At 37.4% G+C, this 113,740-nt stretch overlaps 2 protein-coding genes across 3 annotated transcripts; both read left to right on the forward strand.

The window, feature by feature from the left end:
* The first annotated feature begins 749 nt into the window (after positions 1-749).
* NFU1 (NFU1 iron-sulfur cluster scaffold) lies at positions 750-28,748 on the forward strand. 2 transcript variants are annotated; one of them, XM_079720513.1, is made up of 8 exons: positions 750-814; positions 3,010-3,110; positions 6,766-6,901; positions 12,896-12,962; positions 16,367-16,493; positions 20,712-20,772; positions 26,008-26,182; positions 28,587-28,748. In XM_079720513.1, exons 1-8 carry the CDS (start codon positions 753-755, stop codon positions 28,629-28,631), a joined length of 774 nt encoding a protein of 257 aa, XP_079576639.1. In that variant the 5' UTR covers positions 750-752; the 3' UTR covers positions 28,632-28,748. The 2 variants fall into 2 exon arrangements, with proteins under 2 accessions (XP_079576639.1, XP_079576638.1); XM_079720512.1 differs by having other exon boundaries at positions 16,367-16,481.
* Positions 28,749-33,383: 4,635 nt separating this feature from the next.
* Positions 33,384-99,642, forward strand: GFPT1 (glutamine--fructose-6-phosphate transaminase 1; the record flags this gene model as incomplete). The annotated part of the gene is made up of 23 exons (XM_079720681.1): positions 33,384-33,469; positions 37,805-38,103; positions 38,147-38,283; positions 40,159-40,231; positions 50,055-50,162; positions 52,607-52,714; positions 59,377-59,502; positions 64,999-65,057; positions 66,398-66,532; positions 67,940-68,001; positions 70,552-70,631; positions 70,831-70,884; positions 73,828-73,933; positions 75,699-75,862; positions 76,783-76,878; positions 81,399-81,496; positions 83,308-83,428; positions 84,071-84,228; positions 96,486-96,600; positions 96,857-96,984; positions 97,958-98,125; positions 98,797-98,958; positions 99,598-99,642. 23 exons carry the CDS (start codon positions 33,384-33,386, stop codon positions 99,640-99,642), a joined length of 2,688 nt encoding a protein of 895 aa, XP_079576807.1.
* Positions 99,643-113,740: the final 14,098 nt, after the last annotated feature.

The following is a 113,740-nucleotide window of genomic DNA, read 5'->3' on the forward strand; positions in this document are numbered from 1 at the left end:
TCAGTCAATACTCACGCTTATACTGCAAAAGGCAGCTCCACACGAGGTGAGTTCTCTGTGCGTGTTGGTCCAACATGACCGAGTCCACAAACCCAGCCTAACCCAGGTCCACACGGGCCCCATGGGAGAAGAGCAGGCAGCTCGCTGGAGAAAGGCGAGAACCTTCCCAGGGGATGCTTCAGGGCGTCTTTTGAGACAGTCACTGAACTGGGCCTGAATGGCAAGCAGGTTCCCACCAGAGGCAATGGGCGGGTCTACAATGTTCCGCAGGGTCAGGCTGTGCAAACGCAGCACCTATTAAGTGGGAAAAGCAATGTACGGTTCCGCGCATGCGTGCGGAGTCCCTCGTGCTTGCTTGAGGACACCTGCGCAAGCGTCGCAAGGATTTCTTTTCTTTTTTTTTTTTTACAACTTTATTGGAGTATAATTGCTTCACAATGGTGTGTTCGTTTCTGCTTTATAACAAAGTGAATCAGTTATACATATACATCTGTTCCCATATCCCTTCCCTCTTGCAAGGATTTCTTTTTTCCCGTTGCCCAGCCTCATGAAGTAGGTAGGTAATGATTTCAAACAGCCTACGCAAGCCCGCCCCGCTCATCCGCAGCAGAGCCCCGCGCGGCCGGTAGGGTGCGCTATCCACGGTGCCTTTCCAGATCCCGGCCGGCCTGCGCCTGCGCGGGGCTTGAGCACAGCTGCGAAGGCTGTGCGGGCTGGAGCTGCCTATCCCACACCTGCGCACTCGGAGCAAGATGGCGGGGGCGGCTCTCCTGGGCTTGGGAGCTGCGGCGGCTGCCGCGGGGCTGCGGAGGCGGTAGGTGGTGAGCCCGGGGCTGCGTAAAGCGGTGCCGCTGGGCTTAGCCAGCAGAGCGGTCGCCTCCCCGCCCGCCCTCTCTTACACCGGGTGGGGAGAAGTGCCCCTGACCTTGCCTTTGGGTCCACCCCCATCGCCGAAGTTGGGGGTTTAAACCCTGAGGTGGGCAGCTCTCGGTGAGGCAGCTCTGCGACCCGGTTCTGGCGGGCCCTGCCGGCCTTGTCCCAGGCTCCGAGACCCGGTGCCTGAGTCCCTGTGGTGGGGAGACTCTCAGAGACCGGCGGTAGGGACCTCACCGAGGAGCTGTTTTTAAATCGGGGCCCCTCCAGCCCTTCCACCCCGTGCATTCGCTCTGCCTTTTAAACACAAAATCAGAACGTCAAAATGTCACTCATTTTCTTAGTGAGGCCTACCTAGAAGGGGAACGTGACCTATCTGAAGTCACACAGCATCTAAGTGCTGGAACTCTAGATTTCCGCGCCCCACCCACCAAACCACCTCAGTTCCCTTGTCTTTCGTCTTTCCATTTGTCCTGTCTTTGCGTTTGGCTTCCCAGGGACATCTGTCAACACTGGTTAGGTGAAAGGCACTGAGAACGTTAAATAGATTGTTGTACCGTGTTTTCTCTTTTGGAACAAAAGGAGAAGAGGGCCTAACAAGGGTTGACCCCCTGAGTGTTAGGGGTTTTAGTGCTAATGATGCTGTTTAAGTTGAAATGCATTTCCTAAAACAATTAGGTTTGCAGAAGGATTTTTTGTTAGTCACCTCCTGCCTCCCTCTCTTATTTTTGAGTAGATGTCTTCCTGGAATAATTTAACTCACCTTTACTATTTTATTACTCTAAACCCATCTCCGTCAGAATATATATCCATTCTGCCTTTTCCCTGGGCTGAAAGGAAATTTCCGTATTCCAGGTGTAGTTCCGTCCTTGGTGTACTTCCATATTGCAAGGTAACCAAGATTTAGGCAGTGTGCTATAGATAAAAATGCTTTCACCCCAAACCTGAATTCCATTTAATGAATCATTGTTGGGCACCTATCGCATACTAATAATAGTGGTAGCTAACATTTATTGAACACATTGAACACATGCACTGTTGTAAGCACTTTACATGGATTACCTGGATCCATGTTTGCCCCAGTCTTTATGAGTTAGCGGTGAATATTAACTTCATTTTGGAAATGAGGAACTGAGGTAGGTCATCATGCTAGTGGCTAGAGACAGCAATGAAGACAGTCCCTCCTCTTTATGAGTTTGCAGGTTGAGAATAATCAGAGAAATGTAAAAAACAAAAAGTGATCATAAATATGCTTAAAATTCCTCAGTGACTCCTGTGAAATGAAAATTGGAATGGATGGTAATAGTATTTTAAAGTAAACTGCATTTTCATGTAACTTGCATCAGATTTCTAAAATTTTTCACTAGTAACATCTTTTGTTTACTTTTCTAGTAGTATTTGATTTTCCCTTCTCCCTTTGTTTTTAATTGGTCAAATCCATGAAAAAAAAATAGCCAGTCAACACTTTGGAAGTTTTGTAACTTTGGTTATTTCATTATGATTATATTCAGAGTAAAATAACCAAAGTTACAAAGCAGCATCAATATGTTTCCAGTCAGAAAGCACGTATAGACTGTTGACTTCTTTAGCAGTTTGGTGGAGAATAGTATATTTTCTATTAGACTTTTGGAGGTACTGAAATGCCTTTCAAAACAAGTAGCATAGGTTGTCTCTTTCCAGGGAAACATGGTGGTAGAGACAGAAAAGGAGGGAGACTTTTCACTCTATTTACTTTTATTCCCTTTGAATTTTGAACCATGTGACTCTATCACCTAGTTGTTTTTAAATCTAAAATGGGAAGAACAGTTTGTAGCTCTTTGCCTCCTTCATGCATACCTAAGAGTCTGGAACTCCAGGCTATAAATCACTGATGTAGATGCATTTCTGTTTCTTTCCACCAGATATTGTATATTCTATATACACTCAGTTATAAAGGCTATAAATCTCCCCTTGAGCTCTTGTTTTTAAGTTGTTTGTAGATATTGCTTGTCTAAGGGAGTGGAAATAATGTTGTGGATGGAAAATGAAAATTCATCTTTGTTATTTTCATTATGGTTGTTTTATATATGAGAAGTAGAAACTTGAGTTTAAGAGATTATCTCTTAAAATGTCATTTTTATTTGTTTTTAAATGTAGATTCTGTCATATGATGAATCCATATACCATTAAGAAACAGCCTCTGCATCAGTTTGTCCAGAGACCACTTTTCCCACTCCCTGCAACCTTATGTAACACAGGTAAAATTTCATCTCTTTTAGAGCAAACTGCCTGAATGAAATTTTGTGGGTCATAAGCAATGAGAATTTGTAAAATTTTCTATTCAGATGCCTATAAAAAGAATATAACATTTTTTTCTGCCATAAACTACACTTTACTGTAATTACTTGTTTACACATATCATTTGGCCTTAAATTTCAAGAATCCTGAACACAGTGTCCAGTACTTCTATGAAATCTCAGTTTCTTGTGTAACACATCTTCTAGAACGTAAGAGTTGCACAATAAATGATTTCTCAATCAAAAATATAGAAAAGTTACAAATGGGTTTGTGTTTCAAAGAATCATATGTATTTTAAGCTATTGCCTTCCTTATTTTCATAAGAATACCTCTAAAATCAGTAAGTTTCTAGCTTTCACCCAGGCCTTAGGACATAGTACTTTGAATGTAGTTTTTCTTTTTTTGTCAACATTAATCACTATGGTTTTGTTGACAGTCTTGTTGATGTTACATGCTTTTATTTTCTTTAATATTGGAAATAAGTATAAATATAGGATTTGAAAATTTTTGCAATATGACCACTGTCATGTGGTTAGGGAACCTTGTCGGGGAGGGTGTGTGTGTGTGTGTGTGTGTGTGTCTGTCTGTGAATGCCTACCTATATGTGCTTATGGAGCTGTAAGAATTGGGATTCAGCTCTTGGCCCATCTCCATTTCCATCACTACCTTTAACTCCTCCTTGTGGCCATGCTACTCTGGAAGGTGGCTAACTCTGGCTAATGCCATGAGTTGGATCAGGGTAGAGACCTTACCTCCCCTGTATCCTGGGGCAAGAACAGGAGTGCCGTTCCTACCTCCTTGAGTCACAGAACAATTTAGGCATAAATATTGAGTAACTCAGCATCTTAAGCTACTTTAATTAGACTTTTAAATTTTGTAGAACTGAATTATGTGGTCATCTAGACTTTTCAGATTGGAAACCTACTGATTTTAGTCTTTGATATTGACTTCAAGCACCATTAATTTATATTTGAGGGGGAACTTATGCCTACCTTTTTATCTGTTACCTATTATACCAAGCATAATAGGAAAGATTATTTTACAAGAGTCTTTCTCTCCTGTTGTAACTGTTATGACACTTTCAGAGGATCTTTATGGATGATGGATCTGAGAGTCATTTTTGAAATACCTAATTTAACCCAGTTTAGGCTATAACTGGAATGATTTTGTTAATACCTAGTCAAATTACTTTTTTTGAAATACCTTTGTTCATTGTTGAAATTTATGTAGTGGGCTTCCCTGGTGGCTCAGTGGTTGAGAGTCCGCCTGCCGATGCAGGGGACACGGGTTCGTGCCCCGGTCCAGGAAGATCCCACATGCTGCGGAGTGGCTGGGCCTGTGAGCCATGGCCGCTGAGCCTACGCGTCCGGAGCGTGTGCTCCGCAACGGGAGAGACCACAACAGTGAGAGGCCCGCGTACCGCAAAAAAAAACAAAAAAATTATGTAGTGATATCATATATTATCATATTTTCTATTTCAGACATATGTAGATTATACTCTCTTAAATTATTTTTTACATTTATAGTTCTTCAAGTATTTCTAAAAATTTTTCTTTCTGCATGTATAGTTTTACACAAATGGACTGAGTAGAATAAAGCCAGGTTTAATTCTTCAAATATTGGTGGAGTGCCTAATATGTGCAGAGATTTTGGTTACCAATAAATTATTAAGAAAGGCCACAGAGATGATTGGTCAGAGCCAGGGTTAAAAGAACCTTGTTTTCTGTATATTTACAGAAAATGGCGGCAGCACTTTATATAATGTTCCATCTGAACATTGTAGTGCAGATTGTCAGAGGAATTTATTGGTTGGAAGTAGAAGTATTTTAAATCAAGTACTTCAACACTGAGGTTATCATTTTTCATTTTTTTCTTTTTTAGGATTTGCCTGGTCACCAAGTCACCAACTAATACCTTTACAGGACAGTGACTTAAGCAAAATATATGGGAGTTTAGTTTCAATTTCTACTTTACCAAGGAAATGACTCAATATCAGTTAGCTGGAACTGCATGGCGAGGTGCAAAAACAATCTCAGCTGTCAAATTAGAATCTTCTCTTTTAACAGTTAAGAAAAGCATTTTTATACCAACCATACGTTTTACCAAATTTAATCTCTTTCTAATTTAAAATAAAACTTGTTTTTTGATACTTTACTCTTTCTTAAGATATGTGATATGAGGATTATGATAGGATAGAAAGACTGATCTTAAGTATATTTTCCTTTTATGCTTGGCACTAATACTTATGGAGTGGTAGTACGCCCAATGGTTAAACAAGTCAGTGCTGGAAAATTGGCCAGGCTTGAATCCTGGCTTTGTCACTTAACTAGCCGAGTGACTTTGAGCTTTAGTTTCCTCATTTATAAATTAGGATAAAAACAGTGCCTCCTTGGCAGGATGTAAGGATTAAATGATATAATTCACATAAAGTGCTTAGCACCATGCCCAGCACATGATAATTACTCAATAAATTAGCTTATTTCCATATACTGCTCTAAGAAGAGAATTGGGTGGTGGTGTTTGGTTTTTTTTTTTTTAAGTCAGAAGGTTTATTTTCATAATAAGTAACCAGAGCCTGTTTAATAGTTTTAAACTGTTAAAACCTCAGTACTATCTTTTTGTCCTACGAGCTGTTATCATAATAGCAAGGTAGGAAATTAAAGATTAAAGATTCTTTTATTCTCAATCTGATCATGGCCCTAGAAGGAACAGAGAAGAAAAGAATCTCTAAAGATAATTTTTTTTTTTCCGGTACGCGGGCCTCTCATTGTTGTGGCCTCTCCCGTTGTAGAGCACAGGCTCCAGATGCGCGGGCTCAGCAGCCATAGCTCACGGGCCTAGCCGCTCCGCGGCATGTGGGATCTTCCCGGACCGCGGCACGAACCCGTGTCCCCTGCATCGGCAGGTGGACTCTCAACCACTGAGCCACCAGGGACGCCCTCTAAAGATAATTTTAAAATATTCTAGAAAGTAATTCACATAGATTCCCACCTACATGATAATTTATAATGTCACTAACTCTATACCTTTGGACAAGTTACTTAACTCTTAGTGACTTAACAGGTTACTTATCTCTAAGCCTCAGTTTCTTCATTTGTAAAATGGGAACAATAATACATTCTTCATAGGATTGTTAAAGGCTTAAATATATATAAAGCACTCAACCCTGTCTCTGATATGTAATAAGTAAGCATAAAATAAATATCATTTGTTATTATAAATTTATTTATCTTTAAAAAATGTTAGCACTTTGGAAAGTGATATGATTTATTATTATAGCTAATTTGGTATTGAGTTACCATATAGAATCCATCTAAGACTCCTCAATTATGATATGCCTTCCTACTTACGTGTAGGATATTGCTAGAATCTGTTGAGTAACAAAACTATCTAAATAATTAGTATTAATATAAAATTCAGTGAAGTTATCCTAAATATTTTGATAAATTTGTTGCTTAACAATTCTTATTCTGTAAGCTTGGGCAATAAAGCTTTATATTCTTTTTTTCTAATTTTCCGTATTTCTTTTGGTTCTCTGAAAATGAGCACTTCATAGTCCATAAACTTGTTAACATTTTTTTTCTAGAATAACATTCTTTCTTTTTTCTCTTTTAGTGAGATACATGTTTATTCAAACACAAGATACCCCAAATCCCAACAGTTTAAAGTTTATACCAGGAAAACCAGTTCTTGAGACAAGGACCATGGATTTTCCCACACCAGCTACAGCATTTCGCTCCCCTCTGGCTAGGTATAGTACTATTTTTAATTTGCTTTTACCAAGAAACATAAATAATTGACTTCGGGGGTTAAGGTAGCCTTATTTAGCTATTTTACTTTTATGTGCATTGCATCTTTTCAGTATAGGGATTATTTTCTTTTCAGGTGAGAGATAAAGAAAAATAAGAGTTGATATTAGGAAACCCTTCTCCTGAAAAGGGATGTACTTAAGAGATCTGCAGCATGACTAAATAAGAATTTATATTTTTCCTTTTAAAAAATCTATCAAAATGATAATATGGCAGGACTTACCTAGTGGTCCAGTGGTTAAAACACCACGCTTCCAACGCAGGAGGTGTGGGTTCGATCCCTGGTTGGGGAACTAAGATCCCACGTGCCACGTGGCAAAAAAAAAAAAATGAGGCCGATATCCATTCTAAATCTTTAAAACCCTGTTTTTAGAAAACAAAGAAAACATGATCATTTTATTCTCAAGGGTAGCTGGATTTCTAGATGTTTCAAAATGGAATAGTTTCTAAAATATTCCTTTCAGAACTATAAATGATAATAGTTATCAGATGTGGCATGATTTTTTAATAAACTAGTGAGTGGTGACAGTTTTTATTTTTATTTATTTTTTATTGAAGTATAGTTGATTTACAGTATTGTGTTAGCTTGAGGTGGATAGCAAAGTGATTCAGTTATTTTTCTTTCCAGATTAGATTCTATTATAGTTATTAAAAGATACAGAATATAATTCCCTGTGCTATGTAGTAGATCCTTGTTGCTTATCTATTTTAGGTAGTCCTTATCTGTTAATCCCATACTACTAATTTGTCCCTCCCTCTCTTTCCCCTTTGGTAACCGTAAGTTTGTTTTCTGTGTCTTTGAGTCTGCTTCTGTTTTGTATATAGATTGATTTGCATTATTTTTTAGTTTCCACATATAAGTGATATCATACAGTATTTGTCTTTCTCTGTCTGACTTACTTCATTAAGTATAATATTCTCTGGGTCCATCCGTGGTGCTGTAAATGGCATCATTTCATTCTTTTTAATGACTGAGTAATATTCCATTGTACATGTGTACCACATCTTCTTCAGTCAGTTGTCTGTTGATGGGCACTTGGGTTGTTTCCACGTCTTGACTATTGTAAGTAGTGCTGCTGTGAATACTGTGGTGTGTGTATCTTTTGGAATTAGAGTTTTCATTTTTTCTGGATATATACCCAGGAGTGGGATTGTTGGATCATATGATAGCTCTATTTTTAGTTTTTTAAGGAACCTCCATACTGTTTTCCATAGTGGCTGCACCAATTTACATTCAGTGGTGAGAGTTTTTAAATTCACTAAAGACATGTTAAATGTATGTCTAATGATAAAGCACAAACAATAAAATTATAAACCCCCTTTTTAACTGATAGCTAGAGAAGTTATTTATAATAAGAAATGTTAGGTCAATCACATCAACTGAAATTTTTGGTAACTTAAGACTGATACTGATTGCCAAGGATATTGGGAAAATAAAACTTAGATAACTATTTCTGTATACATACAGCCATTTAATGTGTCTCATTTAGGGGAGCCAGGAATATGCTTATCTCAGGAATCATTTTTAAAGTTTCTGATTAATAAATATGCACGTTTCCTTCGACCTAAATATACCACTTCTTGGAATATATCTTAGAGCATTTGTTTTTTATACTTTTTAATACAAGCCACAGTAATAAACTTTTTTTTTAACATCTCTATTGGAGTATAATTGCTTTACAGTGGTGTGTTAGTTTCTGCTTTATAACAAAATGAATCAGCTATTAAACATCTTATGACTCGCTATATACATACACACATATACATACGCAAATATACATAAATATGTACATATATGTATGTATATATAGGTATGAAACAAGTGTTTGATGGGGCAATTTTCACCTTTATAAGGTCTAAAACATTCTTTTTTTTTTAATAAACTTATTTATTTATTTATTTTCTTTGCGGTACGCGGGCCTCTCACTGTTGTGGCCTCTCCCGTTGCGGAGCACAGGCTCTGGACGCGCAGGCTCAGCGGCCGTGGCTCACGGGCCCAGCCGCTCCGCGGCATGTGGGATCTTCCCGGTCTGGGGCACGAACCCGTGTCCCCTTCATCGGCAGGCAGACTCTCAACCACTGCGCCACCAGGGAAGCCCTATAAATTTATTTTTTATTTATTTGTTTTTGTCTGCATTGGGTCTTTGTTGCTGCACGTGGGCTTTCTTTAGTTGTGGCGAGTGGGGCTACTCTTTGTTGTGGTGCGCAGGCTTCTTATTGTGGTGGCTTCTCTTGTTGCAGAGCACGGGCTCTAGGCACGCAGGCTTCAGTAGTTGTGGCACGCAGGCTCAGTAGTTGTGGCTTGCGGGCTCTAGAACGCAGGCTCAGTAGTTGTAGCACACTGGCTTAGTTGCTCCGCAGCATGTAGGATCTTCCCGGACCAGGGATCAAACCCGTGTCCCCTGCATTGGCAGGCGGATTCTTAACCACTGCGCCACCAGGGAAGTCCCTAAAGCATTCTTATATTTCCTTTCTTGTGCTTTTTATATTATTCTGTTCTGTTCTGTTTTATTTTATTAGATAAAATCCTGGTCACTATATAATTGATTTTACGACTCACTGGTGGTTTTGCAAAACACTACCTTAGAGAACAGCCACATATATACGTAAGGAGTGTGCAAGTATGTTCACTGTAGCCTTGTTGCTAATGGTAATAAGTTAGAAACAACCTAAATATTCATCGGTAGGAAGAGTTAGATAAACTTTGTTCGTCCGTAGTCTGCATGGACCAACAATAAAACAGTACAAAGGATGAGGCGGACTCATATTTACTGAATGACCTCTAAGACATACTGTTATTGAAGAAAGCAAGTTGCAGAACAATGAATACATTATGATTATTATGTGTATGAAAACAAAAAACACAAAACAACAAAAATTCACTGATAAAGAGGTCTGGAAGAATGTACACGAAACCGGTAACAGTGGATTTGGGAGGGGTGGTCAAGAGGCGTTCACTCTCTATGTATAGCTTGAAATGTTTACATCAAGTACAAGCTCACATATTTTGTATTCTAAAAAATGTAAAAATAAAAAAGCCCAAGATGATTCAGTTACAGATTAGTTGGAGATTATTTCTGTCAGATGTTCAGTTGGTAAAAATCCCCATTTCTCCGTTTTACAGAATTTATTATCTTCAGTCAGCCTTGTTTTTGTTGTTTAGCAGAGAATGTTTTTACTGTAAGGTAGAACGTAAGCTTCATGAGGATGGAAACCAGTCTGTTCTGCTTGTTGTTGTATCCCTAGTGCTTAGTACAGTGTCTGCTACTCAGCAAGTATTCAAATACTAGTTGACTGAATGAATAAAGAGTAATGTGTCTTACTTCAGGGAGGCATTTGACATGTTTCTTCCTGTCCTTGTAGACAAGACAAAGAAATGTAAGCAGAGGGTAAACCTGTCTCCAGGGACATGTAAAAGGGCTCTGAATCTCTGTAGTTGGCATGTTTATTCAGGACTTTTTAAAAATCAGCAACATTAATAAAGATATAACTATCAGTTTTTCAGATGAGAGGATTTGCTTATCTGTTGGATGGCAAAATTCAGAGACATTTTTGAAAGTTTTATTAGGCTTAAAGCAAATAAGATAAAAGTCTAACAGAAATAAATGTTAAGCCGTGTGTTTAAATTTTTTAAATGAATAGCACAGTTATGGGATAGAAGAACCTGACCTTCCAGTTAGTCATGTTGGATATGATGCAGTGCTCAAAAAAGTCAGTCAAACTTTAACAGAGTCCTAGTGTCCAGCCTAAGAGAGGTAATAGTCTTTGTACTCTGAACAAGTTAGACTACATTTGGGATAGTGTTTTCAGTTCTGGGTATCATATTTTATTTTGGACATTGACAAGTTGAAATTGTCCCAAGGAAAGTAACCTAAATAACAAAGCATGTATAATAATGTTTGAAACTCCTGTTTCCCCTTTTTCTTTCTTTTAGGGACAGAACCTGTGAACTCTTTCCTAAAGCAGTCTCCATGATACGGACCATAGATCAGGTGTATTCCTTTGCACAGTCCTTTCATTTGGAAAAAAAAAAAGCTTTGCTGATAGTGCTAATCAAGGGTCCTACTTAAAGGTCTGTGCTTTGGTTTATGGATCATAAGCTGCAGCCAAAAATCTTGTGACCACTTGCAACTTTAACATGAAGTGGTTGTGTAAAGGACTTAGATGACATAGTTTCAGACAAATTCCTAAATAATTTCAAAGCAGTAATTTTGATAGCATTCTTGCAATGAGAGACAGAGAAAAGGAAACTGTAACCTTCTTTGGAGTATGTCAGCTTTTGTTCCTAAGGTTGGGAAAAAAGAAACTGCCTTAGAGAGTCTGCTAGGTGTGGTACATATGTCAGTGATTGGGGAAGGAAGCTGTAATTCAAAATTCCTTGAAGGGCTTTTTCAATTTATAATCTGCCCTTCCTCCTCTCACAGGATTCTAAAAAATTAGCTTTACTGAAGTATAATTTACGTGCAATAAAATTCACCAGTTTTAAGTGAGTTTTGATAAGTATATACAATTGTGTAACCACCAAGAAAATAAAAATATAAAACATTTTTATCACTGTAAAAGATCCCTCATTTCCCTTTGCTTTCAGTTTCCTCTTGCTTCACCTCCACACCCTGCTAACTTTTTTTTTATGGCAATGACTTTTAATTTTTAAATTTTTATTAAAAATGTTTTTTCCAGCTTCTGTGAGATATAATTGACATAAAGCATTGTTTAAGTTTAAGGTATACAACATGATGATTTGATATACATATACATTGTGAAATGATTACCGTAGAAAGGTTAGTTAACACATCTGTCACCCTGGCAGCTATTGATATTCTTTACGCCACTACAGTTTTGCCTTTTCTAGAGTTTCATATAAATGGAACCAGATAGTCTTTTGTGTTTGGCTTCTTTCATTTAGTATAATGATTTTGAGAGTCATCCTTGTCCTTGTGTGGATCTATAGTTCATTTCTCTTTATTGCGAAGTAATACTACATTGTATGGGGATTCCCAGTTTGTTTAGTCATTCCTCAGTAGATGGACATTTCCAGATTTTTTTGTTTTTGGTATTGTAAATAAAGCTGCTATAAAGATTCATGTGCAGGGCTTCCCTGGTGGTGCAATGGTTAGGAATCCGCCTGCCAGTGCAGGGGACATGGGTTCGGGCCCTGGTCTGGGAAGATCCCACATGCTGCGGAGCAACTAAGCTGTGTGCCACAACTACTGAGCCTGCGCTCTAGCGCTTGCGAGCCACAACTACTGAGCCCGCATGCCACAAGTGCTGAAGCCCGCGTGCCTAGAGCCGGTGCTCCACGGCAGGAGAGGCCACTGGAGTGAGAAACCCGAGCGCCGCGGTGAAGAGTGGCCCCCGCTTACTGCAACTCTAGAGGACCTGCGTGCAGCAACGAAGACCAGAAGCAGCAAAAATAAATAAATTAATTTAAAAAAAGAGATTCACGTGCAAGTCTTTTTGGAGCATACGTTTTCATTTCTCTTGGGTAAATAACTAGGAGTGGGATTGCTGGATCGTAGGGTAAGAGGATGAAACAAGATTGGCCATGATTTGCTAATTGTTGAAACTAGTGATGACTGTGTGGAGGTTCTTTTATATTTCTCTCTACTTTTATATATATTGTAGACCAGGGGTTCCCAACCCCCGGTCCGCAGCCTGTTAGGAACCGGGCCGCACAGCAGGAGGTGAGCTGTGGGCAACCGAGGGAAGCTTCATCTGCCGTTCCTCATCACTCCCCATCACTCACATTACCACCTGAACCTTCCCCACCATCGCTCGCATTACTGCTGGAACCATCTCCTACCCCCATCCCCCTGTCCGTGGAAAAATTGACTTCCACGAAACTGGTCCCTGGTGCCAAAAAGGTTGGGGACTTCTGTTGTAGACTTTTCCATAATAAAACATTTTATTATCTCTTTTTTAAAATTTTTTCACAGGCAGTTATTTAGGATTGAAGGAGTAAAAAGTGTCTTCTTTGGACCAGATTTCATCACTGTCACAAAGGTAAGCATAGGATTATGTAAAATAAGATGCGACATACTTTTAGTTTTTTCTGAGTCCAGTGCCCCTCTCCAGAATATCCATTCTTGATGTGTTCTACACATACTGTTATTAAAAATCTCAAATTAATTTTACTTCTCACATTTCTCAAGTTAATTAGTTAACAGAATTTTCAAGTTGAAATTAACTATAGTCCAGATCCCTCATTTTTCAAAAGAGAAAAACTTGTGCTTCAGAGAGTTAAATGCAGTGTCCAAGACTGTATAGGTAGCCTCCAGCAGGACCAAGACTCAACCTTGGCAGGACTAAAATTTAGGCTTCCAAGTATAATTTTTACTAATTGTTAATTTACATTGATAGAGTAAAAAGAGAAGCAAATAAATGATCAAATATATATATATTTGGCCTACAGAATGATTATCTGTCTCCTTTCAAAATGAGCATTTATAAAATGGCATCTGGCACATTCTGCCAGCCTACCATCCTGCAATAACACTTCAGAGCTTCACAGACAAGAGCAGCGGATTGTGTACTTCTGCAACACTTGGATAACCTCTTAATGTCAAAAAATCAAGCTAAATATGCTACCCATCCAACATCTAAGGTCATATTTGCTAGAAAAGACTGTTTCATTTTTAAGTCTACTAGATTAATGAGAAATGAACCATATAAATTTGAACTATACTTATTCTTTTAAATCTGTAATTGATATGTATGCACTGAACTTAATCACTTGCCCAATTTTGCATCAAAATCCAAAGTATTCAATTAGCTCCTCTTAAGCAGTTTGAAAGGATTACTCTTGAGTTCTTGCTGCACCGTGAAAGGTGACATACTGAGTTATCAACATGTTACATCTAGTCTAGTATTCTCTTGCAGCTGTTTATATGAGGAGGAGAATGAGGATTTTCTTCCATGCTGGCGATCCCAGTGGCTATGGTTGTTCACACAAATATCTGGATTATAAAATGTTCTTCCCGGTTGTTTAAAGTGTTATTTGTTCTAAATTCTCAGAAAGTCCTTTCTTGACCATATTACTGAAAGTGGTAACTCCCCCTAGGCGCTTATTACCTTATTTTCTTCATTACACTTATCTCTTAATGATATTGTTTATTTTTATTACCTTTCTTTCCTGCACTAGACTGTAAACTCCATGAAGATAAAGATAGTCCATCTTGTTAAGCTCACCTACAACAATGCTTAGCACATAGTATGCATTCAAAGAAATTTTTGTAGAAGGAAACAATTATGTAAAATTTCCTAAATTGAATTTTCAGGCTTCAAGTGGTTTCCCCCAAATGTAGGATTGTGGTGAGCAAATGCGTGCTCACCAATCTCTGGTCTTTACTTGTTTATAGACATTTGACCTATCTTTGTTATTCTTCAGTTTTCTTTTTTTATTTTATTTTATTTTATTTTTGTTTTTGGCTGTGTTGGGTCTTCGTTTCTGTGCGAGGGCTTTCTCTAGTTGCAGCGAGCGGGGGCCACTCTTCATCGCGGTGTGCGGGCCTCTCACTGTCGCGGCCTCTCTTGTTGCGGAGCACAGGCTCCAGACACGCAGGCTCAGTAGTTGTGTCTCACGGGCCTAGTTGCTCTGCGGCATGTGGGACCTTCCCAGGCCAGGGCTCGAACCCGTGTCCCCTGCATTGGCAGGCAGATTTTCAACCATTGCGCCACCAGGGAAGCCCCCCCCATTTTCTTTCTTTGATATTTTTTGAAGGAGAAAAAAGGACCAGCATTGCCAGCATGTTTGATGTGGCACTAGTGCTTTACATACATTATCTAATTTAATTCTTTTTAAACCATTTCTAAATTGAAATATAGTTAATTTACAGTGGGTTTTTTTTTTTTTACTTTTTAAAAATTTAATTCTTACAACTAGTTTTTCTTGTCTTCATTTTACAAATAGGATATTATGTATTTTAAGAAGTTTTTATTTCTTTTACGTTCAGCCTATGCTATATAAATTTTTTTGGGGGGATGAAAATGTAATTATAGCTTACAAAGGTGTTTTTTTTTTTCTTGATTTGATTTTGGAAAGTCATCTATTATTTCCCTTTCCCTTTGTAATTTAGTTACACTTTTTGAAATTTCTCCAGCTCCATTATTTTTTCTTAATGAAATGATATAACCAATAAATAATATTCCAAGTTAGGGTACACATTGATATTTAATAGATAGACTAGTAGATTGATGTGCTTTCTTCCAATTACCTTCCTCATCATGGACTATCCCATTTACCTGATATCTTCAGTGATTGCCTGTTTCCCTTTCTAACTTGTAATTGATAATTCACAGGCTTCTTTATGCATCTTTTTCCTAAATGTATATTTGCAGCTTATATGCTGCCTTTTTCTCATTCAGATAACTTCATAATATTTTTTCTCTTTTAATACCAATATTTCCCTATTCAGTAGAGCCCACTACTTACTGAAGCTCTAAGGTAGCCCTCTGATCCATCTTGCAAATAATTTATTAAAATGTTACCTAGAAGTAGTACTCATTACCAATCACTAAGGCATCTCACTAATTTTGTTTTTGTATTCGTAGTAGTGCCTGTTTTACCTTCTGTGTACTGTCTCTAAATTGGTTCTTAATCCATGACAAAAATAGACCCGTTTGTATATGAAGACTCAGTTTTTAATAGTATTTAAGCATAGACCCTAGCTAACAGCTTCCTGAGAATCTAAATAGACTGCCTCTAATAGTTTTTCTCCTAAAGATCTCTCCTTTAAAAAATTAAAACAAAACATGCTGCCTTTCTCATTTTAGATGTTAGTACTATTTGGGTACTATCTCTTTTTTTTTTTTTTATGGAATCAATTAGTTGGCCAGATATAGAAGTGAAATAGTTATGGATTCTTTCTTACAGATACCAGTCTAGTTGACGGTCCACAAGTCCTCTAGTACAGTAGCCATAGATAAGACACGTTATACTTATGGTTCAACAGCTATGTCATTGGGTTTCTTCAATACTATTAAGTAATATATGTAAGTTGAATTTTTTTGAATAGTCGTGGGATATCCTGTATAGTTCATCAAGCAGTTATATCCTATTTTATTAAAAGAATGGGAAGTCTCTTTATTACCCTCTTTAAACACAGAATCCATTCAGTATTTTAACTCTCTTCACCTCATGAAAAAATATCTTTTAATCATTTTGGTATCCCCTCTACAGGGCATGTGCATACAGCACACTTATTTGATGAATGAATGAATTGGGGGATGTTCTAAGATTGTATCTTCTAAAAGTCATTATAAGCCAGCTCCTTTAGGAACAGTAACTGACATATTTTCCAGAAATGAGTGCTATAGAATATATATAGGGAAAGATTCTTAAAGGTATTGTTTTGTATTTGTCTTTGACCTTGGTTGAAAATGTAACATTTTCCTTCAAATATTTACAGGAAAATGAAGAGTTAGACTGGAATTTACTGAAACCAGATATCTATGCTACAATTATGGATTTCTTTGCGTCTGGCTTACCTTTAGTTACTGAGGAAACACCTTCAGGAGAAGCAGGTAATGTGTTGGGTAATAATATTTATCTTTTTTTTTAAAACTGTTCTATTTTCTTCACATTTGTCTTGATTTCAGAAGTCATGGGACTACAGATTTTTATCATTATACTATATTTAGCTCTGGAACCAATTCCAGAGGGGACAAAATTTCATGTGTAGTAGTTTCATCCATCATTTTATAAAACTTGTGTATAAATTGAATATATTATACAAAACTAAAATTTTAAATTACAAAAATTTTCAAGCATATAGAAAATAATATTTTAATGCTCACCAATTTGCCCTCTTCTCAGATTTAACAAAGGTTAACTCTCTGCCTTAATTGCTTTCGACTCATTTCTAAATAAAATATTAAAGACATAGCCAAAGACCCAGAACTCCCATCCCTTTTCCCTTTCTAGTTCCAGAAATGTATGTAAATTTAGTTTGTTTTTAAAATTTTACTACACATGTAAGTCTCTGCAGGGAATTTATAATATTGGTTTTTGTTCTTAAACTTTAAATAACTTGTGTTATATGCAACTTTCCTTTTTTCACATATTTTGAAATACATCCATTTATTTGTTTTAAGTGCTAGATAGTATTCCATTATATGAATAAGTTACAGTTAATTAATTTTTTCCTTTACTTATATTCAGGTGAATTGTTTTTGCTAATTTCTGTTACAAACATTGCTGCATTGGGTGTTCTTGTACAAGTCTCTTTGTGCATTTGTGGAAACCTGCTTTAGAGTACTTTTAGAATATATTCCTAACAGCAGAATTGCTGTATCGTAAATTGTTCTAATTTACATGCAAATTAGCAGTGTATAAGAATTTTAACTTTCTTATATCTTCATCATCACTTTGTGTTTACTTTTTTTTTTTTAACCAATATGTTAGGGGTAAAATGGTGTCTTGTTTTAATTGCATTTCCTTGATTAATATTGAGCCTGAAGGTTTTCATATAAACATATGGCCAGTATTCATATGACTGGCCAATATTTTCCTTTTCAGTAAATTTCCTGTTCATAATCTTTGCTGATTTTTTAAAAAATTGAATTATGTGTCTTTTTTGTATTGGCTTTAGCAAGTTTTTAAAAAATATTCTGAAGATAAATCCTGAATATACTATATATAAATTAAGCATGTTCATAGCAAATAACTTCTCCCTAACCATGCCTTATATTTTCACTATATTTAGGTTGTCTTTTGTCATTCAGAAATTTTTTCTTGGGCTTCCCTGGTGGCACAGTGGTTAAGAATCCGCCTGCCAATGCAGGGGACACGGGTTTGATCCACGGCCTGGGAAGATCCCACATGCCATGGAGCAACTAAGCCTGTGTGCCACAAGTACTGAACCTCCACTCTAGAGCCCGCATGCAACAACTACTGAAGTTCATGTGCCTAGAGCCTGTGCTCTGCAGCAAGAGAAGCCACCACAATGAGAAGCCCGTGCACTGCAACGAAGAGTAGCCCCCACTCGCCGCAACTAGAGAAAACCCGTGCACAGCAACGAGGACCCAACACAGCCAAAAATAAAAACAAACAAACAAAAGTCCCATGTAAGAAAAAAAGAAAGAAATTTTTTCTTACTTTAAAATATGGAACGTTTCACAAATTTGTGTATCATCTTTGCAAAGGGACCATGCTAATCTTCTCTGTATCATTTCAGTTTTAGTATTTGTGCTGCTGAAGCAAGCACAGAAGTTTTTCTTTTTAATGGAGTCGCATATTTTCATCTTATCCTTTGTGGTTTCTGTTTTGTGTACATTGTTTTAGTAAGCTATTTTATGTAAAGCACTTGGAGGAGTAACTTCACATGGATCTCAAATACTAGCTGTGATTATTATATTTGTTGTTGATGAAATTTTTCCTTTCTCCAGTATTGTACAGGTACTGTTTTTTTTTTGTGTGTGTGTGTGTATGTATATGTATACGTATATCTACACACACACAAACATTTGTATAATCACCTTTAAATGAATCAATTTCACTTCTAGATAATATATATTCTAAATGAGTCTGATAAATGTACACAAGACAACATGTGGAAGCATGTTCATTGAAATTTTTTTTTTTTTTTTTTTTTTTTGCGGTACACGGGCCTCTCACTGTTGTGGCCTCTCCCGTTGCGGAGCACAGGCTCCGGACGCGCAGGCTCAGCGGCCATGGCTCACGGGCCCAGCCGCTCCGCGGCACATGGGATCTTCCCGGACCGGGGCACGAACCCGTGTCCCCTACATCGGCAGGCGGACTCCCAACCACAGCGCCACCAGGGAAGCCCCTCACTGAAATATTTTAAAAATATGTTAGCAGTTAAGGGCTTCCCTGGTGGCGCAGTGGTTGAGAGTCCGCCTGCCGATGCAGGGGACACGGGTTCGTGCCCCGGTCCGGGAGGATCCCACGTGCCGCGGAGCGGCTTGGCCCGTGAGCCATGGCCGCTGAGCCTGCGCGTCCGGAGCCTGTGCTCCGCAACGGGAGAGGCCACAACAGTGAGAGGCCCGTGTACCGCAAAAAAAAAAAAAAAAAAAAAAAAAATGTTAGCAGTTAAAAGGAGTGAACTTGATTAGGAGATATCAATGTGGAAAGATACAAAAAATATTAAGTGATAAAGGAAAACTGAAGAGTTTATTTACATATTCTTACATATATACCATATATGCAAATTATAAATAATAATACAAATTTTAAATTATATGTGTTCTTGATGGACATGTATGTAAAATTGATATAACGTTTTGAGAGCCATTTAACATCTACCAAAACTTAATACACAAGCCTATTGACCCAGCACTAGGAATTTTTTTTTTAAAGAATTCTTCTTTTTTTTAAATAAATCTATTTATTTATTTACATTTTATTTTTGGCTGCGTTGGGTCTTTGTTGCGGTGAGCGGGGGCTACTCTTTGTTGTGGTGTGTGGGCTTCTCACTGTGGTGGCTTCTCGTTGCGGAGCATGGGCTCTAGGTGTGCGGGCTTCAGTAGTTGTAGCACGCAGGCTTAGTAGTTCTGGCTTGCAGGCTGTAGAGCACAGGCTCAGTAGTTGTGACCCACGGGCTTAGTTGCTCCATGGCATGTGGGATCTTACCAGACCAGGGCTCGAACCCATGTTCCCTGCATTGGCAGGCAGGTTCTTTGCACCACCAAGGAAGTCCAGCAGAACTAGGAATTTATCTCATAGATATATATGCAAAAATACACCGATATATACTTTACGTAAGCATGTATACTGCAGGATTGTTAGAAATAGCAAACTAGAAACAACTGAAATAATATAAAAACTAGCCAAATGAAGACAAAGCCATACAAAAATTACTATGCACCTATTTTTTAAATTGAGGCATATCTTTATATGCTGATACGGAAAAACCTTTTAGGTATATTAAATAGAAAAAAGCAAGGTATAGAACAGTGTGTATAGTGTGTATAAATATAGACTTGTAAATGTAAACATGTACTAGAAAGATATACACTAAAGTCATGATAGTGGTTGCCTGTGGAAGTGATGGTGTGGAATGGAACTTAGATTTGCCGATGTAAGAGAATTTTAACTTTATTTTATTTTATTTCTTTTATTAAAAAATTCAAAGTTGATATAATTTAATATTAATATATTGATACTTATATTGTTGCCAGAACTCTAGTGTTTGTCACAGTGTAATTTGAATTAGCTGCATTTTAATTTTCCCAATGGTAAAGAAATTTTTCAAAACAATGTAAAACCCATAAAAATAGGCATATGTGAAGATCGGTATATGACCTTACAAAGTAAAAGAAAAACAAAAATGAAACAAAATGAAAAAACCAAGTTTTTGCTCAGATTTGTAAAACATTTTAGAATTTCTGTAAGGCTTACGTCTGTATTTAGTATGATTGTCATTTTGAAAAACACTAAATTGAGAAATTGAAAATATAACTTAACTTACAAAGCAGGTGTGCTGTTTTGTCTCAAAGTTTTCATCAAAATTCAGACAGTATCTTTTCTCTGCTACTTTTCAATTCTTGAGAAGGATTAAAGTTTACAAATATATTGGCCAAAAAATTCAAACCCTAACATAATTAGTAGATCAAATTATTTCAGTATTCACATTTATCACCAAATGTTGATCAGTGCTCCTTAATTTTTCTTCAGATAATCAAATGAATGACCTTTACATTTCCCCTAAGTTAAAATCACTCTGTTTTAATGTTTGTACTTGCGTGGATATAAAATTTCTACTGTTGATATGTTTTATTCGTAATTGTTTCTAGGATCTGAAGATGATGATGAAGTTGTGGCAATGATTAAGGAATTGTTAGATACTAGAATACGGTATGTGCTCATCTTTCTACCTGAGATCACATATATCAATACTACAGAGCCAGTTTTCATTGTAGCAGTATACTTTTGGTTTGTCTCTGAGGTAGTAGAGTTAACAAAATAAGTATAAGTTAATGTAAACCAAAATAGGTAACCATGACAATTGAATTTAAAGCCTGTACATTCTCCATATTCACTCACAATTTATAACACTCTGTCTAAACATAATAATTTATCTTTCATGATCACCATTTGGGTTTGATACTGTTATAATACCAAATTTCTTAGAAAGAAAAAAATGGCTTAACGGTGTTTGGGAGAATTGTGAGGAGAGGAGCACCTCTTTTCAGGCTGCTGCCCCAAAAGAATAAATTTAAATGAGTAGAGAACCATAGGGTTCCACTTTTGCTCGTAGCAGACCAGTGGTCCTGCTGACAATTCCCAAAAAAGCTAGATAAAATACAAAAAAAAATTTTTTTTTTTTTTTGTTGGACAGTATTAGATAGCTGCCAAAGCAAATAAGGTCCTGTAGAGGGGGGAAGCACATTGAAACTTCCCTTGGGGCATTTGCTGATTCTTGATGTGAGGTTAGAATATGAGAAGCTGGGCAAAGGGCAGTCGCTAAGAATCAGAGAAACTATGTTGCTTTCAGCAAATTTGTAGAGATGGGAAGACAAAAATTAAAATTCTGGGTTACCAATGAAACTTTGACTTTAAAGGGCAAGATCCCAGAGAAAAGAAAAAAATAAGCCTTAATACTCGGAAGTTCTCTCCACATGGCACTTAACTTGTTCTTAGCTATGGAGGGGAAGAGACTAAGAAGTCAAACAAAAAGCAGTTGAAAAGCTGAGCAGAGTTTTGGCAGTTTTATGGTGCTGGGGGTGGTGACAAAAATTGGTGTTTAGGATCTGTCAAGGAGTGTGGGGCCTCAAGGAACACCCAGGCTCTCAGTTGGGCTCTCTAGAGGACTATATCCTTGAAAGTGGACAAACCAGAGGTAGACCAAGCCTTACAAAACTGTAGTCCAGTATTGAGTGAACTTAATTCCACAATGGGTTGAGCTACTGCCAAAAGATAGGGTGAATCCTTTCTGATGTAATATAATCCTGAGTCACTTCAGTTTTTCATATACACTGTTCATCATTCATTGTCCAAAAATTACTAGGCATGGAATTTGGAAACTGGACCAGGAGAAAATAAAACAAATCCATAGATAGATAACCTAGATGTGAGAGTTATCAGACATGATCTTTAAAATAACTGTGAATAAAATGTTTGACAAAATAGAAAGTGAGATGAAGAATTTCATCAGAAAACTGGAATCTATAAACAAAGAAAAAGTAATTCTGGAACTAAAATATATAATAGCTAAACTTAAGAACTCATTAGGTTAGTTGAACATCACTTTGGATACTGTTGGAGAGAAGATTAGTGTACTGGAATATAAGTCAATAGAAAATATCCAGCTGAAGCACAGAAAAGAGAATGGAAAATACAGCAAAAAAGTATGAGAGACGTAGAATATATGGCAAAAAAGGTCTCACAATGTCCTGTAGGGTTTTTAATATATCTAAAATTAAAATGCATGACAAATGGGACTTCCCTGGTAGTCCAGTGGGTAGGACTCCAAGGTCCCAATGCAGGGGGCCTGAGGTTCGATCTCTGGTCAGGGAACTAGATCCCACAGGCATGCCGCAACTAAGGAGTCCACATGCCACAACAAAGATCCTGCGTGCCGCAACTAAGACCTGGTGCAGCCGAAATAAATTTTTTAAAAGAAGGGTTAACCTACTAAAAAAAAAATGCATGACAAAGATATAAAAGGTGGTGATAAGTATAAGAGTAAGTGTTCTTTGGGACTTCTCTGGTGGTCCAGTGGTTAAGACTTCGCCTTCCAATGCAGGGGGTGTGGGTTCGATCCCTGGTCAGTAAGCTAAGATCCCACGTGCCTCGGGGCCAAAAAACCAAAACATAAAACAGAAGCAATAATGTAACAAATTCAATAAAGACTTTAAAAATGGTCCACATCAAAAAATCTTTTAAAAAAATAATTTTAAAAAAAGAGTAAGTATTCTTTATTCTTGGCATTATCTGGGAATTGATAAAAATACTTATTTATATTACAGTCTAAGAAATCAAATAGGCATCTTGTGTAATAAACACTAAATCAACAGTAAAAGACTGTGTATAACCAAGCCAATAGAGGGGGAAAATGGAATAATAAAAAACAATACAGGGACTTCCCTGGTGGCACAGTGGTTAAGACTCCACACTTCCAAAGCAGGAGGCCTGGGTTTGATCCCTAGTCAGGGAACTAGATCCCACATGCGTGCCACAACTAAGAGTTCTCATGCTGCAACTAAAAGTTCACATGCCACAACTAAGGAGCCAGCAAGCTGCAAATAAGGAGCTGGTGAGCCACATCTAAGGAGCCCGCCTGCCACAACTAAGGAGCCAGCAAGCCACAACTAAGGAGCTCATGAGCTGCAACTAAGGAGCCTGCCTGCCACAACTAAGACTGAGTGCAACCAAATAAATAAATAAATAAATATAAAAAAACAATACTTGTTTAATCCAAAGTAATGCAAATTGATAAATAATAAGATGGTACTATAAACCCAAACATATTAGTAGTTATATTTTAATGTATGTAGGTTGATTAACAAAATAAGATTGTCAGATTGGCTATTAAAAAAACCCTATATGCTGCTTGTAAGAGGTATACACCTTAAATATAAGGACACAGAAAGGTTGAAAGTTAAAAAATGGAGAAATATACAGCATGCAAAAAATGAATAAGAGAAAGCTGATGTAGTTATACAGATATCAGACAAAATATACTTTATAGCTAAAGACATTACTAGCAATAAAGAGAAATCTTTCATAATAATAAAAGGGTAATTTCTATGAGGAATATATACCAATTTTAAACTCATATGCATCTAATAACAGCTTCAAAATAAATGCAGACTATTTGAGAGAACTAAAAAGAGAATTAGATAATCCACAATTATAATGGGAGACCAACACATCTCTCTCAATAACAAATAGAGCAAACATATAAAATCACTCTCATAAGATATGAGAGTTATACACATGATTAACAAAGTTGACTAAATTGACACACATAGGACATTGCACCCAACAAGAACAAAACACTTATTTTCTTCAAGTGTACATGGAAGATTTACTAAAATAGGCTGTATTCTGAATCTTAACGCTGAACAAATTTTAAGGATTGAAATCATTGAGAATATTGTTTTCTACAGTGAGATTAAGCTAGATGTCAATTTCCAAAAAGGTATCTACAGAATCTCTATGTATTTGAAAACTAAACAGTGGTCTTCAAAAAGACCCATGGTCGGGCTTCCCTGGTGGCGCAGTGGTTGAGAGTCCGCCTGCCGATGCAGGGGACACGGGTTCGTACCCCGGTCGGGGAAGATCCCACATGCCGCGGAGCAGCTGGCCCGTGAGCCATGGCCGCTGAGCCTGCACGTCCGGAGCCTGTGCTCCGCAAGGGAGAGGCCACAACAGTGAGAGGCCCGCGTACCGCAAAAAAAAAAAAAAAAAAAAAAAAAAGACCCATGGTCAACAAAGAAATCACAAAGGAAATTCAAAATAGAATATCTGCATGACCTTTGGGTAGGCAGATTTTTTTTTGACAAGACAAACTAAGGGAAAGACATATAAATTGGACTATAATAAAATTGTGACTTCTTCATCAAAAGGCATCATTTACATTTAAGGAGAGGGCATCATCATTTACAAACCACAGATTAGAAGATATTTATATATATGGCAGGGCCTCCCTGGTGGCGCAGTGGTTGAGAGTCCGCCTGCCGATGCAGGGGACACGGGTTTGTGCCCCCGTCCGGGAAGATCCCACATGCCACAGAGCGGCTGGGCCCGTGAGCCATGGCTGCTGAGCCTGCGCGTCCGGAGCCTGTGCTCCGCAACGGGAGAGGCCACAACAGTGAGAGGCCCGCGTACCGCAAAAAAAAAAAAAAAAAAAATCTCTTACAAGTTGTTAAGAAAAAGACAAATAGAGACTGGAGCAGTCTCTTCACAAAAACACTGGAGTAGTAATTCACAAAAGACAATAACCAAATGACCACTAAACGTGAAAAAGTGCTCATCCTCATTAGTCATTATGAATATTCAAAACTACACTGAAATATCACTGCAGATCCACTGGAATGGTTAAAAGTATTAAGATTGACAGCACCAATTGGTGGTAAGGATGTGTGGAGCAACAGGAATTCTTACGTACTGCTGGTGGGAATATAAGTTTATATAACTTTGGGAAACTATTTGCCAGTATCTACTAAATCTGAACATATGCATATTCTTGATGAGCAGTTCTACTCTCAGGTACATTCCCAGCTGTAATATATATGTATACCAAAGGACATTTGCAAGAATCTCCACAGCTGCACTGTTTGTAAAAGCAAAAAACTGCTGTTAACCCAAGTGTCCATCAACAGTAGAATGGATAAATTCTGGCATATTCACTTAATGGAATACTGTTCAGCAGTGAGATTGAATGAACTATTACTATATGCCACAATGTAGATGAATCTCACAAAGAGCAAAAGAAGCCAGATTAAGAAAGAGTTAATACTTTGTGTTTTCTAAATGGAATTTATATTTATAAATTATAAGTTAAAAAATAGGCAGAATTAATCAGTGGTGATAGCAGAGAGGATAATGGTTACCATTGGTTGGGAGGAGTGATTAGAAGGAAGAACAGGGGGACTTCTGGGGTTGTAGTGTTCTGTTTCTTGGTCTAGAAGAAATGTATGTTCACTTTGTGAAAATTCACTGAACTGATCATACATGATTTATGCATTTTTCTGTATTTATATTTCAATGAAAAGTTTAACTAGAAAAAAAAAGCCAGCACATGTCAGTCTCACTCTGTTCACTTAAAAGAAGTGAATGAGTATATCTTAGGTAATCAGTATAATTTTTAGGAAATTTGAAATCCTAAATGCTTAAGACTGATTATTAATAAGCAAGATTAAAATGTAATAAGCAGATAAAGTATTTGTATGAATGAATTTTGGCATTTTATCTGAAAGTTAAAAAAAATTACACGAGACTAGCTACAGTCACTGTTCTTGATTATAAAAGTAGCTCTAACTTTGTGCATTTATTAATATAAAATCTAAGCTCTGAGTTTTATTAAATTTTTTTGACAAAAACTTATGTTATTTTAAATATATCACAAATATTCTATGGCTGCAGGCCAACTGTGCAGGAAGATGGAGGAGATGTCATCTATAAAGGCTTTGAAGATGGCATTGTACAGCTGAAACTCCAAGGTTCTTGTACCAGCTGCCCCAGTTCAATCATTACTCTGAAAAATGGAATTCAGAACATGCTGCAGTTTTATATTCCAGAAGTAGAAGGTGTAGAACAGGTATGCCAATATTGTATGACAGTTTAGATTTAATATTAAAATGAATTTTTTGGAAAGAAAAGAAATTCATGACCTGACATTTTCTTCCAGGGCTATATCGTTGTGTTACCATTGTTATCAGACTTGCAGGCTCCTTATTCAAGAATTAACTTTAGTATTATGAATTACGTACTATGTGCCCAGCGTTTTTACAAGTATTACCTCATTTATCTTCTAACAACACAGTGTATTAATATTAAGTAAGTCATTTCCATTTTGTACATGGGAAACTGAGACTCAGAGGGCATACTGCTGCTCTAGAAAAGGTATGAAAAGGGGATTCAAAACATGATGAAATTTTATAGATGAGGTTTAGAAGTCTTTAGTGGAAGAGCTCCACTACTTCGTATTTAAACACTTCTTGTTCTTAAATGTGCAGGCAGGAAGCTCATCAAGAAATCATACTTTGTTGTACAGTAAAACAGACTACTGAGTAGATAATAGAGCTTTATCTATAGCCTGATGTCAACATTTTTTCTGCCCCAAGATATCTAAGGAGTATAGTACAGTACTTTCTCAGCCGTGATAGTGACGTTCACTGCAGTAATTCTCAAACAAGAGGCATGGCCTTATGGAGAGAGATTATCAAGTAAGGAAAGAGCGTATGGAAATTAGAAATTTGAAAAAACTCTTCAGGTAATTCTGTGCCTTTAAGGAGAGGGCATCATCTCCTCTCAGCTCCTGTGAGACTCACTCATATTTAAACCTGTCCTTTTGGTACAATACGTGCCGTCTCCTCTCTGAAGTTCTTATCAGTCCTTCACTTGGAATTAAGCTGTACTTCTGTGCAAAGCTTCTGTGTTTGTTTTAGTTTTCTGTTCAGAGGTAATTTCCTTGAGAGGTTTGTAATCGTATCTAGGTCTTTGTGTTCTTCAACACTTAGCCTTGTGTGTTGTAAATGTTGTTTACATCGTTTGTATTAAATATTTAGGAACATTCCAAATTTAGGAATATTTTTGCCTAAAATAGAAGTTGATTGACAAAATTTTTTGGATTGGGTGCTGCTGAGATTGGATATAAAAATATAAATTCCTTGGAAGTAAATATCCATTTTTTACTCAGCCCAGAAGAAACTATGAGGGAATTGTTTTTCCATTGATTGTTTCAGACCAGAGCCAGATTCATCTGGACTTTTTAAAAATTAATTTTTGTTCCATTATCCTCTATATGCCACTTTTTAAAATAAATTTATTTATTTTACTTACTTATTTTTGGCTGCGTTGGGTCTTTGTTGCTGCGCACAGGCTTTCTCTAGTTGCGGTGAGCGGGGCTACTCTTTGTTGTGGTGCGTGGGCTTTTCATTGCGGTGGCTTCTCTTGTTGCAGAGTATGGGCTCTGGAGCGCAGGCTCAGTAGTTGTGGCGCGTGGGCTTAGTTGCTTCATGGCATGTGGGATCTTCCCGGACCAGGGCTCGAACCCATGTCCCCTGCATTGGCAGGTGGATTTTTAACCACTGCACCACCAGGGAAGCCCCTCTACATGCCTTTTAAAAAAAATTACAGTAGTTAACACTTTGGTTGATTGACAAAGGAAGGTTTTTATTCACTTGTCCAGGGTGGGGTGATGAATTGGCAGTTGGATTATAAACCTGAATTGGCATATAATTATAGTAGATATGGTGAAGAGAAAAAATAGTCTTACGTTTGTATAACTCTTTTCCTTTCCAAAGGAGTTGGTTTTTAGTATCTGAGTAATATATTAACTCATGAAAAGATACTAATCTGTTCTTTTTTTTTCTTCAAGTATTCATTAGTATCTTTCTTAACTTACTTGAAATGAAAATCTTCACATTCTTCTAAGGTTTAAAATGAACTTTTAACTAATAAAAAAATAAAAAAATAAAATAAAATAAAATAAAATGAACTTTTATGTCAGTAAGACCAAAATAATTAGTTGCTAGTATGATATTTTGTTTCTTTACCTTATTTAGTGATTCATTTTTCTAATATATATTTTTACAGTAACAATTTGGTATAGCTCCCTAGAATATATTTAAGGAAATAAGATGCTTTTGGAAAAAAAAGCAAAAACGTCAGTTATATATATTAGTCATACAGCTAGGCAATACCAGTTATCATTATAGTCTTCTCTGTCCAGCTGAGACTCTGCTATTGGAAGCCTCCTTTGGGACAAGGAAAAGATGTTTTAATTAATTTGCTAATATTCAGTTTGCTTTTATGTTGTTAGAATATCAGGTTATGTTGCAAACCTTGTGCTTTGGGGGCTGTTGGTAGATTTATTCTTATTGGATTGATACGCATTGTTATAGATTAGAGTATTTCAGGTAAGCAAGTAATATTAAAATCAGGAAAATAGCAATTTCTAATCCTTAATTCTTAAATTCTCTTTGTTTTTTTTGTTTTAGGTTATGGATGATGAATCAGATGAAAAAGAAGCAAACTCACCTTAAATTAATTTGAGTTTTCTTTGGGCCCAGCAGTTGGACTTGTTGATATATATACTAAGCTTTTATTATTACTCTGCTAAGGAACTTGAGGATTAATAAAATATACCATTTCTTCAGAGAATGATATATAAATATTGCATGTTTGCTTTACCTCATATGAGTTATTTATAACATCCTGGATCATCTTCTGTACACGTGGATTTTATCCAGGGATATTTTTATTTTTGTTCTTCATTTCTCATGGTTCCTTCTCTGCATAATGTGTGAAGCAGTTTAAAATACATCCCCCCCAATCTAATTTATTTACTTTTTAAATACAGAAGAAAATAGGGAGAATCTTTTTAAGATATTCTAAAATGGCTTAGCTTTTTATGAGATGTTTGAAACTATGTTTACTGAATTTTTACCTTGTTAAAAAAAAACACTAAACAATTTTTAGTTTTAAAATGGTATCTGTCTAGTAGCCCCCAATGTAGTATCACATAACTTCCCACTGAAAGACCAAAAAAAGAAAAATCATAATGCTGAAAACTGATGAAGAACCAAGTTCTAGAATGTAGACAAAATTTCCATTGATTACAAGACAGAGCAGGCTGAATTGAGAAAAACTGCCTTAGTATGCTCAGGCTTTACCTTATGATACAAAATCTGTCTGAAAAAAAAGATGTGAAACTGCTTGGTCCTTCTACTGGCTTCTCCTGACTCAGAGATCTATAATCTGTACCATGCCAAAAATTTGGACAGTTATCTTTCTACCATATGTGTACTGCTTTTTCAGGTAGCCCAAGTAGCAAATTATCCTTCTCTCTTGTTTTTCTATAGGAATTCAGAGTCAACAGTTCACAGACAATATCAGGAAAGGAAAGATAGGTACATTGCATCTTTGGAATTCTGTTCCCCAAAAATACTGAGATTAAAATAGGGATGGAAACAGAAAGAACTCCGGCAGTTGTGAATGCTGGGAAGAGAAGTTTTAATTTTTCTTCTTTTGGTTCACAGAACCAGGCATTGCGGTTGGAGAATTTGTTTCCTGAGCCATTATAGATGAATTCAGGTTAGACTATGGGAATTACTGTGTAAGGTAGGCACATTAACTTGCTGAAGCTACAGGAAATTGAGATTGTGGAGGAGATGCAGTTAATGACAAGTCTTGGGTCTGGCCACGAAATAAGTGGCTGAGGTGAGTGGGGGATTTAGTTACTGGAAGAGGAAATCACGGAACAGAGAGGCCAAGTTATTGGAAAGATTTTCTACAAAAGGGAGCAACCATGAAGAACAAGGAGGAAAGGTGGAGAAGAACATTCTAGGCATACAGAACGGTGTAATCAGAATCTGGAAGCTGTGGAATGTATTTGGGAACTGCAAGAAGCTGAGTAGGACTTGAGTGTAAGGTGGAAGGGCTTAGCTGGAACTGGTGTAGTGGTAGGCATTGGGTAGTGAGGAGAATGCTGCAGAAACTCTTGGTTGCCTACTCAACTTACACCCCTGCTTCTTACTGAGAGAGGCCCTCTCAATTATCATTTGCTTGCAGTGTGCCCACGGAAGGTAGGTCTCACTCAGTCCCAGGGGATAAATTATAACTAGTTTAACTCAGACATTTTAAATCCTTTTTTCTTTTCCAGTCATTAGTCTAGGTATGGACATATGACCCAACTCTGCCTGTGAGCTGTAAGAGAAAGTCTGTTGGTGAGCTCTGGAAAGGTTTTCTTCCTTGATTGAGAGAGAAGAAAGTTTATGTAAAGAAGGCTCTTTTCCTATCCATTCCTTTCCTTCCTGCTTGGTATACTGTAATATGAAGACTTGATGTCCAAGGTTCTGACAGTCAGCTTGTGATCATGAAAACCAGTTCACTAAGAATGGTAAAGAGGAAAGAAAACAAAAAAGGGGGCCTGGATTTTTGAGGACACTAGTAACCTTTGAGCCAGCCTGGGAACCACCAGTGTTCAGAGTATCATGTGAGATAAAAGTTTTTCTTGTTACATCAGGTATTCTGTCATTTGAAGCTGATTGCTTTCTAACAAAGAGCCTGGTAAATCATGGAGAACTTGGTAAATAATTTTACTGCTTTTTTATTTGTGGCAGACGGTGCCAAATGTCAATCTTAAAATGATAACAAATTCACATTTTTAAATTAATTGAGCCACTTTTTCAATCAAAGATTAATTTAGGTGTAGTTTAATCATGTAATAGTTTTACATTTTGAACGTTTAAGTTATATTTAATTTCCTCCCACATAGCCCCAAAGAAAGTAATCATTCACTGTTAGTTGTGTTTCACTAAAGCAAAAATAAAAATTAACCCCCAAAATGTGCAAAATGTTTTTACATGAAATATTCTTGAAAACACTTGTTGGAACTTCCCTGGTGGGCCAGTAGTTAAGACTCCACGCTCCCAATGCAGGGGGCCCGGGTTCGACCCCTGGTCAGCGAAATAAGATTCCACATAACACAACTAAGCCTGCGTGCCACAACTAGGGAAGCCCATGCGCTGCAACAAAGACCCAGCGCAGGCAAAATAAATAAACTAAAAAAACCCCCCCAAAACTGGTTGTCTTAACAGAAATTAAAAAAACAAAACAAACAAGAAAACACTATGGGACATTTCAATATGTATTTGAAACTGAGATTATTGGCCAAAGCATCTGGAGGGTTTTTTACTAAACAAAATGAGGGTGAAGCCTGTCAAGGAGTGGGTAGTTTCCCCCTCTACCCCTTTTGAGTTCTTGTGACTGGATTAACAATAAAATTGACACAAGATAATACAGGAGAAAAACACATTTTAATTCTTGCACACACAGGTCTCATAGTAATGGTACCTAAGAAGTGGCCAAAGCAGTTAGCTTTTATATTTTTAGACAAAATTAATTTGAGAGGAATTGACAGAACAAAGAAATTTAGGTTTGGGTGCTAATTAGTAAGGAATTTAAACAGTTTGGACTTGGGTAGTGAGTTAGGAAGGAAATAACAAGGTTTGTCTAGGTAGTCTTTTGGCCTGAATTCCCTATCTCTGGTGATAAGGATGTCTTCCTACTTCCCAGTACAGGGAGGGCACCTGTCACATGGAATATTTATTTCCTGCTTTCAGGGAGACAGGAGGGTCAGAGTCCCTCTTGTATTAGCCATTTCTTAAGTAACTTTAATTAAAAATAATATGACATTGAGGCATATTTTGGGGTGCCTTCCGTGAGCCCCACCAAGCCCTATACAGAATGATAAGGAGCAAAATATATAAAAATAGACTTTCATTGAGCATTCACTATGTGACACTGTTCTCAGCACCTTATATTTATGAAGTCATTTAATCCTATGAGATGGGTAACTATATGTTACCCATTGTCCCATGGGGACAATATGTCCCCATGAGGCACGGAGAGAAGTACATATTCCATTGCCATAGAAATTAAGTGGAAAAGCCAGGAACGTGGACCCTGACATTCTGGATGCAGAGCCTATGCACATTGCCATTAGGGAATTGAACCCTCGTACCTTTCCTGAGTATTCCTACCTCAGGGAAGGGAAAAGCATTCCTTGTCTTCATAGGTGCTGCTTCCTAGTGGACCATCTTTTACTTGCTCCAGACCATCATGGGCCAAATGTGTACATTTGTACACATTTGTGTGCATATGTGTACATTTTTTTTCATGCAGGAATATGAAGCTGGCTGCTCTCCAGTCCAGTGGGAATTTACATCATCCCTTTGGGAAACCCCAGCCTTATACTCTGCTTCTCCACATTAGAGTTATCAATAATAATTCCACAGGGTGCTTGCAGTCTGCAGAATCGACTTTTGAAAGAAACTCTAGAAAACAGTATTCTTCTGTCTCCTTACATTTGGAGTCATCTTTCAGCTCTAGGCAGCTCCCTGAATGGTCCACCTCTATTTTGGCTCTGATCACATCCTACAGTATAGAAATAGTAGATAGGACCAGTTAATCTCATGGTTTCCAATTTGTTGACAATTTCTTGGCAGTAGAATGAGTTTCTTTCTAGCAGAAGTAGAAAACTCTGCCCCAGGTTCTGCCTACTGGGGAAGTTTGGAGCCACCCTGGAGGCAAGAGTATTGGGGAATGTATTAATTCTAGTTGGAGTCAGCACCCTTTGTTTTCAAGCCTGAGGAGTGAACATCTTTTGTTAGTGTTATCTTGGTGTCCCTTCATTCTTTTAGCCCCTTCCTTTGAAGAACTTCTACCTATTCCTGACTCTATGTGGCTCTGGTGGAACTGTCCAATCACCGTGTCCTACCTTCTTTGCCACCAGAGTGGGACGTATGACTCACTAGACCCATCAGAATCCTTGCCTAGAATATAAAAAGTGAGGATGGAGGAATAGCCTCTATCCCCTTGGACTGCAAGCTGTAAAGATGTGATTCCAGAGCTGTTTTAGGGTCTTTTCCCTGTCCATGAGATCAGAGAGAGAATCAAAGAGAGTTCTGACATTTTTTGTGTGCCTGGATATAGATGTATCTGAAGCTGTTTGTATCTCCGTCCTTTCCAATTACATTAGCCAATAAATCCCCCTCTACAGCTAGTTTGAGTACCTTTCTATTATTTGTCATTGAAAGCTCTATCCTCTAGAAATTTAAAATAAATACATATATTCACGTTGAGGAAGTCAATAAGATCACCCTTCGATGGATGTACGAGTCAGGCTTTCTAGAGAAACAGAACTAGTAGGGGGGAGAGAGAGGGAGAGAGAAATTCATTTTAAGGAATTGGCTCATGCAATCACGGAAGCTACCAAGTCCAAAATCCGCAGGATGGGCTGTCAGGGTGGAGACAGGGAAGAGCTGACGTTGCAGTCCAAGTGCAGTTCGGCTGGGGAATTCCTTCTAGCTCTGGGGAGGTCAGTCTTTTGTTCTATGCAGACTTTTAGTTGACTAGATGAGGCCCATCCACCTAATGGAGCTCATTGTGCTTTACTCAGAGTCCACTGATTTAAATGTTAACCTCATCCGAAAGCATCCTCACAGAAACATCCAGAATATAATATTTGACCAAATATCTGGGCACTCTAGTGCAACCAAATTGACACATAAAATCAACCATCACAGTGGGTAAAGTTTGCCTTCATCACCAACTTATTTCTGATTCCTGCTTCCATAATTTGGCCTCCTTTCTCTGGCATTACCATACTTAGTTCCACATGCCCTTATATTGTCCCTTTCTTGCCCAGTGTCAGCAACCAAGGTAATCTGTCCAGGTCTGCCTTCCTTCTAATTCCAGAATTATCTTTATTTTATCCCCATCAAGGCTTGCATTTCCTCAGTGACTTTTTCACACCTGGTATCCAAATGAAAATAATCTCATAGTTACACTCTAAAGTGTAATAGATGATAATGACTTAATGTAGATCTCCTTGGGGAGGGAGAGGTGTTCTGCCTTAAATATATATGTACAGGTGGAGTTTAGGCAATGTGATAGGGAAGGAATGGAGGTAATTTTGCACAAGGGAACTTTCTGGTTCCCTTATAATCCTATTTTGTGAGTGACTATCTCGTCCTCTATAGTGGAGCCCTAACTATTTAACATTTGATTCCCTTCTTAATGCTTCCTTTTAAAAAGGGCAAATACACAGATGCAAAGTTTAAGATAGGATTCTTCTTTAGGGAACTGCCAATAGGTTAAAGTATAGCTAGACCGTTAAATGCTTGAATACAGTGGTGGGAGACGATGGTGATAAAACCGACAGGAGTGAGATCTGAATTACCAAGGGTGTGTGCATAGGAGTCTGGACTTAATCCTGCAGGTGAAGGATACCCACTGAACTGGAAGCAGGGAGAAACAGGATCTGATCTGTGTTTTTGAAAGATCACTCCGGTGTGAAAGTGTCTAGGCTGAACTGGGGTAGTGGTGGAATCAAAGGGGTTTACTTAAGGGGCCTTTCTGAGGCCCTGACTGGTGCCTTCTCTTCTGTTCATTGCTTCCTTCTCAAAGGCCTTCGTGGCTCAACCTACTTCTTTTTCCTTTGACACTTGCTACCATCTTCTCTGTCCACTGAAGTACACTTCTCCATATAACTCCATAAGAAGTGGGATATATATGCCCCTGCTTCCCATATTCTTGTAATGCACAGGACTTTTAAAATGTTGAGGTATAATTGACATATAACATTATATTAGTTTCAGGTGTACAACATGATTGATCTATATATTGCAAAATGATCACCACAATAAGTCTAGTTAACATCCATCACCACACATAGTTAAAAATTTTTTCCCTTGTGAGGAGAGCTTTTAAGATCTACTCTCTTAGCAACTTTCATATATGCAATACAGTATCATTAATTATAGTCATCATCCTGTACATTACTCCCCAGGACTTACTTATTTTATAACTGGAAGTTTGTACCGAGGCCTTTTTAATTCTTATAATTTTATTGCTATCAATACTTATTATTGTAATCCAGATAAGGGATAACAAAAATCACAAATATGGGGGCATTTAAAAATCTTATAAAGCTATTTCAATTATGGTTCTTCGTTTCTTTAGCAATGGCAATGAAATCCCTGATGGCCTTCAGGCTGCATGGCAAAGAGAAGGCTGAGAACCATCATATTCAACAGGACTAATCCCATGAACAGGGAGATGGACTTCCATAAAAAGACAATGAATTACACCCCGTTACCATCATTATTATTATTATTATTTTTAGTTCAGAACTTTTGTTCAGGAGAGAAAATCTTTTCCATTTCCTTGGATGTTTGAATTAGACCCAGATGTCTCCTTTCCTTCATAGGACATTTATTTTCTTCTCCTCCAGCCCTTATCCCCAAAGGTCCAGCTAAAGCAAAGCTATGTATAGATGGGGGTCAGACAAAGTTCTTCCGTATCAGTGTCTTGATTGGCACATGTTTACAAAGGCTCTTTGTTGCAGTGGGTTGGTGAGGTTGTTCAAGGTTGGGCTGGGAAAATATTGACCTTCAGAGTTTCTTCCTTGAAACTGGTGCATAAGCACCTTCTGAAATAGCTGTAGAATGGAGGTGGACAAGACAAATTGATAGTCATGATGGAGTAGAAAGCAGAAGAGGAAAGTAAGGGTTCATAGATTATTATAGTTTGAGCATGAGCACTTTGGTGATACCACTAACATTTTCTTTGTTCCATCAACAAGTTTGCTGGTGATGCACAAAGGTATTGTTCAAACTTTGGAATCATACCTTCACTCCTTGGCAATATCACTAAGGTTCTACCAGAACCTCTTAGATGAGGGTTCTGAGGCTAATACATACACACACACTTTTTTTTGCCTCTTGAATTAAAAAATGTGTTGTGTAGGAACAAACAGTTCACTGTTTTTTAACTTTGCTCTGGGTAATTTAGGAACCTGTTTAAGGGCCTGAAATATTAAAGGGTTTTCAGGTGAGTACTTTCATTGGTTAAATGTGAGATTTTCCTTTCTTTCAGGACACTTATAAAAGGGCATCTTTTTCTTTCTCTTTTTTTTTGGAAAACAAACAACTTTTTATTGACGTATAGGTGATTTACAATGTTGTGTTAGTTTCAGGTGTACAGCAAAGTGATTCGGTTTTATATGTATATTCAGTTTTATATGTATATTCTTTTTCAGATTCTTTTCTATTATAGGTCATTACAAGTTATTGAATATAGTCCCCTGTGCCGTACAGTAGGTCCTTGTTGGTTATCTATTTTATACATAGTCGTGTGTACATGTTAATCCCTCAATCCTAATTTATCCCTCCCCCATTTCCCCTTTGGTAACCCTAGGCTGTTTTCTGTCTGTGAGTCTATTTCTGTGTTGTAAATAAGGTCATTTATATCATTTTTTTAGATTCCACATATAAGTGATATCACGTGATATTTGTCTTTGTCTGACTTCACTTAGTTTGATAATCTGTAGGACCATCCATGTTGCTGCAAATGGCCTTATTTCATTCTTGTTTATGGCTGAGTAGTACTCCATTGTATATGTATATACCACATCTTTATCCATGCATCTGTCGACGGACATTTAGGTTGCTTCCATGCTTTGGCTATTGTAAATAGTGCTGCTTTGAACATTGGGGTGTGTATATCTTTTTGAATTAGCGTTTTCATCTCTTCCAAACACATGCTAAAATGGCATCTTTTTCCCTCTAAGAAAAGCTGAAAAGTCCTTTGCTCATTTGATCAGATAACCAGCCATAGAAAGTCAATTCTGCTAAGAACATATGACTTTTTTCACTCCTTCAAAAACATTTTTGATCCCTTACTTTGTGCTAGGGTTTATACCAGGTGTTGGGTATGCAAAGACTTGTTCTACTCTCAAGGAACTTAGCTTTGTAGGGAAACATATTAAAAAATCATAAAATATTGAAGCATATTGCTTTAAAGGAGGCAGCTCAAAGAATGAGAGGTTAATGGCTGTCCTCCAGCCTCTCGGGGGGAAGACAAAAGGGGTTTCCCCCAAGAAGTAGCATTTAAGCAGAGATGGGGTGGGGATTCCCCAAAGAGTAACCAATATGTGCAAAAGATTTGAGAACGTTGGACCCGTTGGGAAACTACCTGTTCAGGGTTGTTAGAGTGTAAACGGCTGAAAGGTGGAGTAGGAAGAGAGCAGTAGTGTGAGGTAAGACCAGACATCTGGGATCAGAAGACCATGCAATGTTCTGTACGTCAGGCAAGTTTTATTTGATTCTAGTCTTGGGCCATTAATAGCGTTATAATAACCATCTACATTTGACTAAAAATAGCATTTAAATCTTCTTAAAGCAAATGCTCAGGTAATACATTTTCAGAAACATCATCTCTCTCTGATTAAGTCTCTCTTGGCAGGACTTGTGCATTAATTCATAGGATTAATAGTTCATGAGTCCAATGTAAGGCTGTCAAATCCAGGCAATTTTTACTGTCTGAGACGTGGGCCATCAGAAGTATGGGCCAGCAGAGTTTCTTAAGCCCAAGCGCCTAGTGTTGGATAGTTGAGCCTTACATTCGACCCCCTCCCCCTCTGCAAAAAACGGGGGGTTATGGAGGCGATGGATGGGGGTGGGAATGGGGAGCAGAGAGCTTTCGAGGCCAAGAATCTGACTTAGAGCTAAAGTCGGGAACTGAATCGCTGTCACCAGAAAGACTGGCCAGACCTGATTGGTACCTCTCTTCCCTCACCTCACTCAATTCTTTCCAGTTTTTCTACAACCTATGTCCTCTTTCCACCCTGACTTGTTTGTTTGTCCCCTAGGATCAGGTATCCTTCCTTCTTCCTCCTCTCTCCCCGCTTGGTGGGGCGTCGGAGCTTGGGGCCTTGGACTGCATTAGGCGCGTGCCCCAACGCTATTTGCTTTGGTAACAATTCCATCCTCTTTGCTAATCTCTCCATCGTTCCCTGCCAGCCGTCGAGTTCGTTCCCTCCCGTAGAGCAGTGCCTCCCGGTGCGCGCCCGTGGGTCGGGCCGCTCCAGGAACCTCAAGCGGATGCGGCCGCGAGCCGGTGCCACGTCTCAGCCGCCAGCAGGCCAGCGCCTGCGTGGACTCGGGGGCGGTGCGGGGCGGGGCGGTGCGGGGAGGCGGGACCTGCGCTTGAGCGGCGCGGACGCGGCCCAATGGGACCTGCGGGCGGTGGCGGCGGCGGCGCGGTGCGCGCCGGGGGGCGGGGCCCAGCGGCAGTTGCTGGCAAGCCCGGGAGGACGGGACGGCTTTCGTTGCCTCGGCCGTTGCATCCGTGAGGGAGTAGTGTCGGCGCCCCACTGGCCCCCAAGCCCGCTGACCGCCCAAAAGGCTCGTGTGCTCTCCCGAACTCGCCAGCCGCTCGCCGCTTGCCCTGCAGGCCGTGCCTCCTGCATCATGTGCGGTAAGGGGGCCGCGGGCGGGGGGCGTGTTGCGGGCGGTGCTGGGGTGCGGTGCGGGCGTCGCTGGGGCAGGTGGAGCCGGCGGGAGTGGGAGTGTGGAGGGTGCGAAGTCTGGGTGTTGGGCGGGGGGTGTCCCGCGGTGCCTGCGGCTGCTGGGGGCGGGGGCCGGCCTCTGGGAGCTGGAGCGGGGACCTAGGAGGGCACCTGAGAGGAGGGCGGGCCCTAGAAGGGATCTGGGGGGGCCGAAGGAGGCTTTGAGCCAAGAAGGGAACCAGGAGCGAAGAGCACTGAGTTGGAAAAGGAGCGAGGGCTGAGGGAACTGAGGGGTGGAGGGGAGTGACTTCAAAAGAGTCCAGCAGGTGAGGGAGGCAACCTGTGGAACATCAGGTGAGGTCTCTTGAATTTATCTCGCATTCTTCCAGGATTTACATTTTAAAAAACATTTAATTTTAGTTGCTTTCTTTCGGACACGCCCAGCAGAAAATAGAACTATAGCTAGAGCTACGACAATGACATTTCATATGTTGTTATTTCCTCCCCCCATCTCAACAGAAGCCATTGCTAATCAATGCCTTGGTGAATGGGCCTGGAAGTGACCGTGGAGAGAGATCGTACATCATTTATTATTTGCATGTGCACCCATTTGAAACACTTACTTATGAGAAATATTGGTCTACATTTAATGAATGTTTTACCTAGAACAGTTAAAACATAAAGTTAGGCCCTTTTAGTCCATGTTTTGAGACTTAGTCGTTTTAATAATTAGATAAAAGTGTGAGTTAAAGTTATAATTGTCAGAATTATATCTGAAATGACTGATATGCTCTAAAATTCGTATTAACTTGGCTATTGTCAGTAAAAAGAATTGAATTCTTACCTTCCTTATTGAAATTTACAACTGACCTTACCCCTGGAAGAAAGAACACTTAAAAAAAATTTATTTATTTATTTATTTATTTATTTATTTTTGGCTGTGGTGGGTCTTTGTTGCTGAGCGCGGGCTTTCTCTAGTTGCGGAGATCGGGGGCTACTCTTTGTTGTAATGCGCAGGCTTCTCATTGCGGTGGCTTCTCTTGTTGACGAGCACAGGCTCTAGGCGCGCGAGCTTCAGTAATTGCAGCACGCGGGCTTCAGTAGTTGCAGCACGCGGGCTCAGTAGCTGTGGCTCCCGGGCTCTAGAGCGCAGGCTTAGTAGTTGTGGCGGACAGGCTTAGTTGCTCCGCGGCATGTGGGATCTTCCCGGACCAGGGCTTGAACCCGTGTCCCCTGCATTGGCAGGTGGATTCTTAATCACTGCGCCACCAGGGAAGTATGATTGTAATAGAATTGAAGCTACCTGGGAAACATTCTTTGTAGCCTTTTGCAAGAGGAACTGAGCAGGAGTAGCTTGTACTCATTAGTGTCTATTTTTCTTGTATTTAACTTTATATTAATTTCAGCTTCTGAAATGATGAGCAAGTTTAAATTTAGAGTAGATTTTTAAAAAAGCGTACAAAAACAGAAACCATTATAAACAGCTTGCTGAAATTATTAGTGGTAGAGCTGACTTTAGAATCAGTTACACTTTTGCAGTGCCTAGGTAGTAGAGTGGTTTTGCAAAAGACATAATTTAGTTTGGAGCTGTGAGGTAATGAATTTGCAGTCCCCAGTATGCTTGTTTGGTAATTAACTGTTACTGAGTGATGAGGTGTGCACCTAGTCAAGTACCTGGCTTTCCGGTTGCAGATCATTTCTTTATCTTGTTCCAGGAAAAACAGAAGTCAAAGTACAGTACTATAAAAGAAAAAAATCAGATCTGGTTTAGAAAAGGTTCAGATAAGGGTGAGGCTTTTAGGGTGGAGATTAGTTGTTAGGCGTTTTCACAGAGTCATCAGCCCCATTCCACCATGTTATGCTGCTGAGGAAACAGACAGGTGATAAATAAGAAATAAAGAACTAGTTATGGGAACATATGTATATGTATAACTGATTCACGTTGTTATAAAGCAGAAACTAACACACCATTGTAAAGCAATTATACGCCAATAAAGACGTTAAAAAAAAAAAAAAAGAACTAGTATTTGAGGCATTTCTAAGGTCCTGCGTTTAACCTGGACCAGTTTTACATGATTCCAGGAATAGGGTCCAGAATTTCTCTCCTCTTTAATGTAAATTCTGAAAGTTAACTGTTAAGAAGACAAAGGTTTGTCCTTATTTTCCTCCCACATCTTAATTATTGACATAAAATTTCTAGGCAGAGAAATTGAATGGGAATGAGATTAGATGGGAGAATTTAGAGATTTACTTTCTGATTACCTGCTGCTGGTTCAAGTTTTTCTAAAAGATTGCAACATTGCAGAATGTTGAAGCAGAAGAATGAGGGCTAACAATTCTTTTTGATAGCTTTTTCCAATCAGAAATACTGATAAAACTGTTACTATAGATATCAGGTTGTATCGGGATGTTAATATCTTACTGAGGGGGGAAAAAAGATTTTATGGTCAAATAAATTTGAGAAGCCACAGACTGAACAGTGTTGAGCTGGCTTTTTTTTTTTTTTAATTGCAGGAGTTTTTGGAACTTTTAATGTGCTAGTAAGCATTATGAATATTCCAGAGAAAAATAGTGTATCTATTTTTTAAATTTATTTTGTCTTCCTCTTATTCTTGGTTCTTTGGAATACTTTGTCCTTTTTAATCTGTTTTACCTTTGGCTTCAGTGAGAGAGTGTCAATTCACTTAAGTTACACACAGCTCTTAACAGATTTTGCTGTTTTTTATAAATGTGGGATTATACCCCTCTGGTCCAATGGTGTATATAAATGATATTTTTGTAAATGAGATAATATTTAAAAACAGTAAGAGAGCTGCAATTAAAAAATATCCTGAAATGAATCCTTAAAATTTTTTTTGTAATTATACTGTGTAATAGCTTTGGGGCTAGTTGAGGCATGCTAAGACTGGTTTCTAGGATAAATCATAAAACTATTAGTGTTAACATATTCTTAGAAATCATACTGGGTATAAAGTAGTTGTGAAAGAAAAGAATTATTGCTTAATGAGCATTTCCTCAGTTGTGTTCCCTGGAAAGGGGAAAGTTAATAGGTCCTGGTAATGAGCAGTAGAAGGTGGGAAAGAGTTTTGTTTTTTCTTTTTTTCAATCTTTATTGGAGTATAATTGCTTCACAATACTGTGTTAGTTTCTGTTGTACACCACAGTGAATCAGCCATATGCATACACATGTCCTCATATCCACTTCCTCTTGAGCCTCCCTCCCATCCTCCCTACCCCACCCCTCTAGGTCATCGTAAAGCACCGAGCTGATCTCCCTCTGCTATGCTGCTGCTTCCCACTAGCTAATTATTTTACATTTGGTAGTGTATATATGTCGATGCTACTCTCACTTCGCCCCAGCTTCCCCCTCCCACCCCGTGTCCTCAAGTCCATTCTCTATGTCTACATCTTTGTTCCTGCCCTGCAACTAGGTTCATCAGTACCATTTTTTTGTTTTTTTTAGATTCCATATATATCCGTTAGCATACGGTATTTGTTTTTCTCTTTCTGACTTCACTCTGTATGACAGACTCTAGGTCCATCCACTTCACTACAAATAACTCAATTTCATTTCTTCTTATGGCTGAGTAATATTTCATTGTATATATGTGCCACATCTTCTTTATCTATTCATCTGTTGATGGACACTTAGGTTGCTTCCATGTCCTGGCTATTGTAAATAGAGCTGCAGTGAACATTTCGGTACATGACTCTTTTTGAATTATGGTTTTCTCAGGGTATATGCCCAGTAGTGGGATTGCTGGGTCGTATGGTAGTTCTATTTTTAGGGTTTTTTTTTTTTTTTTTTTTTTTTTTTTTTTTTTTTTGCGGTATGCTGGCCTCTCACTGTTGTGGCCTCTCCTGTTGCGGAGCACAGGCTCCGAACCCGCAGGCTCAGCGGCCATGGCTCACTGGCCCAGCCGCTCCGCTGCATGTGGGATCTTCCTGGACCGGGGCACGAACCCGTGTCCCCTGCGTCGGCGGGCGGACTCCCAACCACTGCGCCACCAGGGAGGCCCGGTTTGGGAATTTTTGACTGTACATTTTAGGTACCTAGAAAGTGTTAGAAGATATTATATCTATAATATATAGATATTATATCTCTAATATATACATATTATAGATATATACATACATGAAACAGAATCACTTTGTGTACAACAGAAATTAACACAACATTGTAAGTCAACTATACTTCAATAAAAAAATATTGATAAAAGAAAAAATAACGAAGATAATTTGAAATGATCACTTTGTACTTGGCACTCTGCCTTTTGGAGAGATGACTAAAACAAAGGAATTGCCTTCAGGGAATTGCTGTCTGATTGGAGGAAACAGTGACTACACATATAACAGGTGTGGGCAATAATACACAGTCCTTGTTCATTGCCATGTTCTAGACTACAAGTGGAATGAATAGACATTCTGAGACTGGTTAGGCCAAGAATGTTCCGGATGATAGGATAGGACTCTTAGCTGAGGAATGCTGCCAGCTGGTAGAGAACTAGTGCAATGTGAGAGATACCACTGATGGCACATTCTACCCAACAGTGAATGGAGTCAGAAATAAATTGAGAACTACTGCTAGTGGGTTTGAAAGAAGAAATAAAAGTGCCAGGAAAAGAGGCCAAAGAATAGTGGTTAGAGGCAGAAGAGTTCCAAAGTGGTATATTGCGTTGGACAGTCTGCAAGAGTAGAAAAAGGTCATTCATGTTGAATATTGCAGAGACAAGTTAATTGCATTTAGCTGTAAAGAAATCGTTAGAGAAGTTGCATATATGAAGGCAGAAGGATTTGAGTTTGTGGTGAGGAGACCATGTATACCAACAAAAGAGAGAGTATTGTGAAACTGAGGTCCCTGGTAGAGTTGAAAAGTTGAGTTCCTGATGTGTAAGCTGTGAAATTAATACCAGGTGTTCATTGATTGATTCATACTCTGAGCATTGTCTCTAAATTGACTAAAAGATGATCTAGATCATTGGATAATAAAAATTCAACCCTCTATTGTGTAGGATCCTCAAAATATTTTGATGTTAACAAAAAGTTCTATATTTACAAAATTGGAATCTCTTACCAAGAGTTACAAGCAGGAGAGGCTGGTTCAGGGAATATGTGAGGAATATGTTTCTCTATTTTCAGTCTATAAGGAAGGATAGGCTTATAGGGTATTATACTGTTAAGATGAAGAAGAAGGCTTCAATTCTATAAAGGAAGAATCTACCGAAAATGAGAAAGAGGCAGGGAAGAGAGAAATGGGGGTTTGAGAGTAGTCTAGATTCTAGACTTTAGAATAATATCTGGGGGAAGTGTAAAATTTAGACAAGCAGTGAATTAGCAGGATTGGTCAGCAGTTGGGAGGGTCCCCATGAAAGTGGACCTGAGATAAATGGATGACCTGAAATGGATGGACTTCACTATAGGGGTGCTCAGGGCCACAGGGGTGAGAGTATAATGGGCCCAGAGGGGCTGGCTTGGCAGCATGAAGAAAAATTGTGGTCTGATGTGATTGATCAGAGAGAAGTGGGAGAGATGGAATGTTTAAAGGTGTGTGAGCAGAAAGTGCATGCTTTTTCTTGGGAAAGATGATGATATAGGTAGACTGTGAGGGAGTGTATAATTAGAAATGTCAGTGTTTAAACAGTGCTTTGAGTTCCAGGATGTTAAATATGCAAGAGAGAAGTGTTACAGAGCTCCTTCCAGTGGCCCCATGTCTTTACAACAAAGTAGGAGACACTTGAACCAGCATTTTGTAAATAGGAAAAAGATTTTGAACAATTAAAAAAAACACACAAATAATTGAAATTTCTCATGTGTCACTCCATATAACTTTTTCTTTGTGTTTTTAGGGTTGTAGGAAATGTTATCTCAAATATTTCTTCTTTTAAAGGAATCTTACCTGTAGGATGTGCCTCTATAATGATAGTATTGACTATGTTTTATGGCAAGTGTATAGTTGGTGTGTATAACCTTAATTGCAGAATTGTTTATAATTACAAAGAGTTAGAAAAACCTCAGTAAATAGGTAAATGGCTAGGTAAAATATGAGAAATCTATTATGGACTATTTTTATTATGCAACATTCCGTAGACTGGGGAAGATGGGTTGTACTGACATAGAAAGACTTCCAACATCTTAAGAGAGAAAACTACAGAACAATATATATATTATCCTATTTATGTGTTAAAAAAAATAAAACCTCTAAAACCATGTACGTCTGAGTTCATATATGTAGAAAAATTCATAGCCGAAGGATTGGGACAGTGTGTGTGGGATTCATGGTGGTTATCTCCTGTGTGGAGGTAGAAAAAGGAGATTTTTCACAGTTCATTCTGTAGGATTTGTGTAATTTGAGTCTTTAACGATGATAATTTGTAACTTGGGTTATAAGAAAAAATTTTTAAATGAAACTTAAGTAGCGTTGTAGATGGATTCTGTTTCAGAAGGTATAAAATTTAAAGAAGGAATTTGAACACTTAATATTGATAAATTCCAGTGTCTAGGGTTTCATCAGAATAGTGAAGTTGTCAAGTGAAAAAATATGTAAAAGCAAAATTTCTTCTTGAAACTAATATAATATTGCAAGTCAACTATACCTCAAAAAAAGTAAAATTTTTTATTCGTAAGAACATAAATTCAACCAGACATAGGAACTTTAATAATAATAATTTAATAATAATAATAACTTTAATAATTTAATAATTAATAATTTGATTGGTCAGTTAAATTGCATTCAGTTTTCATTTCAGTAAGGTTTAATAGTCTTTGCCTACAGCTAGATTGCTTTTAACCAGGCGTGTCAAGTCTGTGATCTAGGTCATGTCTGAATATCTTGTTAAGCAAGGTGTTCATAAGTGCTTTTATGTCATTGAATTTAAGTTGCCGTTTTCTGAGAGTGATGCCTGTAGGTGCAAGTCCTTGCTTCAGTAGGGAGATATTTATTCCAAGTGTATTACATTAATAAGAAAATTTGTACTTTGGAAGCACAAGCTGATTTGGGAGTAGAAAGTCTCCTGTGCTCCATACAACTATTGTTTGTGTTATTGGAGCAATTACTGAAGAGTGGTGGAGAGTTGATTTTTAGTCTTTTGTAGTTACCTTAAACAGAACTATTTATTGCGAGGTTTGATAAGACAAATCAAAGACCTGAAATAGGGATTGCTACTCTAATAAGCACCATTTTGAGTTATGAATACCTGCCTTGTAAACATGCCCTGCATGCCTGATTGGCAAATTATTTGCTGTTATATTTTCCCAACTACCCCAAGATTACAGATAACCCACTAATCTGTACAAGTGGGCCAGCTGTGCTCTCAAGGTGCTGGTCTGTAAAACTGACAGATTCAACCTCTTTATCTTTCATTTTCCTAACCAGGGATAACTTTCTTCTCCCAGCTCTGTTACTTTGATCTTAGAAAATTTCTCTACATGTGTCATCCTTTTATTCCTTTTAGTTCCTGCCTAGTTATGCAAGGAGAAATATTGCTTCTACTTCTTCTTCCTCAATTCCTCCCCTTCCGCTTTTCTGTGTTCCAACAGTGAACCAAAATAAATGACAGTAATGATTATTGGTAACAGTAGTGCTTCGTCTGTCAAGGAAAAGGCAGGTTTTGAATTGGAATTGATATATGGTATTTCATCGAATCTAAGATGCCGCTTATTGGGAGATGTACCATTTATATATGGACCACAAAGAAAGAAAATATGACTGTCTTAAAATCAATGCTGTCAATATCTGAAGTCCTAGAAAGTATTGTGAGGATGCTTTCAGAGTATCACAGGCTAAGTGATCTGTTTGTCTTTACCTTAAAGCAGTGATGAATCTTAGCATCACTAATAGAGAGTCACCAGACAATATAAAAAACATACATACTTGTGACTAATTCTTCTCCCTCAGTTTTAACGTAAATCAGTCAAGCCTTTAGATTTCTCTTCCAGTTTGCGGGAAATACAAGGAATAGAGGAACTGGTTAGACCACACAATGTGGAATCAATTAGGCATAGCCAGAGGTGAGAAATTCAACAAGAAAATTTCTCCTGGCTTATCAGTAAGTCAGTGTCTTGGAGGAAAACAGGGCATTAGGGGAGACCATTCTGGATTCAAAGAGACTTAGGAGACATAACAATCAAATGTGAGCTGTGATCCTTTATTATATTCTAGAATAAACAAATCAGCTGTAAAAGACATTTATTTTTGTTAATAGGGAAAATGTGAATATATGAACATTGTATTAGATGAAATAGAGCATTATCTTGGGTGTGATAAGAAAATGTAGAAAAATGTTTTGTAGAAAAATGTTTTGTAGAAAAATGTCCTCATATTTTATATGTTACTTTGCTTTTATTAATTCTGAATGATATACTCTGAAAATACTAAGGCCCTCCACCAGGTTTCTAGCTTTAATTTGTTAATACAATGTACACAGAACAAATCATGTAACTGCCAGAACAAAGAATTGAGGCCCAGAGGAGTACAGTCTGTAGAGGTATTAAAAAGTACCAAATGCATAGCATATAGCAATCTCTGTAGCAATCAAAGAAGAATCCTCAAAAACCATAGAACATCAAGCTGGAGGGGACTGCAGGTGTCCTCAGATGTCAGAGGGAGGAAATATTTGACCCTTGTGCTGTGACTCCCCGTGTAATAGAAGTTGCTAATCAGTCATGGCTTTCCTTCCTGTATGAGAGACAGGGTCACTGAATCCTTTTCAGAGGTGCTCTCTAGAGCCAATACCAATTAAAAACCTGTTGGCACTTATTGTGAAACTTATTTTACCATCTCTCAGTCAAGCCCATTCATTTCGCAGAAGGGGAAGCTGAGGCCGGGTGGTATAGTGGAAAGCTTCGCGGACACGAGTTAAAGAATTTGCAGGATTTCTTCAGCACAAGAAACTTTTATGAGCTAACAGATGTTTAGTGTGAATTTTATTAGTTTATCAAATAGTTAAAATTTAAGTTTGTTTGGAGAGGGATACTGGTTTAGAGAATACCTCTTTCCCTATAAAATTGTACTCAGGATCTCAAGATTCACACAATAAGCTAATGTAAACCAGGGAGATTGAAGTTAGAAATAATATCGAAGTTGAAGGCTGTTGTTGAATTACATGTATTGAAGATAGTGAATTTAATATTGCATCACTCTGAATTTTCTTGTAAAAATGTGTTGAGTGTATAACTTGTCTTAAAAACAGTTGTTTTTTGTCATTAGCATTTAAATTGCTTTTAAAAATTGGTATTTGATTATTATATTTAATCTTTAATTCTCTGAATGTATTACTTTTTACCATCAGAATTACTTTTTCTTTTTTTTATTTGGCTGCGACGCGAGGCTTGTGGGATCTTAGTTCCTCAACCAGGGATTGAACCTGCGCCCTTGGCGGTGAAAGCACAGAGTCCTAACCACTGGATCACCAGGGAATTCCAGAATTACATTTCTTTAAATGAACAAACCAAACCAAAAAAAAAACAAGAATGTAGAAACAGAGAACAGAGTATGTGGGGTATATAGAAATATAATGTTATATACATGAAACATAATGTTCAAGCCAGTATTACTTCAATTAAAAAAAATCTCAAAAAGAATTACATTTCTTAAAAAAAAAGGGACAAATGATTTAGTAGTGAATTTTTCTGGATGTGCTGCATTATTGGGATTTGGACTTCGTCTTCAAGGCTTTCCAGAGCCCTCAGCCTGCAAAGAATTTTTGACAATGTAATATGTTGTAGTAGTTAATGATTTTCAGATGAATTAGATTGTATCCTCCTTTAGCAGATTATTTAGCTGATGCTAATCACAGTGATGGAGAGTAGACTAGTTGAGAATCAGTGTTCTTTTAGCACATTGTTTTTTCCTTTTTTCTTTTTGGCCACGTCGCGTGGCATACGGGATCTTAGTTCCCTGACCAGGGATTGAACCCATGCCCCCTGCAGTGGAAGCGCAGAGTCTTAACCACTGGACCGCCAGGGAAGTTCCTCTTTTAGTGCATTTAAAGTTTTATTTTGGGAAAATATTTATATTCTGTGTATTGTCCATTAATGAGCTAATAGAATACTTATTTGGGGCTGACAGTTTTCTGTGTGCATTTAATCTTTATCAAAGGTCAGCGACCCATGAGGGGAAAAGGGTAGAACACATAAAAGTTTGATTTACAATTGGGTTATTGGTTTAGTTTTTTCATATTACAGATACTTTATTAAGGACCAACAATAACAACAAAACCCCCAGACCTCATGCAGTGTTGTGGTGCAGTGAAAGTGAGATGCTTGTACAGTGCATGATAACTTAATAGATCTTTACAATTATAATTTTTAAAAATATGAATGAATATAGGATTTCTGTAAGTCTGGCCTTGTACTACCTTTTTCGGGAAAGTTCAAACTGTTGTTTCAGGTTGTTTTGGATTTTAGTTTTAAAATGTGATTTCCTTTTTGTTTGAAAGGCATGACTGAGAAAATTGCTCTGTACTCATCATGGTGATCAGCATACACGTTATGGTGGCCTTTTTGTCAAATATTAGCTATGTGATATTTTTGTATGCTGAAATGCTTTGATAAGACCAAACTCTTTATAGAGATAAAGATACCTTTTCAAATGAAATGCAAACTGGTCATTGCAGAGTTCTGCCCCACAGAATTAATCCCCTGAAGAATCAGTGGCATTATAGTGTAAGATAGTTAAGAAAAAAGAAAGTTCTTTCATAAATAAGCAACTTGAGTTTATATTTCTTTATATTTTGATTTTCAGTTTTTATACATTTTAGCTATATCCACCCTGGCCAAAGCACAATCATGGAAGACCTCAGACAATGTCCTTGCTGCTATTCCTGAAATGTGGATTTCCTTTACCTGGGTTCTACTGCCTCTTTGCTCTTCTGGATCAGTTCTTGTTGTGCAAGTCCCTTTATTTATAGTTTTGCTTTTCCAAATGATTGCTCCTTTTCTATGAATTCTCAAGAGTTCTTAACATGTATCATGGTTATTTTGTCCCTTACTAATCTGGTGAACAAGTGAGAAACCATTTGTCCTACGATGATTATATATATATTTTAGCCTGTTTTTCTCTATGATTAAATTATTTAGATTGTGAGTATTCTTCACATCATTGCTATTTATAAGTTATTTATTCCTAATATATATTGATATCATGGTCGTTGAAAGTAAGAAAAATTATTTCATCTGTATAGTTTTGGAGGGTCCATATATTGCTTAAAATACTTAGTTCAGAAAATGTTTTCCTTAAAAAATAATGCTCAGTATATAGGCCATAAACCCCAAATTTGTTGGTTAGTTTTGAAGCATTAAATTTTAGTTGTTAAAATGTCAGTGATGGAAGGTAAGTGAACAGTCTTATAAACGGCTTTGAAAAAACTAAACATTTATTTTGACTTATTTGCTTCAGTCTTTTATACTTACAAGAAATTCCGCTTTGAAGAAGTTTCACTGCCTTTGAATAATTTGAAGTGAAGATTCTTTCTTTTTTAAAGATGGACCGTAGCTTCACATTTTTGCACACCTTAGACATTATTATGAAAATTAAGATTTTTGTCATAGTTATGCCATAGTTATAGTTGATTCTCTAGTTAGAATTTTCTATTAAATATTTGTTTATTTGCAGGTATATTTGCTTACTTAAACTACCATGTTCCTCGCACGAGACGAGAAATTTTGGAGACCCTAATCAAAGGCCTTCAGAGACTGGAGTACAGAGGATATGATTCTGCTGGTATTTCCTTTAAAAAAATATTATGGGTGTTGCATGATTCTTGAATAAATAGAAAGGGTTTTTTGTTTGTTTTAGGTTACTGATTCTTTATAATGTTCATTTTGTTGTTTCTGGTAAATCTAAAATCTGAAGAATTTTTGGTTTTTATCATGTTTAAAGGGTTTGTTCATGCAATTTCAGCAGCATTAGCATTTATGTAGAATATTGCTTCTTACTGGTATCTTCTTTTGCTAAGAATGTTACTATAAAAACAAATCACATGGGGCATTTTCATTATAAAACAGAGTTCTTAAGGCCTTACTCTGTACATTTTTTTTTCTTTCCTGTAACTTTTAATTTCTTTTTCTCCGTGGATTCCATGCTTTTGGCATGTGAACTTGCCCAAGATTCTTCTATCTTAGATAAACAACAAAGCAGATAAAAATAACTTTTTGTCAACTTTATGTTCTACTCCAGCTTCTTCCCTTAACTGTATCAGGGGTCCCCAAGACCATCCCCAGTTTCAGTGATTCCCTAGGAGGACTCAGCATATAGTTGTACTCATGGCTCTGATTTATTACAACAAAAGAATACAAAGCAAAATCAGCAAAAGGAAAAGGTGCATGGGGTGAAGTCTGGAGGAGAGCAGACATAAGCTTCAGGATTCTCTCCCTGTGGAGTCATGCAGGATATGCTTAATTCCCCCAGTGAGTTGGACAAAATGTGTGAAATGTTGTATACCAGGGAAGCTCATTAGTAACTCAATGCCTAAGACTGTCACTGGGGGCTGGTCATGTAGATACCCTCTGCCTAACATGTGCCAAAATTCCAGGCTCCTAGAGGGAAGCAGACATTCAGCATAAGCCACATTGTTTGCACCAACAGTGTAGATGCAGTAAGCCATACTTAATCAGTTACTGTGGTGGGAACCCTCCTGAAATCCGAGTTCACAGATGCCAGCCAATGGCCAACTTTACCAAGCAGGCCTTTCTAAGACAGCAGTCTTGGGCCTGCCATATTAACTCTTTTCTGTACACTCAACATTCCTGGTTGTAATGGGCATTTATCTTCCATGACTCTTCCTCAGTTAATGGAAAGTCAATTCCTCAACTCCTTTGTTCTTAAAATTCTCTTTCCTCAGCTTCTTTGACAGCGCATCTTCTCATTCTCCTCCTAACACGCTGATTATTTTCTGTCTGCTTTGGGGGCTTCTTTTCTTCCACCTATAACTTATATTAATGTTCTTCAAGATACTTTCATAGGCCCACTTTTCTTATTTTGTATTTTCGTGGGTGAGCTCTGACTTCATCAACCTCCTGAATGTTTTTTTTTTGTTTTTTTTTTTTAATTTTTATGTTGGCCGCGTTGGGTCTTCGTTGAGGAGTATGGGCTCTTTGTTGCGGGCTTCTCTCTAGTTGCGGTGGGTGGGTTTATTTGCCCCGTGGCTGTGGGATCTTAGTTGCCCGACCGGGGGTTGGAGCCACGTCCCCTGCATTGGAAGGCGGATTCTTAACCACTGGACCACCAGGGAAGTCCCAACCTCCTGTATGGTTGTGACTTACAGTCCAGATGTATTTCCCGTGCTGCACACCTGTATTTCCAGCTGCCTCCTAGAAATGTCTCCCTGGATAAACCACAATATTATAGACTTCGCATGTGCAGAATTGAACTGAATTTGCTCCATTTCTCACTCCACTCTGCACTCTGTTCTTTCTGTGTTCTTTTATCAACAGTCAGTCATTCAGCAAGTCCTTTGAGCCTGGGAGGTGTCCCAGACGTCTCCTGCTTTCTCACGTTACCTGCAGTCAGTTCTGCTTCTCAGTATCACCCATCTCTTCATGACCATTGTGTAGCTCAGGCTTTCCTCATTTTTTGCTTTGCTGTAGGTGTAACTTCTGACAGCAGGTTTCTTCTTCCTGTTTCTCTCCTCCAATCTTTACACTCTTTCCAAAGGGAGTTTTCTGAACTTTTTCGCCATGTAATTTCTCTGCTTGAAACTACTCAGTGCTTTTCCAGTACCTTCAGAGTAATTTTTTCAAATTACGTAGGGACTTCAGTAGAATCTTGAGAGATGTGTTCCCTGACATTCCCTCCTTACCCTGCTTCTGCAGTGAGCGCCCGTCTTCTTCGTTTCTGCATTGTACTTCAGTTGCAACCTGTAGTACTTTTATTATAACCACATAACTTTTATTATATTAAAACCACACTGTATTGTAATTATTTTTTTCCTTGTCTGTCTTCCCAATAGACTATTGAGAAATTTAAGAGCAGGAACTGAGTTTTCTTCATTTTTATCTCTAGCAGCTACCATGGTTGTTGACATATAATAGGTTTACAGTAAATTTTGAATTGATAAGTAAGTGAACTAATTAGATGAAAAAAAATTTTTTTTCCTTAGAAGTTTTGCCTTACAGTGATTACTAGTCAGTTTCTAAATCTTGCTTTTCTACCTTTCGGTGATTTAGGTGTGGGGATTGATGGAGGCAATGACAAAGACTGGGAAGCCAATGCCTGCAAAATCCAGCTCATTAAGAAGAAAGGAAAAGTTAAGGCGCTGGATGAAGAAGTTCACAGTAATGTACTTAGTTTGGTTTTTGAACCCCCTCCTCTTTTCTTCCTTCTCCCTTCCCTACCAAATTACTTTTCCTCACATATTTTTGGGCCCATTTTGAGAATAGTGATTCTTAAAGTTGAAGGGAGGGAAGAAAAGTAGTTTTTTTTTTTTTTTTTTGTGGTACGTGGGCCTCTCACTTTTGTGGCCTCTCCCGTTGCGGAGCACAGGCTCCGGATGCACAGGCCTAGCGGCCATGATTCACGGGCCTATCCACTCCACGGCATGTGGGATCTTCCTGGACCGGGGCACGAACCCATGTCCCCTGCATCGGCAGGCGGACTCTCAACCACTGCGCCACCAGGGAAGCCCAGAAAAGTAGTGTTTTTGTTTTTTTTTTTTTTTTTTTTTTTTTGCGGTATGCGGGCCTCTCACTGTTGCGGCCTCTCCCATTGCGGAGCACAGGCTCCGGACGCGCAGGCTCAGCGGCCATGGCTCACGGGCCCAGCCGCTCCGCGGCATGTGGGATCTTCCCAGACCGGGGCACGAACCCGCATCCCCTGCATCGGCAGGTGGACTCTCAACCACTGCGCCACCAGGGAAGCCCCAGAAAAGTAGTTTTGATACTATCTGTACTGGTTTTAATATCCCTCAGTTTCAAAAAATGATATTAACTAGGGAAGGAACTTAATTATGTACATTGTGTTCAGAGCAAGCTTAATATCCTAAGATGAAGTAGCCATCATTCCTGAGGAAGGGCCTTTCATAAGACAAAAGGTATTTTCAGTGGTGCCCTTATTGATGTGTCTTCACTTGGTGGTTGTCTTCACTTTGGACTAAACGCTGAGTTTGGATGTGTAATCAGTCTGGATGTTGCACCTTTTAGTAGGTCTGATACAATCAGGTATCATATTTTTCCCTCATGATTTTCTTACTTCCCTGGCATAAAGTAGTTGCCAGAGATACATGTTCCATTAAAGAGGGTATACTTTACGGTATTTAGTTCATTACATTATGTTTATACGTTTTATTTTTTCACAGGAAACTTGAAAACAAAACAAAACTTTGAAGTAGATTGATTGAAAAAACATTTTAAAAAAACCTCTAAAAAACCAGGAAACAGTAGGTTTTTTGTATACCTGTTCAAATGGATGCCTTCATTATCATTGTAAAGAAGTGCAGGTGGAAGAGGAGAACAATGGATTTAGTCATTTTTAATTTTCACATAAGCCAGACATTTAGCTTTGTGGTACAATTGATGCTTGAACAACACGTGTTTGAACTGCTCAGGTCCACTTATATGCGAATTTTTTTTTTAATAGTAAATACTACATTATTACACCATCCACAGTCGGTTAAATCCATGGAGGTGGAACCTTGGACACAGAGGGCTGACTATAAGTTATACTCTGATTTTCGACTGCTTGGTGGGTCAGCACCCCTAACCCCCCGTGTTGTTCAAGGGTCAACTGTACTTGCTTAACAAATTAAATCAGTACTTATTTTTTATGTATTGTGGGTAAGATTAGCTTGGGGTAAAGCAGACACCCCAAAAACTACACTTCAAAAACTGTGGTTGTAAATATTTGGTCTAATGTGTGTACTGCATCCTGTTTACCAGGCTGATTATGGTAGGTTCTACAGGAGAGAACAAACAGATTGGTTTAAGATTCAGGGGAGAGCTAGTTCCCACAAGTTAGGAATTGGGATACGTAAGGAGTGGCTGCTGATTATATTTGGGCAGTGAAGGTGAGAAGGGAGGACCTTCTGAGTAGATTAGCTTGGAAAAAGATAAGAATAGGGAAGGCAAGTTTGATGGAACGTAGGTGGTCCTTTTAATCTACTTTGTTGGTAGATGAGTGGGAGGCTAGAAAGGCAGACTGTGACCAGAATCACCATCTTTGAATGTCAACATATTGAAACGTGCCTCCACCTGCAGGAAAGTGACCCCTTTCCTGGAATGGGTCACCTGCAGACAGTGCTGGTGAGTTTGTAACTGATGAATCACTTGGAAGAGCAATCTGGCAATGTCTAAATGGGAGACGCCTATACCTTGTGGCCAAGCACTTCCACTCTTGGGCAGGTACTTGAAAGAAACACTATGACAGGGAGACGTGACAATAAGATGCACTGCAGCAAAGTTTAGAAGCAACCTGGAATAAGTTGTATGTGATAGTGAATGACCATGTGTAGCTTTTGAAAGATGTGTACTGGATCTGGTTCTGCATGTGGGGACATGCATAATTTCTGAGAACTTAATGTTGAGTGAAAAAAGCAACCTAGAGAAGGATATGCAAAGTATTGTACCATTTAAAAAAAAAGAACACTATAATTTATGGATATAGTAGCATGATGGAAATTTGAAGGCATAGGTGGGAAAGCTCTTGTGAATCCTCTGGGGAGGAAAAGGATGGAGCAGGGTATAAAGAAGGCACCAACTGCATTTTTTTACATTTTAGGGTTTATTTATTTATTATTTATTTTTGGCTGCGTTGGGTCTTTGTTGCTGCACGCAGGCTTTCTCTAGTTGCGAGGAGTGGGGGCTACTCTTCACTGTGGTGCGCGGGCCTCCCACTGTGGCAGCTTCTCCTGTTGTGGAGCTCGGGCTCTAGGCACGTGGGCTTCAGTAGTTGCAGCACGCGGGCTTCAGCAGTTGTGGCTCGTGGGCTCTAGAGCGCAGGCTCAGTATTTGTGGCACACAGGCTCAATTGCTCCACGGCATGTGGGATCTTCCCGGACCAGGGCTCGAACCTGTGTCCCCTGCATTGGCAGGTGGATTCCCAACCACTGTGCCACCAGGGAAGCCCACATTTCAGGGTTTAAAAAAGATTTAAAGCATAAATGGTTAGACATTAGCATTTGTTAAGTCGGAGTGTGGTTATTTCGATGTTTGTGATGTTTATTTTATTATTCCCAGCAAGTTTTAGTGTTTAACCTCTTAAGACAAAAGGGAAGGAAGACATCTCAGGGAAGACCGTTAGGTTGCTTTTTGGTAGCTCCTGACTTTGATAATACTTGCTAACATTTATTGATTGCTTTCTGTGTCCCAGGCACTCTACTAGGCGCCTTCTATACAGTCCTCGTCATAACCCATGAAGTAGGTGAAATTATCAACCTCATTTTGCAGATGAGAAAATTGAAGCTCAGAGGAGCAGGTACTGACATTAGGTGGCGTCAGCAGTAAAAGCAGTGAAGTTTGGGGGCAGAGGAAAGGCAGAAGAGGACTGCTGTTCTAGGGCATGACAACAAGTAAAGATTTTTTAAAATAATTTATGTCTTAAAGATGTAAAGCACAAATGGTTATATGTTAACATTTGTTGTCTGGGTGTAGGTATTTGAGTGTTTCATTATTACCAGCAAATTAAATATGTTTGAACTATTAAAAAGAAAGATGACATCTGAGAATAGGTACACAGAGGGCAAGGAACCTTGGGAGTAATAAGGGTGGGGGGAAGACAGAAGATGCAAGAAAGGAAATTATTGAGGCGTTACAGCTCAGGTCAAGGCACAGGTGGGGAGTTAACCTTTATAGGAGTTAAAGGGAAAAGAAAAGCTAACTAAAACGGAGTTATGAGGTGAAGGGGAAACCTGAGTAAGGTAGATTGAGGGACTATATAGGTAGGATTGAGGCTTAAAAAGAGTATAAAAAATGTCATGAGCTGTTGGGGAATTGAATGAGTTCTCAGTTTAGTGAATAGGGAACATGGATACATGTTCATTAAATGGCAACAGTTAAGTAGATTTGATAATTACCCATGAACTTGAAATGGACTCAACTTACAGAATTTTGTGACTTTCTTCAGTGTTGCTTGGCAGCTTGCGGCGGGCGGGGGAGAGAAAACTGAGTGTAGCATTGTCTAGACTTAAGGTTCAACAAGGGGCTTTAGAATGGAGTAACAGTGGATAGGAAGAGTCAGGATTGGAGCCCTGATTAATTTATAAAACATGCAATATTTCTTGCGGGGAATATGCGTATTGTCATAGCAATGATCTTTTTCTTATTAGTCATTAGATAATGTTCCTTTGGCAACAGTGAAATAGGTATGGTAATTACCATGAATTTGAAATGAGTTCATTTTATAGACTCTTGTTGCTTTCTCCAATGTACTTTCTCTTGCCAGCAAGTGGGGGCACATACTGCTTTTAATTATAGTTAACCCAAAAAACTAGTCAAATGTTTTCACTGCTTGCATTGCCTGTTAAGTCATAATAAATTGAAATCCTTACTTTTCTGCAGGTCATTTATCAGGTCGCCTTAATTTTTCAGGACACAGTTAAGCCAGAAAAGAATACATTGATGATTTTATCCATTGATTGAACTACCCAACAAAAGTTTGAGTATCTGTCCTATATAGCTTAGTGCTTACGATTCAAATAAGACAAGCTGCTACCTTTGTAGATCTTAAATTCTGGCAGAAGCCAGGTAGACAACATGTCATAAATGTTATAATAGTATGGCAGAGTATACGTTGTGGTTTTAGTCTTAGGTTCTGGAGTCAAGCACTCTTGGGTTCAAATCCTTTCTCTGTTTCCTATTAGTTGTGACCTAGGGCAGGTTCTGTGACCTCGTGAAGCCTCAGTTTCTTTATCTATAAAATGGGGACAGTTGTACCTAACAGTACCTAATTGTATTGTGAGGATTCAATAACAAAATGAATATTTATTGAGTACCTATTATATACCACCCATTGTTCTAAGCCCTTAGGGCAAAGAAAAGATAAGCAAACTCCCTGCCCAGATGGAGCTTACTGTCTAGTGAGAGGGCCAGATGACAAACAATAAATAACGTTAGGTAGTGGGAAGCAGCCGCATAGCACAGGGAGATCAGCTCGGTGCTTTGTGACTGCCAGGAGGGTGGGATAGGGAGGGTGGGAGGGAGGGAGACGCAAGAGGGAAGGGATATGGGAACAGATGTATATGTATAACTGATTCACTTTGTTATAAAGCAGAAACTAAAAAAAAATAATAATAATAACGTTAGGTAGTGATTAGTGCCATGAAGAAAAAGTATGGTAGAGATGACATTTGAGCAGAGATCACGTGATTGTCTGAAGAAGGGAATTCTAGGCAGAGAGAACACCAAGTGCATGGATTCATTGTGGGTTTGGCCTGCTTATAGCTGGAAGTCAGTGGGGCTAGAGCTCAGTAAGTGAGGGAGAGAGTGGCAGGAGATGAGGCTAGAGAGGAGGCTGACGGCTAGGTCATGGAGGGTCTTCAGAATGATGGATTTTACTTTGTGTGTCGTGGGAAGCCACTGGAACATTTTGCGTAGGGGACTGACGTGATCTAACTTCCGTTTTGAAAGGATCACTTTGGTTAGATTGTACAGAGGAAGACTGGACACAGGGCGACCAGTTAGGATTCTGTTTAGTAGTCCATGTAGAGATGATGGCGGCTTAGGCCACAGTGATAGGGATAGAGTGGGGAGATGTCTGTAGTACCTTGCACAGAGTAAGTTCTCCATAAATGTTAGCTGCTGTTATTTGTAAAAGGTGCATTGAAAGCTTCGAGGAGTGATTGGAGAGGGTTGGGAGAGAAGGATGGAAAGGTAGGTGGGGGCCAGATGGTGAAGGGCCTTTGTATACCATGAAAAGGTGTTGGGGCTTTATCTTGTGAGAAAATGGTTCTCTGGTTGTATGTTAGAATTTGAGAATCTTTTTTTAAATCCATGTGACCAGGTTTAGGATGATTCATATGGGTAACTAGGGATGCAAACCACATTTTAAGCAACTGGGAGTCTATTTAAGGATTTTAAGCATTGTTTCTTTATCAGATTTGTATTTTAGGATGACCTCTGTTTAAGCCAGGATAAAATCTACAAAGACTATGTACTAAAATGTGTGGACTTTCCTGTTCACATTTCTGAGCATTTTGCTCTCAATTTAGACCTAATTCTGATAAGGTTTGTTATCTGGTTTCTTAGCCAAATGAAATTTCTATTTAGGAAATTAGAAAGAGACATTACTGGTAGATGCTATACTAGAACTGTCTTTTTTTTTTTTTTTCTTTTCCCTGGAGGAAGCGAGAAGAGAGAGTTCGTAAGGAGAAGGAATTAGAACAGCTGCTTTGCAAGACAGAGGAGCATCAGCCCATAACCTCATACTTTCATAGTGCTGCTTTGTTTTCAAGGACTATTTTTTGATTATGCAAGCTCTTCATAATTGCAGTTTATGGTGTGAGATACGGTTACATTCACTGGGGACCAAAGAAATTGCAGTCATAATGTTGTGTGGCATTGAGAAAATGAATTTTTTTTACATGTCTAATTAAAATGATACTGATTTTTTTCAAGGAAAGGATTAAATACAGATTTTTAAAAATCACCTTAACTCTTTTTGACCATAGGTTTGAAAATTTTCAAGCCTCCAGAAAAGTTGAAAGAATAGTACATTAATCATCCATATACTTCATCTAGTTCTACCAGTTGTTAGCATTTTGTCACATATGCTTTGTCTCTTTGTATACATTTTTTTGGTTGTTATTGGAACCATTTGCCCTAAATATTTCAGCTGCATTAACTCCTGTAAGTCTTTTAATTACTGTTTTGAATATGCCTGATCTTCAGTTTCAATAATTATATATTCCAGGTGAGTAGAACTGTAATAGTTACATTTAACTTTAGCTTATAGCATTATCTCTACAACATGATTTAATATTGAAATTTTTTTATTTTATCTTCTTCAGAACAACAAGATATGGATTTGGATATAGAATTTGATGTACACCTTGGAATAGCTCATACCCGTTGGGCCACGCATGGCGAACCCAGTCCTGTCAATAGCCATCCCCAGCGCTCTGATAAAAATAATGGTATGGACAGACTGTACATGCTCTGGAGTGTTTGTAGAGGGTCAGTAAGAGGAGAAGAATGACTCTGTTTTCATTGTCTTAATATGGAAAATTTCAAGCATATTCAGATGTAGAGAGTATACAGAACCTGATATATCCATCACCCAGCTTTAACATTTATCAATACATAATCAGTTATATTTTTCTCTACCCCACCCAGATTATTTTGGAAGCCAATAGATATCATATAGATAGATATATCACAGATAACTAGATATCATAGCATTTAATTAGTAATTATGTAAGTGTGCATCTCTAAAAGGTAAGGACTTAGTAGACTGACTTATCTCCTAAGTCGCCTAAGAGACTTTTCCTTTTCTCTCCTTTCTTCCTTGCAGTTTACTCTATTGTTTGTCCTGTAGAGTTTCCTACAGTCTAGATCTTGCTAATGGCATGCATCCTGTGGTGTCATTTAACATGATTCTCTGTCCCTTCTGTTTGTTATAAATTGGTATGGTATTTGTTTGTACCTGTAATGTTTGGATGTTTTTCGTTTTGTGTTAGGCCATTGATAATCATTGCCAATATTAATTATTTCTTTAGGGGTTATAAAATGGTGATAGTCTAATACAATCTTTCCTTCGTCATTTATTATCTAAAATACTTCTATAAAGAGAAACTTCTCCATATTAACCACTTGATTACCCTGATGTACAGATTGTATAGGAAAGGCAAGATAAATGTTTGATTTTTTCCCCTTTATTTACCATTTTTCAAATGAAGCAGTTCTAATGTTCTAAGGTGAACAGAGCTCCTTTTTATAATTACTGTATTATTATAAATTCATGGATTTAAAATATTTCATTTGTTTCAAAACACAGAAGTAATTATCTATATTGATGCACAAAACTTCCCATTGGGAGCTTATTCAGGTTGACTCCTGAGTCCTTTTGATGTGACCCAAGTAGGCTCAGTACTCTTTGTTATTTTCTGGTAGTTCAAGGTGTTGCAGGTTTATCTAATCCTGCCCCAAACCTGGAATCAGTCATTTCTCTAAGGAGTCCTAGTTCCTTTCAGTGGAAACGATAATTAAAGACTATAAACCTGGGTGCCGTGGTAGCTGCGACATGGGGGGCCTGGAGCAGATGCTGGAAGTAGCGGAACCAAGGCCTGAGGGGGTGGGTGTGGCGACCACCGAAACACAGCGCCCTGTGCTCCCTCCTTTTGCGGCGCCTCGTCTCTCCCCTCCATCAGCTGCTGTGAGCCAGCGCCTCCGCCCAAGGAAAGGAAGGGGTGGTGATGAAGAAGACCACCATCTTCCCCCCAAGACCAAAAGGAGTAGTAGAAAGCCTGTCTTTCACGATCCCGGGACACAGAGTCTTCACTCAGTGATAGTGGCGGGAGCAGCAGCAGCGTTAATAGCCAGGGCCGGCGGGCCAGAAAGTGGCTTAAACCACCTCGTCGCCGGGCCCAGCGCCAGCACCCCCAGCCCGTGCCAGGCAGTCTGCATTTGTGCCAAGGCCCTGGCTTGCACCTCAGCCAGATCCTGAAGGAGGCCCACTTTCATGGCCGACAGCACCAAGGACGGCCTCCCACATGACGTGCTGGCAGTTTCTTGCCTTCTGTGAAGGGACAGTGCCATGCAGATTTGATATTTCAACATAACAGTGTTTTAAAAAGTTGCACAAAAAACTGCCTGTTGGCTTTTCAGTCGATATTTGAAATAACAGGTTAACAGGCAGTTGTTTACTTCTGGTTTTGCTGCACTCTTGTGATTAAAAAGGGGTTTTGAAGCTGTTTTTTTATAGGATTCTTTCGAGGATGGGTATCAAATCTGCATCAAGGTAACTGTAGGAGGAAATGTCATCTGCATGTTGAATCCATAGTTTGTCCAATTCAGATTGATTTCTAGATCTGTCAATTAGAAATTCTACTTACGTAAAAAGGCCTTTTATAAATGCAGAATCTTCAATTTTTAAAATTGAGTAAACTAGAGAAGAGTGTCTAGTTTCCATGAAAAAACCCGAAGTTTTCTTCCAAAATATACAATGCTTGATTCAGTTTTGCCCTGAAATTAATTGCCATACCACCTCTTAGTGTGTAGATGTCCTGTCGAAAGTACTCGTTCCTTTGTGCCAGGAGAACAATCAGATCCAAGTTTCACTGTGTAAGTAAGCATCCTCCCTGATAACTGTCTTCTCTCTTTGTTATATATTTATATTTCCAGAGAGGTCTTTCAGACTCTTGGATACTCAGATAACTTGTTACCATTCCTCCTCCAAAGCCTACATCTCAGACTTAGAAAACATTGCTCAGTTATGACAGTCAAGAAACATGTGATGACTTTTTTCTTACAAACTTTTCCAGCAGTAGCTTCTGTGATCTCATTGATAACTCCACCTCGTAGTGTCGAGAATTAAGGAGCAGGTGAAGGCTGACAAAGTGTAAGCTCTCTGAACTGATGTCTGAAGTCACAAGTATTTTAAAACTGTTGGAGAAGGATTTACTTTATGCTTAAAGTAACCCCCAACAGTAACTAGGGGGCCGCATTCCACCACTGAAACTGGAAAGACTGGTGTGGCTTAGAAATACATCACCAGAGGCACCTCTAGAAGAAATAGCACAGTAGTATTTATTTAGAGATGGATTGTTCCCGTGTTATTTAGTCATGCTAGAGAGCCACCCACGTTTGAATAACGAAGGCATAGATGTGTCTTCTGCCGCAGTGACAAGCTGTGTGAACACGGAGCCAGTATGCATCAGGTCATCTTCTTGGGAGAGTGCGGGGAGGGACAACCTGCCAATCTACGTGGAGGAAAGTGCCTTAGAGTCTACCGCCTGCTGTCACCCTCCACTTCACTGGGAGTCCGCACAGCGCACACAGCAGATCTGAGGAGCATGGATAGCTCTAGAAGGAACTTCCGTCTTTGTCAAGATTAGAAAAGGACACGGGGGACAGAGTGAGATTTTCTTATGTGACAGAACTAAAATTTGAAGATGAGGCCTATAGGAAGAGGGCAGACATAGGCCCATGCTTACGGAGGGGATGGTTTGTCCAAGAATTTTTTTTTTTTACTACCATCTCCGAAGTTCTAAAACCAGATGTTTGATGAGGATTTTGGATCATAATAGGTTTGATGGCAGGGAATATGGAAAGGATACATTGCTAATATTTTATCCAACAAAAAGGCAAACAGCAACTAAATGCTGTAAGAAGACAAGCTCTCAGGCACACATGTACACAACACAATTCAGAAATACCCAGGAGGACTCCTGCAGGCTTAATGGATGGCAGCCTGCTGAAACAAAACGTGTATTAACAAGAACATGTAAAACTCAGGAAAGCACGTGTCCTTTTATTTCCCACCCAGCTGAAAGAAATGAAAGATGAAACCATCATTGAAACAAAACAGTTTTTTTCCAAATAAGTACAGTTATAGTGCTGGGCTAGCAGTTAACTCTTTTACCCTGTTAAACACAAGAATAATCTCCATCCCATTCTGCATATTTTCTACAGCCTTGGCAGCTTGAGATACATTTCTGTTATGAGGCTACTTGATAGTAAATGGTCATCTTTTAAAACTTCTGTTAGCTCAAGCTAGTAACACCATGTACTTCTATATTGCACTGCCAAAAGAAAAAAAAAAAAGACTAAACCAGGTCTTAGAAGTGCTCGTTGCACCTAGGCCTTTTCAGTGAGCAGAGCTAGGAAATATATATACCTCTGTGTATGTACATGTATAAATTTAAAGAGAAAACACAACATAATTTTACACTAACACCTTCAATTCAAATCCAGGGCTGTAAGGCTTTTACTTAACCTCATGATTTATGTATTTCTTTTCAGTCACACTTAAAAACTTAGTTCTTAACACCAGCAACATACTTATTTGATCTATCCGATGCTACATGTACAATGGAATCATAATGTCAACACTACCATAACAGTATGTTGACTGTTTTTTGTTTATTTTTTTTGTCCTTAGGGTATATCTCTCTAGGGATGTATAATCAAATTACTATGTTTTGGAGTCACTTGGAATAATCCTTCTGTATGTAATTGTTCTACTAGCTGGGTATAGCATTATGTTAATATGTTTTATTTTGAGTTTTAGGAATTGATTTTCTTTAAAAAATAATTTTTATTTAAAACTTTAAAATATTTGCATAGTTCTGAGGTCATACCTATAAAAAAGGCATACTAAAATAAGTCTAGCTTCTATCTTATTTCCTCTTCCTTATTCCATCTCTTCCTGTATATAAACATTTAACAAAATTTTTGAGTCTATTCTTCCATAATTTTAAAAAATAAGTGAATACATACATATGTGTATATATGTATGTATGTGTGTATATATACCCCTTTGAGGTAAGATTTTGTAGTTTAATTCAGTAGCTACCTTTTTAGGTTTTTCGTGCTTCACATAATTATTGGATTAGAATGTTAACTACTCAAACTTTTAATACTGACAAGGTCTTTATAAAAGATTTCTGAAAAACTATATGTTATATTTTGAGAATTTGGCTTTAATTTAAGGCTCTATATCAGCTATTTATGATTCTCTGTGTTCTAGCATTAAAATTTTAAGATTTATTTTTGTAGTATCATTTTGTGGTATCTTTTCTTTCTTAGAAATCTAGTGAAGTGTTTAACATTTGGTTTGTAATGAACGTGTTCAGTTCAAGCTCACTTAATGTCAGATCTTTAAGTACATTAAAAAACATTTTGATAATTTGATATAAAATTGAATTTAGTGGTAATTTATCTCCTGATTTACATGAACTTTAAATAAGAAATCCACATTGGTTGCCTTTACTTTACATACACTGTCAGTGGCTACAAATAATATTGTCAACTCCTGATTGCACATTCTTACATTTTTGAAAGTTATTTAATCAAAAAAAGATGAAAATTATCCCACTGTCATCTGTGTTTGATCTTGAAATGCTTCTTTAACTTTGGTTTATCTGACATTCTGGGAGTTTTCTGGACCTCAGATAAGTAAATTAAACTACAGAACTGAGTAACTGTCCGTTTTTTCTCAATTCTTTAACTTTGGTTTTAAACTCATTTAGTGTAAATTGAATGAAGCCTTTTTCTTTAAACTTAGGAATGTTTTATGCATAAGAATGAATGAACAAAGAAGTGAGAATAATAGTTATTTAGTTCAACCCTTTCATTTTGCAAATGAGGAAACTGGCCCAGGGAACCTGCTTCTTTTACATGGTGGCACTGGACTGGTAGTTTAGCTACAACTGAAGTTGATGTCTCTAGACTCCAGTTTATTATATTAACCCACTATACCCACCTCTTAGCACTGTGTGCTTCTACATGTGAACTGTGCTGTCTACCTGAGGGTAATCTGATGATGAAAAGTGGATAATACTTGATTACACCTGAAAGTATAGCATGTAACAAATTTTTTGACTTGAGAAAAATCTCTCAATAGTAATGGCAATTTATAGTGTTTATTAGACCTATAATTTTTTGGTCATCAATACTTTTATCTCTTTTAGAATTTATTGTTATTCACAATGGAATCATCACCAACTACAAAGACTTGAAAAAGTTTTTGGTAAGTAAAGTGACCTAAAAAGACTACCAGTCTTTGAGGAATACTTCTAATGAGAGCATTGGGGTTGTTTGTTGGGATGTGCAGTAAATCCTATCTCGATGTGATCAAATAATTCCTAAGACAGTTAAAGGATATGGTGGTTTATTGGACTTTTTTTTGTTGACAGTACAACTTTTTTGTTTCTTATATGAAAAGAAAATAATTATTTGGCTTGATTATAAATGACCCAAAAGCTTAAATAAAATTGGAATTTGGGGGGATGTCTTTGCATTGTGAGAGACCGTGTCATTTTTAAAAGATTCTAGGGTGTTAGAGGACTCAAGACAGATTGAGTGAAGGCTCCATGCCCTAAATAGCTGTGTACTATATAGTAATGGCAATGATGATGACTTCATGAGTGACTTCTTAGAGCTGTCCAGTTCAGCATTCTGCAGTGATGGAAACTTTCTATACATGTACTGTCCCAATATGGTAGCCACTGTCCACATGTGGCTGTTGAGGTAGGATGAATGAGGAACTAAATTTGAAATTTTATTTCACTTTAAATTAAAATAGCCACATATAGCTAATGGCCATTGTATTGGACAGTGAAATATCATCATTAAAGAAGGAATCATGGGCTTCCCTGGTGGCACAGTGGTTAAGAATCCTCCTGCCAATGCACGGGACACGGGTTCGAGCCCTGGTCCGGGAAGATCCCACATGCCGCAGAGCAACTAAGGCCGTGCACCACAACTACTGAGCCTGTGCTCTAGAGCCCGTGAGCCACAGCTACTGAGCCCGTGTGCCACAGCTACTGAAGCCCATGCGCCTAGAGCCCATGCTCCACAACAAGAGAAGCCACCACAAGGAGAAGCCCGTGCTCCGCAACAAGAGAAGCCGCCACAATGAGAAGCCTGTGCACTGCAACAAAGGGTAGCCCCCACTCAACCCAACTAAAGAAAGCCCGTGCAGCAACAACGAAGACCCAACACAGCCAAAAATAAATAAATAAATCATTATATTCATAATGGAATTAGTGGTTTGTGAATGTTATATATTTCATTATATTTTAATTATTTTAAAATGTATTTAATTCATATATGACATATATAGATTTATATAATTATAAGTATGTTTGGCCACAGAGAATTATAAGTATGTTTGGTCACCTCACTATTTTGGGTTCACCGTAATTAGATGGTGACCTTAATTTTAAAGATTGGGTAATCAGGGTGTGGTGGTCAAGAAAAGACTAGAAGTTGGGTAATGAGATTTTTGAGGAAAAATTGTGTAGAAAAGATTTAGATATTATGAATATTTCCTTGAATGGGTCAAAATTTTTTCCTTTCTAATTACAGGAAAGCAAAGGCTATGACTTTGAATCTGAAACAGACACAGAGACAATTGCCAAGCTTGTTAAGTACATGTATGACAATCGGGAAAGTCAAGATACAAGTTTTACTACCTTAGTGGAGAGAGTCATCCAACAATTGGTATTAAACCACACTTTTAAGGATAATTATTGCCAACATCAATCACAATAAACGCTTAGAAATAACTTTGATAAGTAGGAATTATGCTAATTTCTTATTTTTTGCTTTTATTTCCCATGTATATAACTATTCAACTTGAATTATTTTGAGAGACTGATGTTTTAATGATTTTACTTCTTTCACTGTAGTTTAGTGTCATGGGAACTAAAAATAATCCAAAAGCAGTTTGTCCATAAACTACGCATGCACACACATAAACCCATACACACCACACACAAACGTGTACACAGTGCACACAGTTGGGGATTCATCACTTTCTTGCTTCCTGCTCATTCAAGTGTTCTTCTAGTCAGTAACTTAGCTAAGGGTAGCTTCGGTGAAATACACACTCTTTATTCTGGGATAATGGCTGCATGTCTCTCAGCCAGTACAGTCAACTCATTTTTCCTTATGGGGACTTTTCCTTGGCCCTGTACCTCTACAGAAAATTATTTCCCAACCCGAGAGAAAAGTGGTGTTGTTTTTGATCTCATCCCAGTTGTCCTAATTAAAGATTAAAGATATCAAAGATACACAAAGATCCAAATACATAGTGACTTCCACCCCCCACCCCCCGCCCCAATCCCACTCATAACTCTGACTTTCCCATTTAAAAGCCCTTTACTTCTCTATGAAGGTCCAACCCTTACCTCCCATCTCCACCCAAATCTTATGATGTCTGCAGCAAAAGGAGTCAGGAAGGTAGAGAAGATAGAGAACTGTTCCTTCTCTTTACTCAAGGCAGAGTAGTGTGCCTTCCCAGCCTTTTCTTGTTTCTACTCATATAACCCAGTTTTTCTGTTCCTTCCTTCTCCTACCTTAGGTTCCTCGTTTATTCATTCTTGATTTCCTTAGGCCCTGTCCCTGAGGAGTTTGGGTTGAGGGGGCGGTATGGTGTGCATGTTAATAATTGTGATTGTGTATATTTATGTCTCCAATATCAAGGACAAAAAGAATGGAAGTTAACAGTGGTATAGAATTACTGGGCCAGAGAATGGGTTTTGGATCTGTAGCTCGGGATCTTTTCTGATTCTGCCCTTCCCTTACTAATGCGTAGTATGGGAGATGTGATGTACCTATTGAGAAGTATTGGTAGCGTGTACAAAGGTGTCTTTTAAAATGGTCTGTTTAGGAGCTATTATCTACTGAGCCTATTTCAAGAGTGGGCTTGGTTAAAAAGTGGATCTTGGATACATCAAAGCTCAGGAGTAAGTGTCTACCTAAAATTTAGACTCATTTATAAACTAGTGCAAAAGAGTAGCTGTGTGAACAAAACACTTCTGTGCTGAAGCCAGTATGTTTTAGGCATTTCACATTTGATAATTGATTATTATATATATTGCTAATGCATTTTTTTCCCCTCTATAGGAAGGTGCTTTTGCACTTGTATTTAAAAGTGTTCATTTTCCTGGCCAAGCAGTAGGCACAAGGTATATATAAATTTAATAATGACTAATAATTATATGTATTTTGAAACTTTAGAATTATAAGCTTATTCCCTGTACACTATGAATGGCCCTTCACCATAACGGCTCTGTCCTTTTTTAGAGATATTTGTGTGAGTCATCCCTTGGTATCCATGGGGGATTGGTTCTAGGAGCTCCTGTGAATACCAAAATCCATGGATTTGCAAGTCCCCTATATAAAATGGTGTAGTGTTTGCGTATAACCTAGATACATACTCCTGTACACTTTAAATCACCTCTAGATTACTTACATACCCTAATGTAATGTAAATGTTATATACATAGTTGTAAATACAGTGCAAATGGTAGTGTGTAAATAGTTGCCAGTGTGTGGCAAATTCAAGTTTTGCTTTTTGGAACTTTCTGGAATTTTTTTTCCCCGAATATTTTCAATCTGCAGTTGGTTGAATCTGCAGATGTGGAACCCATGCATATGGGAGGTCGACTGTATTTATATTCATATGCCCTTCTTGTCTGTTGTTTTACCACTATTCCGTGTAACAGAATCCCTTAACAAAGCAAAAACATTTTGGCATTTATAATTGGCCTTTTGTTTGTAGTGGGGTACCATTGTTACTTTGTGAATTTGGATGTTGAATATTTTGTAAAATATCCATATTTTTCAGAACTCTATATTCTAGACAGAGTCCTAGATAATTGTACCATTACTACTTTTGCTGGGATATTCAAGCCTAATCATGAAGTCCTTTTTAGAACAGTGTGGAACCCTAAGAGTTGGTAAGAGAGAGCTGTCTTTAAAATGAAGTCAAGGGGACTAATGTTCATATATTGTTCACACATCAAAAGAAAGGTTCCATTTTACATTAAAAAGGAGAAAACTTTCTAATACATCATTATAGAACAGGGGTCTGCAAACTTTTTCTGTAACAGGCCAGATAGTAAATATTTTAGGCTTTCTGGGCCATGTTGCCTCTGTGGCAACCACTTAGTTTTGCTGTCGTAGTGTGAAAGCAGTTGTAGAAAATGTGTAGAAGAAAGGGCATGGCTGTGTTCCAGTAAAAATAGACAAACCAGGCCTGTGGGTCATAGTTGGCTGACCTCTGAATATTTTTTTTTTTTTTTTTTTTTTCAGTGTAAGGTGCTGATTTTATTGCAGTAAATTCCAAGATTCTTTTTTTTTTTTTTTTTTTTTTTTTTTTAGTTTCTGCTTTATAACAAAGTGAATCAGTCATACATATACATCTGTTCCCACATCCCCTCCCTCATGCATCTCCCTCCCTCCCACCCTCCCCATCCCACCCCTCCAGGCGGTCACAAAGCACCGAGCTGATCTCCCTGTGCTCTGCGGCTGCTTCCCACTATCTATCTACCTTACGTTTGGTAGTGTATATATGTCCATGCCTCTCTTTCCCTTTGTCACAGCTTACCCTTCCCCTTCCCCATATCCTCAAGTCCATTCTCAAGTAGGTCTGTGTCTTTATTCCCGTTTTACCCCTAGGTTCTTCATGACATTTTTTTTTTTTTTAAATTCCATATATATGTGTTAGCATACGGTATTTGTCTTTCTCTTTCTGACTTACTTCACTCTGTATGACAGACTCTAGGTCTATCCACCTCATTACAAATAGCTCAGTTTCGTTTCTTTTTATGGCTGAGTAATATTCCATTGTATATATGTGCCACATCTTCTTTATCCATTCATCCGATGATGGACACTTAGGTTGTTTCCAGCTCCGGGCTATTGTGAATAGAGCTGCAATGAACATTTTGGTACATGTCTCTTTTTGAATTATGGTTTTCTCAGGGTATATGCCTAGTAGTGGGATTGCTGGGTCATATGGTAGTTCTATTTTTAGTTTTTTAAGGAACCTCCATACTGTTCTCCATAGTGGCTGTACCAATTCACATTCCCACTAGCAGTGCAAGAGTGTTCCCTTTTCTCCACACCCTCTCCAGCATTTATTGTTTCTAGATTTCTTGATGATGGCCATTCTGACTGGTGTGAGATGATATCTCATTGTAGTTTTGATTTGCATTTCTCTAATGATTAATGATGTTGAGCATTCTTTCATGTGTTTGTTGGCAGTCTGTATATCTTCTTTGGAGAAATGCCTATTTAAGTCTTCTGCCCATTTTTGGATTGGGTTGTTTGTTTTTTTGCTATTGAGCTGCATGAGCTGTTTATAAATTTTGGAGATTAATCCTTTGTCAGTTGCTTCATTTGCAAATATTTTCTCCCATTCTGAGGGTTGTCTTTTGGTCTTGTTTATGGTTTCCTTTGCTGTGCAAAAGCTTTGAAGTTTCATTAGGTCCCATTTGTTTATCTTTGTTTTTATTTCCATTTCTCTAGGAGGTGGGTCCAAAAGGATCTTGCTGTGATTTTGAATATTTTTTAAAAACTCTGTTTATGTCATTCTTTTGTTATATCTGAAGTCGAACTTGGAGGGAGAGTTTAAACATTATTTGCAGAGCGTTCCCTCATCATTTAAATTTTGTATCATTAGTGCATTACTTATAAAAACGGTTTAATTCTGTTTAATTTTGTACTAACAGACGAGGTAGCCCTTTGTTGATTGGTGTACGAAGTGAACATAAACTATCTACTGATCACATTCCAATCCTCTACAGAACAGGTAAAAACTATTCCTACATCATGCCATGGGAAAAATGTATAAATTGAGTGCAGTAGTTACAAAGAATAGTTTTCCTAAAATTGATTAAATGCCCCTTTGGTCAGATCCACTCATATATATAGTTCTGTCTAGACATGAAAAGAATTTGTTTTTGTGGTTTCTCTGACAAGTAGAATTTTTTTCTGTTGTATATCCTTAGCTAGGACTCAGATTGGATCAAAATTCACATGGTGGGGATCACAGGGAGAAAGAGGTGGGAAATGCACTCTGCATGGATGGGGAGGAATCTTATCCTCTTTTGTTCATTCTTTACTAATTCTTTGTTCTTGGAGTGAATGAATGTGCTGGGCCTCTAAAAATATGCTTATTTTATGGGGAAACATATTTTGACATTATATTTCTAATTTGTGGAGTGTATTTTGTCTGTCTGCTTTTGGCATTTAGAAAACTGCTTTTAATAATTTGTTTCTTTAAGATCTCTGAGATTTGAGGAAATAGTTGAAATTTTAAAGTTTTTTCCTTTGTTTTAGGATATGTAGGATACATTATTATAAATCAGATGCTGAGATTAGGAAAAGAGCATTGTGTTTGCGTGCTAGGCTATTGTAGGTTGACCTCTGTGGTAGTTATTTGAATAATTTAGCCTAATTTTTAACTGAAATATGTTTAAATGGATTTTGTTTTATGCATGCCATTTTACGTTTATATTTTTACATTTGATACCTGATGGGCTTTGTTTGAATTTGGAGTTTTTTTAAAATTTACATTTGAAGTTTATCTTTTTAGCTGTACAAACTGGATCATTTTATTGATATAATTAGACAAAAAATGGTGTGTTATTTTTGTTTACTTTTTTACTAAAAGCTCTCTCTGTAAAAGACACAGGGAATGGTAAATTCAGGAAATTGAAACCCATATTATTAATGCATAATTCTTGGTTTCTTGAAAAAGATGTAGCAAAGTACTCTAAACCTATTCATCTTTAGATAGTAGCTGCTTTCACTGTTTTACCTAGAGCAGAAAGTTATTTCCTTAAATAACCTTCAGTCCTGAGCTGTTAGAACTTATTTTCCTCCTCGCCTCCCTCTCTTTTCAGAAAAAAAAAACTAGCCTACCAGTATAAATTTTGGATCCAGAGTTCCAGATTTCTGTTAATAATTCTGCTTGTGTATATATTACTTATGTGATATGTTACCTTGTACAATGTCTTAGGCTGCTTTTAGAAGCAATGGAAAAACATTGGCTAAGGTCTTAAGAAGTTGGAAGAAAAATTTATCGCGAGACATCTTTTTGAGATCAGGGGTTGTGTTTTAGTAACCCTGATTTCTCTAGCTCCTAGTAGGTAGATAATGTATGGCTTAGCAGAGTTTAGTTTAAAAAGTACAGCCTCTTATTGAAGAGGCTGTATAAAGGGGAAAACACTGGACTGGCTTTCAAGCATTTGCTATTTTCTCCAGGTATAACTACTGACCAAATAAAGCAGGATGATAATAATCGTTTCCACTTAAGTGAAATCAGAGGAGATAAACAATAGATGGGAAGACATTTTACAGATTGTAACAGACATATAGATGTCAAGTGGTAATATTCTTTTCATTTAAATAGGCAGTGATACCTTGAATTCTTCTGAATATTGTATTTAAATATACCCTGTTACTTGAAGAAGGAAATAACCAATATTTGTAGAAAGAATATGGTGAAACTCAACCCCAGTAGGATATTTTATAACCAAAGCTAGTTATATTTAAAAATTTTTAAATGTAGGTGCTGGCCTATCCTTTTGCCTATTTTTTAATTCACCTTTTTACGTACAGTAAAGTTCACTCTTTTTGATGTACAATTTCATGAGTTCTGTCAAACGCATAGAGTTGTATAATCAGCTCCACAATCAAGATAAAGAACAATTTATCCCCTAAAAAGTTCCCTCAGCTGACCCTCTGTAGTCAACCCTTGGCCCCATACCCAGCCCCTGGCAAACACTGATCTGTTTTATCTTTTTATAGTGTTATCTTCTCTGGGATGTCATCTTATACTTGTTTTTCAAAGTGTGGTATCTTTTCTGCTGTTGAATTTGGATGGAAAGAGCTATTTTACTTTCATGCCTAAAACACACCAAATAATCATGGATTGTGGAGAACTTTGAATGTATGTTACTAAGAATAATTACTATCGAGTTTTTATAGACATGCATTTTAGAGGATGGACACTATATGAGTTTTTACAAGTATATTTATGGTATCCTCTGGCCATTGTATCCATTGGTTACAAGGTCCACTATGTCCTGATCTTAGAGAAAGGTGCTTTTTTGTCTCTGTGACATTTATATAGCCTTCAGTTAATAGTATTTTCTGTATTTGGCAAATTTGTCAAACTTCATTATGCCTTCTAGTTTTGACTTCAGTTGTGAATAAGCAGAGAGGAAAAAAGTTCTTCAACAATAGCTTGACAAATTAAGTAGAAATGCCAGAATTCTAAAGTGCTAGAATTAAAAGATATTATCATTGCAAAAGGACTATACTTTATCCTGACATAAAAGTAATGTAAGAAAATCCAGTTTTAAGAAAGGAGAGGTTCTGGGTTTATAGTTCCATTCCTTAGCAGTAGCTGCCATGTATGATATACCATGGTTAGAGAGTTATAAGTATCTTTGTTTTGTTTTTAGATCAGAATTAGTGTAGCCTGAACTTTGACTTGTTATGCTGACTTACTGTTAAAATCTAGAGAAGTTTTGTTAGGAGATAATAAAAATATGCCACTAGGCTTCATTTTATTTTTCACTGCACAGTTTTGATATTTTTAATGTAATTTTAATAAGTTTAAGTATACAAACTTATATGTATTAATTTCATTAAGTTTTGTATGAAGTTAAATTAAAATTAGGCTATACGTACATTAAAAAAAGACTTAGTGACATTAATTATTTGCCTTTTACTTGGAAAAGAAATATTACATTAAAGAACATATAACACAGCACTGTATCTGCCACGCTGTCTTTAATAGCTGCTCTTTCACTCTATGCCCGTTGTTCTTGTTGGCTTATTGCATGGAAATAGAGTGATCTACCTGGCATTGAAAAGTTGCTGGAATTATTTTGCATTGCTATGGTTTTTTGTTGATTTTGTAGAAAATTATGTATATTTATATATCAGCCATGGTTTTCTACATATGTGCTGATTCTGTTAACTCTATAATATAGGCAAAGATAAGAAAGGAAGCTGTAATCTCTCTCGTGTGGACAGCACAACTTGCCTTTTCCCCGTTGAAGAAAAAGCAGTGGAGTATTACTTTGCTTCTGATGCAAGGTGAGCTTCCTTGGTTGATTCAGAGAGAATTCTTAGTAAAACTGCTCATGCTACAAGAAACCAAGAAGTCATTTTGTATATATCTAGTCATGCTGTAGAGGAGAAGTTTGTTAATTAAGGATGTGAAGGTGCCCTTTTTGGAGATGGTGTTCTAGAACGTTTTTGCTCTCAATTCAAAGTATGTAGGTCAGTGTACAAAGGAGATAAGTCCTTGAGACTTGTTCCGGTGTATTTACTCTGAGCTCGTGGTTTTTTTTTTTTTCCTCCTCTTTTAAGAGCCTTAACCCAGGTTTTATAGGAAGGAGAGATTTTAGATTGGAGAGTAGAATGGCTTAGGAGCATACCAATTATAGTGTAATTGCTAACCTGTATTGTAGTTGTAATCCAACGTGGACATATCTTTTTAATTCAGAAGTAATTGGCAGCAAAATCACTTTTATATAGGAAATCGTATTAGACTAGGACATTTTGAGAGAAAATGCAGTGGGGATGCTTAGAGGCATTTATAAATGAAATTCGAATAGTAATGAGGCTAAAATGGAATCACTCAAATCGCCAACAGCTATTTGAATCATTCATTGTGCCTGAAAGTAAGGGGATCTAAAAATGAATGATCATGCAGTTCACAACTGCAGGGGATGTATTATCTCAGTGAGAAAACAAGCTTCACGGTTTTCTAAATTTTACAGGTGTGTAGGGTATGTAGTCGGTGCTGAGATGTGTCATTGCTGTCATTAGGTAGGTTTGTTACAGAGTTGACAGTTTGGGCTTAAATAATCTGGAAGTTGCAGAAGTGTCTCGGCCTCTTTTCATTCACTCATGCGTTCATATTGAACACTCCAGCAAAGCCATGTGCTCGGCTCAGGAGATAATGGCGGGTAAGAATAAAAATATTACTTGTCCTTAAGGAGCTCTTCCTTAATGGGAGAGACAAATTTTAGTCAGTGGTCACCAAGTATAGAATTCCAGCTGTGACACGAACTACAGAATGCTTATAACAGGGTGACTTAACCCTCCTATGGGTACATTTCTTTAAGGGAATGGTTCTTGAACTGAGAGTTAAGGAAATATTAGGAGTTAATTAGGTAAGGAGGTGGAGGGAAGAACAGTCATTCTCTGCAGATGGATCAGCCTGTGAGATCTTGGGCTGGGTGTGAGTGTGGCTGGAATAGAGAGAGGAAGTTTGGTGGGAGACAAGGCCAGAGAAAGAGGTAGGAGTCATGGTAAAGGCATTTTGCTGTTTTCCTAAGAGCTGAAGGGAAGCTGTTGAGCGATGTGTTGGTGAGGGAGAAATCTTGATTAGGGTTGTCTTTTGATGTCCATTTTGGCAGAAATGGAGAGTGGATGGAGGGAGGTTAGAGGGAATGTGGGTGGAAGTTGGAAGGTTCCTGCAGTAGTTCAGCCAAGGGCTGATGGTAGCTTGAACCAGTTTGTGGTGGTGGACACAGAGAGAAGCTTTGGGAAATATTTAGGAGTTATGATTGGAGGACTGGTGATAGGTAGGATGAGGAGGAAATAAGCATGCTTTCTCATCTGATCTCATCAAATTGGTTGCCACACAGAGCTCCTTTTCTTCATTGTCTGCAGTGACCACCCCCCTCCTTCATTTCCCTGTAGGGAATGGCATTGATAACCAGAAAGTTATCAGAGATATTGCAGGTTGATAGACTTTGTATTTAAACTTGGTCCTTTTGTCCTAATGATAGTTGTGTTTATAATAATCATCCTAGATTATTGATTGTACTGTCTCCTTGAACATTTTTAGTGCTGTCATAGAACACACCAATCGTGTCATCTTTCTCGAGGATGATGATGTCGCTGCAGTGGTGGATGGCCGTCTTTCTATCCATCGAATTAAACGGACTGCGGGAGATCACCCTGGACGAGCTGTGCAGACCCTCCAGATGGAACTCCAGCAGATCATGAAGGGTGAACCTTTCTATCCTGTTACACCTTGGTGTCCTCGATGGAAAGGATATTTTCTCCTTCCTGACCTGGTGTAGGAATCTGATAATATAGATTAGTGAAGGGATAACCCCAGAAAGGGGGATGATTCTTTGGAGAAATTATCTGCTGTTTTGACAACACTTCTTCAAAAGAATTCATGGTTTCTTGTTTCTAACATGAAAAAAGAAATCAATTATTTAAGTGGTACTTGATGTTTTAAGGTACTTTATAAACATAGTTTGTGTTCTATTCTTTGTTCCTCTCTTATTCTCTCTGTGCTTCAGTTTTCTCATATATGAAATGGGGATAATAGGATTTACCTCATTAAGGTTGTTTTGGGGATTAAGCCCTTACAACAGTGTCTGACATGCTTAGTGAGCTCTACATAATGTTTGCTACTATTAACTATTATGATTATGGTGATTGTGGTTTTTATTGGCCTTTCTGATGGGGTTGTGGTGAAAAACAAGCTAACATTTATTGCATAATGGCTATATGTCAAGTCTTCACTATATTAATCCACACTACCACACTATGAAATAGCTGCTAGAACAGATTATTTTACAGATTAAGGAATTTCCCAGAGCTGCTTAGCTATTAAAAGATAGAATCATGATTTGAACCTAGATCTGACTCTAAAACTTAAGCTTGTCCCACTCCCCTGTTTTTCTATAATTGCATATTTTAGGTGTGAAGTTAATAAAAGTATTTTTCCTCCTTGTTCATTTTTCTTCCCATTGGGTAAAATGTCATATATGAATATTGTTCTCTACTTCATGACCTTTCATTTCATTTCATTTACTAAGACTATATTAAAGGAGATAGACTTTTAGTTGAATACAAATTTCTTATCCTTTGGCTTGTTAATTTTTGTTTTAATGATACAATTTGTATCACTTTAGGCAACTTCAGTTCATTTATGCAGAAGGAAATTTTTGAGCAGCCAGAGTCAGTTGTGAACACAATGAGAGGAAGAGTCAACTTTGATGACTATACTGGTAATTACATGTGAATTATGTTATTATTTCAAAGTCTCTCATGGGGGTTGACATTGACAGCCTTATAGGGTTCATTGTCCTTTGTAGAATAACTATGGCTGCCAGCCATCAGTGGAGCCCAGTCCTCTTTTAAAAGTCCTTCAGTGTGTGATTCCACTGAAATGAGGTGTATCTAGGTTAGTCAGATTTGTAGAGACAGAAGGTAGATTAGTGGTCACCAGGGGCTGGAGAGAGGGGGAAATGTGGAGTTAGTGTTTCACGGGTATAGAGCTTCCGTTTGGGGTGATGCCAAAGTTCTGAGATGGGTGATGGTCATGATTGCACAACAACGTGAATGTGCTTAATACCACTGAATTGTACACTTACAAGTAGTTAAAACGGTAAATTTTATGTTATGTATATTTTACCACCATAAAAAATAAGGGAATAATAATAATGGTTGCCAGGAGCTGAAGGGACAGGGGAGTGGAGAGTGACTGCTAATGGATACGGGTGTTTTGGAGGTGATGAAAGTCTAAAGTTAGATAGTGGTAATGGTTGCACAACTCTGCAATACTAAACACCACGATCATACACTTTCAGAGGGTGAATTTTATGGTAAGTGACATACCTCTAAAATGGTTATGAAAAATATAAAAAATGCCTAGGAAGTCACATTTGAAAATTGTTGTCAGTTATGGGACTATTAGGGTGATTTTTCTGGAGAAAAAAAAAGTCCTTCAGTGTACCATTAAGAACATTTAACTTCTTTTCAGTACAAAAATCCTTTATTGGGCACCTACTGTGTACCAGGGACTGTTCTGAACACTGTGAATTCTCAGAAGAATGGGACCTGGTTCCCTTGTTGGGAAGCTTGCTGTATCTGTTCAGCCTAGGTTTTCTCTCTCAGTTTATAAATGAGTGAAGTGTGAACTTCCCAGAGGTTTTCCAGGTGTTTGCCTAACACCTTATGGGATAACCTGTACCTTCCTGCCTGTTTAAGGTGGGGTGACAGTGCAGCTCTGGTCTTACTTCTGGAAGTTCTCTCTAGACCTTGTGTCGTAGGAGTTTCTGCACCTTGCTGAGATGAGCTTGAGATTGACTTTCTGTGGTCATAGGACATCCGTAAACTATTTATCGCTAAATCAGATTTTTGGAACATTCTTCATGACCAGTTTGATAAACAGTTTAACAAACAAGCTTTGGGCTAAGCTTCTCAGTGTTAGGAATCAGTTTGGGAGAAATTATATCTGGTATGCAACAATCTTTTCCTGAATTTCTGTGTTATACATATAATATTAAGTGCCTTCTCTTTTATGTCACGTCCTGCTAACTGATAGAGAATGATTCTCTGAATAAATGCGGTTTTTGTATACTTTTCTTTTCTGGAGGCATCAGACTCTTTCTCAGCAGGAGAGATTTGTCGAAGGCTGAATTATAAGTTGAACATCTGGTGAACATGGTGTGTCGAGCACCATGCTGAACGTATCAGGGACTGTAGGAAAGTTATCTCTGCTGCGGTCTCCTCCTTGAGGTTCTTAGAAGGGGGATGAATACATAATTAACTAAAGAAAGGTAAAATATGATAAATGACATTAGAAACACAGTTTAATGTTGAAATGTTTAAAGTTTAGTGTTGAATTTAGAGAAAGTAGAGAATGAATCTGTTTGTGGACAGGGGGCCAGGGAAGGCTCCATGAAGTAGGCAGGTGGTGGTTTAAAGGATTTGGAAGGTTTGAACAGGTAAAGATGAGATGGGAGCATTGCAGTTGGGTAGAATGCATTTGCTAAGGAGAGATAGTAGAAAACCATCAGAAATTTGTTTGTGAAATAATACGTAGTCCAGTTTGCCTGCCACATCTAGTACTTGAAGAGGAATAGAGAGCAGTTAAGTCTAGGGAAGAAGGTGAGAGGAACTGCCCAGGAGGGCCGTGAATGCATTCCATTGAGTGTGAACTGCCCAGGAGGGCCGTGAATGCATTCTGTTGAGTGTGAACTGCCCAGGAGGGCCGTGAATGCATTCTGTTGAGTGTGAAGGGTACCCCCCTTTGTAGAAATGGCAGAGCTGTTAGGAGACTTAGGAGCCAGGGGTGATCGGAGCTTTACTGAAGTGACCTGGGTACCAGTCTCCAGTGTGCATTGGAAGAGCGAGAGGCTGAGATGCAGTCGCCAGTAAGGATGTCGTCCCATCTGGGGTAAAGCAGTGGGGAATGGGAGGGCAGCAGGGGCCAGGAGAGAAACAGGAGCACTCCAAAGCAGGACCTGTTATCTGCTTGTGCGGGAGAGGGGGTTTGTGGAAGGTGGTTGAACTGGAAGAACGGGGAGAGTAGCAGTAAATACTATTATGGTATGGAATGGAAATAAGACTAGGAGAAAGTTTTGTTTTGTAAGGGAAAAGAAGGAGATAAACTTTGAAAAGTCATGATTTTAAAAAGCACTTTTATCTATGGTATGTGTTCCTCATAAAAGTTCTGTAATATAAACAGGATAGCCGTTATCTTTTTTTGTTGTTAAGATAAGGAATTTGAGGCTCTGTCAGTTTGCAGTCTGGCCAAAGGTCACACCACCAGTCATTTATGGAGCCAGACTAGCCTCCAGTGTTCAGTGGTGTTCCCGCTCCATCTCACCCCTTTCCTCCAGGCACTCCTGCTGTAGCAGTGGTCTCCCTTACCAGAAGTAGGAGCCTCTCCAAAGCATCAATTCAGACCATGGGCGACTCCTTCCAGAACTATCCCAAACGCCCCTCGGCCATCAGGGAATTTGCTAGGACTAATTTTAGGGAAACGCTTGTGACCAGCTAATCTCACTGTCTAACCTCCCTGTCCTTCTTGGTCATCATCTGAAATATAAGTCTCTCTGATAGTCTGTCTACTTTATACTTAGTCATCTCCAAACTGATTTGCCTTTGCATGACTCCCTACCCAGCCTCTTAATGTTGTTTCCTTTTCCCTCAAGTCTTTTCAATACATGCCGAGGTCTGAGGCAGAGGTACACGAAAAGGAACAGCAAGAATGCCAGTCTGGCTGGGGTGGCCTGGGTGAGAGGAGAAGTGCTAGGAGGTTAGGTCAGAGTGAAGCAGGAGGCAGGGCTTGTGGCCACTTGAAGGCCACATAAAGAGTTTGGACTTCATTCCAAAGTTACTTGGGAAGCCAGTGAAGCTTCATTGTTTTATTTTCTACTTAGCTAGTTTCTTAAAATAGAGAAATATAATCGGCCCTCTCAGTATTGAAATTTAAAAGGAAGAACGTAAATTATCCAAAAATATAAAAAGCAAAACATATACCTTGGTTCCATTTTGTAACTAGTTAAGGTAGAAGAAAAGAGTGGAGGAGATAAAGAGCAGGGGCAGAGTAGGCAGACCGACGGTGGGTCACATGGAGAAGGATGCTGCCCACGGGCATGCTCACTGCTCTCATCAGCCAGACGCTGAACTGTCTGGTAGCCACACAGTGCCTTGGACAGTATAGTCACTTGGTAGGTGCTCAGAATATTAGTTGAATAATTGAATGAATGTTGGATGAAAATTTCTCACAGAAAACTAGCCATGTGTAGAAGGACCCATAGACAAGGCACCCTTAGCAGAACACATACGTGGCTATAGAGACAGAAAGAGGACAGACTCCTTGGAGGGTTTTGTGATCAGATTTATGTTTTTAACGAATCCCTCTAAAAGATCATTCTGGCTGTGAGTGGAGAACAGGCTCTAGGAGGTAGAGAATAGAAGTTAGGAGAGTACGGCTCTTGTCCAGGGGAGGGATGTTGGACTTGGCTGATGATGTTAGAGGTACAGTTTGAAGGTGGGGCTCACAGGACTTGCTTGTGCAGTCGCTGTTGAGCAACCAAGGATGGATGACCCTGCCATTAGGTGAATGGGGTGGCATTGACTGAGATGGGAAAGACTGAGAGGAGAGTGGTTTATATTGTGTTCAGAGCACTGTTCTGGGCATGTAATGGAGATGAACACAACTAAGACAATTTTTTTCCCAAGCAGGCTTACTGAGATATAATTAGGTATAATAAAATTGACTGTTCTTAATGTATAATTCAGAGAGTTTTGACCAACTTCCACAACACGCTCATAATCCTAAACAACCGGTACAACAATCAAGAGTTAGCACAGATCCTTCACCGGAAAAATTTCCCCAAGCCCCTTTGTAGTCAGCCCTTTCCCCACCTCCAGCCGCCAGCATCTACTGATCTACTATTGTCCGTGTCCCTATAGTTCTGCCTTTAAGATACCTTTTAATCTGAAGAGAGGAATGTAAAAATGACCAAACAAGGTAGGATGTGGTAGATACTGTAGTTGTGTAGGCGTGTCAGGGGGTGAGGAAGGTTAGTTACAAGTTGGGGGTGGCCAGTTAAGTTCAGACTTACTTAGTTTACATTTCAAAATGAGAGAGAACTGCGCTTCCTAAGAGGAATATGAATGCTTTAAAACAGCAATGTTGTTTCCCAGATTGGCATTGGCCACTCATGAAAAGCAATTACCTGTTTCATATGGTTCTTTCCTAAATAATTATATCCACAAACTTTTATTTCAGTGAATTTGGGCGGATTGAAGGATCACATTAAGGAGATCCAGAGGTGTCGGCGTTTGATTCTTATCGCTTGTGGAACAAGTTATCATGCCGGTGTAGCAGTAAGTGGCTTCTTAAAATTTTAGTTGTGTCATTTTGGGTATTAGAAGATATCTGCAGATAAACAGTATCTCCAGTAACACACCATGTAAAACTATTTTTTGTTAAAACATCGTGTTTTGTTTTCATGTTGTGATGGCAAAAATCAAGAAGGTTGGGGAGAGAAATTTTAATAGCTACTTGGAATTATTTATCAATGGATCATCTTCTTTAGAAAGGTCCTTAGATATACAGGTAGACCTCCTGCAACTAACTTCATGAAAGGCAAAGAGTGGAAAGTTCTTATGCCATCCTGGCCTTGCAGTCCACAGCGCATGCCTACTTCTGTTAGAGCCATCACTGGGTTTTGTGTATCATTGTTCACTTGCCCCAGACAGATGGCTATGTGAACCTCAACAGGATTTTACTAGGTAGGCACATTTCTGCAAAGAAAGGAAGTCTTCTTTTTGATAGACTTTGTTCTTTAAATTGTTATTTTGGAGGCTGAAATTCTGTATCAAAGATGTGTGTTGGTTGTCAATATAGAAGCCTAGGAATTTAATAGTCTTTTAGTCCAATAAATCAGATCCGCATGTAGTTTCCCTTGTAAAGAGACAGGTTATGTGCTGTTGATGTCAACTCCTGTAAGTACAGAAAACCCTTACACACTCAGTTTCTACTTTTAGGATTGATTTCTAAAGTTCATGACAGTAATTTTTTTATTTGCTGGGGCATAAATATTAATTATCTACACTCGTGGGAGCCATTCATTTGACGAGTGAGTGAAACTAGCTGGTCACCCAACCCTTGCATCTCAATAGGCTTTCTTCTTCTCTAAAGCACCCCCTTCTCCCTCCCCTCCCCACCCCCCACCCCAAATTACATGGTCCTAAAAAGGAAAATCTGTGCAGTTTTGAAGGGAAGAGTTGCTAAAAAGTGATTGTTTTGAGCACTGGAAAAAAAAGAATGAATTAAAGACATTAGTGTAAATTAAGGGATTGCCTAATTTAGTGGTGGCTTAGATCTATTATTGAATGAGCCCTCTATGCAGAAATACAAAATTTGATTAAATGTTTCATCCAATGCTAAACCTGAATTGTGGGGCATAAATTACATATATTCTGTATTAGAATTCTCTAATTTGAGAAGATGTAAGGGTTTTGTTTTGTTTTGGGTTTTCTGGTGGATGCTGAGACTACTGTAGTTAACAAACAAATATTAGAAATCCTGTGTGGTTTAGCATACAAAATAGTGTCCTTGAATTAATTCTAGCTAGGTTATCTACTCTACCCTCCATACTACAGGGTTTGAAAATAGTGAGCTTTCTTAAACAAGATTTTTAAAGTATATTGACTTTTTTTTGAGAAACAGCATTCTTTAATAATACATAGTGTTTCTGAAGTGTTTAATTTTTCATTCAGTGTTTATGATACATCTGTTATTATCTCATTTGAAACTCTCAGTGATTTGGTATTATATGAATTGTCATTTAAAGATTAGGAATTGGGAATTTAGAGTTGATATACAAGCTAACTCAGAACAGTGCTTTTTCCACTTCTCAAAACATTTTATACGTGCATTTATTTATACATGCATTGATAATTGTCTAAAGAGACTAGTGCTAAAATATTAACAGTGCTTATCTCCTGGGTGTGGGATTTTGGTTATTTTATTTTTTTATGCTTTAGTCTCTGTTGTTTGTATTTTCTAACATTGCATTATGTATCATTTTTATAATCAGAAAAAGTGAAAACTATACATTGAGTCTGAGGAAGTCCAGTGAAAAAGAGTATTTGATGTAAAGTTGTATGACCAAGTCATCTTTTCTCTGCAGACACGTCAAGTTCTTGAAGAGCTGACTGAGTTGCCTGTTATGGTGGAGCTAGCCAGTGATTTCCTGGATAGAAACACCCCAGTTTTTCGAGATGATGTTTGCTTTTTCATTAGTCAGTCAGGTATGCTAATTTTAAAGACTTAAAGAAAAGGAAAGTCATTCTTTCTAACAACTATAGCATATGTTGGCAAAACTGATATTTAAAGATAAACTGGTTCTAGCAGATAACTTGTCAAATACAGGCTTATTTTGATGTTATGGAATTCTTAATGAGTTAGTAAAATCAACACATTTTATACTCAGAAGAGCTGAATTTTTAAAGACAAAGAAGGAAAGACGATCCTAAGAAGTCGGATCCTATTATTAAAAGTTGTACAAATTTATTCTTTTAAGTACATGTTTTAAATTTTATTTAAAACAAATGAGGGGAAAAGGGAGGGAGCTATGAATTGGGAATTTGGGATTAACAGATATACACTACTATATATAAAATAAACAACAAGGACCTACTGTATAGCACAGGGAGCTATACTCAGTATCTTGTAATAATGTATAATGGAAAAGAATCTGAAAAATATATATATGTATAACTGAATTACTTTGATGTACAACTGAAACACTGTAAATCAACTGTACTTCAGTTAAAAAATAATAATAAAACAAATGATATTGTTGAAAGAGTAGTCAGTTTCCTGTTTTTGCATCTAAAAAACAGCATATGTTGACTGCTCTGTGTGTTACTTTTGTCTTCCTTTTTACCCAGGCGAGACAGCAGATACCCTGATGGGTCTTCGGTACTGCAAGGAGAGAGGAGCTTTAACTGTCGGGATCACAAACACGGTTGGCAGTTCCATATCAAGAGAGACAGACTGTGGAGTTCACATCAATGCTGGGCCCGAGATTGGGGTTGCCAGCACAAAGGTAAGTTCTTGACTTAGTTCTCATGTGATTATTTACATGATCATAGTGTTGGTGAAACAGACTAATCTGTATCTTATATTTCACTTCTTAGCACTTATAGAATTCATATTGTTTACTAATCGTAATTATCGTAAGCCTTAAGGGTCAGTAATAAATAAAACACTTGTTGTCCCCCTTCCTCACACTCATCTTAAGAGTTTAAAAGGGACAAGCCTATATAATGTAAAGTTCATTTTGTAAACGTCTCTTCTGACTATCTGCATTCAACACATATTCCTCCTGCTGTGTGGGGTGGGATATGTGGTAAGTATAATGCCCCCTCTTAATTAAGTATAGTAGGGAATTAGAAAAATAACAAATTAGAAGCACCCAGCTTAAGTCTAATAATTTTTGACATTTTTATTTACAGGTTTGTACTATCCTAATAAATGTGCCAAAATATACACACTCCCTTTGAAGTTTGTAAAGAGGAGTACACTTTTGGTATAAAATTTGGCTATTTAAAAAAATAAATTGAGTATTATATGACAATATCTGTTTCTCTTTAGATATACATCTGTGGAGATTTAAAAGCACCTTCATTTTCATTTTTAAGGCCTAATGAGACTACTTTCTTCTTTGAAATTGGGATATGCATAAATTTAGTACTAGTAATAAAAATAGGAATCATAGAAAGTTGTATAAATGCAAAAGATGTTCTCCACAAATATATTACTCTTTATAGTTTCAAATTTTCAGTTTCTTGTCTTTTTCTGCCTAAGTCTAATATTTGTTACTGATTGTTGGATAAGATGCTTAGGTTTTGGTGGATTTGAGTTTAATTAAGGGGAGATGATGTTAACATATACAAACCACATTTGGTTCTTTTTCCATTTAAAGAACCTCATGGGGAATTTTTTTGTGGAAAAGTTATAATTCTTAAGTAAAAACTCTGAGTGAGGTTTTTGTTTCTTGGTTACTTTGATATTGCTAACGCTATAATTTACCGAAAACTGAAGCCTGAATTTTCTCCATGTGGTGATTAAAACATGTAAGATATTTGTGCTTGGGTTTCCATTCTGTGCCTGAATGAATAAACAGCTGCCCTCAGCAGCAGCTTGTGGATTCTTGGAACAGTGTCCAGACAGACAGCTTTGATCAGTGATTAGAATCCCAGACCCTTCATTCAAACACATGTGAAGCAAGGGCTTCAGTGTGGCATGTGTGGGATGTGGGATCATACCACTGAGTGGAGGCTATTGACTTATCTTTTTATTGAATCTTTCTTGATCTGTGAGCTGCCAGGGGAAATGCAGTTTTTTTGATTTCTAATTGTATCATTCATGAAAACTTAAATTTTCCTCAATGTTTTATTATAATATTCAAACATACAGCAGAATTAAAAGAATTTTACATGAACACCTGTATACCCATCACCTAGATTCTGCCATTAACCTTTTTTCTACAGCTTTATTGAGGTATGATTTTCATACCATAGTATTCACCAATTTTAAGTGTATATGGTTTTAGTAAATTTGGCTGTTTATCACCACAGTCCAATTTTAGAAGACTTAATCACCTGAAAAAGTTCCTTTGTCCCCCTTTCCAGTCAGTTCCCACTCCTACCCCTCTGCCTCAGCCTCAGGCAAGTATTGCTTTCTCTTGCTATATTATTTCATTTTCTAGAAATTTCTTATAAATGGAATTGTATAATACATGTCTTTTGTATCTAGCTTCTTCCATTTAACATGACGTTTTGAGATTTTTTCATGTGTTATTTGTATCAGTAGTTTTTTTTTTTCTGTAAGTCCTTTTCTAAAATCTTTTTGTTTTGAAATAACTATAGATGTATAGGAAGTTGCAAAGATAGTAGAGAAGTCCACGTACTCTTTACCCAGGTTCTTCCAATGGTTACATCTTGTATAGGAAAATAAGCACCTTTTTATAGTATATACTGTAATTCTTTTTAAAAAAAATGGCTCCCTGAAAAATTTTAGTATTATGGCAGCTTAGTCTTAGTTTAATTTTTCTTGGATTCTAAAGTAATTTTGTTTTCCTTAACTGCCATAGACATTCTGGGCTTGGAGTTATTTAAAAGTTTTAGGGTGTTTAGTTATAGATCATTTCTGAATGGCAAATATAAGTTTATATGTTAATGGGTGATGAAAGAAATTCTAATTGATCCTGATCCCTGGGCTCCATGATAGAGCTAGCATAAGAATTCTATTACCTTGATGATTAATTCCCAACTTTGCCTGAAAAACTGTCAAGGTTAGAGAGATATTATTAAATTTCTCAGAATGTTTGACCATAGACAATTTGATATTTCTGTAGAAATCGATGGGTATAACTGTGCAGACTCAGTAATTCTTGTATGTTATTGCAGGTGTTTAGAAGTTCACCACAGTACTGACTTTTGTTGATTTAAAAAAAATAATAAACCAATATAACTTTTATTTTTGGCTGAATAAAAAGTAAAACCAAGTTGAAAAGTTCAGAGTCAGCATTGTCCTGGTAAATTCTTTCAAACCTCAGTAATTCTAAATGTGAGGGGTAGCTTATTTTTTTCATAATTGGTTGCCTGGTATGTATTGATGAAATGAAAAACATGAAATTGGAAATTAAGCTGAATGCAATAGAAAAAATATGTGCATTAAAGTTACTCTGTTTAATATTTGCTTTTAAAAAACCAGTGCTGAGATGTTTTAAGTCCAAACAAAGAAGCATACTCTGTAGAATAACATTTTTAGTTATGGGCTGGAGGAACTAGAATACTCATTATCTGATCATTTTGGATTGGAAACAATTTAGGTATCCCAGGAGTCCATTGGGTCTCTCCCTCTGTCCTGATAGTATATTTTGTGATTAATTGGTTTATTGAAAAGTAAACTTCAGTAGAAAGAAGTAGACTGGGAAGGACTGGAACTTAGAATACAGGTATGATCGTTAGACTGGAGGCAAGGGACTGAAAATCCACTTTAGTGCTAAGGGGAAAAAAATCCCAGTCTGCCAGTGGAACACATAGGAGCACAGGGACAGGTAGCTGTGGAGGAATGTATGAGCACCTGGTAGCTGGGACATGCAGCAAGAGAAAACAGGGAATCTAATCTAACTATTGGGAAGGTAAGGAGCATTAGCAGACTGTGATTTTATTGTGCAGGAGGCTCATTATCCACATTATGACAGGAAAATATTCACTCATGATGTGATCCCTTATCCAGAGAAGAGTAGTAGAAATTCAGCATATAATCTACAAAAAAACCCAGGATGAATTATTAAAGTTAAAATTATTCATAGCACTGTAGCTGACAATATCACAGTAATCCTAGTGCTTAATAATAAAAATGTAAATAAAAACCTCAAATGCCTGGAACATAAAAACGTTTCTTTAAATAACTTGAGTTAGAACCATATCAGAATTGCCATTTAAAAAGAATTATTAGAAAAAATAACTATAATGAACAATATGGGTAAAAATTTAGATAGTGCGGCCAGAGTGATAGAGGTAGGTTCATAGCATTAAATGCTTCAAAAAGAAAATGAACTGAGTATTGAACTCAAAAAGGTAGAAGAAGGAAACCCAATGAAGCAGAAGGAGGCAAATAATAGAGAAAAATGGATGAGTGAACAGCAAAATAGAAAGCTTCAGGACCTTTATCTTGGTGGGCCTTAGCTGTTCTTCTGGAACCTTCCTAGGATTTTATCTGTATTACTGCAAAGCAAAAAAGGTGCCCTTAGAATCCTTCTCAACATAATGTTTCACTGTGACAACCAGTAGGTAAGGATTGACTCTATATGAAACGTATTTGCTATCCCTATTCTAGAAGTTCTGTCCAATTTAGTAAGAAAAATTAAAACAGCAGGAAAGGAGGAAACAAATACTTATTTGTAATTGATATGATTGACTACCTGTAGAACTTAAGAAAAGTCAGAAACTTCTTAGAATGGATAAAAATTCATGTAAGGTGCTTTATAGAAAACATATATAAAATAGAAGACAGAGTAGTGAAAATCACTGATGCTGAACAGAAAAAAGAAAAGAAGAATGAAAAGAAATGAGGACAGTTTGAGAGACCTCTGCGATAACATCAAGTGTACTAATATTCGCAGTATAGGGGTTCTAGAAGGAGAAGAGAGTGAGAAAGAGGCAGAGAACATATCTGAAGACATAATAGCTGAAAACTTCCCTAACTTGGAAAAGAAATAGACATCCAAATCCAGGAGGCCCAGAGAGTCCCATACAGGACTTACCCAAAGAGGAAAACACCAAGACACACTGCGATTAAAATGACAAAAATTAAAAAGAAAGAGAGACTGTTAAAAGCAGCAAGGGAAAAGCAAGAGATAACATACGAGGGAACTCCCATAAGGCTGTCAGCTGACCTTTAGCAGAAACCCTGCAGGCCAGAAGGGAGTGGCATGTTTTATTTAAAGCAATGAAAGGGAAAAACCTACACCCAAGAATACTCTAACCCAGGGGTCCCCAACGCCTGGGCTGTGGAATGGTGCTGGGCTTTGGAACGGTGCTGGTCCGTGGCCTGTTAGGAACCGGGCCACACAGCAGGAGGTGAGTGGCGGGCAAGTGAGCGAAGATTCATCAGCCATTCCCATTGCTCCCCATCACTCACATGACTGCCTGAACCATCCCCCCCATCACTTGCATTACCTCCTGAACCCCCCCACCCCCCCACCCCCGACTGTGGAAAACTGTCTTCCATGAAACCGGTCCCTCGTGCCAAAAAGGTTGGGGACCGCTGCTCTAACCAACAAGGCTCTTGTTCAGATTTGATGGAGAGATCAAAAGCTTTACAGACAAGCAAAGGCTAAAAGAGTTCAGCACCACCAAACCAGCTCTACAAGAAATGTTCAGGAAATTCCTCTAAGCGAAAAAGAAATGGCTGCAACTAGAAACATGAAAATTATGAAATGAAAAAGCTCATCAATAAAGACAAACATACAGTAAAAGTAGGAAGTTATCCGCCCACAAAGCTAGTAGAAAGGTTAAAGACAAAAGCAGTAAAATCATGTATATCCACAATAAGCAGTTAAGGGATGCACAATACAGTTAAATGTAAAATATATCCAAAACAGTAATCATGAGAGGAGGAGAGTACAAATGCAGGGTTGTTAACATGCATTTGAAATTAAGAGACCAGCAACTTAAAACAATCACACACACACATATATATACATATTGCTATATAAAAACTTCACGGTAATCACAAACCAAAAATCTATAATAGATATAAACCAGAAAAGGAAAAAGGAATCCAAACAACACTAAAGATAGTCATCAAATCACAAGAGAACAAAATAAGAAAAAAGGAAAAAAAAAAAGACCTACAAAACAACCCCCAAACAAGTAACAAAATGGCAATAACATACATATCATTAATTACCTTAGATATAAATGGACTCAGTGCTCTAATCAAAAGAGAGAGTGGCTGAATGGATACAAAAACAAGACCCATATATATGCTGCCTATAAGAGACTCACTTGAGATCTAAAGACACACACAGACTGAAAATGAGGGAATGAGAAAAGGAATTCCATGCAAATGGAAATCAAAAGAAAGCTGGGGTAACAATACTTGTATCAGACAAGATAGATTTTAAAGACTATTACAAGAGACAAAGGAGGACACTACATAATGATCAAGGGATTAGTCCAAGAAGAAGATAAAATGATTGTAAATATATATGTACCCAGCATTGGAGCACCTAAATACATAAAGCAAATACTAAAGGACATAAAGGGAGAAATCAACAGTAACACAATAGTAGTAGGGGACTTTAACACCCCACTTACGTCAGTGGACCAGTCATCCAGACACAAAATCAATAAGGAAACACTGGCCTTAAATGACACATTACACCAGAGGGACATAATTGATATGTGTAGAGCATTCCATCCAAAAGCAGCAGAGTACACGTTCTTTTTAAGTGCACTTGGTATATTCTCCAGGATAGATCACATGCTAGGCCACAAAACAAGACTTGGTAAATTTAGGAAAATTAAAATCATATCAAGGGACCTCCCTGGTGGCGCAGTGGTTAAGGATCTGCCTGCCAATGCAGGGGACATGGGTTCGATCCCTGTTCCGGGAAGATCCCACATGCTGCGGATCAACTAAGTCCGTGTGCCACAACTACTGAACCTGTGCTCTAGAGCGTGCAATCCACACCTACTGAGCCCACGTGCCTAGAGTCTGTGCTCTACAACAAGCGAAGCCACCACAATGAGAAGCCTGCGCACCGCAACGAAGAGTAGCCCCCGCAACTAGAGAAAGCCTGTGTGCAGCAGCAAAGACCCAATGCAACCAAAAATAAATTTAAAAAAAATTAAAATCATATCAAGCATCTTTTCTGACCACTATGCTATGAGACTAGAAGTCAACTACAAGGAAAAAACTGCAAAAAACACAAATGAGGAGGCTAAACAACATGCTACTAAATAATCAGTGGATCGCTGAAGAAATCAAAGAGGAAATGAAAAAATACCTAGAGAAAAATGAAAACAAAAACATGATGATCCGAAACCTTTGGGACGCAGCAAAAGCACTTCTAAGTGGGAACTTTATGGTGATACCAGAATACCTCAGGAAATAAGAAAACTCATATAAACAACCTAACCTTACACCTAAACAAACTGGAGAAAGAAAAAGCCCAAAGTTAGTAGAAGGAAAGAAATCATAAAGATCAAAGAAGAAATAAAATAGAGACTAAAAAAATAATAGATCAATGAAACTAAAAACTGGTTCTTTGAAAAGATAAACAAAATTGATAAACCTTTAGCCAGACTCATCAAGAAAAAGGAGAGGGCACAAATCATTAAAATCAGAAATGAAAAAGGAGAAGTTACAACCAACACTACAGAAATAAGAAGATCATAAGAGACTACTACAAACAACTATATGCCAGTAAAATGGACAACCTAGAAGAAATGGACAGATTCTTTGAAGATGTATAATCTCCCAAGACTGAGCCAGGAAGAAATAGAAAATTTGGGTAGACCAATTATTAGTAATGAAACTGAACCAGTAATTTTAAAATTCCAAGTAAACAACAGTCTAGGACCAGTGGCTTCACAGGTGAATTCTACCGAACATTTAGAAAAGAGTTAACACCTATCCTTGTCAGAATATTCCAAAAACTTGCAGAGGAAGGAACTCTCTCAAACTCATTCTGTGAGGCTGACATCACCCTGATACCAAAACCACACAAAGATATCACAAAGAGAAAACTACAGGCCAGTATCACTGAAAAACATAGATGGAAAAATCTTCAACAAAATATTAGCAAACCAAACTCAGTGATACATTAAAAGGATCATACACCAGGATCAAGTGGGATTTATCCCAGGGATGCAAGAGTTTTTCAGTATCCAGAAGTCAATCATTGTGATACACCACATTAACAAGTTGAAGAATAAAAACCACGTGATCATCTCAATAGATGCAGAAAAAGCTTTTGGCAAAATTCAACATCCATTTATGATAAAAGCTCTCTAGAAAGTGGGCATAGAGAGAACCTACCTCAACATAATAAAGGTCATATATGCAAACCCACAGCTAACATCATACTCAGTGGTGAAAATCTGAGAGCATTTCTTCTAAAATCAAGAACAAGACAAGGATGCCCGCTGTCAACACTTTTATTCAACATAGTATTGAAGCCCTAGCCACAGCAATCAGACAAGAGAAAGAAGTAAAAGGACTGTAAATTGGAAAGAAAGAAGTAAAACTGTCACTGTTTGCAGATGACATGATTCTATACATAGAAAATCCTAAAGACACCACCAGAAAACTACTAGAGCTTTACAGTGAATTCGGTAAAGTTGCAGGATACAAAATTAATATACAGAAACCTGTTGCCTTTCTATACACTAACAATGAACTATCAGAAAGAGAAGTTAAGGAAATAATTCCATTTACCATCGCTTCAAAAAGAATAAGATGCCTAGGGATAAATATACCTAAGGAGTTACAAGACCTGTACTTTGAAAACCATAAGACACTGATGAAAGAAATTGAAGACAACGCAGATAGAAACATACTGTATTATTGGATTGGAAGAATTAATATTGTTAAATGAACATACTATCCAAGGCAATCTACAGATTCAGTGTAATCCCTATCAAAATACCAATGCTATTTTTACAGAACTAGAGCAAGTAATTTTAAAATCTGTATGGAAACACAAAAGGACCCCAATATCCAAAATAATCCTGAGAAAGAAGAACAGAGCTGGAGGAATCATGCTCCCTGACTTCAGACTGTACTACAAAGCTATAGTAGTCAAAACAGTATGGTGGTGGTACAAAAACATACACGTAGAATAATGGAACAGAATAGAGAGCCAAGAAATAAACCCACGCACTTATGTTCAATTAATCTATGACAAAGCAAGCAAGAATATACAGTGGAGAAAAGTCAACCTCTTCAATAAGTGGTACTGGGAAAACTGGACAGCTACATGTAAAAGAATGAAATAGAACATTCTCTAACACCATGTATAAAACTACACTCAAAATGGATTAAAGACCTAAATGTAAGACTGGAAATCATAAAACTTCTAGACACAAACATAGGCAGAATACTCTTTGACCTAAATCGCCACACTATTTTTTTGGATCCTTCTCCTAGAGTAATGGAAACAAAAGCAAAAATAAACAAATTGGACCTAATTAAACTTAAAAGCTTTTGCACAGCAAAGGAAACCGTCAGCAAAACAAAAAGACAACCTACTGAATGTGAAAAATATTTGCAAATGATATGACCAATAAGGGGTTAATATTTAAAATATATAAACAACTCATACAACTCAACATCAAAAAAACAACTGAAGACCTGAATACAAAATTGGCTGAAGACCCAAATAGACATTTCTCCAAATAGTACATGTAGATGGCCAGCAAGCACATGAAAAGATGCTCAACATCGCTAATCATCAGAAAAATGCAAATCAAAACCACAATGAGATACCACCTCACACTTATCAGAATGGCTATCACTAAAAAGAACACAAATAACAAATGTTGACAAGGATATGGAGAAAAGAGAACTCTCATATGCTTTTGGTGGGAATGTAAATTGATACAGCCACTGTGGAAAACAGTATGGAGAATCTTTAAAAAACTAAAAATAGAATTATCATATGATCCAGCAATTCCATTTCTCGGTGTATATCTGAAGAAAATAAAAACACTAATTTGAAAAGATACATGCACCCCAATGTTCATAGCAGCATTATTTACAATTGCCATGATATGGAAGCAACCTAAGTGTCTACCAACAGATGACTGGATAAAGAAGATGTGATATTTATATATAATATCACACAATGGGCTACTACTCAGCCATAAAAAAAAATGAAGTTTTGCCATTTGCAGCAACAGGGTTGGACCTGGAGGCACTATGCTGAGTGAAATAAGTCAGGCAGAGAGAGACAAATACTGTATGATGTCACTTACATGTAGAATCTAAAAAATACAACAAACTAGTGACTATAACAGAAAAGAAACAGAGTCCCAGATATAGAGAACAAACTAGTGGTTACCAGTGGGGAGAGGGAAGAGGGGTGGGGCAGTAGTATAGGGGGAGAGGATGAAGAGGTACAAACTATTATGTGTAAAATATGCTACAAGGTAAAACACAGGGAATATAGCCAGTATTTTATAATAACTATAAATTGAGTATAACCTTTAAAAATTATGAATCACTTTATTGTACACCTGTAAATTATACAATATACGTCAATTATACTTAAAAATTTTTTTGAAATATACAAAAAGTTTCCTCTATAAACTGACAGTGACTACTTAGAAAAGTACAGGGGTGTGTGTTTGGAGGGGGGGAATTCTATTTTTCAATAGCTATAAAAAATACTTAAAAATAAGTCTACCAGGAAATGTGTAAGATATCCATAAATATTTGTCAAATAAATGAAAACTGTATAACTCTTTAGACTTTTAAATGCCTAACAAATTTATAGAAATGATGTTTCTGGATGGGAATATTGTTTTATAAATAAAATGACAAATCTGGGACAGAATCTATAGTCCTGCAACATAGCTCTAGTGTATCAAAGAACTTAGGCTACAGGAAATGTCTCAAACTTGACATTTGAGAGATAGGGTGGGGCAAAATGGAGGGAAAATTGTGTATTTATAAAAATAAAAACAGAAGTTAACATCTTGCACTAAAATTAATTTCATATGAATAAAAATGTAAAGAAAAAAGAGAAAAGGGACAGTGGAAACAACAGAATTAAGAAAATTTAATAATGCTTAACTGATGTTAGGATGGAAGGACTATTTAAGCTTCAAAGCATGACATAAAGTTAAAAAATTAAAACTTCTGTGTGAATAAACACCATTGTAAAAGGTTAACCTAAACTGGGAAAATGTATTTGAAATGTAACAATAGAGACCTTTTTAAGACCAACTGAAAAGAAAACAAACCCAAGTCAAAAAACAAGTGAAGAATAATGAAATTAACTTTCAAAAGAGAAAACATAAATGGCTAACAAATATGAAAAATAATCTTAATTTTTTGGATTCAAGATATGTATGGTGAAGTAGTCGTGAGAGTACATTGTCCAGCAGTCTAATGGTAAAAACTTGTTAAAAGGGTAGTTCTCAATATTGCAAAGAATACGGTAAAATAGGCATATCTCACATTCATATGTAGCTAACAGGAATCAAAATGGGCTTGGCAGTGAGACCGCAAGTTTTAAAATATTTGCATTCTGTAGCCTCTGAAAATAAATGTCTCTTAGTTCAAATTGTCATTAATGAAAAGTTTGTTTTGAGCCTGTATGTCAGGCATTATGCTGAATGCTTTACATTTGTTTCATTTAATTCTCATGATTATCTTGTAAGTATTATGTATCTTTAAGAGGTAGACCATCTAAGGCCCAAAAGGGAAAAAACTGCTCAAGGTTATTACACACTAGTAAACAAGACAGAAAGCATTCTGTCTTGGGAAAGTGCTTGTGATGTTAATTAAGAACAAACACATGGGCTTCCCTTGTGGCTCAGTGGTTAAGAATCCGCCTGCCAATGCAGGGGACACGGGCTCGATCCCTGGTCCGGGAAGATCCCACATGCCGCAGAGCAACTAAGCCCATGCGCCACAACTACTGAGCCTGCGCTCTAGAGCCTGCAAGCCACAACTACTGAGCCCGTGTGCCACAACTACTGAGCCCGTGTGCCACAACTACTGAAGCCTGTGTGCCGCAACTACTGAAGGCTGTGCACCTAGAGCCTATGCTCCGCAACAAGAGAAGCCACCTCAGTGAGAAGCCCGTGCACTGCAACAAAGCGTAGCCCCTGCTCGCCACAACTAAGGAAAGCCCGTGCACAGCAATGAAGATGCAACACAGCCAAAATTAATTAATTAGTTAATGAAAAAAAAAAAAAAAAAAAGAATGAACACACTTGGGGAATCCCCTGGTGGTCCAGTGGTTAGGACTCCTTGCTCCCATTCCAGGGGGCACGAGTTTGATCCCTGTTGGGGAACTAAGATCCTGCAAGCCATGCAGCGTGGCCAAAAATAAAATTAAATTAAAAAATAAAATAGAATAAAAAAAGAATAGCACAACTTATAAAATTATACCTACCAATAATTTTCTTAACAATATAAAGGAAAAAAATAGTAAAAATCGAAAGTAATTACTCACTATGTTATTAATAATATGTTATTAATGTAATTATTCCTACTAATAAGATTGAGGCTTATTCTTATTTCTATTTACTTTTCTACAGTTGAACTTTAAAAAAATCTTTAGCCAAAATTAAAAAAAAAAAGTAGTAAGTACAGGAAATAGACAAAAGTGAAAAATCAAAGAGAAAATTTTTTAAAAATCCAACAAAACCAGTGCAAGTACATTAAGAAGAGGCTTTCAAACCCTTGTTTTTGATTTACATTCAAAGTTTAATTTGGTTATGCACATACAGATTTACTCTCTACTTACCTTCCTTTGGTTCATTTCTCTTCCTTTCTTGAGGGTACTGTATTAGGGATTTCATAAGCATCCACTGCATTATAAGGAACTTATATTTGGTATTTGGAAATAACGGTTAAGTTATTTGTTCAAATTCGGAAAAGGAGAACAATGGTTGATTTCCTAAATACTGGTTTACTTTGCTGCTACTAATGCTGTTTTTAAAAAAATATGCACTTAAACTAGTGGGAATTTTTTTGTTTATTTTCATCTTTTTAAATTAAAAATTCCAGCTTCTCAACTAATTCTTCTGCTTTTTTGTGGTATTTCAGGCATACACAAGCCAGTTTGTATCCCTTGTGATGTTTGCTCTTATGATGTGTGATGACAGGATCTCCATGCAAGAGAGACGCAAAGAGATCATGCTTGGATTGAAGCGGCTGCCTGGTATGAAGATACTCACACACTCTACTTGTTGTCTAAGGGAGTGGGAAATAAATGGGTGAAGCTGTGGCTTGTACCTATTTAGTCAGCAAGATCTTTTTACTTTACACCTGTGTGTTTAAAAACCCCACAGTGATAGCACAGAAGATTAGAAACGTTGGTCTTTTATCGGTTGCTACCCATATGTTGTTATTATTATTATATTGGTTTAGTTTATTGTCCTCTTTTCATAGATTTTGCTAATATTACTTCTTAACAGATTTAATTAAGGAAGTTTTGAGCATGGATGATGAAATTCAGAAACTGGCAACAGAACTTTATCACCAGAAGTCAGTCTTGATAATGGGACGTGGCTATCATTATGCTACTTGTCTTGAAGGGGCCCTGGTAAGTCTTCTCACTTACAATTTCAGAATGTTGACTTATGGACCTGGCACATAGCCATACTTTCATTTATTTATTTATTTATTTATTTTAAAAAAAATTATTTATTTATTTATTTTTGGCTGCATTGGGTCCTCATTGCTGCACGCGGGCTTTCTCTAGTTGTGGCGAGCGGGGGCTACTCTTCGTTGTGGTGCATGGGTTTCTCATGGCGGTGGCTTCTCTTGTTGTGGAGCATGGGCTCTAGGGTGTGCGGGCTTCAGTAGTTGTGGCACACTGCTTCCGTAGTTGTGGCTTTCAGGCTCTACAGCACAGGCTCAGTAGTTTTGGCACATGGGCTTAGTTGCTCCATGGCATGTGGGATCTTCCTGGACCAGGGCTTGAATCCGTGTCCTCTGCATTGGCAGGCGGATTCTTAACCACTGCACCACCAGGGAAGTCCCAGTCATACTTTTAGACTAAATGAAATAGGTGAAAATTTTACAAAAGTGCCTTTATATTTATGCATTCTGATTTGTTTACCTTGAGGTATAACAAAGTATAACAGAATGCTTAATTCAAAAGTGAAAATCAAGAAGAGTACATTTTAGCACGATACCGTGGGTTTAGCAAGTAACTTCGGTTATTTTTTTGTCCAAATATGAATAAAATAAATATTAAGTTCTCTAGGTATGAGATTTAATTGAGGTCAAATATGAAGCAATTGGGAGATCAGTTACAAAGAAATATGAGTACCTTCATGATAGTCTAAATTCTTCAAAAAGTCCTTGTGGAGTTCTAAAACTTCCAAATAGTTGTTGACATTATATTTAGAAATAATGATCAGTTAACCTATTAGCTATATTTGCACATCAGTGATCCTTTAATACTTTTGGATAAATAGACAGGGACTTCAGACATCAGATGTCTAGTGTAATATTTAAAGAATGGGTTTTTGAAAAACAGACTGAAGACTAATCTAGTTTCTTCCTATTAGAAAATCAAAGAAATCACTTACATGCACTCTGAAGGTATCCTTGCTGGTGAGTTGAAACACGGCCCTCTAGCTTTGGTGGATAAGTTGATGCCTGTCATCATGATCATCATGAGAGATCACACCTATGCCAAGTGTCAGAATGCTCTTCAGCAGGTGGTTGCTAGGCAGGTAAGTCAGGAGCTGCTGTGAGGACACCTTGGGGGGTTAAGAGTTGGGTCACTAAAGCTTATTTGAATTTTATGACATTTAAAGTGATAGACCAGTACCCATCAGGTGGCTTACAAAACATGCTTAGGTTTGCATGTGAGTAATCTGAGATACTCAAGAGTTTTGACAGGACCTAGCTCATAGTTCTCATAATACCAGAACCAAGATTAAAAATGAGGTCTTGGTCTCCAAGTCCTGTCTTCTTCAATTAGTGTATGCTGTTCTCTTTTAATTTAATATTCTTAAATGTGTATTTCAGGAGGAACTAGATTTTACATTAATATTACTGGTGCTGTGCTTAATGGAGTTTTCTTCAGATCATTTGGCTTTGTATGTAAATTTCCAAAGATGTTAATCTCTAGTCACAATGTAATGGTTACAGACTTGGGCTTTGAAGGCAGGTAGTCCTAGATTTAAGTACCGAGCCTGGTATTTCTTAGTTGTGTGAGTTTAAGAAAGCACTGAATCTTACAAAGTTTCTGTTTCCTTGACTTACCACATGGGATTGTGAGTTTAAATAAGCCTATGTCAGTGAGGCCACGTGTGAATCGTGCAGTGCAAAATTTGCATGCTCATGTGTTACAGCCCTGCTTTTGCTTAACCAGTGATTGCTAGTGTGATTTCTTTCCCAGGGACGGCCAGTGGTGATCTGTGATAAGGAAGACACTGAGACCATTAAGAACACAAAAAGAACAATCAAGGTGCCACACTCAGTGGACTGCCTGCAGGGCATTCTCAGCGTGATCCCCTTACAGTTGCTGGCCTTCCACCTGGCTGTGCTGAGAGGCTATGATGTAAGTGATGGACCGCTTTGGGCTGGCTTTTCACCCTGGTATATTTTGATAGTTTCCTTCTAAATTTTTAGCAATAGAATTTGAGAATTCCTTCATACATATCTCTGTCACTTGTTATATTTCCATGGCCCAATTTGTAGGTTACATCCTAACATTTTCATACCCATGGAACTTGAAGGAATCTTGGACGTTACCTCCATGACTGGAGATTACCTGTTTTCTTTCTGTGTTTCTTAATGAGGTAGCTATTGGAAATTCTTTATTTGGGACTTTCTCACACACTGTAGGACTCTCAGCATTCCTGGTCCCTCATTCATTGTGACAACCAAAGTGACAATCAAAACATCTGCTCTTATACGTTTCTAGTGTCCCCTGAGAGGGATGCCACCTCATAGAGGACCACAGGAGTTTTTCTTGTGCCGATCTGGCTCCTTTGGAATTCTTTTACCTGATTTCAAGTCTTTTAAAGATATATTACTATATTTTCTAATCTAATTCTTTGTAGTCTATAGTAAAGATGGTTAATGAGCATGTTTTCTGTTTTATGTTTTTTATAAGCAAAAATAATTTGCTTATAGCCATCCCCCCCCAATATCTGTATAATCTCTCAAAAATTGCTGGGTTTTTTTTTTTTTGCAGGTTGATTTCCCACGGAATCTAGCCAAATCTGTAACCGTAGAATAAGGAACATCTGAAACTGGGCAATTAAGCAACACAAGACACCTTTTGTATTTAAAACCTTGATTTAAAATATTACCCCCTAAGCCTTTTCTAGTAAATCCTTATTTATATATCAGTTATAATTATTCCATTCAATTTGTGGTTTTTGTGAAATTACCTCATATTTTCCCAGTAATTTGTGAGGGAGTTTGAATAATGAAATCTATATTGGTATTGGTGTCAGAAAGAGATGTAGCTCTCATTTTCATTAAAGGATGCTGAGTGTTGGATTTCCGGGCCCTCCACTTCAATCTGAGAGGCAGCCAATGAAAGAGTAGTGCATTTAATTGGAATATTTAAAGCCAACAGCAATGTACTTGGACATTTAATTCAGTTATAAAGAGAAGATGCTGTGATTTATTTTGAAATTTGTTTTGTTATTTTGTTTTTAAATCAAACTGTAAAACTTAAAAACTGAAAACTTTTCTTTGTGGGATTTCTAAGTTGTTAACCTTAGTCTCTCAAACTTATTGCCTGTTACCTGTATGTCAAGGTATCTTAGGAAGATAAATAGTATAGTAGTGCGTTGGTTTTCTCCAGCCCTTGATAGAAAATACTTGCACAATTTCATAGCACAAACTTTAAATTTGAGCTGCTTTGTACAATTGACAATATGATTTTAAGTTTGAAGATGGGATACGTACATGTTGTATATCCTACTCCTTGTTTTTTCATCTCCTGAAAGTGGTTTTTAATTTCCTCGTATCTGTAGTTTTTTTTTAAATTACTGCTGAATGACATTTTATCTTATTCTTTGAAATCACCACACAGAGTTGCTATCAGTGTCTCAAATTAATACCAATATATTCAGAATTCTCTTCAACTTTGTCCCAGAGAAGAATTACCAGCAGTTAATTTTAACTTCTCTCACTGCCTTGTTGCATCAAACTAGTAGTACCTTTGTGCCAATTTGGAAGCTCCTTGCAGTTGTTTGGAAGATTTACAAGTCTTTTGATGAATCATTTGACTCTAAATGTGTACGATGGGCTAGAATTAGAAAAAGCTATATGCTTTACACTGATACTAATGAAGGATTATATAAAATTTAGTATTACTTTCTAGGTATTTTTCTCTCTGTATATTCTGTTCTACCCCTGAAAAATATTTAGGAATGAAGAAGATATAAATAATACTGAGGTGCCTTCAGCTAGCTAGTGTCAGAAATGGAAACTTACAACTTAGATTAAAAAATTTAAAGTAGAATATTAGCTTGACACCCAAAAATTGTAATAATTTCTTCACGGAGCTTTTTTGGCCACACCTTGGGCGTTACAGGATAGTGTGTTTATGTTTTGGTTAAGTCCTTCTCTTGCAAAAGTTTTCACTTTTAAATTGTGAAGGTAAGATATTTAGTATAATTAAGTAAGCTCAGTCTTTTCCTTTTTCTGTGTTTGAACTTCTTGATGAGGTTACGATTTTCTAGTAGCTATTGGAAGAGAAGCATAGAATTCTGCCTTGTGTTAGGGTTAGACAAAGAATTGGCATATTTTGAGGTAATTCAGAAGGACTCTTAGATTAAGACTAGAAACCTGTTTTTAAAATGAAATAGGATTACTGTTCACATTTATATAGCTACTATAGCTATATTTATCTATTTTAATTGTTTCTAATATTATTTTGTGTAGGCCTGCTAGTTTTAGTATGTGTGTAGTGTCATTCTTACATTATATTAGCATTTTATGTACATGATTTATATGGATTTGTAGCATTTCCAAAGTTCAAATTAGCTTTCTAAGGGAAACTGATATGTGAAATCAATCATTAATTTTCAGTCTCTGTTTCCTCTCCCTCTGTGTGTGTGCGTGTTTGGTGTGTCTATCTTTCTCTAGCTCTCAAACACACACATATACACTTCAGGCTAGGGCAAGTTCTAAACCGAATCTCAAAAACCAATAGTGAGAAAAAAAAAAAAGTGGTATTTTCCAAACGTGGCTTCCATTCCCTACCCCTTCTTCTTGCTCTCTACCCTGTTTAGTGTAGTGATTTTTAGATGCTTTTATGAATTATGAACACAAAAAATACTGTAATGAGGCAAACTGCTAATAAGTGTGGATGCTCAGTTAAAACCAGTATAATACAGGATAAGAAAATCTGATTTTTCAAGAAAGATATTCTACAAAAGGAGTCCTTTCTGTAAAAAATTCTTTCTTGTAGTACATTTAAAATTTAAATTCACTCATGTATAACTTAGAGTTCCTTACCACAGGTCATGAGCCCTTTGTAGGCCAGAGGTCATGTTAGCATCTAACACATGGCCAAGTACATGATTGTAACTTTGGCATCAGTCAGCTTTTCTGTCTTTTTAAATCACCTATGCTATAGGAATAGATGGTAGGAGGAAAATTAATGTTAACTGTTTTTAGCTTGTTATAACTCTGTCAACACCCTATTATGGGAAAGTCACTGTACTAGAAACTGAAAAACACATCCTGTTTAAAGCAAAGTCCACTTGTCCCCAGATGGACTCATCACTCATGGAGACTAGGATCATTGGAAGGCACAGGGTGAGAGAGTGGAAAAATGAAGTTGAGCTGTTAAATGTTGTGAGTGGATTTGTTCACTTAAATCATGGTCCAAGTTTTGGTGCGTATCATGTTCCTAAGAGGTGAAGTGCATTTTGTAGAGTAAGCTGTTATCACAGGCTGTAGATCCATGTGTCTGTGGTACTCTAAGGAACAGCAGTCATTAGATGCAAAGGTGAGAACAGTCAAGCATCACAACTAAAAGGGAACTGACACAGTGTGATGTGCAGATGGGGCTGTTAGAGTGCTAATAAAGATTTTCTCTCTTAGGTTCTTAGGAAATTGTTTCCGAGATGACATTGTCTTATCCTTTTGAATACAGGTCTCTTGACCTGAGTTAATTATGAGGATGAGAGGAAAAGAACCCCTTTTTAGCTCCTTGGTAGTATTCCTTTGACACATTTCTATAACTCTTCAAAGAAGGAAAACCAGCTGAAATGTTTGCTTTAACAAACATATTTTAAGAAGTCCTTTGGGGTCAGTTTCCTCTCTTTTTTTTTCAATTAGGATATATACTATAGCAATAAAAGGGAACGACTAATGTTAATTACTTATTGTATGCTACAACTTAAGTGATTTTTCTAAAAAGCACAATGTCCTTGAAAATGTTTATTTAAAAAGAATTCAGAGCTCGCATTGAATTTGTGAAGGCCAAAGAAATTGAAGGGAATGGTAAAGAAAGATAAAGAAGTCTTATATCCACATATTTAGTAGATGTTGTATACCAGAATACCAGGTGGTGTTTTACCTGTGAAAACATATTTCAGATTACCTTCTTTGTTTTTAGTGTTAGAGCCTCAGGTTTAAAAGTTTTAACAATTAAATCATTTTTTCCCCACAATATTTAAAGATTGTTAATCTATCAGTATTTCCCTAGCTTGATGAATTTAACTGTATCTTTAGATCTGTGACATGATAACCAGTAGGAATGATAATATTAGCTTTGAACCAGTAGTATCCAGGGTTAAAATAAAAATCATAGTTAACTAGCAAAACTGTAAAGTTATGCCATATTAACTTGTGAGTCTGTAATAGCTTGATATCAATGTTATGGAATATGCCATAAATAATGGCTAACAAGAACTTCTTAGGAAATTCTCAAATTACCTTTCTTACTACACTAGTTTTCAGAATGAATATAGAAGTGATCCTGTTAGCTTTTTAAAACTGTTCTGCAGTTAATTTTTATTTTTTGCTTAAATAAAACTTTCAGTATTTGTTTAAATTATATTTCTTGCAAGCTAGAAATTTTAGAATCATCCTGCCTTTGTTTCAGTTTTCTGTTCTTCAAGATGAATGTTTAGTTTACTGAGCCAGTTGGTCATTTCTTCCTCATGTCTTCTGAGTCCAGTGACTATAATTCTGAACTGTGAATAAGTTACCAAAAACTTGCTGAGAATTGCATTTTGAAGCAATTTGCCAATGTTTGAAGTGTATACATGTTTGTCATTGTGTTAAAGATTGTATTGTACTAAGAATGTAGCCAATGTTTACTTTAGTTGTTGGTAAACATTTTTGATGCTAAAAGTTTATTCATTACTGTTGCTTTTAAAAAGAAGAAATATTACATAAATATATTTAAAAGTCACGTCTTCACTCCAACTTCCCAATTATTTTAAAAAGGATTATTAGATAAAACAAAGGCTCTACTTTTTCTGATGTTATACTCTGTAAATATTATACTTTCTCAAGTCTTTTAGAACTTTTTGTGACACTATATTGTTTCTAGCAAATTTACAGGGTATATGCAGTGATCAACAACTTTGTTTAAGTGAATTGATAGTTGCAAAAGAAGGATATTTAAGATGGGTGAATAGCAAGTACAGCATATACTCCAAATCTAAAGTTTCTGTAGTATCTGGCAATCTCTTAATTATTGAACAAAGAGTCCTTTTACAGGATCCTTTTATAAACAGCAAGCTAAAATCTCTATCCCTAGTGCTTACAGCACTTGCTGTGTTTTGCAGGAGACAGAGTTATGCCAGGGTGGTTTGAATGAATAGATGTGCTGTGTTGCCTTCCCATAGAATTGAGCCCAATCTCTCATCTCTCTTTCACTCTGTGTTGCTCTGCAGCAAAGCCCAGATCCACACCAGCATGGATCATTTTTTCCACAGGCCACATTTTTTAACATAAAATTTAGCTTTACTCCTAGTGAAAGGTTTTCTTTAAATTCTCTTCAGTTCACTATCAGTAAGTATTTACCGAGTGCATATTAAAGGCCAAGAAATAATCTCCCTAAAAATTAAGAGGCCACTTTTCACTGAAGTGGATTTGAGGAAAAATAAGTTCTTTAATTTTTTGGATGAAGGAAAGAAGTCCTTAAGTTTCTCCCATTAATCTGAGATTAAAATGTTCTATCTAATTTTAAAAAATGATGTAGAAGCTTTATTAGTTTAACAAGCATCCTGGAGATAAAAAGTAATCTTGTAGGTCTTCCCTGGTGGCACAGTGGTTGAGAGTCCGCCTGCCGATGCAGGGGACACGGGTTCGTGCCCCGGTCCAGGAAGATCCCACATGCCATGGAGCGGCTGGGCCCATGAGCCATGGCCGCTGAGCCTGTGCGTCCGGAGCCTGTGCTCCACGATGGGAGAGGCCACAACAGTGAGAGGCCCGCGTACCGCAAAAAAAAAAAAAAAAAAAAAAAGTAATCTTGTAATAATATACAGAGAAGTTGCCGGGTTATAGGTCATTTAACCAGCTGACCCCTTCCCAGGAAGTATATATGTAATAAGATAAATTTATTATTCTCTTTTTGGTTAGCATGTACACAAGAGATTATTTCCAAGGTTGAAAAGGCATATTTGTGAACTTCATATTAACATGATTCATTGACTCAAAACGCCAACGTTCACACATGTATTTTCTTATAGAGAATGCTGTTATGTAGCCATATTTCCTTTTTCATATTTCAAAAAATTTTTGATATGAAGTATGGATGTGTTGAAATTGAAAATATGGAATAAAAAACAGAGCTTGTAAACAATTGGAGAAGCGCTCTCTGGATAGAACTATAGTTATTTCCTTCCCATTCATTTATCAATCTACCTTTGTATATGTTTATATAAAATTAAAAAGACTTTACGCCTGTTAGAATGAAAGCAATTGGCATGTTTTCATATGCTCTTAACTTCTGCAGTTTAGCGACCGATTGCATTATTTCCAACAATGCGAATAAGGTACATTGTGGAACTCACAGCTATTGCACACCCAGGGGATCTTTAGAGGTTAATTTTTGCCTCCATCACTTAGCTCTGTATGCTTTGAAATGGAGATAAATATGGTGAGGTCTTAGAAGGAAAATGGCCAGAATTCCCAAAGCCTGGAATATGGGTAAATACTCATTGAGAGTTCTAGATGCACTATACCTAAAAGGCAAAGGATCACTTGTTCTTAACTAATATATTCTTAATTTGTGAGACCCAAAGGTTGATATCTGTTAGTTTTAGATTGTCGTGCAATAGCCAGGGTGCAAAGGTCTAGATGTGTCAGGATCACTACAGTTTGTTTCTGCCAACGGCCCCTTTCAGGTGACACTGTTGTTGGCATTAAGAAAAGCCAGTGTGGCATCAGTCAAGGATGTTTTACTATGGCAAGTTCAATGTGAGATGGACTCGTTAGAAAGCTTTGTCTTCAAATAATGCCCCTAACTGGGATGGAAAATAGTCTGAGACGATAAAGACTTTCAGTTTCTAGGTAATCGAAATTGCATTAAATTCAGGTTTCTTTCTGTTAGATTTGAATGTATCTAGCCGGTGTGATTTATGGGGGCTTTTGGTTGTTGTGGTTTTTTCCTATTTACTTTGTACATAGAGTTGTTTTGAAATATTGAGCACATTTGCTTTGAATTTTATCTCTTGCTTTCTGTTTTGTATTTGTCCTTTGAATAAAATTATAAACTCAATATTGATTTTATTCTTAATTTGCTTTTACTGCTGCTATGGAGAAACCTAGGAACTGTGGGAGATCTTCGTAGGGTTTCTGTCTTATGTTCTTGGTTATTAACTTGGAATCATGTATTACTGAAGTTCAAAGCATTTCTTTCTTTGAAAGAAACAAAAAATTAATCTTAAAACTTCTTCATATAGGTAGGCTTTTTCTGTGCTTTAAGTGAAGTGGAAAAATATACTGGCCTCTGAGCGCAGAATTCACTTTACTGACACATTAGTAACTTAAGTACTTTGAGTTGTTTTCTTAGCAGAGACAGGTTTATATCAATTTATTTGCAAATTCCTGGTTGTTCCTGTGACAGGACACAGGAATGAAGGACAGTGACTGAGATTCCCCAAGATAGAGAAAAGTTAGCTGCCTTACAGACACATTGGTCTCTTCAATTTGACCTTCCCAAAGTGTGATGTCCTTAAGTTAATGGTTCTCGACTCCTTTGGGCTTAATATGCTGAAATGAAGTAAGGGCAGCTCTGAGAATGTTGACAATCACCCTATCAGAAGATAGGGCTGATTTTTAATGTTATTATTTTTAAAATTAAAGAATCTATAATGGCTTGGCTTTGGTCAAATAGGATGCCTCAAAATTGAATCATTATTTAAATAGATATTCTCTTCACAAAAATTTAACAGCCAAGTCTTGCTTTTCTTGTCAATCTTAACCTTGTGCTGTCCAGTATACTGGGTACACCAGGTACACAGATCATATGAAAAAGGACCCATGGACAAATGAACTCAGTGTAAACAACATATATGTGTGCCTGAGCATATGACTTTGCCATAGCAGTTGCTTAATAAAATACTTGCTGACCTAAGTTATAGTCTAAGTAGCATTTTTTTCCCCTTATTTTTCTTTCAGTGCCTTTACTTGCTGAGTTAGAGTTTGGTCAAGAAATCATAAATCACTACTGGCATTTCCAGTAGGAAAGGATTTAATATGGAGAATTGGGTTTACACAGCCATTAATTCTGGGAAATGCAGATCAGGGAGGGCACTGTGAAATCTGCCAGTGTAGGAATTGCAGCGAGCTACTGTCGGTGATCTCAGCTGTCCAAAGCATCGGGGTGGATGATTGTCAGGAAGACACTGGTGAGTCCCACATTAGCTATCTGATGCCCATTAGTCTGTTTGCAGTTGCCACTAGAGAATATTATTTCTACTTCTCTTTTCCCTTCCAAATTGTTCACAAATGGCTCTCATTGGTGAAATCTAATTGGATCTCTGTGTACAAGTATCCAGTAGAGGGGAGAATTTAGAAGGGTGAGGATAGTACAGAATATTGAACAGATGTTGTCCATCACAGTTCACCCTTTGGAATACACAGCATCTATACTTACCCTTGTATCCATGTTTAAATTTCCAAAGAAGAACAAAAAGAATATCATGATTCTGCCTGATACACAGCAACTATCCCTGTTGAAACAAAGATGCACTCACCTTCCCAAGAAAAGGAGATACGTTTCATGAATTTCTCTGTCCATCTCTGTGTGATGTTTATTCCTCTTCCTTAAAAACAATCCCCCTTGTTATGAATGTCTTATGTAGTCTTAAGTAGAATAATTGGAAGGAGAAAGGGGAAAAGTTGATTTATTACATAAATGTGTGTGTGTATAAATATATATATATATATATAAATATATATAATTGTGCAGGGGACACGGGTTCGAGCCCTGGTCCAGGAACATCCCCACATGCTGTGGAGCAACTAAGCCTGTGTGCTACAACTACAGAGCCTGCTCTCTAGAGCCCGTGAGCCACAACTACTGAGCCTGCGTGTCACAACTACTGAAGCCCGTGTGCCTAGAGCCTGTGCTCTGCAACAGCAGAAGCCACCGCAGTGAGAAGCCTGTGCACTGCAATGAAGAGTAGACCCTGCTCGCTGCAACTAGAGAAAAAGCCCACGCGCAGCAACAAAGGCCCAGCGCAGCCAAAAATAAATAAATAAATTTTTAAAAAAGGAAGATGGAAAAATATATTATCTAATCAACAAAAACTGGGGCTCTCACTAAAGGATCTCTCAAAGATAAACGCTAAGGTGAGGGGAAAATGATCCCAGAAAGATTTGAGATGCAACATAAATGAATGGTGAGCGAAGAAACACTGAAATCAGGGTAAATCTAAAGCACTGACTGTCCAAAACAGTAATAATAATTTTTTAAATTTGAGAAGCTATAGAACAATCCATGATAAAATGCTAGACAATAATATAAGTTGGGAGTGGGGGAGCATAGTTAAAACATAGTAAGTCCCTTTTTATTATGTGAGAGGAGGGTAAAGATAATAACTTTGGATTTCGTTAAGTTAAATATATGCATGTTAACATTTTTGTGATATAGGATATAATTTCCAAAGTGATAGGAAAAAAATAGAATTTGGGAAATATATCCAAGTACATTGTTAATAAACAATGTAGGAGACATTTAAAACAGGGACACAGAAAAGCTGAATGTGAAAATGTTCACTGGGCAAATCCTAATTCATGGAAAATTGAGGGAGCTATAATAATATAAGGTAGATTTTAAATAAAAAAACGTTAGTTGAAAATTGTGCAGCTGCTATGGAAAACAGTATGGCAGTTCCTCAAAAAGTTAAACATAGAACTACCATATGATTCAGCAATTCCATTCCTAGCTATATACTCAATAGAACTGAAAAAGGGACTCAAGCAAATACTTGTATGCCAATGTTTATAGCAGCATTATTCACAATAGCCAAAGGGTAGAAACAACCTAGGTGTCCATTAACAGGTGAATGGATAAACAGAATGTGACAAATACATACAGTGGAATATTATTTGGCCATAAAAAGGAATGAAGTGTTGATACATTCCAAAACATGGGTGAACCTTGAAAACATGGTAAGTGAAATAATTAGACACAGAAGGACAAATATTACATGATTCTGCTTATGAAATATCTAGGCAAATTCATAGAGACAAAGAATTAGAGGTTAACAAGTTCTGGGGGAAGGATGAATGGGTAGTTATTGCTTAATGGGTAGAGAGTTTCCATTTGGGGTGATAAAAAATTTTGAAAATAGACAGTGATGGTGATTTCACAGCATTGTGAATGTAATTAATACCACTGAATTATATACTTAAACATGGTTAAAATGCCGAACTTTGTTATATATATTTTACCACAATAAATTTTTTTTACATCTTTATTGGAGTTTAATTGCTTTACAATGGTGTGTTAGTTTCTGCTGTATAACAAAGTGAATCAGCTATACGTGTACATATATATCCTCATATCCCCTCCCTCTAGAGCCTCCCTCCCACCCTTCCTATCCCCCCCCTCTAGATCATCACAAAGCATCGAGCTGATCTCCCCGTGTGATGCAGCTGCTTCCCACTAGCTATCTATTTTACATTTGGTAGTGTATATATGTCAGTGCTACTCTCTCACTTCGTCTCAACTTCCCCTCTCTGCCATGTCCTCAAGTCTGTTCTGTACATCTGCGTCTTTATTCCTGCCCTGCCACTAAGTTCATCAGTACTATTTTTTTAGATTCCATATATATGCGTTATATATATGCATAACGGTATTTTTCTCTTTCTTATTTCACTCTATGACAGACTCTAGGTCCATCCACATACAATAAAATTAAAGTTAGAAAAAAAGGATCCATAGACAGAAAGAGTGTTTATCGTGTAATAATAAAAGTTTTAATTTGACCGGTATTGTAAGGCTTTTTAGTTTTTGCTAAATGGTGGATGTACCTTTGTATCTCATTATGGTTTTACCTTGTGCTTCCTTGATTACTAATGAGTTGAGTGTCTTTTTTTATGCTTATGGACCACTTTCTTTCTTTTTTTTGTAAAGTGTCTGATCAAGTCTTTTCAAAATCAGTTTTTGAAAACTGGATGATCTATTGTTTACTCTTTAATTTATAGGAGCTCTTTATGTATCCTGGATTCTAGTTCTTTGTTACGTGTATTGCTATTGTCTTCTCTTATTTGTGATTTCTCTTTTCATTTTCTTTTTGGTATCATATAGAAATTCTTGACTTTAACACAGTCAAATTTATCATTTTTTTCCCTTTATGGTTTGTGTTTTTATGTGAATTGTTGGATAAATCCTTCTTCCTAGGTCATAAGTATATTCTCCTGTATTGTCTTCTAAAACCCTTACAAGCTTTGTTTTCATCCTTGGATTAAAAATCCTTAGATTTTTAGTTCACCTGGAATTAATTCTGAGTTTGGTGTGGGATAGGGATTCATTTTAAATTATTTTTATGTGGATGCCATAATTCCCTGCACTATTTACCAAAATACCCTTTCCCAATTTCCCTGCAATGCCACCTCTTATATCAAGTGTTCACATGTGTGGATCTGTTTCCATGGGCTATTTTTGTCTCTGTACCAATTCAACATTATTTCCATTATGTAGCTTCATAAAAAGTCTTGATATCTGATAGGGCAACTCTCCTCTCACTGTTTTTCTTCTCGAATGACTTGGTTATTCTTTTCCTTTTGCATGTACTTATATAGAAATTTTAGAAACAACTTGTCAAGTTGCGCAAACACAACTGGTGACATTTTTATTGGGATTGCATTAATTTCATAAATGAATATGGGGAAAATGGACTGTTTCATGGCATTGAGTCTTCCAGTCTATGTACGTGGTTTGAGCACATGTCTCTACTTAAGTCTTCATTAATGACTCAATTTCTGTAATTTTAATCCATAGAGGCTGTAGTAGGCTGAATAATGACCCCCACAGATATCAGGTCTATATAAGGACCTGATATGCCTTACCATATAAGGCAACCTATATATGTTGCCTTATATAGTAAGAGGATCTTTGCAGATGTGATTAAATTAAGGCGCTTGAGATGGGGAGATTATCCTGGATTATTCAAGTGGGGCCTACGTGTATGTATCATTATAAGTAGGAGGCAGAGGGAGATTTAGCACAGAAGAAGATGTGAAGGCAGTTTGACCACAGACACAGAGATTGGAGTGAAGTGGCCACAAACCAAGGAATGCCAGCAGCCACCACAAGCTGGAAGAGGCAAGAAAAGGACTTTCCCCAAATTCTCCAGAGGGAGAGTGGCCCTACCAACACCTTGATTTCTGCTCAGTGATACTGATTTCAGACTTTTTGCCTCCAGAACTGTGAAAGAATAAATCTCTATTGTTTTAAATCACCAAGTTTGTGGTAATTTGTTAAGCAGCCACAAGGAAACTAATTCAGAGAAACTGAACATCTTTTATTATATTTATCCCTAGATATTTGATAGTTTTTGTTTTTCTTATAAATAGTATGTTTTTAAAAATTTCATTTTCTAGCTCTTTGTTGCTGGTATAGAGAATACGATGAGATTTTGTATGTTGACTTTTTTTTTTTTTGCTGCAGCTTTGCTAAACTCACATTCTCATGGATTTTTCTTTGTACACAATCATGTTACCTGTGAATAATAACAAGTTTGTTTTTTCCTTTCTAATCCTTACACATTTTAAAAAGTTGCCTTATTGTGTTGCCTAGGGCATCCAGTACAAGTTGAATAGAAATGGTAATAGGAACTTCCTTGTTTTGTTCCTTACCTCAATTTTCAATGTTTTGAAGACTTTCAACATTTTACCATTGTTTTATATTTGCTGTAGATTTTTGTAGACATCCTTTATCAGGTTAAGGAAGTTTTTTTCCTCTAATTTTGGTTTGCTAAGAATTTTTTAAAAATTACCATACGGCTGCTTAGGTATAATAAAAGCTTTTTCTGCTTCTATTGAGATGATCATGTTATTTTCTTCCTTTAATCTGCTAATGAAGCAGGTTACATTACCTTCCCAGGGTAAACTCAATTTGGTCATTTATAGGCTGTAAATTTCCTTCTACAAATTGCTTTACGTTGTAGTGTGTAATATTTGGCATATCTGTTCAAAATATTGATATTTTCGAATTTCCATTATGAGTTCTTCTTTGACTCATGGCTTACTTAGAAGGGTTTCTTAATTTTCAGACATGATTCTAATTATCTTTTTGTTACTGATGTCTAACATGGTCAGAGAACATACTCTGAATTATTTTAATCTTTTGGATGCTTGCTTTCAGTCTGGAATATGGTCAACTTTTTCAGGTGTTCTATGTGTACTTGTCTTTAATATGATTATTATGATGTTGCTGGGTATAGTGTTCTATATCTGTCCATTAGGTTGTATGTCAGTTGTGTTGTTCAAATCTTATATATCCTCATTGATTGTTTTGTTTGCTTGTTCTGTCAATAACTGAGAGAGATCCACTATGACAGTGGAATTATCTCATTTCTTCTCATATTACTGCTTTATATATTTCTTCTCATATATTTGCTTTAGATATTTTGATATATATTTAGGTGTATACATACTTCAAATTGTTACTGATGAATTAAAATTTTTTTTCCTATAAAAGAACCCTCTTTATCCTCAAGTCATAATTTTTACTTTAAGATTCAGTTTGGGGACTTCCCTGGTGGCGCAGTGGTTAAGAATCCACCTGCCAATGCAGGGGACACGGGTTCGAGCCCTGGTCCAGGAAGATCCTACATGCCATGGAGCAACTAAGCCCGTGTGCCACAAATACTGAGCCTGCGCTCTAGAGCCCACGAGCCACAACTACTGAGCCCACGTGCCATAACTACTGAAGCCCGTGTGCCTAGAGCCCGTGCTCTGCAACAAGAGAAGCCACCTCAATGAGAAGCCTGTGCACTGAAACGAAGAGTAGCCCCCGCTCACCACAACTAGAGAAAGCCGGCATGCAACAATGAAGAACCAACACAGCCAAAAATAAACAAATAAATAAATTTATATAAAAAATGATTCAGTTTGTCAGTAATACAGTCACACCAATTTTCTGCCGGTTAATATTTGCATGATATATATTTTTCATCTTTTTATTTTCAACCTTTTTGGATCCTTATGTTTTAGATATAAACTATTGTAAACAGCAAAAAATTAGATTTTTAAAAATCCAATTTGAAAATATTTGTCTTTTAAATAGAGCAATTTATATTTAAAATGTAATTTAGGTTCATATAGGTTTATACCTAGAGTTTTATTTTGTTCCTTCTCTTTGGCCTGCCAGTCCTGTGTTTCTTTTTCTCTCCTTTTTAGGCTCCTCTTTGGATTAAGTATTTTTTTATCATCCCATTTTTTTCACTTCGATCTGTTTGGATATTATACTCTGTTTCTGTCCTTTTAGGGGTTACTGTAGAAATCACAATATTCATATATAACATATCAAAAGCTGAAGTTGATCTATGTTATCCTCCTCCCAGACTGTGGAAGGACCTTAAGAAATTTTAACTTTGTTTCCCCACTCCTTACTCATATGTTATTATTAATATATATTTAAATTATACTATTTAACCTCATAAGAAATTATTATTCTTTTATATGGTCATTGTTCATTTAGATTTATGCACATTTATCTTTATACATTCTTGCTTATCATGCCTGTGTCTGGGATTTCTTCCTTTGGGTTTCCTTTGGTGATGGACTGCTAGAGGCACATTCTCTTTGATTTTACTTGTCTGAATGTCTTTATTTTTCTGGGCATAGAATTCCAGGTAGGTATTTATTTCGTTAAGCATATAATCGCTTTGCTTCCATTG

This window comes from Hyperoodon ampullatus (assembly GCF_949752795.1).
Source record: "Hyperoodon ampullatus genome assembly, chromosome: 15".
NCBI classification, from domain to species: Eukaryota; Metazoa; Chordata; class Mammalia; order Artiodactyla; family Ziphiidae; genus Hyperoodon; species Hyperoodon ampullatus.

Excerpts from the sequence above, each read along its gene's own strand:
- NFU1 (XM_079720513.1), top strand. The coding sequence starts at position 753 with ATGGCGGGGGCGGCTCTCCTGGGCTTGGGAGCTGCGGCGGCTGCCGCG. Across the intron at positions 12,963-16,366 it reads ATTTCATCACTGTCACAAAG|GAAAATGAAGAGTTAGACTG; the intron begins GTAAGCATAGGA and ends AAATATTTACAG. Across the intron at positions 20,773-26,007 it reads TTGTTAGATACTAGAATACG|GCCAACTGTGCAGGAAGATG; the intron begins GTATGTGCTCAT and ends CTATGGCTGCAG.